This window comes from Oncorhynchus tshawytscha, linkage group LG03 (genome assembly GCF_018296145.1).
Source record: "Oncorhynchus tshawytscha isolate Ot180627B linkage group LG03, Otsh_v2.0, whole genome shotgun sequence".
NCBI classification, from domain to species: Eukaryota; Metazoa; Chordata; class Actinopteri; order Salmoniformes; family Salmonidae; genus Oncorhynchus; species Oncorhynchus tshawytscha.
The window spans coordinates 50,296,954-50,433,665 of NC_056431.1; the positions used below are offsets into that span (position 1 = coordinate 50,296,954).

Genomic DNA, 136,712 nt, shown 5'->3' on the forward strand with positions numbered 1-136,712 from the left:
TAGGCTTGAACAAACAAGACGAACTAGCAACAGACAGACAGAGAACACAGGTATAAATACACAGGGGATAATGGGGAAGATGGGCGACACCTGGAGGGGGTGGAGACAAGCACAAAGACAGGTGAAACAGATCAGGGTGTGACACATAACTACCTCATCTATCACTGATATTGTTTTTAATATTATTCTTGTACATACTGTATATTATTTTATTTATATTGACACTATCTATTTCTGATATTGCTACTATGCAAGTAACCATTTTGGCCATTTTGCTACTATCCAAGTAACCGTTTACACCTTCTGTAGAGACAATATGTGGCTGGGGGTTATAACATTTCTTTCACATGACCCATCAATTTAGACAAGTGTGTCTGGATAAGCGTCATTTAATATTTATAAAATATTTTTATCTGGACACTTTCTGTTTACCTGGAAATGTTCCTTTTTGTAGGCTACTACTTTGACCACTTTTAGTCTTAATCTTTACTACACTATTCCCTGTTTAGCACATGACCTCACATGTGAATCCTTAAAGAGATGGGTGGGGCTGGCTTAAGAGGATGTGAACAATGCTGAATGGGTGTAGATGAAGGAGAGCTCTCCAGTAGGTACCAAAATATTCAAAGGCCATTTTCTCAAAAGTGAGTTTACAAGTTTATCAACTTTCAAAGCAGAATTACTTTCCCATTGTTCCTCAAATGCAGTATATGATATACCATTTTGTAGCTCTGAAACTCTACATTTATCCAATGTAAAAAACACAATTGCTAATTTTGCTATATAAGACCGATTTGAGCCAGTCGGTCACATATATTAAAAACAGCTGTGCCGATCGTCGTTGGAATGAGGTGAGGACCAAAGCGCAGCGTGGTAAACTAAACAGTTCTGAAAGGTGACATACACATAACAGAAAATAATCACCCACAACTCAAAGGTGAAACCAGGTTACCTAAGTATGTTTCTCAATCAGGGACAACGATTGACAGTTGCCTCTGATTGAGAACCATACCAGGCCAAACACAGAAATCCATAAATCATAGAAAAAAGAACATAGACAACCCACCCAACTCACGCCCTGAGCATACTAAAACAAAGACATAACAAAAGAACTAAGGTCAGAACGTGACAACAGCTGAATCTGTGAAATTGTTTCCTCCCATATGTTGCTGTTGCATGAGGCTTGGTGCTCACGGAATCAGTAGGACATTAAACAAAAACTCAAACAGGCAACAGAAGCATTCGCTACATTGTTCTCAATCCCAATATGCTGGTTAATTTTGCTATTGTGCACATAGCAACATAGGGAAAGGTGCCAATTCTACGGCGCACTGAAGATTATGTTTCAGAACCGAGGACAGTGACCGTATCCAACATGGGAGAAAGCGCATTTGTTATAAAATAATATTAGATGTATTAGTGTTGCACCATTATTTGTACCAATATAATCATATAAATGACATTTTCTTAGAGTGATGGACTGTGCCATCCCCTTGGCCTTCGCAATGGATTAGTCCACTGAGACAGGTGGGATTCTGACAGGTGTGTCTTATGCACCATGAAAAAAACATAAATAAATTGCGATTGCTCGACTAAAAAAATCTAAAAATCGACCAACAGCCTATCGACCAAACAATCGACCAGTCGATTAAATAGGAGAGCAGGAGTAGTCTTTGTGTCTCGGAACATTTGGTTGTCAATTTACAGAAGGCCCGCATCCTGGAGTCGCCTCTTCACTGTTGACGTTGAGACTGGTGTTTTGAGGGTACTATTTAATGAAGCTGCCAGTTGAGTACTTGTGAGGCGTCTGTTTCTCAAACTAGACACTCTAATGTACTTGTCCTCTTGCTCAGTGGTGCACTGGGGCTCCCACTCCTCTTTCTATTCTGGTTAGAGCCCGTTTGTGCTGTTATTTTCTGGACTGATGAGTTTCAGAAGAAAGTTCTTTGTTTCTGGCAATTTTGAGCCTGTAATCGAACCCACAAATGCTGATGCTCCAGAAACTTAACGAGTCTAAAGGCCAGTTTTATTGCTTCTTTAACCAGGACAACAGTTTCCAGCTGTGCTAACATAATTGTAAAAGGCTTTTCTAATGACCAATTAGCCTTATAAACTTGGATTAGCTAACACAACGTGCCATTGGAACACAGGAGTGATGGTTGCTGATAATGGGCCTCTACGCCTACTTAGATATTCCATACAAATCTGCCATTTCCAGCTACAATAGTCATTTACAACATTAACCATGTCTACCCTGTATTTCTGATCAATTTCATGTTATTTTAATGGACAAAAAATGTGCTTTTCTTTCAAAAACAAGGACATTTTCTAAGTGACCCCAAACCTTTGAATGGTAGTGTAAATGTCTGGAACATTTCAATTTTGGAGAGTCTTATAAAATGGGTTAAAGTCATGTATAGTAACTCTAGGTGTAAAATAGTAAATAGTGGCTACTTCTCAGAAAGTTTTAAACTGTCAAGAGGAGTAAAACAAGTTTGTCCACTATCGACATATCAATTTATTATGGCCATCGAAATGTTAGCTATTAAAATCAGATGCAACAATTATATCATGGGGTTACAAATCCAGGACTTAAAAACAAAGGTGCATTGTCACTGACTTTTCATGTTTTCTTTTAAATTCACAGCCTCTAACCTCTCTGGATTACAACCAAATTACGATAAGTGTACTATATTAAGTATTGGATCACGAAAAATTATAACTTTTACATTACTGTGTAGTTTACCAATAAAATGGTCTGATGGTGATGTGGACATACTCAGTATACTGTACATATCTAGAAAAAAATTGAATGATCTCAAATCAATACATTTTAATAGAAAGTTAGCAGAAATAGATACGATCTTGCTACCATGGAAAGGAAAATACCTCTATTTGTGGAAAAATCACCCTGATTAACTCTGTAGTCATATCCCAGTTTACCTATTTACTTATGCTCTTGCCTACACCTAGCAACCTGTTTTTTAAATTATATGAGAAAAAAATATTCAATTTTATTTGGAACGGCAAGCCAGACAAAATGAAACGGGCCTATTTATATAATGAATATAAATTCGGAGGGCAGAAATTCTTAAAATTGAAGGCATTAGACATTTCACTAAAGGCTTCAGTCATATAAAAGTTATACTTAAATCCGAACTGGTTCTCTATCAAATTAGTAATAATGTCTCACCCAATGTTCAAGATAGCCCTTTTGCCCTTTATTCAGATTACAACCTCACACTTTCAGTTATTTGAAAAGGAAATCATCTCCCAAATATCGCTATTTTTAAACAAGCCATAGAAAGTTGGTTGCAATTTCAATTTAATCCACCAGAAAAAAAACTGAACAAATAATAGAGCAAATATTTTGGTTAAACTCAAAAATACTAATAGATAAAAACAAACTTTTGATACTTTTTGAAAAAAAAAGGTAGAATCTTTCTAAATTATATCATAAATATGACTGGTGGAGTTACAGTATGTCACACATGCAGCTAACAAAAACATATGGAAATGTCTGTTCTACCCAAAATTACAACCAACTAATTGCAGCATTACCGCAAAAATGGAAGAGGAAAGTGGAATCAGGAAAGAGTAAACTGCATTAACAACCATAATTGGATAAAGAAAATTGTGATGAATAAAAAAGTATACCAGTTTCATTTAAGGACCAAAAAATGTACAGCTGTGCCATATAGATTTCAAAATAGTTGGGATTTTCAACCTACCGATTCCATGGAACGTGGTTTATGAACTGATACGCATAATGACACCTGATTCAAAACGTAACATTTTTCAATTTAAATTATATTACAAAATTCTTGCACCCAATAGAATGTTATATATGTGGGAGATACAACCTTCCCAGCTCTCCAGATTTTCTACATTGTGGAATAATAGTGAAGACATCAAAACTATGAAATAACACATATTGAATCATGTAGTAACAAAAAAAGTGTTAAACAAATCAAAATATACTTCATATTTGAGATTCTTCAAAGTAACCACCCTTTGCCTTGATGACAGCTTTGCAGATACTTGGTATTATCTCAACCAGCTTCATGAGGTCGTCACCTGGAATGCATTTCAAATAACAGGTGTGCCTTGTTAAAAGTTTATTACTTCATCATTACTTTAAGACATGAAGGTCAGTCAATCCGGTAAAACTTCAAGCACTTCAAGCGCTTGAAGCGCTATGATGAAACTGTCTCTCATGAGGACCGCCACAGGACAGGATGATGCAGGGTTACCTGCAGAGGATCAGTTCGTTACAGTTAACTGCACCTCAGATTGCATCCCAAATAAATACTTCAGAGTTCAAATAACAGACACATCTCAATATCAACTGTTCAGAGGAGACTTCTTGAATCAGGCCTTCGTGATTGAATTGCTGCAAAGAGACCACTACTAAAGGACACCAATAATAATAAGAGACTTGCTTGGTCCAAGAAACACGAGCAATGGACATTAAACCAGTGGAACTCTATCCTTTAGTCTGATGAGTCCAAACTTGAGATTTTTGGTTCCAACCGCCATGTCTTTGTGAGACGCAGAGTAGGTGAATGGATGATCTCTGCATGTGTGGTTCCCACCGTGAAGCATGGAGGAGGTGTGATGGTGTGATGGTGCTTTGCTGGTGACACTGTCTGTGGTTTATTTAGAATTCAAGGCACACTTAACCAGCATGGCTACCACAGCATTCTGCAGCGATACACCATCCCATTTGGTTTGCGCTTAGTGGGACTCTCATTTGTTTTTCAACAAGACATTGACCCAACACACCTCCAGGCTGTGTAAGGGCTATTTGACCAAGAAGGTGAGAGATGGAGTGCTGCATCAGATGACCTGGCCTCCACAATCACCCGACCTCAAACCAATTGAGATGGTTTGGGATGAGTTGGACAGCAGAGTGAAGGAAAAGCAGCCAACAAGTGCTCAGTATATGTGGGAACTCCTTCAAGACTGTTAGAAAAGCATTCCAGGGGAAGCTGGTTGAGAGAATGCCAAGAGTGTGCAAAGCAGTCATCAATGCAAAGGGTGGTTACTTTGAAGAATCTCAAATTTAACATGTATTTTGATTTGTTTAACACTTTTTTGGTTACTACATGATCCTATATGTTTTATTTCACAGTTTTGATGTCTTGACTATTATTCTACAATGTAGAAAAGAGTCAAAAAAAAACTTGAATGAGTAGGTGTGTCCAAACTTTTGACTGGTACAATATGTATATATATATATATATATATATTTTAAAAGAAATACATTTCACCTCTATTTATCCATTTAGGCCAGTTGAGAACAAATTCTCATTTACAACTGCGACCTGGCCAAGATAAAGCAAAACAGTGCGACACAAACAACAACAAACGTACAGTCAATAACACACTAGAAAAAGTCTATATACAGTGTGTGCAAATGGTGTGAGGAGGTAAGGCAATAAATAGGCCGTAGTAGCCAAATAATTACAATTTAGCTAATTAACACTGGAGTGATAGATGTGCAGATGATGATGATGTTCAAGTAGATATACTGGTGTGCAAAAGAGAAAAAAAGTCAATTAAAACAATATGGAGATGAGGTAAGTAGATTTGATGGGCTATTCACAGATGGGCTGTGTACAGCTGCAGCGATCTGTAAGCTGCTCAGATAGCTGATGTTTAAAGTTAGTGAGGGAGATATAAGTCTCCAACTTCAGCAATTTGTGCAATTCGTTCCAGTCATTTTAAAACAATGTGTGTTAGTTTAAAAGCTCACATTCTTTATTGAAGGTGTTTGCAACAACCCTGCACTCGAGGAGCAGTGCGCCAGGTGAGATATGGCACGTAGGTGCACTATGAAACGGAAATAGGCCGTGCGGGTAATTAGGGTGCAAGTCCTACAGTACCCCTCACAGCTTGCTAATGATATCCACGTCTCATAGACGGACTGTTACCGTCACAAAAATGATGTGTACGTTTCACTGAGGCAGAAGTCTGTGTGTTGTTGTGATTCTGGATGGTCAAATTGCTAGCAGCAATGACAAGAAGTGTTACGCCCTGACCTTAGAGAGCCTTTTTTATTCTCTATTTGGTTAGGTCAGGGTGTGACTTGGATTGGCAAATCTATGTGTTCTATTTCTTTGTTGGCTGGGTATGGTTCCCTATCAGAAGCAGCTGTCTATCTGATTGGGGATCATACTTAGGCAGCCCTTTTTCCTACCTTCAATTGTGGGATCTTGCTTTTGTACTTGCTTTTTTTTCTTGCTTTTACTGTGTGGCCTGCAGAACGTTATGTTAGTTTATCTTTTGTTGTTTTTTGGTGTTCATCTAAATAAAGAAAGATGTATGCTTACCACGCTGCACATTGGTCTCATTCTAACGACGGACGTAACAGAAGATCCCACCACAAACGGACCAAGCAGCGTGGTCAGGAGGAGAGGACACAATGGAATCCCAAGAGGCAGCCCAAAAAAAAAGAATTGGGGGGGAGCAGGTGACGTGGGCGTCGGTGCTGAGGGGTGAGTCCGAGACCGAGGAGGAATTCTTGGACCGTTTGAGCGAGGAGTGGACGAAAGAGTTTGGAGGGGTTGGAGTCTGGGGCAAGACAGTCGCTTTGAGGAGCGTGTCACCCTTCAGGCACCATGCTTTGCGTTTACACGTACTGTGTCTCCGGTACACATCCACAGCCCGGTGGGCTCTGTGCCAGCTCCCCACATTTGCCGTGCAAGAGTGGGAATTCAGCCAGGACTGTGCCGGCTCAGCGCTCCTGGTCTCCGGTGCGTCTCTTCGGTCCCGGATATCCTGCGCCAGCTCTGCGCGCTGTCTCCAGTGCACCTTCACAGCCCAGTACGTCCTTTGCCAGCGCCACAAAGTTGCCGGGCTAGGGTGAGTATCCAGCCAGGACGGGTTGTGCCAGCTCTGCGCTCCAGACCTCCGGGGCGTCTCCAACGCCCCAGTAAATCCTGTGCCAGCTCTACGCACCAGGCCTCCAGTGCGTCTCTCCAGCCCTGTGCATCCTGTGCCAGCTCTACGTACCCGACCTCCTGTGATGATCCATGGCACGAAGCCTCCAGTGATGATCCATGGCCCGAAGCCTCCAGTGATGATCCATGGCCCGGAGCCTGCAGTGATGATCCATGGCACGGAGCCTGCAGTGATGATCCATGGGACGGAGCCTGCAGTGATGATCCATGGCACAAAGCCTGCAGCGATGATCCATGGCACAAAGCCTGTCTGCGTCCGGAGTCTCCATCGACGGTCTGCGGTCCGGAGTCTCCAGTGACGGGCTGCGGTCCGGAGTCTCCATCGACGGTCTGCGGTCCGGAGTCTCCATCGACGGTCTGCGGTCCGGAGTCTCCATCGACGGTCTGCGGTCCGGAGTCTCCAGCGACGGTCTGCGGTCCGGAGTCTCCATCGACGGTCTGCGGTCCGGAGTCTCCAGCGACGGTCTGCGGTCCGGAGTCTCCAGCGACGGTCTGCGGTCCGGAGTCTCCATCGACGGTCTGCGGTCCGGAGTCTCCAGCGACGGTCCGCGGTCCGGAGCCTGCAGCGACAGTCCCCAGTCCGGAGCCTGCAGCGACGGTCCCCAGTCTGGAGTCCCCAGTCTGGAGCCTCTAAATAAAGAAAGATGTACGCTTACCACCCTGCACCTTGGTCTCATTCTAATGACGGACGTAACAAGAAGCTGGCATGTGGGGAATCGTAGGTGGCTTGTTTCAGATAGTTTTATCATGTTCTTGATACCATGTCTTGTTTTAGCTATGCTAATATGGTGCTTATATGTATTTATCAACATGTATTTATGTTTTCAATAAATATTGGAGAAAAAATATAGTTTTCATGTTGTCAACAATCTAAGCCAACCTGTCTGTTTTACATCATAGCTGGGCATGTGTTGGTTTTGTTGGTAAACAACCGACCCATCTATAAACACGACAGGTGAACGAGATCATTCTTGGAAATAGACGTTCTTGTAATTTATTTGGTTTTGGATTCGAGTCCATCCATACATTGGAGGAAAAGGAAGTTCCAGTTTCCATAGATTTAATCATCTCTCTTTGCAGATCAAACGAATATAGGCCTAAAAAGGTATTGCACATAAAAATCACTTAAACTAATGTATATTCCTATATAATATGTTATCTTGATCCAGTTTGTTTTACACTGTCTAGAATAACAGATATTACAGGTCCAAAAGGCACCAATGACACCATGAAGGTAGAGAGAGAGATTTAGTTGCTTTAGAGGACACCAAGAGAGAAGGCCTAGACATGGTGAAACTGGTGCCTTCATGTTATGTGGGGGTGCATTCTGTGCTCAGTGCTCTCTCTCTCTTTCTCTGTGTGTGTGTGTGTTTGTTTGTTTGTGTACCAGAAGTCCTCACAAGATTAGTAAACCAACTAAAATTCAGGGAAGTGAGGACAATTTGCCGGTTCTCATTTGTAAAAAGGCTATTTTAGGCTCATGGGTTATGAGTTAGGGGTTTAGGTAAAGGTTAGTTTAAGCGTTAGGGTTAGGGTTAGGGAAAATAGGATTTTGAATGGGAATCAATTGTTGGTCCCCAAAAAGTCCTCACAAGTATAGTAAGACATAGTTGTGTGTGTGTGTGTCACATGCATGTGTTTATGTGCACAGATTGGGCCTATGAATTGGTCTACTGACTCTCTCCTTGAAAAATAGTTGTTTGTGCACTTGCAAACACACACACACACACTAATATAGACACTGATCCTCTCACTTAAACAGAGACATGCAAATTCTACTACAGAGGCATAAACATATGTAGTTCACTACTTTTGACCAGGGCCCAGTTCTAATCAGATCATTCTGCTTTAGCCACATTTTAGGAGGATTAATTTCACATTGTCTTGTTTGCCATCAGTCGTTTTGCAGGACTGAGAAAGTTCAACTTAGAGTTTTGGTAAAGATAACCAACAAAAATCCTCCCTTCTGGGTGGCCAGTCCTGGTGTTTTCCATCACTATCACTGCTCTGACACATTCCTGAGTTCAATATCCATGTGCCAATTCTAATGGCCTTGTACAAACATGTTAAACAAACAAATATTATAGTACAGTATATTTATAAACGTTGAACAAGACGTAAACACCATTTTTGAGATTGAGGATGCTTTTTTTGGCCATTTTTAGTATTACAACGCAAAGCCATAAGGTATAGTAACCACATGAAAGGAAAACAAATATTATTGTAGTTTGAGTATCTTTGATAGCTCCTCAGTGACGCTTTGACAATGTGAGTAATCTGAGCTCGTGGTCTCACAATGACTCCCTGCTGAAATAAATGTTCAATTAAAAAAATACATAATTCAAATGAAATTATGGATTGAAGACTGAGATGCCAAACCTATTGATAGATGGAGCCTACAGTTCAGATTATCCAGGTTATTAATCACAAAGTCTCTATTTAGAATCCAAAAGAGCCGATGCTTGTTCAAAATGGGATACATCTTTCAATGTCCGGAGGACAGTGCACTCTTAGAAAAAAGGGTTTGAAAATGGTTCTTCCACTGTCCCCATAGGAGAACCCTTTTTGGTTCCTCTGTGGAAAGGGTTCTACACGGAACCAAAAGGGGTTCTTCAAAAGGTTCTTAAATGGGGATAGCTGAAGAACCCTTTTAGGTTCTAGATAGCACTTTTCTTCTAAGAGTGTATTCTGTAAAAACAATTATTTTCACTGCTCTAAAAATGGACCTCTCCTTCTCCTCTACTGCATTCCTGTGTTATGTGTGTGTGTGTGCGCATGCTCGTATGTGCTCATGTACATCTGTGTGTGTGTGTGTGTGTGTGTGTGTGTGTGTGTGTGTGTGTGTGTGTGTGTGTGTGCGCATGACAGGTGCGTGCGTGTGTTTGAGGGACTATGTATATCTGTGTGTCTGGCTGTAGTGCAGGATCTTGGGGTGTTAGTTGTGTTCAGGCTTTACAGCAACACAGTACAGCAGGTGTTGAGATGTTTAAGGTCATTGGGTCTTCCTCCTACTCTGTTACTGTAATAGGCAGTAGAGGAAAGCAGCAGATGTGATCTCTCTCTCTCTCTATTGGGGGATGACGACAACACGACCCTAGTAAACTCACAGCTGCTCTCCAAACCACTCACTATATTCTAATGTAGTCTGCACTGAGCACAGGTTTTCCATTCATTCTTAATACCAGATATACATTATTTCTTCCTTCTTATGTAACGGTAGCATTTGAAGCCCTAAAACTTAGACCTAATGTGGTCTGTATTCTGAAAGGTTAATCTTTTGTTCCAAAAGCTCTGCCATTTTTATTGATAGAACCACATGGAAGTTGAATTTGGAACATGGACATGTGATCGACTGCCTCTTCTGTTGAGTCCATTGCATTCAAACAGGGAATAATACAATTTTAGACACTAGGTGGCAACATTACCCAACTAATCAAACACCATGATCTCTCTCTGACACACTTGCTTGTCCATCTGTCCCTCTTGGATAAAGCTTCTCTGACTCCATGCGGTAGTAATTCAGTATTTATTATGACCAGGTCAACTGAACCACGCAGATGCAGACACAGATATAACCACTCAATGGGTCTGGACCCCTGGGCGTAACCAGCCAAACACCAGATGTCAATCAAACACCATATCAACACACAGACACAGCTTTACATACGGTACGGTTAGGGCCCACAGTTGTCCCTGGCCACAAAACCAACGTAGCCTATAACTATGGCCAACAGATCTCCTGATTAGATCATGTGTTCATGAAACATTCCTGGCCCTAACCAAAATATGATGTTAAGAAAGAGAACACGAATTTGGTGCAGAGGAGGTTCTTGTCACTCAACATAAACGCACAAAGATTTTACTGAATTACAGTTCATATAAGGAAATCAGTCGAATTAAATAAATGTATTAGGCCCTAATCTATAGATTTCACATGACTAGGAATACAGATGGTATCTGTTGGTCACAAATACCTTAAAAAAAGGAGGGGTGTGGATCAGAAAAGCAGTCAGTATCTGGTGTGACCACCATTTGCCTCATGCAGCGCGACACATCTCCTTCACATAGAGTTGATCAGGCTGTTGATTGTGGCCTGTGGAATGTTGTCCCACTCTTCTTCACTGGCTGTGTGAAGTTGCTGGATATTGGAGGGAACTGAAACATGATGGATATTGGTGGGAACTGAAACATGCTGGATATTGGCGGGAACTGAAACATGATGGATATTGGTGGGAACTGAAACATGATGGATATTGGCGGGAACTGAAACATGATGGATATTGGTGGGAACTGAAACATGATGGATATTGGCGGGAACTGAAACATGATGGATATTGGTGGGAACTGAAACATGATGGATATTGGCGGGAACTGAAACATGATGGATATTGGCGGGAACTGAAACATGATGGATATTGGTGGGAACTGAAACATGATGGATATTGGTGGGAACTGAAACATGATGGATATTGGCGGGAACTGAAACATGATGGATATTGGTGGGAACTGAAACATGATGGATATTGGCGGGAACTGAAACATGATGGATATTAGCGGAACTGAAACATGATGGATATTGGCGGGAACTGAAACATGCTGGATATTGGTGGGAACTGAAACATGCTGGATATTGGTGGGAACTGAAACATGCTGGATATTGGTGGTAACTGAAACATGCTGGATATTGGTGGGAACTGAAACATGCTGGATATTGGTGGGAACTGAAACATGATGGATATTGGTGGGAACTGAAACATGATGGATATTGGCGTGAACTGAAACATGCTGGATATTGGCGGGAACTGAAACGCACATTTGGTGAGTATGCAGGCCATGGAAGAACTTGGACATTTTCAGCTTCCAGGAATTGTGTACAGATCCTTGCAACATGGGGCTGTGCATTATTATCATACTGAAACATGAAGTGATGGTGGCGAATGAATGGCATCACAATAGTCCTCAGGATCTCATCTCAGTATCTCTGTGCATTCAAATTGTCATCGATAAAATGCAATTGTGTTCGTTGTCCGTAGCTTATTCCTGCCCATCCCATAACCCCACAGCCAGCATAGGGCACTCTGTTCACGTCAGTAAACCGTTCGCCCACACGACGCCATAAATTATTTTGGCAAAAGAGAAATGCTCACTAACAGGGATGTAAAAAAAATTGTGCACAAAATTTGAGAGAAATAAGCTTTTTGTGCATATGGAACATTTCTGGGATCTTTTATTTCAGCTCATGAAACATGGGACCAACACTTTACATGTTGCATTTATATTTTTGTTCATTATACATGTGATGCATGCCAGTGACCAACCCTTCAGCTTGACAGAGACGTATGGTTTAGGTCATATAGTGTCCTTCCTTCCCAGTGTTTAAAGAAGGGTTTCCTTCCCACTGTCCTCTGCTCTGGACTGGGTGGGGCTCTAGAATGACAGTGGTTTCCTGTCTGAGAGTCCCAGTCTTCATCCCAAATGGCACCCTATTCCCTATGCAGTGCACTACTTTTGACCAGGGCCACAGGGCTCTGGTCAAAAGTAGGGCACTATACAGGGAATAGGGTGCTATTTTGGACACAGATCATTTTCAGTCTTTTTACACAGAGGTTATTTTTGAACATTCCTCCAGACCACAAACACATATAGCATGTGGTGTCGAAATAATTTGACTGAGACGTATTTGAACGACTACTGCCAGGGTGCTGGCTGGACTGTTTTAGCCCAAGTATTGATGCTGTCATCGGCTTATACAAAATCATACTGGCACCCTGGCTAGGGAATGGCTACTGTTTCCAGGACGAATAGCTAGCATTTCTATATAGTATTCTATATTATCCATGAGTCGTTTCATTCTTTGTGGCTGTGTATGGTGTGTAGACTATTATCTGTTCTTCTTCTCTGTGCTGGTCAGTCAAGCCCAGCAAGTGTTTGGTTGACAGAAGCATTCTTTCTATCTGGCTGTTACTACACAGAAATGAATAAATACACATCATCCACATTCTCTCATGTGTTCAGGGATTTTTGCAGTTTTTTCATAGCTTTCCTTCTCTTATTCTGTCCATTTGGCGACTTCCTTCCTTTCTTTCCTTCTTTTCTTTCCTCACTTCTGTTCATTGTGACAAAGTGACTGTACAAGGATAATAATCTTCAGCTGTGACATGCTTTCATGTTTTCAGTGTTGATAGTCAAGTCAAAGCAAAGTCTTACCAAGAGCTCCAAATATGCTACAAAACAATAACCATGTGCACCATCTTAATCAATGTTTCCCTTTTTCTAGCCTGTGACTGCAATGAAATCAGAAGACTTACAGAATCACCAGGTCAAGACATTACTGGATAAAAGTCATTATTTTCCTGGAGGCTCCTTCTAACGTGACAGATGCAGCAATCAGAAGTGTATAGATGTTGATCCAAGTATGATCAGTGTGAACCAGTCAACACCTGGTGTTGGTGGTTTACCCCATAAGGACCTACAGCTGTCATACTGGCTCGGCCTCAGCTGCTTCACTGATCCCAGTTAGCATTCCTCAATCAACACACACACACACACAGTGTCCACTCACGTGTGTGAGTGTGTGAGACATGGAGTCAACACGTGTCTGACTAATTCTTAGAATGTAGGGTAGGCTTAACTTCATCAGGGATGTACGATGTATTCTTATTTGTGTCTCTGTGGGAGTTTGTAGGAGTGGATGAGAATGAGTAAAATGTCAAATTTGAGAATGAGACAAACAGTATTTTATGTTCCTAATTTTCAGTGTCTGTGTGGGCGTGGAGGTGTGTGTCTATTTATCACCAATGAAAGGTTTAATGGTTAGTGTTTGAGAGGCGGCCTGCTCTCTGTGTCTGTGTTGGGTCTGTGTTTTTAATGGTCCACAGCGGAAACAGACTAGGAGGACAGGCAGGGGATATGGAGGTTGTTATGTTAGGCAGGGACATGGGGGGTGTTGGGATAGGCAGGGGACATGGGGGTGTTGAGGCAGGCAGGGGACATGGGGGATGTTGGGAGAGGCAGGGGACATGGGGGTGTTGGGATAGGCAGGGGACATGGGGGTGTTGAGGTAGGCAGGGGACATGGGGGTGTTGGGATAGGCAGGGAACATGGAGGGTGTTGAGGCAGGCAGGGGACATGGGCGGTGTTGAGGCAGGCAGGGGACATGGGGGTGTTGGGATAGGCAGGGGACATGGAGGGTGTTGAGGCAGGCAGGGGACATGGGGGTGTTGAGGCAGGCAGGGGACATGGGGGTGTTGAGGCAGGCAGGGGACATGGGGGTGTTGGGATAGGCAGGGGACATGGAGGGTGTTATGTTAGGCAGGGACATGGGGGGGACAGGCAGGGGACATGTTGGTGGAGGCAGGCAGGGGACATGGGGGTGTTGGGATAGGCAGGGGACATGGAGGGTGTTATGTTAGGCAGGGACATGGGGGTGTTGGGACAGGCAGGGGACATGGGGGTGTTGGGCAGGCAGGGGACATGGGTTGTGTTGAGGCAGGCAGGGGACATGGGTGGTGTTGAGGCAGGCAGGGGACATGGGGGGTGTTGGGATAGGCAGGGGATATGGGTGGTGTTGGGATAGGCAGAGGATATGGGGTGTGTTGGGAGAGGCAGAGGATATGGGGTGTGTTGGGAGAGGCAGAGGATATGGGGGGTGTAGGATAGGCAGTGGATATGGGTGGTGTTGTGTGACGACCCTCCCACTCTGTCTGCCGTATTCTCTCTTTGTTATTTCCTTATTAGGATGCCGGTGGGCGGAGTTGGGAGGGTCGTCAGCTACATGGGAAACACCTGGGCCCGGTGTCTCCTAGGATAAATACACCACTTCCCCATTCATGGAGGAGACTCTCTCCATGCAGACACTTTGATAGTTTTTGTTGTGTGTCTTGGTGGTTTTTGGTTGTTTGCCTTAGCACCTTTCAAAACCCTGCATTATCACATTCATGCATGCAAAACACTCACTTACACTACTGATTACAGATTACACACACCATTGTATATTTTCCTTAGTTGCTTTAGTTAATAAATATATATTTTGTTACTCCTTATCTCCACGTTGTCTCCCTTTTATTACGGGCTTTGAGCCGGTTCGTGACAGTTGGGATAGGCAGGGGATATGGGTGGTGTTGGGATAGGCAGGGGATATGGGTGGTGTTGGGATATGGGTGGTGTTGGGATAGGCAGGGGATATGGTTGGTGTTGGGATAGGCAGGGGATATGGTGGGTGTAGGATAGGCAGGGGATGTAGGTGGTGTTGGGATAGGCAGAGGATATGGGGGTGTTGGGATAGGCAGGGGATATGGGGGTGTGGGATAGGCAGGGGATATGGGTGGTTTTGGGATAGGCAGAGGATATGGGGGTGTTTTGATAGGCAGAGGATATGGGGGTGTTGGGATAGGCAGAGGATATGGGGGGTGTAGGATAGGCAGAGGATATGGGTGCTGTTGGAATAGGCAGAGTATATGGGTGCTGTTGGGATAGGCAGGCACTGAGTGACAGGGGTTAGAGGTACAGGACAGCAAGGGGCAAAGGGGGGCTGCTGAAGTCACCCCTTGGAGTTGCCATCCAAAGAGTGGACAAACACAGTCGAACGGGTCAGATGACACACACACACACCCACCCACACACACACCCTGGCGGCTCTCCACCACCTGGGTTCCATTAGCCCCCACTGGTAGCCTGTGACAGGGGGTGGGCCATTGGGCCGTGGTGACTAATGCCATCCTGGCCAATCCATAACCCCCCTCATGGACAACCTGTGGAGACACCGCGTTTTGGGTCTAATTCTGCTGGTGATCACATTAAAGTTGGAAGTTTGTTGATTGCAAAATGGGTTCTGTGGCGGTGTGTGCGTGCGTGCGTGTGTGTGTAAGAGAGAAAGAGAGGGGGGCGCTAGAGAGCGTGCTATGGAGTAGATGTGCTTTGCTAGAGCTCCGCTCCATTTTGAAACAAATTAGTATTTATCTTAACCTCTCACGACCTATAACTTCAAACAAATATGACAAAGGGAAAATGCACCAAAAAGGGGGCGCTAAACAAGATCATTTGAATGAGAGAGACAACAAACCAATTTCAACGTCGCCGACCCACGAGGAGTTAGCTGAAGAGGCTAGCTTCCAAGAGTTCCCCACAGAGCCTACTCAAAGTGACATACTGGCTGCCATAAACTCGCTAAGTAAGAAGGTGGACACAAGTTTGGCTGATATCTCAAAGAGTATTGGGACTTTGGCCGAAACTGTGAAGGCAACTCAGAGAAGGGTGTATGAGGTTGAGCAGACGACAGTCGATCACGAGGCCAGGCTACAGGACATAGAGAAACAGTGCGCAACGTTAAAAAATGACAACAAAACCCTGAAAGCCCGACTGGAAATGCTCAAGTCGCATTCAAGATGCCAGAACATCCGAATATGTGGCATCCAGGAGGACACTGAGAAAGGGAAACCCACTGAATTTGTCTCGGAGCTGATACCGGCCCTGCTGGGGAGTGAACACTTCAAAACGGCCATCCTGATCGACCGCGCACACAGATCTCAGGCAACGAAGCCGGCCAAGGGCGGGCCACCAAGGCCAGTCATTGTACGGCTGCACTATCCCCAGACCAGGGATCTCATCCTCAAGCTGGCAAGCTGAAGTTAAGTTCCCCCTTAACTTCAACGGAGCCAGGGTGTCTTTCTACCCAGATCTTACCTTGGAGGTGAGGAACCAACGGAAAGAGTATGATGAGGTACGCAACAAATGCAGGGCGGCCAACATCCGATATGGATTCCTCTTCCCAGCCCGGTTTAAGGTGACGGTCGAAGGATCAACACGTACGTTTGACAACCCAAAAGAGGCCGATCTGTTCTTGACAAGCAAGCTCCCTGGGTGAGGATACAGAACGGCTGTGTCAGCCGGCTAAATGACCAAATACAGGCCAGGAATGTGTTTGGATTTCCGGACTATGTATTTTCGATTAGAAGATCAGAATTTGGGACTTATGATTGGTGAGATGTTGTGGCTAATATAGCATTGTTTGGCACATCATGTTTTAGCGCCACTCACCCCCTAACGTGAGAGTTAAGTGTTAAGTGTTATTTAATATTAGCGTATATGCGGAGCATCTATAGACGACGAGTTAGTTCAAGCTGTATGTCTAGACACCCTAAGGTTTGTGTGTTAGCCAAGGAGTGCTTCGTTTGAGGAAGTCACTCAGTAAAGGGACGAGGATGGGGGATGCGTTTTATGTTCACGTTTATTATTAGTACAGGTGGCATGACAAGCTCCCGCACGGCGGGACATTTTTCTTCTGAGTTTTGTATGACAGCAACTATTTGCTCTAAAATAAGAAATGCCACATAGTGACAGAGCACAGAGTAGACCAGGTGGAATAAAGATAGTCAGCTGGAACTGTAGTGGCTTAGGGCATGTGGTGAAACGAGCTAAGGTTTTTTCTCATCTTAAATCACTGGGTGCTGACATAGTGTTTCTTCAAGAAACTCATATTAAACGCTCCGCTCAGGCCAAGCTACGAGTCGGCTGGATCGGTCAGATATACCAGTCTAACTTTGAGGGAAAAGCGAGAGGGGTAGCAATCCTGTTAAGGAAAAACATTCCTTTTGTTTACTCATCCTCAATTTCAGATCCTAATGGTCGGTATATTGTTGTGGCGGGTACACTGAATTCGAAACCAGTAACCTTGGTCAATTTATACTTCGATGATCCATTATTTTTTCAAAGGGTATTTAAGGACATACCAAATATCTCGGATACAAGTGTTATTGTTGGAGGGGACTTTAACTGTACGTTAGATCCTCTTTTAGATAAACAGCTATCAAGGTCACTTCAACAATCAAACGCCAGTGTTTATCTAAATACATTGATGACAAACCTTAACATTGTCGATATTTGGAGACTGACGCACCCAACAGACAGGGATTATTCTTTCTTTTCATCAGTTCATAAATCATATTCCAGAATTGACTATTTTTTGTTGGACTCCAAACTAATTTCAGCAGCTGAGTCGGTTACCTATCACCCTATTCTAATTACGGACCACTCTCCTGTGTCCATGGTGCTGAAACGCGACAATATTTCGACAGGTCGGCGACCGTGGCGCTTAGACGCATAACTGCTGAAAGATTGCCTTTTTCCTCAAAACTAACAACACGGGGGATGTTGACGACTCCACGCTTTGGGAATCTCTAAAGGCTGTGATTAGAGGTTACATTATTTCTTATACATCAGAGATGAAGAAACGTGCCAATACTAGGCTGAGAGAAATTGAAAGAGAGTTAGGGGAACAGGAGAACGTTTTTAGGATGAATTCCTCGTATACAGTCCTTGAGAAGATCACAAAGTTAAAATATGAATACAATACCATCCTTTCAAAATGGGTGGGCTCTTTACTTGCTAGAACACAACAAAGTTACTTTGAACTGGGTGACAAACCACATAAATTATTAGCAAGACAGCTAAGGCATGTACAGGCATCTAGAGCTATTCACAAAATAAAAGACAAGAAGGGTAAAATAGTAACAGATCCGCAGGATATTAATAAATGCTTTGTGCAGTTTTACTCAGAGCTATACCAATCAAAATGTGATGCTACTGATCCACAAACTATGGAACGCCTTCTCGCTGAATGTGAACTTCCTAAACTAGACAGGGGGGCAGCTTCTGCACTCGATGCAGGGATAACTTTAGAGGAAATTAACACAGCGATAGCACAATTTCCAAACAGCAAGGCCCCTGGGCCCGATGGATATGCAATAGAATTCTATAAGAAGTACTGCGCCAGTCTATCTCCACTTATGTTGCGAATGTTTAAACAATCCAAAGAAAATGCCAAACTCCCGCAAACAATGTATGAGGCTACAATAGCACTGATCTTGAAAAGAGATAGAGATTCCATGGAGATGTCGTCTTATCGCCCCGTGTCGTTACTCCCCATAGAAAACAAAGTGTTGACAAAGATATTGACAAACCGATTGAAAACATATATTTCCGACATCATACACCCTGACCAGACAGGTTTTTATCCCAGGCCGACATATATACTACAATTTGAGACGCCTTTTCAACGTAATGTATCACGATCATAAGGTTGAGGCAGTGGTAATAGCTCTTGATGCAGAGAAGGCGTTTGATCGGATTGAGTGGAAGTATATGATGTCGGTTCTGGAGCACTTCGGGTTCGGAAAGGAATTTATTAATTGGATAAGAATTATTTATGCACACCCAATGGTGTCCGTGTCATGTATTGTCATATTATGTCTTGTTCCTGTTCTTTCTCTTCACTCCGTTTCCCTCTGCTGGTCGTATTAGGTTACCTTCTCTTCCTCTCCTTCCCCCAGCTGTTCCTCATCTTCTCTAACTACCTCGTTCACCCTTTTCCCACCTGTTCCCTTTTTCCCTCTGATTAGGTCTCTATTTCTCTCTCTGTTCCTGCTTCTTTCTTTGTCAGATTCTCGTTTGAGTTTCTCATGCCAGAACCAAACTATCGTCTCGTTTGCTTCACCCTTGTCCCATCCTGTCGGAATCTGCCTGTTCTTCTGATGCTACGTGTGATCAGGTACCTCTGTCCGCTACGACCCGCGCCTACCCAGAGAGACCAGCAGTCTGTCGCCGCAACCCAGCTATTCTCCTCTGCTGCTAAGAAGGGGACTCTTTTGTAAATATCAGAAGGACTTTCTGTTTCATTTGTCGCCCTCTCTGAGGGTTGTCTATTTTGCCATTTTCTACATCTGAAGAGGATCTATGTCTTCCCTGTGTTTTTACATTAAAGGACTCTGTTTTTGTTAAACCGCTTTTGGGTCCTCACTCAAGTGCACAACAGAAGAATCTGACCAAGAATGGACCCAGCGATTTCGGATCTTTTCCACTCAGCCGTCGAGATCCAGGGAGCGATGCTAGGCAGACACGAGCAGGAATTGTCTGTGGCTCGACATGCCCTGACCGCCCAAGTCTCCGACCTCACAAGACAGGTTCACCATCTCCGCCTCGATCCACCGGCCACTTCCAGGGCTTCCGAATCTCCGGAGCCCAGAATCAATAACCCGCCGTGTTACTCTGGGGAGGCCACTGAATGCCGCTCGTTCCTCACCCAGTGTGATATTGTGTTTTCTCTCCAGCCCAACACTTACTCCAGGAGCACAGCTCGTATCGCCTACGTCATATCTCTCCTTACTAGACGGGCTCGTGAGTGGGGCACGGCTATCTGGGAGGCGAGGGCTGAGTGTACTAACCAGTATCAGGACTTTAAGGAGGAGATGATACGGGTTTTTGATCGTTCTGTTTTTAGGGAGGAAGCTTCCAGGGTCCTGTCTTCCCTATGTCAAGGTAATCGATCCATAACAGATTACTCTATTGAGTTTCGCACTCTTGCTGCCTCCAGTGACTGGAACGAGCCGGCTTTGCTCGCTCGTTTTCTGGAGGGTCTCCGCGCGGAGGTAAAGGATGAGATTCTCTCCCGGGAGGTTCCCTCCAGCGTGGATTCCTTGATTGAACTCGCTATTCGCATAGAGCGACGGGTTGATCTTCGTCACCGAGCTCGGGGAAAGGAGCTCGCGTTCTCCGTTGCCCCCCTCTCCGCATCACTACCATCTTCCTCCGCCGGCTCGGGTGCTGAGCCTATGCAGCTGGGGGGGTATCCGCATCTCGACTAAGGAGAGGGAACGGAGAATCACCAACCGCCTCTGTCTCTATTGCGGTTCCGCTGGTCATTTTGTCACTTCATGTCCAGTAAAAGCCAGAGCTCATCAGTAAGAGGAGGGCTACTGGTGAGCGCTACTACTCTGGTCTCTCCTTCAAGATCCTGCACTACCTTGTCGGCCCATCTACACTGGACCGGTTCGTCAGCTTCCTGCAGCGCCTTGATAGACTCTGGGGCGGAGGGCTGTTTTATGGACGAGACCTGGGCTCGGGAACATGACATTCCTCTCAGACAGTTAAAGGAGCCCACGGCCTTGTTCGCTCTGGATGGGAGTTCTCTCCCCAGGATTCAGCGTGAGACGCTACCTTTAACCCTCACTGTCTCTGGTAATCATAGCGAAACCATTTATTTTTTAATTTTTCGTTCACCTTTTACACCTGTTGTTTTGGGTCATCCCTGGCTAGTTTGTCATAATCCTTCTATTAATTGGTCTAGTAATTCTATCCTCTCCTGGAACGTCTCTTGTCATGTGAAATGTTTAATGTCTGCTATCCCTCCTGTTTCCTCTGTCTCTTCTTCACAGGAGGAGCCTGGTGATTTGACGAGGGTGCCGGAGGAATATCACGATCTGCGCACGGTGTTCAGTCGGTCCAGGGCCACCTCTCTTCCTCCGCACCGGTCGTATGATTGTAGTATTGATCTCCTTCCAGGAACCCCCCCCGGGGTAGACTATACTCTCTGTCGGCTCCCGAACGTAAGGCTCTCGAAGATTATTTGTCTGTAGCTCTCGACGCCGGTACCATAGTCCCCTCCTCCTCTCCCACCGGAGCGGGGTTTTTTTTTGTTAAGAAGAAGGACGGGTCCCTGCGCCCCTGCATAGATTATCGAGGGCTGAATGACATAACAGTTAAGAATCGTTATCCGCTTCCTCTTATGTCTTCAGCCTTCGAGATCCTGCAGGGAGCCAGGTTTTTCACTAAGTTGGACCTTCGTAACGCTTACCATCTCGTGCGCGTCAGGGAGGGGGACGAGTGGAAAACGGCGTTTAACACTCCGTTAGGGCACTTTGAATACCGGGTTCTTCCTTTCGGCCTCGCAAACGCTCCAGCTGTCTTTCAGGCATTAGTAAATGACGTCCTGAGAGACATGCTGAACATCTTTGTTTTCGTTTACCTTGACGATATCCTGATTTTTTCACCGTCACTCCAGATTCATGTTCAGCACGTTCGACGTGTCCTCCAGCGCCTTTTAGAGAATTGTCTTTATGTGAAGGCTGAGAAGTGCACTTTTCATGCCTCCTTCGTCACATTTCTCGGTTCTGTTATTTCCGCTGAAGGCATTAAGATGGATCCCGCTAAGGTCCAAGCTGTCATTGATTGGCCCGTTCCTAAGTCACGCGTCGAGCTGCAGCGCTTTCTCGGCTTCGCGAATTTCTATCGTCGTTTCATCCGTAATTTCGGTCAGGTGGCAGCTCCCCTCACAGCCCTTACTTCTGTCAAGACGTGCTTTAAGTGGTCCGATTCCGCCCAGGGAGCTTTTGATCTTCTCAAGAATCGTTTTACATCCGCACCTATCCTTGTTACACCTGACGTCTCTAGACAGTTCGTTGTCGAGGTTGACGTGTCAGAGGTGGGCGTGGGAGCCATTCTTTCTCAGCGCTCCCTCTCTGACGACAAGGTCCACCCTTGCGCGTATTTTTCTCATCGCCTGTCGCCGTCGGAACGTAACTATGATGTGGGAAACCGCGAACTGCTCGCCATCCGCTTAGCCCTAGGCGAATGGCGACAGTGGTTGGGGGGCGACCGTTCCTTTTGTCGTTTGGACTGACCATAGGAACCTTGAGTACATCCGTTCTGCCAAACGACTTAATGCGCGTCAGGCTCGTTGGGCGCTGTTTTTTGCTCGTTTCGAGTTCGTAATTTCTTATCGTCCGGGCTCTAAGAACACCAAGCCTGATGCTTTATCTGGTCTCTTCAGTTCTTCAGTAGTCTCCACCGACCCCGAGGGGATTCTCCCTGAGGGGCGTGTTGTCGGGTTGACTGTCTGGGGAATTGAGAGGCAGGTAAAGCAAGCACTCACTCACACTCCGTCACCGCGCGCTTGTCCTAGGAACCTTCTTTTCGTTCCCGTTCCTACTCGTCTGGCCGTTCTTCAGTGGGCTCACTCTGCCAAGTTAGCCGGCCACCCCGGCATTCGGGGTACGCTTGCTTCCATTCGCCAGCGTTTTTGGTGGCCCACTCGGGAGCTTGACACGCGTCGTTTCGTGGCTGCTTGTTCGGTCTGCGCGCAGACTAAGTCCGGTAACTCCCCTCCTGCCGGCCGTCTCAGACCGCTTCCCATTCCCTCTCGACCGTGGTCTCACATCGCCTTAGATTTTATCACCGGACTGCCTTCGTCAGCGGGGAAGACTGTTATTCTTACGGTTGTCGATAGGTTCTCTAAGGCGGCTCATTTTATTCCCCTCGCTAAGCTCCCTTCTGCTAAAGAAACGGCACAAATCATCATCGAGAATGTTTTCAGAATTCATGGCCTTCCGTCAGACGTCGTTTCGGACAGGGGTCCGCAATTCACGTCTCAATTTTGGAGGGAGTTTTGCCGTTTGATTGGAGCTTCAGTCAGTCTCTCTTCCGGCTTTCACCCTCAGTCTAACGGTCAAGCAGAACGGGCCAATCAGACTATTGGTCGCATCTTACGCAGTCTTTCTTTTCGTAACCCTGCGTCTTGGTCAGAACAGCTCCCCTGGGCAGAATACGCCCACAACTCGCTTCCTTCGTCTGCGACCGGTCTATCTCCTTTTCAGAGTAGCCTCGGGTACCAGCCTCCGCTGTTCTCGTCTCAGCTCGCCGAGTCCTGCGTCCCCTCCGCTCAGGCTTTTGTCCAACGTTGTGAGCGCACCTGGAAGAGGGTCAGGTCTGCACTTTGCCGTTATAGGGCGCAGACTGTGAGAGCCGCTAATAAGCGTAGAACTAAGAGTCCTAGATATTGTCGCGGTCAGAGAGTATGGCTCTCCACTCAAAACCTTCCCCTTAAGACAGCTTCTCGCAAGTTGACCCCGCGGTTCATTGGTCCGTTCCGTATTTCTCAGATCATTAATCCTGTCGCAGTGCGACTTCTTCTCCCGCGATATCTTCGTCGCGTCCACCCGGTCTTCCATGTCTCCTGTGTTAAGCCCGTTCTTTGCGCCCCCGCTCGTCTTCCCCCCCATCCTTGTCGAGGGCGCACCTATCTACAGGGTCCGTAAGATTTTGGACATGCGTCCTCGGGGCCGTGGTCATCAGTACCTAGTAGATTGGGAGGGGTACGGTCCTGAGGAAAGGAGTTGGGTTCCCTCTCGGGACGTGCTGGACCGTTCGCTGATCGATGATTTCCTCCGTTGCCGCCAGGTTTCCTCCTCGAGTGCGCCAGGAGGCGCTCGGTGAGTGGGGGGGTACTGTCATGTATTGTCATATTATGTCTTGTTCCTGTTCTTTCTCTTCACTCCGTTTCCCTCTGCTGGTCGTATTAGGTTACCTTCTCTTCCTCTCCTTCCCCCAGCTGTTCCTCATCTTCTCTAACTACCTCGTTCACCCTTTTCCCACCTGTTCCCTTTTTCCCTCTGATTAGGTCTCTATTTCTCTCTCTGTTCCTGCTTCTTTCTTTGTCAGATTCTCGTTTGAGTTTCTCATGCCAGAACCAAACTATCGTCTCGTTTGCTTCACCCTTGTCCCATCCTGTCGGAATCTGCCTGTTCTTCTGATGCTACGTGTGATCAGGTACCTCTGTCCGCTACGACCCGCGCCTACCCAGAGAGACCAGCAGTCTGTCGCCGCAACCCAGCTATTCTCCTCTGCTGCTAAGAAGGGGACTCTTTTGTAAATATCAGAAGGACTTTCTGTTTCATTTGTCGCCCTCTCTGAGGGTTGTCTATTTTGCCATTTTCTACATCTGAAGAGGATCTATGTCTTCCCTGTGTTTTTACATTAAAGGACTGTTTTTGTTAAACCGCTTTTGGGTCCTCACTCAAGTGCACAACAGTCCGTGGTAACCAATCAAGAAATGTCGCAGTCATTCCGCTTGTTCAAGGCGTGCCGACAGGGGTGCCCTATTTCGCCTGCTCTCTTCGCTATAGCCATGGAACCCCTTGCTACTCGCATTCGGGCATGTGCCGATATAGCTTCTGTTAAAATAAAGGACACACAGCACAACATTTCCCTATATGCAGACGATGTTCTTTTGTTTTTGTCCAAGCCTAAAACTTCTATTCCACCCTTACTTAACTTGATAAACACATTTGGCTCCTTCTCTGGCTACAAGATAAACTGGCAAAAAGTGAGTTGATGCCAATATCACGGCCTGTGGATATGCAATTTCTGCAATCTACCCCATTTAGAACAGTGATGGACAAGTTCACAAGCCTTGGCATTGTAGTGACAAGAGACCTTGATCAGCTATTGAAAGCAAATTGCGACATGAAAATATATCAGCTTAAACAAAATATAGATTTTTGGAAAACTCTGCCTATCTCCTTGGTTGGTCGTATAAAAGCTATTAAAATGGTTGTCCTACCCAGGTTTCTTTACCTCTTCCAATGTCTACCCAATTTCATACCACAAAGCTATTTTAAGAAACTGGATTCAATAGTAACTCCATTTTTATGGGATAACAAGGCAGCCAGAATTTCAAAGAAGCATTTATGCAAGTACAAGATAGAGGGGGGCTTTGGCCTTCCTCACTTTAAACTGTATTATTGGGCTGCTAATCTGAATATAGTGTCTTTCTGGAGGGAAAATTCACCTGCGATGAGACAGAAGGATATGCCTGCATGGCTTTTGATTGAGCAGGCCTCCTGTCAACGTTCCTCACTCCCTGCAATTGTTAATAGCCCATCATATGTGAAAAAATCCACTTATGACTCTAACCCAGTCATTTGTCATACGCTTAGGATCTGGAAACAGATTAGGTATTTTCTTAACATACCCACTGTATACATTGACTGCCCGATTTGCCTGAATCATGCTTTCCACCCCGCATTGGATGATGTGGTGTTTTCACAGTGGAGAGAGAAGGGGCTCACAACAATTGGTAATCTATACATAGATGGTCAGTTAGCTTCATTTCAACAATTACAGGGAAAGTTCAACATGCCAACAACACATTTTTTCAGATACCTCCAAATCAGGAATGTTGTAAGGACACATATCCCACAGTGTGGCATGAAGCCAAATAGTCCTACATTAGACAGCTTGATCCTTGTCAAACCCCATTCAAAAGGGTCGGTCTCTAGACTGTATGATGTGCTACAGGCCCACATAGAGGTATCCACAGACACCATTAAAAGGGCTTGGGAACAAGAACTTGGGTCAGAAATCTCAGATGAGGACTGGGTAGAAGCTCTCAGGAATATAAACCACAGTTCAGTGAATGCCAAACACAACCTTGTACAGTTTAAGGTGATACACAGGTTACATTACTCAAAAGTGAAACTGCAGAAAATATTCCCGGACACCTCACCACTGTGTGAGAGGTGCAAGCAGGATGAGGGGACGTTGACCCACTTATTCTGGACATGTCCTAAGTTACATGTTTACTGGGCTCTCATTTTTTATTACTTATCTAGAGCCTTTGATAGAGTTCTAGCCCCAGACCCATTGACCGCTCTGTTTGGTACAGTTGATGGGAATAACCAGGAAGGGAAAGCTGTCTCTCTTTGTACTCTATTAGCCAAAAGGCTCATATTGCAATTTTGGAAACTGGAGACTGTACCTACCTTTGAAATGTGGTTGCGGGATTTAGGGAATGTAATACATATGGAAAAGATTCAATACAATACATCCAATAGAAGTCCAATGTTTTACAAAATATGGCAGCCGATACTGGATAAATGGTCTAGTCCCGCTTCATAACTGGGTTGACGATCTGCTGCTACTCTGTGCTGTACTCCACTCAATATTTATTTTTGGCTTAACTACACTGCTTGTAGTGACTATATGCTGTCTTCTTATACATGTACCACCTAATAGGATTTAGTTTTATTTTGTGTATGTGTGAGTTAAGTTTTGTTTTGTCCTCTAAATTGGCCATCCCATTCAACAGTACAATGAATGTCATTGTTAGTATTGCTGTCTTTTTTTATTAGATTTTTTATTGTAAAATAATAAACATATTATAAAAAGAGAGAAAGAGAGAGTGATAACACACACAGACACACACAACAGACTTCATTTCAGTTCATTTGGTTCAAATACACTGCTCAAAAAAATAAAGGGAACACTTAAACAACACAATGTAACTCCAAGTCAATCACACTTCTGTGAAATCAAACTGTCCACTTAGGAAGCAACACTGATTGACAATACATTTCACATGCTGTTGTGCAATTGGAATAGACAACAGGTGGAAATTATAGGCAATTAGCAAGACACCCCCAATAAAGGAGTGGTTCTGCAGGTGATAACCACAGACCACTTCTCAGTTCCTATGCTTCCTGGCTGATGTTTTGGTCACTTTTGAATGCTGGCGGTGCTTTCACTCTAGTGGTAGCATGAGACGGAGTCTACAACCCACACAAGTGGCTCAGGTAGTACAGCTCATCCAGGATGGCACATCAATGCGAACTGTGGCAAGAAGGTTTGCTGTGTCTGTCAGCGTAGTGTCCAGAGCATGGAGGCGCTACCAGGAGACAGGCCAGTACATCAGGAGATGTGGAGGAGGCCATAGGAGGGCAACAACCCAGCAGCAGGACCGCTACCTCCGCCTTTGTGCAAGGAGGAGCAGGAGGAGCACTGCCAGAGCCCTGCAAAATTACCTCCAGCAGGCCACAAATGTGCATGTGTCTGCTCAAACGGTCAGAAACAGACTCCATGAGGGTGGTATGAGGGCCCGACGTCCACAGGTGGGGGTTGTGCTTATAGCCCAACACCGTGCAGGACGTTTTTAATTTGCCCGAGAACACCAAGATTGGCAAATTCGCCACTGGCGCCCTGTGCTCTTCACAGATGAAAGCAGGTTCACACTGAGCACATGTGACAGACGTGACAGTCTGGAGACGCCGCGGAGAACGTTCTGCTGCCTGCAACATCCTCCAGCATGACCGGTTTGGCGGTGGGTCACTCATGGTGTGGGGTGGCATTTCTTTGGGGGGCCGCACAGCCATCCATGTGCTTGCCAGATGTAGTCTGACTGCCATTAGGTACCGAGATGAGATCCTCAGACCCCTTGTGAGACCATATGCTGGTGCGGTTGGCACTGGGTTCCTCCTAATGCAAGACAATGCTAGACCTCATGTGGCCGGAGTGTGTCAGCAGTTCCTGCAAGAGGAAGGCATTGATGCTATGGACTGGCCCGCCCGTTACCCAGACCTGAATCCAATTGAGCACATCTGGGACATCATGTCTTGCTCCATCCACCAACGCCGCATTAGGAGGAACCCAGGGCCAACCGCACCAGCATATGGTCTCACAAGGGGTCTGAGGATCTCATCTCGGTACCTGGCGTTGCACCACAGACTGTCGAGGAGTTGGCGGATGCTTTAGTCCAGGTCTGGGAGGAGATCCCTCAGGAGACCAACCGCCACCTCATCAGGAGCATGCCCAGGCATAGTAGGGAGGTCATACAGGCACGTGGAGGCCACACACACTACTGAGCCTCATTTTGACTTGTTTTAAGGACATTACATCAAAGTTGGATCAGCCTGTAGTGTGGTTTTCCACTTAAATTTTGAGTGTGACTCCAAATCCAGACCTCCATGGGTTGATAAATTTGATTTCCATTGATCATTTTTGTGTGATTTTGTTGTCAGCACATTCAACTATGTAAAGAAAAAAAGTATTTCATTAGAATATTTAATTCATTCAGATCTAGGATGTGTTATTTTAGTGTTCCCTTTATTTTTTGAGCAGTGTATATTGCTAATTGTCACCAGTTCCCTTGTCTGGGGATAGTCAAATTTAACAATCAAATAGAAATCTGTATCTATTGGCAAAACAGCTTCAATTCAGATGGACAATGGACAACATGCCCACCACTCTGAATAACCTCTCTCTCATAGAACATTTCAATTACGTCATAATGGACCTCCAGTAGTGAAAAGATGGGGTCGATAGATTGACTGTGCACATGTCAACATGCCTGTGTCTTAGATAATTAGGCAGATATGAGTGTTGGGCCATAACTATGGAGATGGACCTTGGACTTCAGTCACTGACTTAGAGAAAGTGTTGGTAATGGAAATGACAGGTGAATGAAACTATCTGCTCCATAAACCTTTGAACAGGTGGAGTGGTACACACCTTGGTCACACATCCTGTCATTCACTTTGTAACTCCAATTACTTACAGTAACTATTTGAACTTTACCAAGAATATAGTGGCTCCGGTGGCTTTGAATTATACCAATGCCCTCAATATGATCTAACGTTACTGGGGTTGTAAATTCATAAAAAAGTATGGTCTAATTATATAAGGAACTCCATATAACCTGAAAAGGTTACACTGCCCTGCAGTAGTAGGGTAACAGTGTATTTTCTTTGCACTAAACAGCACAAACCTAAACTATAGAGGTTGAACAATGTTATATTATCTATGACCTAAACTACATGAAGTGTGACAGAATATCATAAAAATAGAGCTAGGCTACAACTTCCTCAGTTAGACATCAGTGGATGTTGTTGCTACCCAAATCACCTCCTCTCCTTCGGTCCTCCCATTTTTTCTGTCTCCTGCAAGCTGCTTTGGCTTTTCTAAATCACACAGACGTATTATTCGGCTTTACTGAAACCACTCTCGTTTAGACGATTCGGTGCTGATGATAAGCTACACGTGATATCGTTTTATCGGTGAAAATAAAACCAAAAGTGGATTTGTTGACAATTCATCGACGTTTGCAACAAAGTAGCCGCTCGCGCAGAGGAGTTGTCAAATGTAACTTTTTTCCGTGAGTTTTTTTCAAGAGGGAACGAGAGCTGCACGCTCCAGACGCACGTTTCGTTTCAAAATAAGTTTTTACAGAAAAATAATATTCTCACTGTACAATTGCCCTCAAACATAAAAAATAACATTGATTATCCGGTGGCACTCAAACGGATTAATAGCGTCTCCGGGGATGGAGTAATCCCGTTAACTTCATAGCAAGAACAAAACTGTTTGTATAGCGGAGCGGGCTCTTCCCGTCACCGTGCACGGGCAGTTTGAGCTGGATATCCCACCACAGCACTATGGGCTGCGGATTGAGGAAACTGGAAGACCCGGAGGACAGCAGCCCCGGGAAGATCTACTCCACTCTGAAGAGACCACAAGTAGAGATCAAAACCGACACCGTTTACGAGTATGTGCTACTGGATTTCAGTTTGGAAGGTATGCATTTGGGTCTCACCTTGATACATTAAGCATAATACTTAAGATATATTATAAACAATGTTTCTTTAGACATTGATGAGGCTATGAACGAAAGAAAAACATGAATTACTATTTTCCTCTGAAATAACCTGGGTTAGGTGCTTTTCAAGCTTGTCACTATTTTGACTATGTATGGATTTTGGTTTTTGAACAGTGGTTTACAAACGGCAGGTTTGTTTTTCAAATAGGCTGCAATGGTCTTTCATGTGGCTGATCTTAATTGGAACACTACACGTGTGTATCCTATGCAGTGGCTCAGGTCCTCTCTCCTAGCAACAGTGCTGTCAGTTTCTCGTCCAGAGAAATAGGTCGAAGTTTTCTCTTTACCCCTCTCTTCCAGTGTGTGTGTGCGTTCGCGCATCTATGTGAAAGGAAAAATACCTTCCCTTCTGTCCTAATCTCACAGACACCTGCCCGCCACATTATTATATGATTTCTGATCATCTGAAAGTGCAACAGCATCCTTTGTCAGAATGCAGTGTTTTTAGTGTAATCTCTACAACATGAGGGAGCTTGGGACTGGTTGATGTACCAATGACCTATTTGGAAGGGAAATAATGCTAACATTTGTTTAGCTAGAAGCCAGCCATGTAAACAGTGGTGTATTCCACTTTAGATGGAGTGTTGTTAGTTTAGTATCTGGTAGAACCCAAATAAGGGCGTTGAACCCATATAACCGTGTTCAACCCCCTTCCCTAATAAATACTTGTAATGTATTTCACTCTGTAGACTGAGGCTCTCTAGTGTGAGTCGCCACTATCTCTCTCACTGTGCAGCCTCTGTCCTTATGGTTAGGCCTATGAGCTGTAGATATGAGGATGTGGTTATGTCTACATGGGTTATTGGGTTTGGGCTTGCAGAATAATGGACACAGTAGAAAGTGGCTGGGCTCCCAGTTCAGGGGTTTGGAGTAAAGCCCACTAGTTGATACAGTTGATACAGTCACTCTTATTCTACAGCACAACCCAGCCCTTATCTGGACAAAGCCTAAATACATTTACGTATATATTCTCAATAAGTGTGTACGTGAGTACGTAAACTGCCTCACCTGCCTCAACAGTTTAGTGACCTTAGTTTCTTTTGGAGGTAAGCAGAAAGTCCTGGGTTTCCTCCACACCAGCCAAATCCTGTTCACCTGGATGTAGGAGTCCCTGTCTGTGTAGGCTGGTAGTTGTGACTTCCACACCAGCCAAATCCTGTTCACCTGGATGTAGGAGTCCCTGTCTGTGTAGGCTGGTAGTTGTGACTTCCACACCAGCCAAATCCTGTTCACCTGGATGTAGGAGTCCCTGTCTGTGTAGGCTGGTAGTTGTGACTTCCACACCAGCCAAATCCTGTTCACCTGGATTTAGGAGTCCCTGTCTGTGTAGGCTGGTAGTTGTGACTTCCACACCAACAGAAATCCTTGTCAAGAAAAAAAACAGCCTCATAGACATTATTGAAATATTGAAGTACTGCTTAATGTAAATATCAAATGATGTGTACTACTGTGTACATATTAGGACTGTGGTTCATGTTATCAAGTTCAACTCTAAATACTGTATATACTGTAGATGTATAGACAGCCTGAGGGTCTGTTTTGGAGCATACATACTCCTAAACGGGACAGCTCCATTCCTTAGTGAGGAGCGCCTGGCCTGCAGATGCCTTGAGGCAAAGCAAACAACACATCTCCACATGTCCATCAGCTGATGTCACAAAGTGCTGTACAGAAACCCAGCCTAAAACCTCCAACGGCAAGCAATGCAGGTGTAGAATCACGGTGGCTAGGAAAAACCCCCTAGAAAGGCCAGAACCTAGGAAGAAAAGTAGAGAGGAACCAGGCTATGAGGCGTGGCCAGTCCTCTTCTGGCTGTCCCGGGTGGAGATTATAACAGAACATGGCCAAGATGTTAAAATGTGCATAGATGACCAGCAGGGTCAAATAAAAATAATAGAATACCTCTGACTGCACTGTAAGCTGCTTTTATAGGCGTGTATAGAGACCCGCACACTGACGGTTGAGTAGCAGGCGCACTCCAAGAGGCTGGAAATGAAAACAATATGATGCTTATAATTCGACATGACTCTCAAGGGTTTCAAGGTGTAGCCAGACAGTACCTACTCCTCTGAATGCCTCTAGGTACTGCTGTATTGTGTGCCTGTCTGTGCTACACATTATCAAAGCATTACTTGTCTTAGTTCTTTATGAGAAGAGCTTAGCCACATTTGATTGACATTTGATGCTTGCTATAGGTACTATACCTTCCCAAGTCAAGTGTGACTCCCATGACCTCCAGTACCCGGGTATTTCACTGGATAGGTGGCTAGGTTGACTGCTTACTACCATGTTCTCTCCTCCATAGCCTCTGAGCCAGATGTTTCAGTGTGAGGCAGAGCCAAACGGACAGATTAATAAAGATTAGAAATAGCGTCCTTAATCATCCATCTTGGATCAGTTTCATTGCTGTTCTCTGCTTTATGCCAAACTAGTGGGATTTAGCTTCAGTATTGGCATTAGTGTTAGCATCAACACTGGACCTGCCTGAAGATTGGGGACTAGTTAGAACCCACTACATGTTCCCTCTTCTCTCCCTCACTTCCCCTTGAAACATTTCTGTGACACACACACAACCTCTCTCCTAAGCCATTTGCTGGCTGCATCTTCCCTCACATGCACACACCCACCCCTCAGCCCAGTAGCAGCCCAGCCCAGTAGCTTGGCCTCCTTTTAAAGCACCATTACTCCTCCCTGTGGCGGAAGCAGAGGCCAGGGGCATCACATCAAAGTGGCTAATGTCTAATGGCTAAAGCCTCACATGCTGATTAGTTTAGCCCCGCAGTACAGTCAGTGTGGATCGAGGGAGGGAGGGAGGAAGGGAGGGCTGGAGAGCTCAGCTGGACCGAGGACAGAGGCTGGACGGCAGCCCGTGAAGGGGGGGGGGCAGAGTGGGCCTCACACTGTTGATCCACAGGGGCTCTACTGGGCTGAGTGGGGGATGGAGAGATGTAAAGGGGATGGCTGGATGGATGGCTAGATGGATAAATTAACTGGCAGAGGGGTGACAGGTCGAGAGATTGGATTTGTGGTTGGACAGAGGTGGCTAGAGAGATTAATAATTCAAGCTGGATGGGAGGATATTTGGGCTGTGACAATATTTTTTCCACGGCAAAAATGAAAACACGAAGCAGATCTAACTCTTTGGTCCTTTAAAAACCTGCTGTATGTAGCATATTGTGTGCTATAGCTTGGAAAATAAATACATGTGACTCTGGATGACAACATGATGTTCTCAACATTACTGGTGTTTTCCTAAAGAAGTTAAATCCGCTGTGTGTTTTGTTTTCTTGCCATGATACTAACGAGTATGGAGATACTGGTGTCGTCCCGGCCCTAGAGGATATTAGTTGGATAGGAGGATAGATTGAAACATTAAAGGATTTAGGGATGAGGGATAAGTGTATCCAACCACCCAGCTATCCTAAAATATTATGACTCTTCTCTTTCCAAGGTTGTTTACCTCGATTGACAGCTAGGCCTGGATTCTCATCAGCCTCCTGTTCTTAGTAGCCTGGACCCAGATCTATTTGTGCTGTCTTGCCAACTCATGTGGTCATTCTTACGCCAATGGCCGTAGGAGTTGGCAAGGCGGCAGAAACAGACCTGGAACCAGGCTAGATGTTGGTATTTGTCTGTATGTGGCAAATTAAATTCCGCCTCACCTGGACCATATGAGGATGTAATTCCAGAACAAATTCAATGCAACCTCAATCTACTATAATCTCTCTTCTTCTCTTTCTCTCTCTGTGTTAATCTGACTGGAATCAGACCCTAGAAAATGCTGGATTATCTCTGATTATAGAGTTTATATTACATTTGGAGGAGACTACAAGGGCAGTGGTACATTTCAAACCTGGCTGGTGTAGTGATATGGTTTAACACACTGTGAAGAATCAATTCTGCTCTGTTCGGCTAACTGGAGTTTCCAGTGAAGTCGCAGGGCCCTGATTGGCAGAACGGTATATTTATTTTATTTCACCTTTATTTAACCAGGTAGGCTAGTTGAGAACAAGTTCTCATTTGCAACTGCGACCTGGCCAAGATAAAGCATAGCAATTCGACACATACAACAACACAGAGTTACACTTAGAATAAACAAAACATACAGTCAATAATACAGTAGAAACAAAGAAAACAAAGTCTACATACAGTGAGTGCAAATGAGGTAAGATAAGGGAGTTAAGGCAATAAATAGGCCATGGTGGCGAAGTAATTACAATATAGCAATTAAACACTGGAATGGTAGATGTGCAGAAGATGAATGTGCAAGTAGAGATACTGGGGCGCAAAGGAGCAAGATAAATAAATACAGTATGGGGATGAGGTAGGTATATGGGCTGGTTACAGATGGTCTATGTACAGGTGCAGTGATCTGTGAGATGCTCTGACACCTGGTGCTTAAAGCTATTGAGGGAGGTAAGAGTCTCCAGCTTTTTGCAGTTCGTTCCAGTCATTGGCAGCAGAGAACTGGAAGGAAAGGCGACCAAAGTAGGAATTGGCTTTGGGGGTGACCAGTGAGATATACCTGCTGGAGCGCGTGCTACGAGTGGGTGCTGCTGTGGTGACCAGTGAGCTGAGATAAGGCGGGGCTTTACCTAGCAGAGACTTGTAGATAACCTGTAGCCAGTGGGTTTGGTGAAGGGTATGAAGCGAGGGCCAACCAACGAGAGCGTACAGGTCGCAGTGGTGGGTAGTGTATGGGGCTTTGATGACAAAACTAATGGCACTATGATAGACTGCATCCAGTTTGTTAAGTAGAGTGTTGGAGGCTATTTTATAGATGATATTGCTGAAGTTGAGGATCGGTAGGATGGTCAGTTTTACGAGGGTATGTTTGGCAGCATGAGTGAAGGATGCTTTGTTGCGATATAGGAAGCCGATTCTAGATTTAAACTTGGATTGGAGATGCTTAATGTGAGTCTGGAAGGAGAGTTTACAGTCTAACCAGACACCTAGGTATTTGTAGTTGTCCACATATTCTGAGTCCGAGCTGTCCAGAGTAGTAAATGCTGGACGGGCGGGCAGGTGCGGGCAGTGATCGATTGAATAGCATGCATTTAGTTTTGCTTGCATTTAAGAGCAGTTGGAGGCCACAGAAGGAGCGTTGTATGGCATTGAAGCTTGTCTGGAGGTTAGTTAACACAGTGTCCAAAGAGGGGCCAGAAGTATACTTAGGAAGAATCACCAGCAGCAAGAGCGACATCATTGATGTATACAGAGAAGAGAGTCTGCCCGAGAATTGAACCCTGTGGCACCCCCATAGAGACTGCCAGAGGTCCGGACAACAGGCCCTCAGAGTTCAGTGTGTCAAATCGATCAGAGAGTAGTTGGTAAACCAGGCGAGGCAATCATTTGAGAAACCAAGGCTGTTGAGTCTGCCAATAAGATTGTGGTGATTGACAGGGTCGAAAGCCTTGGCCAGGTCGATGAATACGGCTACACAGTAATGTCTCATCGATGGCGGTTATGATGTTGTTTAGAACCTTGAGCGTGGCTGAGGTGCACCCACGACCAGCACTGAAACCAGGTTGCATAGCGGAGAAGGTACGGTGGGATTCGAAATGGTCGGTGATCTGTTTGTTCACTTGGCTTTCGAAGACCTTAGAAAGACAGGGTAGGATAGATATAGGTCTGTAGCAGTTTGGGCCTAGAGTGTCACCCCCTTTGAAGAGGGGGATGACCGCGGCAGCTTTCCAATCTTTGGGGATCTCAGACGATACGAAAGAGAGGTTGAACATGCTAGTAATAGGGGTTGCAACAATTTCGGCAGATGATTTTAGAAAGAGAGGGTCCAGATTGTCTAGCCCGGTATAGTATTTAGCTAATATAATGATTTGTTAACAGAGATGGTGCCTTGGTAATCCTATTAGGATAATCCTTTCCACTTTACATGAGATCTACACACTCTGTCCTCTCATGTTTATTCCTGTAATGTACGGGCAATTTCACCAGTGGTGGCTCCTCAGCAGAGGAAGGGGAGGATGAACATTAAAACCATTAAATATATTCACGTCGCCAAATAATTTATTAAAACACACTGTTTTGCAATGAAGTTCGACAGTAGCTTCAATAGCACTCTCTGGGGCAGCACCATGGTGTAGCTGGAGGACAGCTAGTTTCTGTCCTCCTCTGGGGTACATTGACTTCACTATAAAACCTAGGAGGCTCATGGTTCTCACCCCCTTCCATAGACTTACACAATAATTATTCCAACTTCCAGAGGATGTCCTCCAATCTATTGGAGCTCTTGCAGCATGAATGGTCATGTTGTACACCCAATCAAAGGATCAGAGAATGAATCTAGAACTGAAAGCATGAGCTACAGCTAGATAGCACGTCAGTGCATAAAATGTGGTGAGTAGCTAACTCAGAGGGAGAAAGACAATAGTTGAACAGTGTTTAACAAATTAGTTTCTTAAAAAATGAAGGAGAAGCGAGAGAGAGTTAGCTAAAAAAGAAAGAATATGTTTTAACTTACTTAGCTAACAAATGCAGCTAGCTGGTTTAGCCTACTCAAACACCAGCTCAAACAGAGAGGGATACGATGTTAGCTATGGCTATCCAACACTGCAAGTCAAGGTAAGCTTTTGGTTATAGTACTGTATTGTCAACTGGGCCTTGCTGGTTTAACTGCTAAACTGCAAGCTGTACACTACTGAATGATTGTAGCGGGTTTACTAACATGTTACTTTTAGTCGCTATGTTGACTATGACGTTAGCTAATGTGGTGACAACGATGTAGGCTGTGTGTAGCGGTTATGGTATGAAGGTTTGGCTTGGAAAGTTTTTTTTGCCTGGTCACAGTTGTGCACTGAAGTCCACAAGTGAAGGGAAAAGGTGAGAGATGTAGCACGTAGATTTGAGATTTGATTTGAGAAGGAATTATACAAGGAGCAAGGTGATCATGCTGTTTGTATGTGGCTGAACGTGAATTGTGTTTTTACATTTTTAAATTGTACCTTTTATTTAACTAGGCAAGTCAGTTAAGAACAAATTCTTATTTTCAATGACTGCCTAGGAACAGTGGGGTAACTGCCTGTTCAGGGGCAGAATGACAGATTTGTACCTTGTCAGCTCGGGGGTTTGAACTTGCAGCCTTCCGGTTACTAGTCCAACGCTCTAACCACTAGGCTACCCTGCCACCCCGCTTGCGGATGATCAAGGGTGTATTCATTCTGCTAATTGTGTTGACAAACGCTTCTTAAACAGAAGTAAACAGAACAAAATTGGGATAAACATACCCGAACGAGCAACCATTTGGACTAATGATTATACCCTAGATCAGCTAGATGCAGGCAAGAGTGTGTAAAGCGGTATTGAATGTGTCACTGTCTGTCACTTTGATTATTTAAAAAAATTATTTCGACCTGTGCACCTACATTGTAAACTTTAATTCGTAGGCTACGTTGTAGCAACCTCATGATGGGTGTAGGGAAAATGTAGTAGCCTAAATCTATCGACATTACATTGAGCTGGGTTAATGGAATATGAATAATTCATCCAATATGCTGTAATAGAAAGCCATAATCCTAAAAAATATATATATTGTCCTCCCTAATCTAAAATGGCACCAACCGCCACTGAATTCCACAGTAACAGGATTACGCTTTGAATAATTTTTTTGTTCACTTGATTTAAAACATTGATTTTAAAGTTGAAAAAACGATACAACTATACTGAACAAACATATAAATGCAACAATTTCAAAGATTTTACTGAGTTACAGTTCATATAAGGAAATCAGTCAATTGAAATGAATTCATTAGGCCCTAATCTATGGATTTCACATGACTGGGAATACAGATATTCATCTGTTGGTCACAGATACCTTAAAAAAAATGGGCTTCACAAAAGAAAAAAAAGAAAATAATTAAATATCCACTCCGACTTAAAATTCAAAGATGTCTGCAGAAAGACTGGGGTGTCAGCTATGACATGGCATCTTCACTTTGAAAAATCTCTTTTGGTTATTGAAGTGAAGTGGATTTACACCTGGTAACGGAATTACATCATGGGTCCCTGGTCTGTACTACACAGAAATTCATAATTATGAGGAGAAATGCATTCTCATGTATCACTCACTATTATAATGTACTCTACTGTGCTTTACTCACTATTATAATGTACTCTATGGTGCTCTAGTCACTGTACAGTACTGTGCTCTACTCACTATTATAATGTACTCTACGGTGCTCTAGTCACTACTGTACTGTGCTATCCAAACTTGTGAAACATGATATGACAGGTTCAGTCATGTCCATCTGTGGATGTTAACATCAAGGCCCTGGTGGACTGACCAAACTACTTTTTAATATCCACGGACATCCGGTGTTGGTCGGTGCTCAATGGGTGAGGATGCTGGTTCAAGTAAATGGACGGGGCTCACGGGTAGGTGTCAGTAGGAGCTGGGAGAGGTGACATTAACTGGAGATAGAGGCAGGTGACCCAACTGTGGTTTGTGAGCATTTTGATTTCCCATTGTAGCTAGGATTGCAATGGGATGGTATATTACTGGAACATTTTGAAGCTTACCAGTAAACTACCAGGATTTTGGCATCTTTCACAGATTTGATGTAATCTATCACAATACATCTAGTGGCCCTTTTGGGCTCATCAGATTATCACAGGTTTCTGTAACACTCTCTGGTCCTCTGTGTGGACTTATTACATGTAACATATGTGAAGTAATGAAATAAGATAGAAAAATATAGAATGACAAAGTTTAAAAACTTTTACCTAAATATAAACCATCAACTTAGTGAATTCCAATGGTGTTTAATATGAGGGTTTCAACATGAATTCCCCTTTTTCTACACCTATTTATTTTTACTAGGTCAATAAGGCACTGTACATTAGTGTCTACACCCACTTTTTGGGGGCATTTTGTTGCATTTTAAAGTGGAATGGAAATCTATTATATATTAGTTGTAAAAAAAAATACTCCATGGTGTCACAGTGAATATTGTTTAGATTCTTTTTTTAATATATTTTATTTTTTACAAATGTAATAAAAAAACAAAATGACTAAAATATAGTCGTTGCATAAGTATTCTCCCCGTTTGTTAAGGCAAGCCCAAATTAGTTCAGAAGTACAATTTGGTGTGACAAATCACATAAGATATGTGGACTCTATACATTAATAGGGGTTGACATGATTTTTGAATGACTACCCCCTTCCTCTGTCCCCCATAGATACTGTACATCTGTACGGTCCCTCAGTCAAGTATTGAATTTCAAGCACAGATTCAACTACAAAGACCAATGAGCTTCATAAAGCCTCATAAAGAAGAGCAATGATTGGTAGATGGGTAACAATAACAAATCAGACATTGAATATATCTTTAAAGTGGCAATCAGCAGTTGAAACAACAACAAAGTGTTAGGGATGAGGTTGGAAAAAAAACACTCTCAAATTCATAGCTGAAGTTTTAAAACAGCTACAGAGTTCAATGGCTGGGATGGGAGAAAACTGAGGATGGATCAACAACATTGTATTAACTCTACAATAATGACAGAGTGAAAAGAAGAATAAAAAATATACATAATAAAAATATTACAAAACATGCATATGTATGCAACACGACACTAAAATAATACTGCAAAAAACATGGCAAGACAACACAGTTTTTGGCCTAAATGCAAAGCCCTGCGTTTGGGGCAAATCCAACACAACACACCACTGAGTAACTGCCTCCTTATTTTCAAGCATGGTGGTGACTGCATGAAATCAAATGAAATGGTTATTTGTCACATGCGCCGAATACAACAGGTGTAGACCTTACCATGAAATGCTTACTTACCCTTAACCCATAATGCAGTTTTAAGAAAATAGAGTTTGGAAAAATATTTACTAAATAAACTAAAGTAAAAAATAATTTTAAAAAGTAACACAATAAAATAACAACAGTGAGGCTATATACAGGGGGTACCAGTACCGAGTCAATGTGAGGTACAGGTTAGTCGAGGTAATTTGTACATATACACTACCGTTCAAAAGCACTTTTTTTTGTCCATTTTAAAATAATATCAAATTGATCAGAAATACAGTGTAGACAATGTTAATGACTATTGTAGCTGGAAACGGCAGATTTTTTTTAAGGGAATATGTAGAGAGGCCCATTATCAGCTGCCATCACTCCTGTGTTCCAATGGCACGTTGTGTTAGCTAATCCAAGTTTATAATTTTAAAAGGCTAATTGGTCATTAGAAAACCCTTTTGCAATTATGTTAGCACAGCTGAAAACTGTTGTTCTGATTAAATAAGTAATAAAACTGATCTTCTTTAAACTAGTTCAGTATCTGGAGCATCAGCATTTGTGGTTTCAATTACAGGCTCAAAATGGCCAGAAACAAAGAACTTTCTTCTGAAACTCGTCAGTCTATTTTTTTTTCCTGAGAAAGGAAGGCTATTCCATGCAAGAAATTGCCAAGAAACGGAAGGTCTCGTACAATGCTGTGTACTACTTCCTTCACAGAACAGCGCAAACTAGCCCTAACCAGAATAGAAAGAGGAGTGGGAGGCCCCGATCCACAACTGAGCAAGAGGACAAGTACATTAGTGTCTAGTTTGAGAAACAGATGGCTCACAAGTCCTCAACTGGCAGCTTCATTAAATAGTACCCGCAAAACACCAGTCTCAACATCAACAGTGAAGATGCGACTCCGGGATGCTGGCCTTCTAGGTAGAGTTGCAAAGAAAAAGACATCTGAGACTGGCCACTAAAAATAAAATATTCAGACGGGGAACTCTGCCTAGAAGGCCAGCATCTCGGGGGAGCCTCTTCACTGTTGATGTTGAGACTGGTGTTTTGTGGGTACTATTTAATGAAGCTGCCAGTCGAGGACTTGTGAGGCGTCTTCACGGTGTGTTTGGACCATGATAGTTTGTTGATGTGGACACCAAGGAACTTGAAACTCTCGACCCGCTCCATTACAAACCCGTAAATATGAATGGGGGTGTGTTCGGCCCTCCTTTTCCTATAGTCCACGATCATCTCCTTTGTCTTGCTCACGTTGAGGGAGAGATTGTTGTCCTGGCACCACATTGCCAGGTCTCTGACCTCCTCCCTATAGGCTGTCTCATCTTTGCTGATCAGGCCTATCACCGTTGTTGTCAGCAAACTTTTTTTTTCATATTTTTTTTTTTTTCAATTACAGTAAACAATGCTTGAAATACAGTACATTGCACATGGGATTTTATATATTCGATATACCATGGGAACATGCTTTTTGAATGAGGTAGGAACGTATATGCCCATGCGAAAAAAATATTAAATACTTAAGTAATACTTTCATAACACAACTTACATTAGAAACAACAAAGTGCACTAAAAAAAACATGGCTAGTCTTCAAAATGAATATAAAATATATAATAAGACAGGCTAATGTTAAACACTCACAAAGGTAGATCAATTAAATACAAAGCTTAGGTAGGGAGTTTACTGTGGAGTAGAGGGAAATTTCACTGTCTCGAAATAGATAAAGAAAGGTTTCTACATTCGGTAGAATTTGTTGTCAGCGAACTTGATGATGGTGTTGGAGTCGTACTTCGCCATGCAGTCAACAGGGAGTACAGAAGGGGACTAAGCACGCACCCCTGAGAGGCCCCCACGTTGAGGATCAGCGTGGCAAATGTGTTGTTGCCTACCCTTACCACCTGGGGGAGGCCTGTCCGGAAGTCCAGGATCCAGTTGCAGAGGGAGGTATTTAGTCCCAGGGTCCTTAGCTTAGTGATGAGCATTGTAGGCACTATGGTGTTGAACGCAACACACGCTATGGTGTTGAACAGCATTCTCACATAGGTGGTCCTTTTTTCCAGATGGGAAAGGGCAGTGTGGAGTGAGATTTGAGATTGCGTCATCTGTGGATCTGTTGGGGCGGTATGTGAATTGGAGTGGGTCTAGGGTTTCCGGGATGATGGTTTTGATGTGAGCCATGACCAGCCTTTCAAAGCACTTCATGGCTACCGACGTGAGTTTTATGGGGCGGTAGTCATTTAGGCAGGTTGCATTCACTTTTTTGGGCACAGGGATTATGGTGGTCTGCTTGAAACATGTAGGTATTACAGACTCGGTCAGGGAGAGGTTGAAAATGTAGTTGAAGACACTTGCCAGTTGCTCCATGCATGCTCAGAGTACATGTCCTGGTAATCCATCCAGCCTTGTGAATATTGACCTGTTTAAAGGTTTTGCTCACATTGGATACGGAGACCATGATCACACTGTCATCCAAAACAGCTGGTGCTCTCCTGCATGCTTCAGTGTTGCTGGTCTCAAAGCGAGCATAAAAGGCATTTATCCCGTCTGGTTGGCTCCCATCACTGGGCAGCTCAAGGCTGGGTTTCCCTTTTGTAGTCCGTAATAGTCTGCAAACCCTGCCACATCCAACAAATGTCAGAGCTAGTGTAGTAGGATACAATCTTAGTCCTGTGTTTGATGGTTCATCTGAGGGCATAGTGGGATTTCTTATAAGCGTCCGGATTAGTGTCCCGCTCCTTGAAAGTGGCAGCTCTAGCCTTTAGCTTGGTGCAGATGTTGCTTGTAGTCCATGGCTTCTGGTTGGGATATGTAGGTACGGTCACTGTGGGGACGACGTCATCGATGCACTTATTGATAATCGGCAAAGACTGGGGAGTTTTTTTATGATGAAAAGAAACGTGATGGAGCTCAAGACAGGCAAAATACTTGAGAAAAACCTGCTTCAGTCTGCTTTAAGCCAGCCTTTCATCAGGACAATACCCTGCAACACAAAGCCAAATCTACACTGGAGTTGCTTACCATGAAGGCAGTGAATGTTACTGATTGGCCAAGTTACATTTTTGACTTGAATCTGCTTGAAAATCTATGGCAATACTAGAAAATTGCTGTCTTGCCATGATCCCCAACAACTTGACAGAGCTTGAAGAATTTAAAAAAGAATAATGGGCAAATAGTGTGCAAAGCTTTTATGAGCTTTACCCAGAAAGACTCACAGCTGTAATTGGTGCCAAAGGTGTTTCTAGCATGCATTGACTCGGGTATATTAGTATTTTTTGGTTGATTTATTAGTCCACTTTGACATTACAGATTATTTTGTGCAGATTGTTGACAAAAAATGACAATTAAATCCATTTTAATCCCACTTTGTAACACAATAAAATGTGAAGAAATTCTATAGGCATTGTATTTGTTGTCAATGTTTTAATGTCAAACTGGTGTCCGTTGTGAACACAGTTGGAAGGGTTAATAGAAAAGAATGCCATCGTTGATTAGATGCTGTTGAGTAGGCTATTTTCTCTTGAACCATATGGTCTATCTATTAGAAACTCATGTATGGACACAGGTATAATACATTAATACAATATATATGAATACAGTTTTTTTCTGTTATTTAAGTATAAATGACCTAAATTCCATTTGATTTTCTGTTCATTACCAACATTTCCTGAAGATTCAGGTAATTATAGCCAATTCAGTTGCAGACATTATGTTACTGATTTTTGTTGTGGGGGGTAATTCTAGTAGGGGTCCTTCACATCAACATTATTGTGTTTTGATGTATTTCTGATACCTTTTTAAGACTTTTTCTGGTAGATTTTTTTTGTCTTCATCTATTTATCCAGAAATCAATTAACTTATGGCACATTTTGGAAAATTGGTGAAAAACAATTGTATGCCTTAAATTCCCCAAAATATGGACTCTTAGATTTCATTTGATACCCAATTTGATATGTTCCTATGAACTTCACATTGGTACTCATGGGTCTTTTTCAATGGAAATGCCTATATTTGGAATCCAGCATCCCTTTCTCTCTTTCCTCTCAATTTCCTTAAGTCTCCTTCTACCCTCATTCTTTCTCTTCTTTACTCACCTTTCTTCTTTTGCCAGCTTTCTTTCCCTCTTCCTCACTTTTATACAAACTTCCTTTTCACACACAAGCTTTCTGGCTCATAAAATCTTTCTTGTAAACCCCTTTTTTGCGCCACACTTGGTATCTCCTTCCTCCTCTAATTTCTCCCCATTTCCCTCATTCTTTCCACAGTCGGCCCCTCTCTCTTCCCCCTCCTGTGCTCCCCCTCTCCTCTCTTTTTCTCACACACAGTAGAGAACAGAGGGCTCAGTGTGTGGGTTGACAAGGGTGGGCCGTGGTGATGGGAGGGGGTGTGAGGTGGCTGAAAGAAGGGAGATGGAGAGGGACAAAAGAGCCCAGGCGAGAGAGACGTGTCTGTGTGTGTGTGTGAGAGAGGGAGAGACTGGATTAATAGCCTGGCGTTGAGCTCCTCTAGGGAGCTTTTGGTGAAAATGTCATTTTCGTTGCTCAGGTGGGACCCAACAGACACACACACTCAGACACAAATGCTGAGATGACAGAGACACCACCAGTTCAAGAGCTTCTCGTCCACTGCTTCCCTGGCCACCCACCCGTCTAGAGATTTCACTATGACCTGGACTTGCCAGGATGTTTTAAACCATAGCCAAATTCAGCCAGGCCCTGCCAAATTCACATGGCAGAAATTCCAGTAACAAGCTGTTATTATCTCCATCCCAGAGGTGTTTATGTGGGAGAGAGTTTGTGTGGGAGAGAGTGTGTGTATGAGATTTGAGTGGGAGTGTGTTTTGTGTGTGAATGTGTGTAAATATATGATGAGCTTGTTCCGTCAGTTGAAATGTGTGGAGCTTGTTTTTATGTCTAAAAATGGGATTTGGTGTTTGTTTTTGTGTGCTTACATGCATGCTTGACTGTGATTGTGTTTACTTTCGGGTGTGAGTGTATGTCTCCGGCACCGAGCCAGCCCTGTGAACAGACCCTCTTTGTGAACACAGGATGTATGGTGATGCTATAGGTCTCCAGACAGAGTCGTGAGAAAACTATAGAAAACAACTCCACCAGACAGACTAGTCACATGTTATCAACAAACATTAACACAATGCCCCCTCAACACAGACAACTATCCAGCAGCACCAACCTGTTTTATTGTCACATACACCGGATAGCTGCAGTGAAATGTTGTTTTACAGGGTCAGCTATAGTTAATTAGGGTTGCTCAATGGCACATTGACAGATTTTTCACCTTGTCGGCGTGGATATTCAAACCGGCAACCTTTCGGTTACAGGCCCAACGCTCTAACCCGCTAGGCTACCTGCCGCGCTGCAACAACACTGCAAACCAACTGAAACCAAAAAAAGAACCCCGGCAACACATGACTTCAGTCCTAACTTAATGCAACACCCCTAGAATACCAATGTAAGCGAGGCACTACCACATTAACACCATCACAGCTAGAGAGGTAGCTGGTAAGCTACAGTGTGTAAATATAGCAGAGTATGTGGTGGTGGGGGTTCTATGGTTGTGTCCTCTCATCAGGGCCTGCCCTGGGTTAGGGTTGTCAGGGTTACTGGTGGTTCTTTGGTGGTGTCCTCTCATCAGGGCCTGCCCTGGGTTAGGGTTGTCAGTGTTACTGGTGGTTCTATGGTGGTGTCCTCTCATCAGGGCCTGCCCTGGGTTAGGGTTGTCAGGTTTACTGGTGGTGAAAGATAAACCACTGGATGAACAGACATCTGTCTGATCAGCATAGCAAGAGGAGATGTCTTATTTTGGAACTGTTAGCTGTACACCATGAGAAGAGTTTGAAGTGATGTGCTGCTAGTGTGAGACTGGCAGCATTATTTAATGATTAAGTCACTCTGCATAAGAGTGTCTGTCTGCTACAGTAAACTGTCTGCTTATGGGACAGTCCAGAGTCTCCAGACTGGCCTTCTACTCTCCACTTTCTCTCTGTGTGAATACCTCAGCATTTCCCCTCTTATCTCCTCTGGGTATGACTAGGGAATAGCAAGGGCCTGCTAAAGAGATTATATGACACACAGACAGACAGACAGACAAGGAGATCTGATTGATGTTCAGGACAGACTTAACCTCTGGGGTTAGACTACAGACAGAGGAAGACAGATGTCATGCTGCTAGCCTCAACTCCTCCTTCCTCTTTTCTTTATGCAGGAGTTTCTAGTGATTTTATTGACTCACTGTGTTCCTCTTTCTCCTTCTCTCTTATCTTCCTTATTTACTCCTCTCCTTGCCCCTTTTCCCCCTCTGTTCTTCTCCTCATCCTCCCCATGTCTCATCTCCCCTCTCCACTTCCTTTGTTTTTTCTTTCTCCTCTCCTCCCCTCCCCCTTCAGGTAGTCGCCCCACGGTGCAGTATGTGTCCTCTCTGTGCGAGCTGTCCCAGGCCCTGCAGCCCTACTACACCCAGGGCTATGTCCTCACCACTCTGCATCCCATCATTCTCTCTGTTGGACGCACGCGTTCCCTGCCCTTCAGCCTGCTCTACCGAGCCATCCTGGCCCGCCCACGACCCAGGTACCAGCCACCCAAGCATGCATGCCTGGAGGCACGTACACACACAGACAGCCGCTCCAGGTAGAATTGCCCCGTTCTAGAATCAGTTTGAACCATTTGGGAGGTAAAACACAAAACTTACCTTAGATCTGTGCCTAGGCCAGGGGCCGCCACAACCCATAACCCTCCCACCCATCCCTTAATCTGAGCTCAGCAATTGGAACAAGCTACCCAGCCTTAACCCATCCAACCTGGTAAATACTGTAGATGAATGATAGATGATGTGGCTGCATATTTAATGCAACTTCAGTGGGAGGTCAGACTGCTGTTTAAGGGGGAGGGGTTAGGGGGAGACTCCTGGAGAGTATGTTTTGTGGGGCTCTGAGCTACAGGGGTTGCCATTGGGTAGAAATGTACCCTGACAACAACAGCTCTCTCAAGGCCAATAGGGCCTCAGAATCTCACACATGGTACCTTCTGTGTTATTATCAAACCTGTAATATTACATATTATTAAAATGTGTATTTTATTTGAATATACATATACTACAATGTGTATGTGTGTGTGTGTGTATGTGTATATATATATATATATATATATACTACATATTTAGTATGGTTGTTTATGCTTTATGTTTAGAAAGTAGTAGCCATCTCATGCATGGCCAATTAATAAATTATGAATTCTGTCTGCAAACACTGTGACAAAAACAAATCAAGTATGAACTCTCCAGCTGGACAGGGTTCTGTAGCAAGAGACTATTTACCAAGCTAATGCATACAGATTAGACATGGCTTTACAGTCTCAGAGTAGCTAACAGTCAAAACACATGAATGATGAATGAATGCCCTGTATGCAGCTTGTGATTACCAGTTTGAACCTGCAGTACAATGACTGAACGTCTGTGTCTCTGTTCTGTTCTCCTTTCTTCTGTTCTCTCCTCCCTCTGTCTCTTAGTAAGCAGGTGGTGTCCATGTGTCACAGTGTTCCTGTGCTGAGGGTGGAGGAGTGGCCTATCCCAGGGGAGTCCCTGACAGACGACACTGTTAGAGCACTGATCGACAGGGTGAACAGTAGTGCCCGGGGCGGAGTGAGGTTTGTGGGCTCAGTGCTCCAGCAGGCTGGAGGAGGGGGCAGTAACGGCAGGGTGCCTAGCCCCAGGAGAGGCTATCGATCCCCCCCACACACTCCTCCATGTACCCCTCCTGGAGAAGGAGAACTGGAGGATCACAGCCCTACCTACAGCCCTGGTGAGATACTAGTTCTCTCTTCTCTTTTATTCCCGTGTCTCGTCTTCTGTTCAGCTCCCAGGCTTCCACTTTCTCACGACTTGGAAGGATGGCAACGCGAGACTACTTCTCTTCTCTCCTCATCTGTCCCCTGACCTTAACAATGTTGACATGTGGGCTATATCTGCTATCTCCTCTTAGCGTCACACAACCTCAAAATGCTGAACACATCACAGCCACACTGTGGAGTCCTAGATTTGTTTCTCCCTTCAACACTACTCATCCCCCTCTCCCCTGGTCTGTCAGTGATGTCAGTTGAACTCTGTGTTGAAGACACTGACTGATGGCCCTGGGGTAGGAGAGGCCTCTGAATGTCAGTCAGCTAACCCTCACCCACCAAGCTGGGCACAACTCCTCACCACAGAGACAACCATACAAACTGAGACGTCCTCGTCCTAAGTAGGGCGAGATGAGTTCACGTTAGAGTTCACATAGACCGCCAATGTCTGTTTTCTCAGCCCCTTCTTGCTTGTTCTCTTGATCTGACCATCTACCTCTTACACCCCCCCCCCCAGACCTAAGGTTGCTGGTGTTCTTCCACTCATGGGCACCAGGTTGTGCTCCGCTGGAAGCTCTGGCTTGTCAGTACCACCAGGGGGCACTGTCCATGCGTGTGTCCAGGAAGGGTCAGGTGGTCAGCGCGCTGGAGGCCGATTGGCTGGAGCTGACCGCAGCCTACTACCGCAAAGGCTGGTCATTGGTGGACTCGTTTGTGTACTGGGACACACCCAAAGGTACTGTCAAATGCTGAGATATAGAGACTCTTAAGGTGGATGTAAGACTCATACTGTGTAACAGCCACACCAAGCTTAAAAAGCAATAACAACATACATGCTGTGACATCTTGCTTTGGAGTTGTAAGATCTCCAGCAAAGAGCATTAGCGTAATGATAGGTCAATATCTTGTGACACTTTACTTCTCTGGAAGAGAGGATGGGATTTAATAATAATAATAATAATAATAATATATTAATATATGCCATTTAGCAGACGCTTTTATCCAAAGTGACTTAGTCATGCATGCATATGTTTTTAACATGTGGGTGGTCCAGGGAATCAAACCAACTATCCTGGCAAAGCAAGCGCCATGCTCTACCAACTGAGCTCCAGAGGACCAGAGTATAGAGAGCTTAAGAACACTTTGTCCTCATCCACCTCTCTCATTCTGCTACTTTATCTATTTTTGCATCTTCTCAAAAATGAGTTCCTTTTATTTTTTGTCTCCCCTCCCCCTATGTCCCCCAGACGAGTCACTTCCTGTCTCTTAGTCCCTCCTCTTCTCTCCCCCTCCTCCTCCTTTCTACCCCTCTCTGCCTCCTCCCTTATCTCTCCCACTGTGGCTATATTTGGAGCTCTATTCCCAACCTCCCGACCTGGCTTCCTGTTACGCCATAGACTGGCAGCAGCCGCAAAAATCCACATCATTTGTAGACATCTGGGGCCTGGGAATATAGCACACGGGAGTCTCTCTCTGTCGCTCTCTCACACACACAGGCAAATTCTTGTGTGTGCGCATGTGCACATAGCCTACATCTCCATGTCTGTAACTAGTTCATTGTCATTCTAATGAGAAGTTTTACAACACCTACCCATTCAAGGGTTTTTCTTTATGATTACTATTTTCTACATAGACATCACAACTATGAAATAACATGGTAACCAATAATCATGTAGTAACCAAAAAAGTGTTAAACAAATCAAAATATATTTGAGATTCTTCAAAGTAGCCACCCTTTGCCTTGATGACAGCTTTGCACACTCTTGGCATTCTCTCAACCAGCTTCACCTGAAATGCTTTTCCAACAGTCTTGAAGGAGTTCCCACATATGCTGAGCACTTGTTGGCTGCTTTTCCTTCACTCTGCGGTCCAACTCATCCCAAACCATCTCAATTTGGTTGAGGTCGGGTGATTGTTGAGGCCAGGTCATCTGATGCAGCACTCCATCACTCTCCTTCTTGGTAAAATAGCACTTACACAGCCTGGAGGTGTGTTGGATCATTGTCCTATTGAAAAACAAATTATATTCCCACTAAGCCCAAACCAGATGGGATGGCATACCACTGCAGAATGCTGTGGTAGCCATGCTGGTTAAGTGTGCCTTGAATTCTAAATAATTCAGACAGTGTCACCAGCAAAGCACCATCACACCTCCTCCTCCATGCTTCACGGTGGGAACCACACATGCGGAGATCATCCATTCACCTACTCTGCGTCTCACAAAGACACAGCGGTTGGAACCACAAATCTCAATTTTGGACACATCAGACTAAAGGACAGATTTCCACTGGTCTAATGTCCATTGCTTATGTTACTTGGCCCAAGAAAGTCTCTTCTTATTATTGGTGTTCTTTAATAGTGGTTTCTTTGCAGCAATTCGACCATGAAGGCCTGATTCACACAGTCTCCTCTGAACAGTTTATTTATTTTTTATTTCACCTTTATTTATCCAGTTAGGCCAGTTGAGAACAAGTTCTCATTTACAACTGCGACCTGGCCAAGATAAAGCAAAGCAGTGCGACAAACACCACAGAGTTACACATGGGATAAACAAACATACAGTCAATAACACAATAGAAACATCTATATACAGTGTGTGCAAATATAGTAAGATTAGGGAGGTAAGGCAATAAATAGGCCATAGTGGCGAAATAATTACAATTTAGCAATTAAACACTGGAGTGATAGATGTGCAGATGACAATGTGCAAGTAGAGATACTGGGGTGCATCGGAGCAAAAGAATATGTGGATAAGGTAGTTGGGTGGGCTATTAACAGAGGCTGTGTACAGGTGCAATGATTGGTAAGCTGTTCTGACAGCTGTTGCTTATATTACAGTGAGGGGAGATATAAGACTCCAGTTTCAGGTATATTTCACTGGTCATCCCCAAAGCCAACTCCTCGTTTGGCCACCTTTCCTTCCAGTTCTCTGCTGCCAATGACTGGAACGAATTGCAAAATCACTGAAACTGGTCAGGATGATATATAATGAGGGTGCCCATATTTACAGATTTAGGGTTGTACCTGGAAGGTTCCTTGATCATTTGTGTGAGATTGAGGGCATCTAGCTTAGATTGTTGGACGGCCGGGGTGTTAAGCATATCCCAGTTTAGGTCACCTAACAGTACAAATTCTGAAGATAAATGGGGGGCAATTAATTCACATATGGTGTCCAGGGCACAGCTGGTGGCTGAGGGGGCCTGTAACAAGCGGCAACAGTGAGAGACTTATTTCTGGAAAGGTGGATTTTTAAAAGTAGAAGCTCGATCTGTTTGTGCACAGACCTGGATAACATGACAGAACTCTGCAGGCTATATCTTTAGTAGATTGCAACTCCAACCCCTTTGGCTGTTCTATCTTGGCAGAAAATGTTGTAGTTGGGGATGGAAATTTCAGAATTTTGGGTGGCCTTCCTAAGCCAGGATTCAGGCACAGCTAGGACATCAGGATTGGCAGAGTATGGTAAAGCAGTGAATAAAACAAACTTAGGGAGGGGGATTCTGATGTTAACATGCATGAAACCAAGGCTTTTACGGTTACAGAAGTCAACAAATGAGAGCACCCTGGGAATAGGAGTGGTGCTGGGGGCAACAGGGCCTGGGTTAACCGCTACATCACCAGAGGAGGAGTAGGATAAGAATACGGCTAAAGGCTATAAGAACTGGTCGTCTAGTGCGTTGGGGACAAAGAATAAAAGGAGCAGATTTCTTGGCGTGGTAGAATAGATTCAAGGCATAATGTTCATACAAGGGTATGGTAGGATGTGAGTACAGTGGAGGTAAACCTAGACATTGAGTGACGATGAGAGAGGTTTCGTCTCTGGAGGCACCAGTTAAACCCTCTGCATGTGTGTGGTGTTGGACAAAAGAGTTATCTAAGGCATTTTGAGCGGGACTGGTGGCTCTACAGTGAAATAAAACAATAAGAACTAGCCAAGACAGCAGTAGACAAGGCATATTGACATTAGAGAGAGGCATAACGCAATTACAGGTGTTGATCAGGAGAGCTAAGACAACGGGTAAATGGCGATGAATGGGCAGAGCAGGTCAGTTAGGTACGTACAGGATCGGAGTTTGAGGCTGGGGCTGACAGGTAAACAAAATTAGGTACCGTGTTATTGAAATAGTCTGGGGAGGGGGGGGCATCGGCTGTGTAGCCAAGTGATCATAAGGTCATGTTACGTAAGCCTCTAGGAAGAGGGAACGCAACACCCTGCTACAACTCAACTCCCCGTTGAGTGAAAGATGAATGGGACTGTAGGTGTGGGTAAGGATGACAAAGGCAGAACATGTACTGTTTACTGGGAATTTATTTATTCCTTCACATGGTAATTTGGGGAAAAGGGTCTGGACGGAACCAAAGAAAGTAAAAGTTAAAGAGCCCCCTCTCCTACCTTACCTGCCTACCCACTACTTACCTAATCTTTTAGCATCACCTGGTGCGCTAACCAAAATACAGGGGGTGGTCCGCTCAGGTCTTACCTAGTGTGTGTATAGACAATAAATACTAGGGGTTATATACAGTGGGGCAAAAAAGTATTTAGTCAGCCACCAATTGTGCAAGTTCTCCCACTTAAAAAGATGAGGCCTGTAATTTTCATCATAGGTACACTTCAACTATGACAGAAAAAATGAGGAAAAAAATCCAGAAAATCACATTGTAGGATTTTTAATGAATTTATTTGCAAATTATGGTGGAAAATAAGTATTTGTTATGTTATGACATGATTCCATAGTTTGTCTCCACTATTATTCTACATTGTAGAAAATAGTAAAAATAAAGAAAAACCCTTGAATGAGTAGGTGTTCTAAAACGTTTGACCGGTAGTGTCCTTTCTGTACTATCTGGAATTCACTGCCACATGTAGAGCATTGTTCACAATGCACTTCAGCCGCTACAGTAAAGGTATCTGCTGATGAACATCTGTCTACTGATTTGCATTTGTGTAACTCATAGTGTTTGAGTGTGTGTTTTCTGGTAGATATGCATTGTATGTTGATTGATTATCTGTGTGTGTTGTCTCAGGTGAGCCCGTGCCCAGGTCTCTAGAGGGGTTGTTTGTCTATGAGGAGAGAAGCACTGCCCCTCCTGCCAACGACACCATCGTAGTGGAGCAGTGGACCGTCATCGAGGTCAGAGAGCCGTGTGTGTTACGTATTACCTGTGTGTGTGTGTGGTTCAGCCAGTGAGGACAGGTGAATGTGTTGCAGTAGGTAGATATTCTCTGGGGAAGATCCTGTTGGGGGAGAGATTAGCATTACAGTTACGTCTCTGTGTGTGTCCAAGTAAACACAGCTCAAACAACTAGTTGTGGTGAATGACATTCACTTGCGAGCAACATAATGTGTCTCAGGAGTGTGTTTGTGTGCCAACAACCCTAATCGTAATACTACAAGATGGATAAACAAAGTGTAGAAAACATGCAACAATTGTCTGTGTCCAGTGTGTGACATCATTGCTGTGTTGTACAGGGTTCTGATGTGAAGACAGATTACGGGCCACTCCTTCACACACTGGCTGAGTTTGGCTGGCTGCTCACCTGTGTCCTGCCCACACCTATCATCCGCCATGACAGGTAACACACATCATTGATGTTTTGCTGGAACAAATTGGTCCATTTTGTAGACCGGGTCATCAGGCCTTGTATGAGGATTTTCCTTTCTAATATATAGATTGTGTGTCTCCAGTGATGGTAATCTGGCCACCAAGCAGGTGGTTTTCCTACAGAGACCAGTCAAGACGTCTTCAGTACCACAGAGGAACCAGGTGAGGGCTTGGCTTCAGTTAGCACAAAATACTACACCAGGAAAGTTGCTATTTTTGGGACAATACTGCCCCTTGTGGGTTTTTGTTATAAGATAAAGATGAAATCAGAGTGAGATTTTGGCATTATCATACTAATCAATGAATTGTATTACGTTAGCACTAGCAATGACACACATCGGTGCTGCATTCGATATGATGTTAGTTGTTTTAATTGGATATTCAGGCAGGATTTTGATGACATCCCTGACTATCTGCAAAACATTTGGTATTATTGCATAGAACATTTGAAATCATCACAGGTACATGGTAGCAGTGTACATTTTCATCAACAATAAAACAAAAATTTAAAATCCTATTTTTCCTGACTACAAATGGGACTCTCAATCATGGCCGGTTGTGATACCGCCTGGAATTGAACTAGGGTCTGTAGTGACGCCTCTAGCACTGGGGTGCAGTGCCTTAGACCGCTGTGCCACTTGGGAGCCCAATGGACATTTAATTTGACATTAAACTCCTTTTCATCTGTTTTGTAAGAGCCCATTTCCGACACTCAAAAATGTTGATACTATCTCAGTTTCGAGATACTAACTCCAAGTTTTGAGGTAATAGAACATACATATAGGATATGTTTCCTCATTTGTTTCCTCATTCGTTTCGTCAAATGTGATCAAATTTGGTTTATATTCAAACTTCGGGTGGCTAGGCTACCTAGACCTTATCATTCCAGAATTGACTGGAATTTATCAATCGACACAATAGTGATGACATACTGTGTGAGTAACCTTTTAATTACAGATGCAAAGGCCTACACAATGCAACACTGCATAAAGCAAACTCAGCCCTGTTAGTTCTATTGTCCAATCGCAGTTGTCTATTTATTTATTTTTAACCACATGACCTGATTTATAAAATATCTGGTTCCATCATATAAACATGTTTTCTAGTTGATTTATTGCTATGTCATACCCTCCAACTAGGGTCTGAAATTTTACCTGATTAGGTTAGTCCAGTGGTCCTCAAACCTCCCCTCGGGGATCCCCAGATGTTTCACAATTTTGTTTTATTCCAGAACGAGTTCACCTGATTCACCGACTCAAGGGCTTGATGATTAGTTGACAAGTTGAATCAGGTGTGCTGGTTCTGGGAAAGATCAAATGCATGAACCGGACATGGGGTCCACGAGGACAGGTTTGAGAACCACTGGGTTAGTCAACCAGATTTGGAAAAACTCTGGGCCCCAAGATATTTTGAGATAGCATTGGCCTATTTATTTACTCTTAATTATCGGTGGGAATGGGCTTCCATAGTTTTGTCCAATCCTAAACATGCATGCATGAAGAATATTTCATGCAATCCTCTCATTGGCAGAATTAACATCTTTCAGTTGCACGGTCTGATTGAGCTGATCTGCCTGGCTCTCCCACAAAGCTCCCAGGCGGTCACACTCATCAATCTTTTGAACTTGCGAAGCCAGGACACTTGGCTTGTAACTGATATCAACTAGAAACAATCATGTTTACTCTCTTTCATGTAGGCTTTTTGTGGTTGTTGCTTTGATCACATCAGAAGCTCTATATTTTCTCATGTGCACTGTTATTTATTTATCTGTGTTGCCGATCTCACGCCGTGGTCTACAAATGCTAGTTGTGGTCGTTTTTTTTCCAATGGGGAAAAACAAATTGTATTTGTTGAATATTAGGTGTACAGTAATATTTCCGCCATTTTTGGAAAGCTACAATTTATTTACCCCCCCTTGACTGTTATGATGTGGAGAAAATCAGAGCTGTAAATAATCAGAGCTGTAAATGGTCTAACCTGTAGCCAAGTCTTTATAGCCTATAAGGTTAATTATGGCTGTCATTGGTTACAATCTGCCACAATATCAATGAAGCCAGCTAAGGTATATGAGGGGATAGTAGTAGTTGGATATGGCTGTCTGAATGTGCACATGATGGAAGTTAGCGGTAACCTAAATATTCATTATTTAATAGAAAAAGATGCACTGACTACTATGTGACAACATTGTCCAGTCATTTGATAATAACTAAAGCTAACAAATGATAAAATGACAAAAATGTGACTAAGACTAAAAAATATTTTAAGACTAAAACTAAATCTAAAATAGCTGCCAAAGTCAACACTGCATGCTAGACTCTTCCTCACCTCTTTGTCCTCTCCCAGGCGGGGTCCATGCAGAGGGACGTGGCCACTCATTCTGTGAGTCGTGGTGTGGGCAGCCCCCGAACACACCCCACTGAGGAGCTGTCCCCCACCGCGGGGGGTATCGGGGGGTTCCCCGTCTTCGGAGGGGGGTACCCCAGCGCCCTGTCCCACCTGGAGGAGGGAGGCTTCGAGCAGGACGACGGGGCGGCAGAGGTCACATGCATGTGAACCCTGAGATTAACACACAGATAATATCTATCCCTCTAATCTCTTCCCTAACCAAGAAGATCATAGATTAGAAAGCAAAACGTGGCACTTTTTAATGTATTTTATTATGAAGCCATACGCACCATTTTGAGGTGGTGTTATTTCCTTTTTTAAAAATTTTGTTGGGAAATCTAAGCAGTCTGTGTTCACTGACATTGAGAAACATTTACTCATACCCACATTCTTCCACACATACACTTATTAGTCATGATTCAAAAAGATCACATTGTTCACGCTGCACCTTTTCATGTGATGAGAACACAGACACACACATTCACACAACTGTCACCAGCACAAAGCAGGAAGCACAGGACACACCAGGAAGAACCTCTCTGTGCACAGGCAGACCTCTGGACTAATCTCCCTGTGACCCACAACACACCTGTTGGACAGATGTGTCCCAATGTTTTTGTTCTTCAGTCACTGCTCACGTTTCAGACATTGTTCCTGTTTTGGAAAACCTCCTCACCCGCTCATCCACCCTCCCCTTTAGAACTGCCAACACCTCTATTCAATCCAATTCAATACAACTCTCCTCGTTCTGACGTGACATCACGTCTGCTCAGGCTCAAGGTGACACGGTTCAGAGACACAGCATATCTACATCCTGCCACCAGCTCCTCTCCCTCCTCTCCTTTCCCATAAACACACCCAGCAGGATGTAAACATTTATCAGGTGGACAAATAGACACGTTCGCTGTGTTGGCGGTACTGACAATATCCAGGTCAGACTTGTCTATGAGCCTGGCGGTGAGTACAGCCATATTACAAACAGCCCTCTCTCTTTCTGTGATGGTTGTGTTTAACTCTGGGTGTTTGAGTTCAGGCCTGGGGAAGCTTGTTTGTACATTCATTTCTTGGGTGAGTTCAGATGTGTTTTTATATATATATATATATATATATATACACACACACACACACACACACACACACACACAGAGAGAGATAGAGGACTGCCAAGCCACAGGGGTGCCTGGGTAAGTAGGAACGATTGAACAATATTTCAAACCTTTTTTGAGATGTACACATACAGTACATTAGAGCCATTGTATTCAGACAGTCTGATTGGTGCTAAACATCTATTGTTCACTAATCTGTTCATGATGTCATCATTAGTGTATATTTCTTAAGTATTTTATAACAATTTTACCAGTTGGCATCGGATCAGTAGATATTCTGTTCCTGCACCTATTCTGTCATTGGAAATGGCTGGTAGTTGTTTCATCATAGCCACATGGCACTGGTTCAGGCCTCAATTGTTTCATTCTGCTCAGTGATGATGTAGATTCCTCTCCTCAAATCTTGAGACAAAAGCCCTAGTTTCTTCAGGAGATAGTGACAGTTGACTCTTTTGAAATGTTTGATCATGTGAAGGGAAACAAGCAAGGGCTTGTTGTATAAGAAAACATCATGCTGCTGTACATATCGTAATGTTAACAGGAAGTATTACTAGAGATGCACAGACTACAAGTTTTTGAATTAGCTCCCTTTTTTGGGGATGGCGAAACAAATCAGTATTATCTACCTGTTGCAGTGTTTTCATTTTGGAGAAATTGTAATTTGTTGTCATTGGTGTTTTATCTAATTAAAAAGTGAATTTCCCTTTCTTGTTCCTCTGCGTGCAGTTGTATTCTCTGCTTAAGAAATACTGACCGATTTACTTTTAAAGCGCTTGGCCCCACATTCACATCTGCCACCTTAACCTTCATCAAGGTGTTGAGGCGTACACCTTAGAAATGAAGTGGCAAATGACAGATGGGGCCAATTTATACAAAGGGACATTTCAAAAAGTCAACAAGCACATTGGGTAACAGTCTTTTTTTATTAACAGACATCATGAAAATGTAACAAAATTCAGTTCATTAAAAAAGGAAAATTAAAAAGTGGGGCAGATAGACAAGACTCCTCACAAAATAACTTAATGTCGAGGGGGAGGGTAAATGGTGACGGAGGTATGTACTCAGAGCAACAAAAGCAGAGATTCTGAACCACAAATGGATCCATAGCCTCTAAACCCTACACACACCTGTACATTTGAGCAGATTGGATACAGAAGCATTATAGTCATAGCTTCATCTTGCCTTCCAATGGGCTGCATGGAAATGTCTGCATTTACCCACCAATCCTCTCAGATCTACAGGAGTGGCAAGGGGTCCATTTACAATTCAGCGAGAGAGAACAAAGGCAACAGAGAGAATGTAAAGCACCAGGAAAACAAGATGGAGGGGGACATGGGAGAGCAGAGGTTATATACAGGGAGCCCATGAGTGTGCCTTTTCATGAACACATAATGGTTTTATGTAGGTTGAGCAAATCCAGGTGCTTAAAATGTTAAAGCAAGTAGTGAGAGCCTGTCTGTAGTGTGTAGCTGTTTCAGACCTGGGTTCAAATCAATGATGTATATAAACTCTGGATTGCTGATGCTATGCATTGGCTAATGAGAGGCTTTGGAGCCACCGGTCGGCCATATTGGCAGTCCATAGGAATTCCACTTGAATGTTTCAAGGACAAAATTACATATATTTAAGTATTGTCGTTGTAGCGGGGCCAGTAACATTAGTACTTTTAAGGATGTTTAAAATTACATTTTTTTTACTTTTAGCTCACACAATTACGAATTATGCATGTAGCTGTCTGTAATAGAGTAAATGTGTCAAAAACAATTGTAGACATTTGTTTTACAATGGTGCCAAGTTGGGAGGCGCGGTGGCTTCAAAACAGCGCCCCCTGTCAGTCTAGTGTATATAAAAATCATTGGTTCAAATACTATCTGAAATCTTTCAAATACTTTGAGCATTTGCTTTAGAGTGCCAGATGGGTGGGGTTTGCACATGTGGGACTTCTCTTGGTTCCATTGTAACAGGCAAGCTCAATCAAGCAGTATTTGAATACACGTCTGGTCTCCTGTGTGCAGCTCTCCTCTCAGGCCTCGCTCTCCCCGGCTGAAGCGTTCTGGACCTCCTCCTCCAGGATAGGAACGATGAGGTTGTCCTTGGACATCAGGTTGTACTTCATCACGAAGCGTGTGAACCGATGGCACAGGAACGTCTCATTCTGCAGGGAGGGACATAGAAGGGAAACAAACAAGAGAATTAGGCTGAGTTAGGCTCTGTCCAGAAACAACCCATAGCACGTACCCTCTAGACATAGAGGTGACTCAAGAAAAGCAGTGTCTGATTCACTAGTTTATAGACTGTAGTGCCATTATAGCTTTGGTCTGCATGGGGTCATTACATTGACTACTGAGCCGGGATCAGTGGACCATGAAGTGAAGCTAATCATCTGCCCAGTTCTGGTAATAACCACATATCAGTACTTCCCTACAGACCTTGGCATGGTTTCCCAAAGCATTTTAAGACTAATTCTAACAAACGTAGCCTTAAGATGCTTTTGGGAAACCTGGTCTGAAGCGCCACCTGTTGACTGAATTTGATACAACCACAAAATGGAACATAACTCATCTGGCAGAAAAAAAGCACAATAACTGACCTGATTCTTCTCAATTTCCTCTTCAACCTAATATACACTTGTGGATATGAGCTTTACATTTTCTAATTTAAACAAGCAGAAGAAAGCAGTTTGTGTCCCTGTGACACTATTCTATCAGTTTCAATAAGAACGAGGAGCCAAAATCCAGGTCTATTTGGGAAGTGGGAACTTCCAACTACCACTTACCTCATACTTGTCGAATATCTGGCGATGGTGGAAATAGGCATGAGAGAATATCCTATAGATACGGCGACACACAGAGCCCAGCTTGGCTACAGAGGACTCCTTGATGCTCACACTGGGGAGAGAAGATTGAAAGTGTATGAGTAGGAAACCAAAGTATTGCTTTACATAGTGTGTGTGTGTGTGTGCGCTCACCGGCTGGGGAAATACTTGTTGCTGTTGAGAAGGCAGGCAGCTCCGTCCAGCGTGTGCCTGGTGTAGTCAATGGCAGGACACTGGACACAAACACACAGGCAATTGCATCCTGTGCCATGGCAGGCTAAATTGAAAAATAAAACCCTGAGTGAATTAAATTCTGATTTTAGTAACACTCACCTCTTTGGGGGTTTTGTGTGCAGCACATAGGAAGATCCACTGCTCTGTGGCAGTCATCTGCGTGCAGGTGTCTGGGTGGCACTCACTCTGCAGTTTCACAGCTAGTCCATTCAGCTCCAGACAGAATTGCCTATAACAGAGAGAAAGAAGGGGTGGGTGGGGGAATGGGGATAAGGAAAAAGATGAGTGAGACAAGACCAAAATCATTTACTCTAATTGATTTGGTAGACACACTCAGTGTAGAGAGTCTAATCAGTCAAGTGTGTAGTTGGTATAGGGTCAAAGTAATACGTCTGGTAAGTCAAGTGAAGGAACACAGTGTACCTGAGGTGCTCGTACTTCCACACTCCCTCGTCCTGTCCCTCTGGAGGCTCCAGGATCTTATCGATGTTAGAGCAGTCTGACCGGATGTTCTGCTGAATGTACTGAACATGGACCGGGTACCACTGAGGTTAGTCAAACATCCGGATTCTGCTAGCATCCTTGTTAACAGACTAAGGTTCTGACATGGATGACAATGATCACACTAGATAAGATGCTTTGTAGGTTTATAGGGCAGCAGCCATGTTAAAATAAGGCACAGCTCGTCAATGTCAGGCTTGACAGCTACAAACAGCATTCTGCAATCATGACACTTGAAGCTAATTTGAAGCTCAAAATGGACTCCTCAGTCATTCCCCACTGACTAACTCAACCAAACCTGTTGTACAGCCAGAGTGCTGTCCATCTCCTCAAAGGATTCATCCGGCCAATTGTAGAAATCCTGCAGTGAGAGAGGGACAAAGGGATAACGTTAATCATATTCACTGTATGTGCTCAATGGACAAACATGTCACCTCTCAGCCTTCACACCATCTAGCCATAGACAGCATTGTTTACATTAGCTAGCAAACACTGTATTGGTTGACATGCTAGCTAACATTAGCTAACTGGTAACTGTCAGCTATTTTGACATAGCTTGCTAGCTAGTTAACTGTTGATGAACTGTAGACTTCAGCGCTGTAATTAACTAGCAAAAATATTTAGCATCAGCTAACTATCAAAAAGTCATTACTTGTGTTGACCTTATACTTGTAAAGTGCCCCAAATTACTTAGCTATACTGAACAAAACTATACAACAATTTCAAAGATTTTACTGAGTTACTGTTCATATAAGGAAATCAGTCCCTAAGCCCTAATCTATGGACTTCACATGACCGGGCAGGAGTGCAGCCATGGGTAGGCCTGGGACGGCATGGGCCCACCCACTGGGGAGCCAGGCCCAGCCAATCAGAATTATTTTTCCCCACAAAAGGGTTTTATTACATACAGAAATACTCCTCCTCCACCCCCCCCCCCTCCCTCCCTCCCTCCCTCAGATGATCCCACAGGTGAAGAAGCGAGATATGGAGGTCCTGTGGTTGTGAGACCAGTTGGACCCTGCCAAATTCTCTAAAATGACGTTTATGGTAGAGAAACGAACATTACAGCTCTGGTAGACATTCCTGCAGGTGCATGCCAATTGCATGCTCCCTCAAAACTTGAGACATCTGTGGCATTGTGTTGTGTGACAACACTGCATATTTTAAGTGACCTTTTATTTTCCCCAGCACAAGGGGGGGCTTGTGTAATTATCATGCTGTTTAATCAGCTTCTTGATATGCCACACCTGTCAGGAGGGTGGATTATCTTGGCAAAAGAGAATGCTTACTAACGGGTATGTAAACACATATGTAAATAACATTTTTGAGAAATAAGCTTTTTGTGGGTATGGAACATTTCTGGGATTTTATATTTCAGCTCATGAAACACTTTACTTGTTTCTTTTATATTTTTGTTCCGTGTAGATGAACGTTATCAATACCAAATGTAAACTAGGTTGGCTACTAAATTAAGCTTGCCAAAAGATAACGACCCTGCCGCTACGCTTGTTTACATTGAGCTGCACTGGGATTGGAACTCAATCATTGTTACATTAAGACACCATGGAGCTGGCGCGAGATATGGGTCGGAAAATGTACCTCAATGCTGGAATGGGATGTGCCGCTGTACTCCAAATTGTACATGTATCCACCCTGCTCCATCAAGAAGATTGAAATTCTACCACTTTTTATCATTGATGCATACGCCATCTAATAGGACGCTGAAACTGAATTCCACATTCCTCTCAATAGCATAATTCCCTGTAAAAGTCTTAAGGCCTGTATGTATTGCATTAAAAACAATGGCATAGTCCTTCACCATCACTGGAATTACATATCTATTAAAAAACTCTACATAACTATACATTTGTCCATTTCAATAAATAATTGTGTCAGTAACAAAATACCGTTCTCAAACCATCTATAGAAAAATTATGTATTATTATATTTTATGTCTTTGTTATTCCAAATCAAACATCTATTAGGGGAAAAGTTACGTTTATATACAATTAACCAGAATAGTAACACCTGCTTATGGAAATTGGATAATTTAAGGGGAATTTCAATAAGCTCAGTTACATTTTTGGAAAAATTCAATGCCACCAACCTTTTCAAAAACAAGATTTGGAATAATATTCCAAATCCTATCTGCAAATTGGATGTAATTCTTGATCCACCTAGTCTTAAAGATAATATCTGATGTACCAAAATCAAGCACATTTAAACCACCCAGATCTAGAGTATTACACAATACACTCTTTTTTAAATAATGTGGTTTATTCCTCCAAACAAAATGTAAAAGTTTCAAGTCTACTTCTTTACTTGTTGCGTGGGGAACATCCAATGCCATTGCAGCCATTGCAGTCTCGATATTTCTTCAGTTTTTGACAGCAATATGTGACCATTTAACAACCAAGCATCAAACCTCAACATTCTCAGTGATGGGAGTAAAACTTTAATTAGCCCTTTGTTTGGTTTTTACATATCTTGATGCCCAGGTATGTAGTAACATTTTATGGGAATACAGGCAATATCAGCCAAATCATTAGATTGATACTTTAATGCAAAATGTTCTATTTTATTTAAAAGTCAAACAAGATAGAAGAAAATACATTCAAACACAGCTTTTTATAGATTCTGTTCTATCCCGTTCCATCCCCCCCCCCCCATTAGGTCATTTAATTGAGCTATTGCATCCATGTCTGAATGACTTGTTTAAAGTAATTGCCAAATCTAAAGAAATCCAGTGTTTCAAACATAAAACTATACTCTGCTGTATCGAATGCTTTACAAAAAAAATAGAAATATATTTTTGGGGGATTGACAAATAAAACGGTCGTAATTTGAAAGGTTACTTTAATCTATCAAATCTAAAACCAAAGAATATTATTACGAATGTGCCTCCCTCTCATAAATCCAGATTGACAATCATCAGTAATTGTTTCAAGACATCTTTAATCTTTCTGCAAAGATAACAGTTAACAATTTGACATATTTATTTAAAGTTATAGGCCTCCAGTGTTCTAATATTAAAGCATCTTTATTAGGCTTTGGTAAAGAGATTAAACCTTGAGACATCAAAGAAAGTAACTTCCCCATTTCAATAGCTTCTATGAATACAAATTTTAAAAATCACAAATGTCATCTTGAAATACTTTATAAAAAATTCACTGGTTTGACCTTAATTACCAGATGATGTCTTTCTTAATCTCTTCCAAAGATATATTTTGGTCACACATTATTTTGAACTCCACATCAATACACAAAGCATTCTCTTTTATGGAGGACAGAAAAGAGGTTATATCGCCAACATTATCCCTTTTAGTATATAATTTACCATAGAACTATGTAACAAAGCAAGCCATTTCCTTTGGATTTCTGATGTATGTCCATTAATGTTCAGTTTAACCAAGGAGAGTTCAGCATTTATTTTTTCCAAGTAAAAAATATATTTAGTGTTTTTCTCACCTTCTTCCATCCACTTTGTTCTTGATCTCAAATCAAATTGTATTTGTCACATGCGCTGAATACAACAGGTGTAGTAGACCTTACCGTGAAATTCTTACTTACACGCCATTAACCAAAAACGCAGTTCAAGAAATAGAGTTAATAAAATATTTACTAAATCAACAAAAGTTTTTAAAATCGAATAATTCAAAGTTAACAAGAAATGTACATAACAATGAGGATATATACCGTGGGTACCGGTAGAGTCAATGAGCAACGGTACAGGTTAATCGAGGTCATTTGTAAAGTGACGATGCATAAATAATAAACAGCGAGTAGCAGCAGTGTAAAAACAATGTAAATAGTCCGGGTGGCCATTTGATTAGTTTAGTTGTTCAGCAGTCTTATGGCTTGGAGGTAGAAGCTGTTAAGGAACCTTTTGGTCCTAGACTTGGCGCTCCAGTACCGCTTGCCGTGCATTAGCAGGGAACAGTCTATGACTTGGACCTTCCTCTGACACCACCGCCTACCCTCTGTAGCGCCTTACGGTCAGATGCCGAGCAGATGTCATACCAGGCAGTAATGCAAACGGTCCGGATGCTCTCGATGGTGCAGCTGTAGAACTTTTTGAGGATCTGGGGACCCATGACAAATCTTTTCAGTCTCCTGAGGGGGAAAAGGAGTTGTCGTGCCCTCTTCACAACTGTCTTGGTTTGTTTGGACCATGATAGTTTGTTGGTGATGTGGACACCAAGGAACTTGAAACTCTCGACCCGATCCACTTCAGTCCCGTCGATGTTAATGGGGGCCTGTTCGACCCTCCTTTTCCTGTAGTCCACGATCAGCTCCTTTGTCTTGCTCACATTGAGAGAGTTTGTTGTCCTGGCATCACACTGCCAGGTCTCTGATCTCCTCCCTATAGGCTGTCTCATGGTTGTCAGTTATCATGCCTACCACTGTTTTGTCGTCAGTCAGCAAACTTAAGGACGGTGTTGGAGTCGTGCTTGACCACTCAGTCATGGGTGAACAGGGAGTATAGAAGGGGACTAAGTACGCACCCCTGAGGGGCCCCAGGGTTGAGGATCAGCGTGCCAGATGTGTTGTTGCCTACCCTTTACCACCTGGAGGCATCCCGTCAGGAAGTCCAGAATCCGTAAGCTTTGTCCTCATATATTATGTTTTAATAATGTGCTCATCTTGATGACTCAAGTCCTCTTGTCCATAGATGGTAACAATATCTTTGATTATAGACTTTTGGTCTTAGCAACCACCTTTCCTCTTTGAATGGTCAACCTTCTGGTTTCCCAGTATGCACCATATAACTTCAAAATGGTTGCCTTATTCTAGCATTCAGTTCTAATAGATTTAGCTGCAGTCTTTAACTGTTCATCAGCCGGAAGTGTTTTGTTAAATTTCTGGTAATTGTTATTTTTCTGTCCATCTGTAGATGCTGCGAGGTTGATTGAATGAAAAATGGCTTTATGGTCCATGAGAAGAGGTTTCAATAGAGACATCTACTCTGGATATTAAACAAAAATCGATTCTTGATTGCTTGGACATATCTTTGCAACACAATGTATATTGTTTTATATATATATAGATCTCAAAACCATCAAATCCCAAACATAAATTCAATTTGGAGGGATTATTCATTCTTGTAGCTCAGGAGGTAAGCAATCCCATTGAGGATCCCCAATAGAATTCCAATCCCCTCCAAAATTCAGTCTGGCATCCACAAATATATCTAAAAGTAGATGGATTTCCTGCTAAAAATCTTGAAATAGGTTTTTGAACTGTTATTTGTAGCATAAATGATTTTTGTAGCTTCCCAAAATAAAAAGACCATTCACATCTATAACTAAAATTAACCATCTTCCAGAATGATGAGCCTTACTATTGATTACTTTACCTTTAAACTTCCCTTTCAAAACTGCCAAGCCAGCAGAATGGTTACTTCCATAACAGCACTTTGTGTTGAACAATGGAGATTGTCTGGCACTGAAATTCCAAAATGTCTGCAGTGGTTACTGCTAGCTAGCATGAGAACAAAAAGGGCAGTTTTCCATTAAAACTAGCAGTATTCTTCTCGATGTATCAGTGTGGATACGTGTACAATTGAGTACAGTGGGATATCCCTATCCCATCCCTGCATTGAGGTACGTTTCCTCACCCATATCTTGCACCAGTTCCATGGTGTGGTTAGAGGTTAATATACCCATGATTGCGTTCCTACCCCAGTGCAGCTCAGTCGTAAACAAGTGTAACAGTAGGGTCCGCATCTTCTAGCAACTACGTTAGCTAGCATCAATTAATTAGTTACTTGCTAGCTATCAAAAGTGGTTCTCTGATAGTATTCATATTGGGATTTTAATCTAGTTTGCCAACTATCTAGCTAGACAAGTGTCGAAATGTCTGCTGTGCAACATTTTTAGCAAGCCAAGTTAGCAAGCTACTACCGTTACTGGCTTGCAGCCCCGACCCTTCCTGTGTTTTTCAGAAGCCATCACCGAAATTAAATTCACGGTTGAGGTAAGGCCACTATGATCACCGATGGCCTCTTCACCAAATGCAATCGTATTCAGATTTCTAGAAACATACCTTCGCCTTGGTTCCAGGCCTATTCCTCCTCAGAACTGCAGTACCCTCCGCCATGACCATCTCGACAGAATGCCCGGATGCAAATGATGCACAAGCTTGTGTGACGGATAACAAGAACTGGGAGTAGTGAGCTACCAAATGGTTGTCATTCCTCCAGAGATATCACTGACACTGCACATTTGCGTACGTATGTGTGAATCATAGTATTTGAAGAATACGAGTGTATGCAGGGGTGGAAGGACCTTTTACCAAAACGTTATGCAGATCTGATTCTGTATATGTATATTCAACTTGTCTTATTCAGAGTGTTGCAGGTGGGGGCCTGTGAAACGCACTCCTCAGCCTGAACAGTCCCCACTTGCACATAAAATACATCTCAAATCCTCTTTTCATACATCTGCTCAGGAGATACACATCCAGATTCAATAGTCCACTTTATTATTGTAACAAAACATGATCAGAATTATTTACAATTGAATAACATATTTTTTAAAAACTAAGACATGAACAAGGCAACAATCTTCTCTAATAGGATGGATGGGGGTTACAGGGATGTTTTACAGTGAAACAGATTTTACTCTACATATTTGCCAAGGATGTCAGCATCACGGAACAGGAAGTATTCCTGAAAGACAAATGGAGATAAATTAAAATAGACAATCAATACACAAACTAATGAATACAGTAGTAGGACATCATTTCAAATGATCACTTATCATACATCTAATAACAATAAAGTCAAACAGTTCTAGACATGCCTTGTCTTCCAGGTCTACTTTAGTTCCTCCATACTCTGGCAGAAGGACCGTCTCTCCAACTTTGACACTCATGGGTGTCAGCTTCCCTTTCTGAATGAGATCAGTAGAAAAAAAAAAGGATTGCTATATTGGATCTGGGAATTGTGAAATCTGATAAGCCAGTTAGACAACTCAGACAGACTGTAAGCCACAATTGTAGACAGACTCCAGTTAGTTACACAAATCATACACAAGCTACTGTTTAGCCAGAGAGTAAGATCGAAGTAAATTACCTGGTTTGTGGAGCCTGGTCCCACTGCCACCACTGTGGCCTGCAGAACCTTGCCTTGGGCCTTCTCTGGCAACATGATGCCCCCCTTTGACATAGTCTCCGCAGCCAGACGCTCCACCAGCACCCGGTCAAACATGGGAAGGAATTTCCTGAAAGCCTAAAAGATGTATGAGAACGGTTTTATGACGGAGACAACGTACAACAAAACATTGAAACGGATTTAATCTACATAGCTCATCTGAGGTTGAGAAGTGTTGGACTCTTCTTCAGTGAGTGCTTGACATTCCAATTGTTATACCCTCAAATTGCCACCAGCTAGAGTTTGATCCATTGTGTGAACTGAAAAAGGCTTAAGTAATACAAATGCACGAGGGGCCCCTTCAATAGCCAAAAGGAGATGTGTTTTAACCACCTGCCATCATCTGCTGAAAATAAGGACAATTTTGTGGGGGACTGTTTATTTAACTAGGCAAGTCAGTTAAGAATTTGCTCTTATTGACAATGACGGCCTACTCTGGCCAACGCTGGGCCAATTGTAAGCTGCCCTATGGGACTCCCAAACATGGTCAGATGTGAGAGAGCCTGGATTCGAACCAGGTACTATAGTGACACCTCTTGCACTGAGATGCAGTGCCTTAAACTGCTGTGCCACTCTAGCGCCCCAGTGTACACCATTCAAAACCTTAAGGTGGATTCCAAGAGTTCCTGGCTTGGTAATTGTAGTTGCTCTTATTGAAAGGCTATTTTTTGTGAACGTCCGAAATGAATCACATCTGTGAAAGAGACTTTCATTTAAGGTTAGGCCTACTACCATTTAAGCGCTACTAAAAAAAAGGGCACTTTGGGATCTAAATTAACATATCTTTTAGCTGAATGTATCCAAATGAGCTTGCACACGGAACACAAGAGTCACTAAAGGTATACATAAACCTACTACAGGTTAGTGGTACTCTATGCAAAATAGTTGGAGTGAGTGAAGTTGACAATATGGTGGATGCCCGACAGGCTGTGGAGATTCTGTGTCGTTCAACAGTTTTAGGGAAACTGATATGCTGATCGTGAAGGTGGATTTTATTGTATATGTGATTAATTGTCCTGCCCAAATGAACTGGCCATAATTGTATTTGCAGCTGAAAGGTTATTGGGTCTCCAGGACTTCACGGCCGAAACATTGCAAGGAATACTGTGCAAAGATGCTCTTCCTTCTCAAGCCCCAGAGTCTGAAGGGATCAGAGTTGACGTTTGAATGACTAAAGGAGTACATTGATTTGTTTCTTTGGCTTTTATTTGGGAACAATACGAGTATACTAACCCGTACAGTGGGTGGCGACATACACCTCACATTTTTGCCATAGAAAAATAATTAGTGGAACCTTCCTCACAAATTATTTCCTGTACAGTTACAAGTAGAGGGTTTGTCACTGCCCTTGACTACTAGCAGTGTCCAGGCAATTTGCAAGTAGAGCCTGCCAAAGGCAACAAAGACACCGTTAGTATTCACTATTGAAAAGATGTAAAGCAGCATTTCCCAAAGGGGCGCACATCTGGGGTTTTACCCTAACACTACACAGCTAATTAAAATGATCAAAGCTAGATGATTATTTGAATCAGCTGTGTAGTGCTAGGGCAAAAACCAAAACGTACACCCTTTGGGGTTCCGAGGACCGAGTTTGGGAAACCCTGGCTTAAAGCAAGCAATTGTTAGATATTTGATGTACCACAATCTTTAAGCTAAAACTACAAAAAAATAAAAAGGGTATGGATTCTCTCTGTGGCCTGCATAATGCAAGGAGTTTAGGAGTCAACATTTTGAAGATTTGCAACACCAGCTGCCTGTCTGGTAACAGATGCATCTTTGACCTTGAATGAAGGTTGTCGGTGAGACAGAGGAGGGTTTGTGGTTCTAGGCTGTTGACTCCTGGGCAGGGCTCTCCAACCCTGACCCACAGATAAACTTCTATACTAATCATGGCTTTGATGTTAGACTAAATTCCAGAACAGGTCAGGGAGTGTGCGCACACACCCCCACTTGGGCCCAAAAATCTATCAAACTTTATTTGTGTCACATTCTTCCTAAACAGGTGTAGACAAACAGTGAAACCTGGGCAAGGCTTTGTGGGGTTTAGTAGGCTCAAGGACCCAGACGTCAAGAGATAACATTGAACAAAAACAAATAATTTGAGGTCTGTTCTTCAGTGACCGGGGTTTCAGATCCCATTCTAACATCTTTAGAATACTGTGCAATATTCCCAAACAGAATTGTGCAATCTAGTGCGGCAAAATGTATGGACAAATAAAATGCTGTGACGCTGTTGAACATGGGGTCAGGGCTTCTGCGTTACCCGGAACTGGTTGATAGCCGGTAATTCCCTTTTTCGTTGTGCAAGGGCAGACAGTGAAATAAACTAGAACATACAATAGGTCAAATAAAATACCACACTTGTGCACATATCAATTTAGATTGCAACAGCAAATGCTTCTACTCATCACTTTATTCGTTCTTCATAGTTCACTAGTACCCATCAACTACAGTGCCAATTGTGAAACTCGTGCTGGCAAGTGTATATATATATATATATATATATATATATATATATATATATATATATATATATATATATAGAGAGAGAGATAATTGCCAGCACGAGTTTTTGAGATTGATGGCGCAAAATAGCAAGTAATCTCGAGCTCGCTAATTTAGCTATCGTACAATCAGAAGTGTGGGACAATGCATTGCAGATCGCATAGGTCACTATATGACACGCCTTTACACAGTAACCGTAGCTAGCTAATATGATAAAGTCCTCCTGTATTCTTGGTCATGCCTGACCTTGCCTGCGAGAAATCAAAGCATAGGTTAGCTAATGCAATAGGAAACTCGGAATGCTAACTCTGCTAGTGACAAACTTGGCATCCTAAATTATATTCTAGCTATGTGTTTTTGATAAAGAATGTCTTACCATTTATGTGAGAGACCTTGTAATGTTGAGCACCGACTTCTTTGAGCGTGGATTTGACACACTGAACGAGTCCCCACGTGAGGAAATATCAAGAAATGGTTCACGCATGCGTGTCTTCAAACGTCCTTACTTTACAGTTCCTGGAGAGTTTCAGTTCCAAAATATTCCGTTACCCCCACAGAATACAAAAGGCAGGTGTACATATAGAAGGAACTCGCCAGGACAGTTGTGAAGAAATTATAATTTATGTTTCATGTGTTCTCATGTGATTGCAGTTTGCAGCAATGTTGCACAAGGTGTCAACTTTGAACCCCCCCTTTCTCTCCAATGGCGCATGAGAAAGTTCTGGAACATGGGGCCCTGGAATGAGCATATCAGTGAAACATGCAGTTTTATTGACAAGTTAAACACACAAAATAAATACTTTTCCTAAAACAAAGTGAATAAATGTCACAATCATTTGACATAATATGGTTTTGATGTAAAGGTTCCTTCAACTTCAGCAAATATTGATCTATTTAAAAAAAAAACGTTATGCATATTTAGGGGTGGACCGGTAAATTGCCCGGATGCAAAAGGCCATGTGCATTGTTGCCTGTCTCTGAAGCGCTGTTGCACAACCGCTGTACCATTCTTTTCCCCATTATACCATCCTGTCTCCTTCAGACGAGCAAATCGTGTCATCATTAAACAACAAGTAAGTACTATTATGTCTTCGTAACATTTTATAGAGCTTGATGCGCATCAATCTAAACAACATATTGTCTGAAACTTCATGCTTTTGCTAGTATCGTTAGCTGAACATATTTTCAAGCCTGTCATGCCTCCAACAACGACATTCAAATAAGTAGCTATCTGTGCTAACGTTAGCTAGTTAGCCTAAGTAGGATTAGGAATGTAACTTGCATCCACGTTGCCATAATTACAAGATACTGGTAATTATGGCTACTTAACTTTGCTGTCTCCAAATACTTTCCCAATAGTCTTGGTAGTTACGTTTTTAATTGATATTTCGAAGGTAATTAGTCGCGTAATTGTTTTCATGTTGATTGTCATGTCCTCTGATCTTGATTAAATAATGACAGAGCCCAATTGGTCACATTTACTCATGTCATGACATGCTGTACCTACAAGATATTTGATCGCCGTCACAATTTATCCCAAAAGATTGAGTGAAAAAAATCTAGTTAAATTTAACAATCTGCATTTCTCAGATATTGAATTCTGTAAAACCGAAGTTAGAGGCGTGAGCAATTACACCCAGTCCGGTGTTGTCCAAGCTCGAGCTGGGGTAGTGTCTACTCGGGCTGCTATAGGCTGCATATAAATCTTTGCATTTTCAGTTCACAAATAATGCTTTCCTTTGTCTTTGGCCATCTTTACAACATTTTCAATTCATTCAGTAGCTAGGTCATTAATTTGTGGAAGGCATTAAACATTACTGTGCAATTTGACCTTACGCAACATGACCTGAACACACGTGTGGAGAATCAGAAATGTCTCGAACCGCTCTTTTCCTGTCACAATTTAGCAAATCTCAACAAACTCCCCATCAGATACAACATTAATTTGTAATCAGAGATTAACAACCAAGTGCAATAGCCCTCATATGCCTTACATGGAATTAGGCTGCTACTTTATTATTATGCAGAATTGTAACGACATAGAGATCCTATGAAATTAGCCATAGAATTAGGAATTATAATTAATTTAGCTATCTTGTCCTCTGCCCTTGGTTTGGGTTCTGTGGAATAGGAAATTCTGCCAAATCATTCACATGTTAGCCTACTGTGACAGTTTATTAAGATTCCCTCCTTTTGAGACCATGGCCTGCTTAATACGTTTGGCATTTGTGTCTTGGTCTTTCTGCAAGACATCAAACACACATTTGCATGTGTTTGCTCTGTGTTATGGAAATGGATGTCCCTTTTGTCCTTGAGATTTTCGGGGTATTGCACCATCTGTATCACTTCATTCATTGATTCTTGTCTTACAACTCTTTCTGTACCAGGAGCGGTCACTAGGGTGCACTGTATAGCTTGCCATTGTCACCTCCAGACATTGTCCATATGTGACATCTGGACTGGGGGAGAAGATGTCTTGGGAATTATCTGGAAGGTTCATGTGTTACAGGCTAAACAAGTGGTTCGCTACTTTTAGCTATTACCAACACATTTAAGTGTATATTAAAATGAAGAAGGTCCTGATAGCCAACAGCTGTTGACACAACGCATGCTTTTTGAGTACACTATGACAGAGTAAATACAGTTCCCTTTCCCCCCTTCAGAGATGTTGCGTCTACCCACAGTGATGAGACAGATGAGGCCAGTCAGCAGGGCCCTGGCCCCCCACCTCACCCGGGCTTACGCCAAGGACGTCAAGTTTGGAGCCGATGCTCGGGCCATGATGCTGAAGGGAGTGGATCTGCTGGCTGATGCTGTCGCTGTCACCATGGGACCCAAGGTAGGAGAGGAGGGACTTGGTATGACCATGGGTTCCAGTATTGTGGTGCCAAATGAAATATAAAAATCTGTACGATTTTACATTTCGCTCAGATTTCGTGGAATGTACGAAACTGCTATGTAAAACCAATCCATTAGTGTTCCACTTTTCATTTGACTCATTTCCACCTGAAGAACGCTGTGCACCAGTGTTTTGTTCCAGGTGCCGTTTCTGGCAGGAACAACTGAACACAAGTGTTTTGAGCTATAACCTTTCCCCCTCCCTTCCTCCAGGGTCGCACAGTCATTATCGAGCAGAGCTGGGGCAGCCCCAAGGTGACCAAAGACGGCGTCACTGTAGCCAAGGCCATCGACCTGAAGTGCAAGTACCAGAACATTGGTGCCAAGCTGGTCCAGGACGTGGCCAACAACACAAACGAGGAAGCGGGAGATGGCACCACCACTGCCACCGTGCTGGCCAGAGCCATCGCCAAGGAGGGCTTTGACAGCATCAGTAAAGGAGCTAACCCTGTGGAGATCCGCCGTGGCGTCATGCTGGCTGTGGAGACCGTCATCAATGAGCTGAAGAGGATGTCCAAGCCAGTCACCACCCCTGAGGAGATTGCCCAGGTAACCAATTGTGTTAAGAATATTGATTACTCAAATAAGTCAATATTCTTATCATTTCATATCTATTCAATTGATGCAACTTATTGATTTGCGACAGATGCAATATCTATATTCTACTTTATATATTAAGATAACCTTTTGATGGTGACTAACGTCTTCAATGCTTTCTGTTCTGTCTGCTAGGTGGCCACCATCTCTGCTAATGGAGACGTAGAGATCGGCACCATCATCTCCAACGCCATGAAGAAAGTGGGCCGCAAGGGAGTCATCACTGTCAAGGATGGCAAAACCCTTTATGATGAGCTTGAGATCATTGAGGGGCTGAAGTTCGACCGCGGATACATCTCCCCTTACTTCATCAACACAGCCAAAGGTAAGGTCCCCTGTCTGCCATGACCCCACCACCAAGCCCATCTTCTGCTATTTTGGGGCTTTAAAATTAAGAGAAACTCCAGCACACTGGTGATCTTGATGCTCTACAGATTTAATGGATTCTTATGATCTTCATGCCCCACATTTGGCAATTTTTTTGTTGTTGAGCTTTTACATCAACCCTCATCTCTGCCCCTCAGGCCAGAAGTGTGAGTTCCAGGACGCCTATGTGTTGCTGAGTGAGAAGAAAATCTCTTCTGTCCAGAGCATCGTCCCTGCCCTGGAATTGGCCAATCAGCACCGCAAACCTCTGGTCATCGTGGCCGAGGATGTGGACGGAGAGGCCCTCAGCACCCTGGTCCTCAACAGGTCAGTTCCCTGTCCATTTAGCACCCTGTGTCTCAGAGAAGCAGTTCTGATCTGGGATCAGTTTTTGCTTTTAGATCATAATTATAATCACAGGGGACCTGATCCTAGGTAAAGAGTCCAAATGAGATGCTTTGTGAATACAGGCCCTTGTACTCAGTTGGTGTCCTTTATTTAACCAGTAAACACACTTAAGGACCTGTTTTTGCTTTCGCCTTCACATTAACACTGACTGACTGCTTGGGCCAAAGGGAAACAACCAGCTCACAGGCCTGCAACAATAATATAAAGGTCTTATATCTTCTGATCTTTTGCCACTAATTGTTTTATTGACCAATCAGCTCTTTGGCCAATAATTGGGAAAAATATCAGCGTTGGACTGTCTGTGTAGACTTAGATGCTGGAGGGTGTTGGGTGTGTTATCAGGGGTTCTCAAACTTTTTGGGGTCAGGGATCCTTTTTGTGATAGCATTCATTGCAGGTTAGTTTTTTGTAATTCATCTTGTTCTGGAGGGAGCTCTGCAGAGGTCACTAGCTGGCACACCCAGAGTCATAAAATATGATTTTAAACCTAACCTTATCCACACTGCTAACCCTAATGACTGACCTTAAATTTTGTTTTTATGATTTTTTTACAATATAGTCCATTTTCACTTTGCAGCTGGCTTAAGGGGAACTCGCTCAGTTCTGTCTCCAGGACAAAACGTCTTATTAATCCAAACACAATTTGAGTGAGATAACAATATGATACAAGGAGTTTTACTATGACTTCAGCAGTGCATGGCCAAACAAACCAAATCTCGGGCACTGGGAAGGAACATTTTTAAAGGCCCACCTCTTGGCATTGGATACATTTTTGCAGTTTAAAATAATTTTCTGCAATACTACAAATTTTGCCATGAGGCAGAGAACTTTGCAGTTTTAAAGTTTAAATTACAGTGCATTTATGTATATACATTTTGGGGGAATACAAGAAGTATTGAAAAATATATAATTGGTGGAGTATTCTGGATATCCAATATCCCTGTAAGCCTCCCAGTCCCATGTTGCACAGGGTTAAGAAATTGTATAGATTCACAATATTTTATTACACACTCCAAACGGATCCCACTTTGAGAGCCTGTATTCTATTAACCTCTACTCTTTCTTTAGGCTGAAGGTGGGACTGCAAGTGGTGGCAGTCAAGGCCCCAGGCTTTGGAGACAACAGGAAGGCCCAGCTGCATGACATGGCTGTTGCCACCGGGGGCACTGTAAGAATACTTTTACAATACAACCACCCCAGGGTCACATTGATCTATAATTACTGTAAGAACACTGACACCAACCACCCCATACTTGCATCAGTCCATTTTGATTTGAGAAATCAAATTGTAAAGCAAGATAAGTTACTGCGACTTGTGCTGTTCTGTCGTTCCACACAGAAACCTGTCTCCTACTATCCTTGTCTGACTACATCCCATGCCAGGCAGGGACACTTGGTCTGACGCTTCTGCGCTGGCATGATTTGCCAATCAATGAATAGTTTGCGTAGTCATGCTTATCCCATGGCTGAGGCTTTAACTTGGACCTGTTCTAATAATGGAAAGTGCACCCTCTATGCCTCTCTTGAAAGATGGGTGCCATTTTGAAATGTTCAATTAGGGCCAATGTATACCTGTTCAAATCCTGCCCTTTACTGACATCCATCCCTTTCCCTCTTCCTTCTCTTTAGGTGTTTGGTGATGAGGCGGTGGGCATTGCTCTGGAGGACATCCAGGCCCATGACTTTGGTAAGGTTGGCGAGGTGTCTGTCACCAAGGACGACACCATGCTGCTGAAGGGGAAGGGAGACACTGCGGCCATCGAGAAGCGCCAGGCAGAAATCGTTGAGCAGCTGGAGAACACCACTAGCGACTATGAGAAGGAGAAGCTCAACGAGAGGCTGGCCAAGCTGTCTGACGGAGTGGCTGTGCTCAAGGTCAGTCACAGGGCAGGGGTTAAGGGGGAGTGGGTCAGAGGGGAAGGGGTCAGCTAGGTTCCTGAATGGCGCAGTGGTCTAAGGCACTGCATCTCAGTGCTAGAGGCATCACTACAAACACCCTAGTTTGAATCCAGGCTGTATCACAACCAGCCATGTTTGGGAGTCCCATAGGATGGCACACAATTGGCCCAGCGCTGTCCGGGTTTGGCCGGTGTAGGCCATCATTGTAAATAAGAATGTGTTCTTAACTGACTTGCCTAGTTAAATAAAACTTGGAGGGGGACATACGATTGCAGAGTGAAAGTCTTAAGAGTGTAGAGAGATGGGTAGGATTTGATTACTTTTTGTCCTTTTAATGTCCCTGAATATTGTCATATTATTAGGTAGCATGTTAAAATTAGGAGATTCCTGCTCTGACACAAGATTTACATTTGTTAATAAGTCGCTTCTGTATCTGCCTGGCATGGCAGAGAAAGCAAAAGTGTCGCTGACTGTTCTGTTCCAGGTAGGAGGAACGAGTGATGTGGAGGTGAATGAGAAGAAGGACCGTGTGACTGATGCCCTGAATGCCACCAGGGCCGCTGTGGAGGAGGGCATTGTGCCCGGAGGTGGCTGTGCCCTGCTGCGCTCCATCCCTGCCCTGGATGCCCTCGTGCCCATTAACACTGACCAGAAGATTGGTAAGTAGAGTTCCTGCTCTGGATCTTAACCTAACATGCCAATAGGTTTTTAATTTTGGCTGTAAAGTTGGACACGTGGGGTATGTTATATTTTTCTTTCCAACTTCTGGACAGATAAGTATTGTAGCTTAACTTGGTGTATCACTTCCTGTCTCCATAGGAATTGACATCATCAGACGAGCCCTGCGTGTGCCAGCCATGACCATTGCGAAGAACGCTGGTGTGGAGGGCTCTCTAGTGGTGGAGAAGATCCTTCAGGCCGCGGGGGAGATAGGATACGATGCCATGGAGGGAGAGTACGTCAACATGGTAGAGAAGGGCATCATCGACCCCACCAAGGTATGGATGCTTCAGCTTGGCACTACACTGTCGTTCACCCAGCGTAAAAAAATATATAAAGACAGGGTCATTTTTGTAGTGATTGGAAATGTACAGCAATAATGTTTGCAAATGTTATTTTAATTCAAGTGCTCATTGTGCAAATGTATTTGTTTTGAATAAACAGTTGGAGACTAAATATATAGTTTACATGTTGTCAAATCTAAGCCAACCCTTTCTGTTTTGCCCCATGGTTGCTAAATAATAAAATGTATTTATAAAGCCCTTACATCAGCTGATATCTCAAAGTGCTGTATAGAAACCCAGCCTAAAACCCCAAACAGCAAGCAATGTAGGTGTAGACAACCCGTCTACTTAGTATTTTTTCTACTCCCGTTATGATGTAATCTTCGGTTAGACTGACAAAGCATAGACAGAAGTTGGCTGATGGTGGTATCACAGGTTGTCTGACGATTTTGCTCCCTTTGCCGGTGTCTCTGTATTACAGCAATGACTTGAGTGTCTCCCCCTACAGGTGGTAAGAACGGCACTGATGGACGCTGCAGGTGTGGCTTCTCTGCTCTCCACCGCCGAGTGTGTGGTCACAGAACTGCCCAAGGATGAAAAGGAGGCTGGCATGCCAGGGGGCATGGGTGGTATGGGAGGTATGGGGGGCATGGGAGGTGGCATGTTCTAAGGCTCACCTCAAAGTGCTGTTTACACTTAATGGCAGAATGAGGTTAGGGGGCAAATTATCCCTCCAACCCCAGACCTGCCCAAACAGACTGGCCATGAGTTTATTGGTGCTGCAAATGGATGAACCCTACTACTTCTGCTGATTGTCTCCCCTCCACCCTCCGGTAAGAACGGACCAGCCTCCCCAGCCTTACTCCGTCCCTCTACCCACACCTGACTGAGGCTCTGACCGACTCCAGTCTGCACCGATGATCCCCCCCCGCCCACACAGTTTACCTCATAAACATGGCAGTCTCATCATCCATCCTCAACATGCAGAATAGTCTTGAATATCGTGCAGAATATTCCCTGTCAATTATGAAAGATGCTCACCAGTGAGAATAATCCAATGCTGTTCTTGATAAATTGTCATTTGATATCAAATGGAAGTAATGAAGCCTGTTTGTGTGCACTACAGAAGTTCAAACGAGAAGGCTGACCTAAAATGGTCAAACACAGTATAGATGTAACTCAATATTGATTTACAGAGTTTTTTTTGTATTTTTTTGTAACTTTGTGGGTGAACCAGGAAAACTGAAATTAACAATGTTGGAAGGAACCATAACTGAAAAGGTTGTTAATTAAACAATTATTGCTGAGCATGAGTTTATTTTTATCTCTGACCTGATTTAATACTCAAATATTCTGTAACTTTAGAACTGAAAGAATAATTCGATAAATTTTACTAAGAAACATGACCTTATGATTGGGTAAGAGTGCCTCGTTTACTAGTAATTTAGCGGAGGGGAAGGCTAAATGTGCATTAAAATCAGCTAAATGCCTTTCTGGCAAAGGGAGGGCGCAGTTTGCAGAGGTTGATTGGGTAGGTAGGTGTAGCAGTTTGGGCCAGTGAAGGTCTAAGCCACAAGTTTTAATGTTAAACCCATTGGTGTCCTCGTGACCTGATTTGTACTCACTGCTCATGACAATTAGCCTACATTTTATTTGATGTGTGTTCAATAGGAGCCACAAACTACCATGCGCGCGTGTAAGCATGTGTTAAACTGCTACTCTACCATTTTCCCCCCCAGTACGTTATTTCTTTGCAAACAACTGATCATTCAACGTGTTTTGTACAATGTAGACATTTTGTGATTTTTGTTTTATGTATTTAATAAAATCAAATGTTCTGAAGGAACAAGTGTATTGTGCTTTAAAATATATATATATTTTATGACCAAACATACCACTTCAGAATATCTGCTGCTTTCAAAGTATGATACACTGAACTAGAATTCTAACAAAAAATACATTTGAGATTCATGAACTACAGTGTGCATTAAGTCTACCTTAAATTAAACCGCGTAGTGAGTACATTCCCGCAACCACTAAGAGCATTGAAGTCCAAGGCGCAACTTCTCCGCTGTTTTAGTATTGTGGCTACCACGCTGTAACCGCGTGAAGCGAACTCGTGCATATACTGTGACGGAGCGTAAGTCTTGCATCGCGGTCATCTCAATTTCTGCGTTGCTGCTCGTGGCAGTGTCATTTCGCTGAATCTACACTACATTGACAAAAGTATGTGGCACCCCTCCAAATTAGTGGATTCAGCTATTTCAGCCACACCTATTGCTGACAGGTGTATAAAATTGTGTACACAACCATGCAAACACCGGCAGTAGAATGGCCCATACTGAAGAGCTCAGTGACATGACACCATCATAGGATGCCACTCAGTTTGTCAAAGCCCTGCCTGCTATCGTGCCCTGGTCAACTGCAAGTGATATTGTAAAGTGGAAACGTCTAGGTCTAGGAGCATCAATGGCTGACGGAACCGCAGAGTGCTGCAGCACGTAGCAAGTAAAAATAGTCTATCCTCTGTTACAACAATCACTCAGGTCCAAGCTGCCTCTGGAAGCAACACCAGCACGCACAATAACTGTTCGGCTGGAGCTTCTTAATGAGTTTCCATGGCAGAACGCTACCTGCCCAAATGCATAATGCCAACAAGTTTGGTGGAGGAATAATTGTCATGGTTCGGGCTAGGCCCCTTCATTCCAGTGAAGGGAAATCTTAACACTACAGCATACAATGACATTCTAGATGATTCTGTGCTTCCAACTTTGAGGCAACAGTTTGGGGAAGCCCCTTTCCTGTTTCAGCGTGACAATCTCCCGTACAGAAATGGTTTGTTGAGATCAGTGTGGAAGAACTTGACTGGCCTGCACAGAGCCCTGACCTCAACATTATCTAACACTTTTGGGATGAATTGGAATGCCAACTACAAGCCAGGCCTAATCGCCCAACCTCACTAATGCTCGTGGCTGAATGGAAGCCCACACAGAAATTTTCTAACATCTAGTGGAAAGCCTTCCAGGAAGAGTGGAGGCTGTTATAGCCACAAAGGGGGGACCAACTCCATGTAGTGTATGTAGCAAAGATTTTTTAGAAGTAACCCAATGTATACCACAGCCTATTGTTTCCAATGGGAGCAAACGAATCCTAGTGGGCAGGACAAGAAAGGTAGGCAGAGCTAAGCATGAGCTAGCGATAAGCCTATTGGTGCGTTCAAGCATGTATTTGCATATTTCCGTTAGGGAACGCCTACTCTGAAGTGCACGTGTGCACTAACTCCAAACACATTTTTTTATTTATTTTTTTAAATAACATTGATAAATGGTAAAGTAGACAAAACACAGTCCACCCTGTTCGTAACAGATTGTAGTTTTGGAAAAAGAAAACTGTACCGAGATGTTTCATCCGTGAGAAAATTAGAATGTTATCCAAAATCTATACATCTGGTTAAATATCTGTCTCCTTGTTGGTATAATTAATTGTTCTGTGTATATACACTGCTCAAAAAAATAAAGGGAACACTAAAATAACACATCCTAGATCTGAATGAATGAAATATTCTTATTAAATACTTTTTTCTTTACATAGTTGAATGTGCTGACAACAAAATCACCCAAAAATGATCAATGGAAATCAAATTTATCAACCCATGGAGGTCTGGATTTGGAGTCACACTCAAAATTAAAGTGGAAAACCACACTACAGGCTGATCCAACGTTGATGTAATGTCCTTAAAACAAGTCAAAATGAGGCTCAGTAGTGTGTGTGGCCTCCACGTGCCTGTATGACCTCCCTACAACGCCTGGGCATGCTCCTGAGGAGGTGGCGGGTGGTCTCCTGAGGGATCTCCTCCCAGACCTGGACTAAAGCATCCGCCAACTCCTGGACAGTCTGTGGTGCAACGTGGCGTTGGTGGATGGAGCGAGACATCATGTCCCAGATGTGCTCAATTGGATTCAGGTCTGGGGCGGGCCAGTCCATAGCATCAATGCCTTCCTCTTGCAGGAACTGCTGACACACTCCAGCCACATGAGGTCTAGCATTGTCTTGCATTAGGAGGAACCCAGGGCCAACCGCACCAGCATATGGTCTCACAAGGGACCTGAGGATCTCATCTCGGTACCTAATGACTGTTAAACAGCCACCACTAACATTGAGTGGCTGCTGCCAACACACTGACACTGACACTGACTCAACTCCAGCCACTTAAATAATGGGAATTGATGGGAAATTATGTAAATATATCACTAGCCACTTTAAACAATGCTACCTTATATAATGTTACTTACCCTACATTATTCATCTCATATGCATACGTATATACTGTACTCTATATCATCGACTGCATCCTTATGTAATACATGTATCACTAGCCACTTTAACTATGCCACTTTGTTTACATACTCATCTCATATGTATATACTGTACTCGATACCATCTACTGTATCTTGCCTATGCTGCTCTGTACCATCACTCATTCATATATCCTTATGTACATATTCTTTATCCCCTTACACTGTGTATAAGACAGTAGTTTTGGAATTGTTAGTTAGAGTACTTGTTGGTTATTACTGCATTGTCGGAACTAGAAGCACAAGCATTTCGCTACACTCGCATTAACATCTGCTAACCATGTGTATGTGACAAATAAAATTTGATTTGGATTTGATTTAATGGCAGTCAGGCTACCTCTGGCGAGCACATGGAGGGCTGTGCGGCCCCCCAAAGAAACACCACCCCACACCATGACTGACCCACCGCCAAACCGGTCATGCTGGAGGATGTTGCAGGCAGCAGAACGTTCTCCACGGTGTCTCCAGACTGTCACGTCTGTCACGTGCTCAGTGTGAACCTGCTTTCATCTGTGAAGAGCACAGGGTGCCAGTGGCGAATTTGCCAATCTTGGTGTTCTCTGGCAAATGAAAAACGTCCTGCACGGTGTTGGGCTGTAAGCACAACCCCCACCTGTGGACGTCGGGCCCTCATACCGCCCTCATGGAGTCTGTTTCTGACCGTTTGATCAGACACATGCACATTTGTGGCCTGCTGGAGGTCATTTTGCAGGGCTCTGGCAGTGCTCCTCCTGCTCCTCCTTGCACAAAGGCAGAGGTCCTGCTGCTGGGTTGTTGCCCTCCTACGGCGTCTTCCACGTCTCCTGATGTACTGGCCTGTCTCCTGGTAGCGCCTCCATTCTCTGGACACTACGCTGACAGACACAGCAAACCTTCTTGCCACAGTTCGCATTGATGTGCCATCCTGGATGAGCTGCACTACCGGAGCCACTTGTGTGGGTTGTAGACTCCGTCTCATGCTACCACTAGAGTGAAAGCACCGCCAGCATTCAAAAGTGACCAAAACATCAGCCAGGAAGCATAGGAACTGAGAAGTGGTCTGTGGTTATCACCTGCAGAACCACTCCTTTATTGGGGGTGTCTTGCTAATTGCCTATAATTTCCACCTGTTGTCTATTCCATTTGCACAACAGCATGTGAAATGTATTGTCAATCAGTGTTGCTTCCTAAGTGGACAGTTTGATTTCACAGAAGTGTGATTGACTTGGAGTTACATTGTGTTGTTTAAGTGTTCCCTTCATTTTTTTGAGCAGTGTATTTTTTAAAGTCACAAGAGAGCATTTTTCTTAGAGGGTCAGCCCTCTGGCCCACTCTAGGGCAGACCGATTTAGTCACCTTATTTAGTCAGCTAGAACCGGCAACCTTTCGTTCACTGGCCCAATGTAACCGCAAGGCTAATTGACACATGTACTAGGATTGTAATAGTATCTTAGCTCAAGGCAAGGGCCATTTGGCTTTAGTCCAGTAACTCAAAATACACCTGTCTATAGTATTTTTGCCCTTGGCTTAGGGCAATTGGTTCATATTGTGTATTTGTCCAGCAGGAGTCATAACTCCCATAAAATGTCAATTCTATTGTTACCTCACAAAACCAACAAGATGTTGACTAAGAATGGGCTTGTTTGACATTGCAGGTGAATCAAGACTGACAACTACAAATCACCTTACATAATTAATAACTTCACAGTATTTGTAAATCAGCCGTCAATCACAATGGACCCACAATGCAGCCGATTTAATCCTGTGGACCGAGACAATGAACTCCAAAACACACACAAAAAACACCCAGACTTGGCTAGAGTATTTTTTTTATATAAAAATAGTTAATAAACCATGCAGTCGATACATCGTCACCCATTTGACACATTGAAACACCTCCATTTGCACAATAAAATCCAATCCCCAAAACAAATCAGTTCTGTTATGCCAGCAAGTTCAATGTGCACTCTACTCATCTGTGGTCTTAAAACAATATGTACATGTGTTCTCACATGAATCTTAATAAATATCTTTATACGAGTACAATGCATAATGATATACAATAAAAGATGCCAATAGGACCAGGTCAAAAGGACACTGGGTGAAAAAGTTCTAGGGTGTTAAGATGCCTCACTGTGATAGCATGCATCCAAAACTGCACCCTATTCCCCATTATATAGAGCACTATTTTTGACCAGGCCCCACAGGGTTCTGTTCAAAAGTAGTGCACAACGTAGGGAATAGGGTGCCAACTAGGACACAGGGGATGACCCCGTCCCCAGCCTAACCCATCTGGTCCCATTTTTAAATATTGCTGGCGAAAAATTTGCTGCATTTAAAATCAAATGCATTATGATATTGCAGACTCTAAAAACTAAACTCTGCTATAAAACATTGCTCCCATGGGGGTTAGAGAGCAAGGTGCATTATGGGGGGGGAGGCACAGAAATGCCCCCAGCGATATTATTGTAACACAGCACCTCTTGGAACAAATGTATGTAGGTAGGCACGGCAGTGTGTATACATCTGGGGTGTAATCATTAGCACAAACAGTTGCAAAAAAGAACAGTTTTGAAGCGGTTGAACAAATTCAGGTTGGTCCCTTCCAGTTTTGTTCAGTTCACAAAACATTTTGCAACAGAATCAGCATAATGAACACACCCCTGCTCTGCAGTGTTACATTCTTTTAGGAAACATCTTCAAGTGCTCACTGTCCCTACACTTCATTCACAAGGACAGTGACAAACCAGCTTTTCCATTTTCAAATTCTAAACGTACACCCTGATCCTTTGATACACCATCTTATCCACATGACGACCTGGCATTAGGTTACTGTATATTGTGTTATATGTTATTGTAACAAACCTAATCCAGATAGCTTGGATGGGCCTTCACAACCTCTTGGACTGATCAGGACATGAGAACCCCCACACCCTTTCCCATGAGCTCCCTACCATAGTAAAAGGCTGCGTGTAAGGTACTATCAACTGATTTTTATTTGAGCCTTAGCAGAAGTGTTATCGTAAGAGGGGCATTATGAGCCCTGTCCTGACCTAGGCCCACCCCATGGGGACAGCACAAAGCTCTGGGGTGTGCCTACTCTTGGCCAGAGGTGCTGATGGTTTCTTTGGGGAGAAGGGGCACCAGGAGGGGACAATGGTGGCATAGGAGGAGGAGGAGTGATGTATGTTTGAGAGGGGGGTAGGGGACAGAGGGGGATTATTTGGGGTAGGGAGAGGATAATGTTCAAGACAAAATCCAGCTGCAGGGCGTTGGGAATAAAATCATTGGTTATGTTATGATAAGGCACTGCAGTGTTCAGGCACATAACTTCTCTCCCTCTTCATGCCATGGCTGTGCGCGTGTGTATGTGTGTAAAGAGAAGCCCCATCTGGGCGCGCTACGTGTGGTGGACCTCGTGAAACATGAGCTCTTGGGGGATCATGGTCTGCGCTCCGTACAGTTTCCCGGCCCGCCTCTCAAACGCAGACACGTTCTGCTTCACCACCTCGTCAAAGAACACCGTGGCCAGCTGGGAGTGCAGAAGAGAGCGGAACTCAAAGGAGATCTGGAGAGAGAGAGTTCAGGTGAAAAAGTGATGAGATAATACTGAAAATGTGCCAGAGATACTGTTTAAAGTTATTCATGTCACGTGCACAAGTACAGTGAAATGCCTTTCTTGCATAGGTAGCTCATCACAGACAAACTGGCACATTTTCTGTCTGTCTTAGAGAGATACATGGCAAGCTAGCTACCTTGTTCGCAGACAGACGCATACACGGACACACTGATAGTGTGTTGCTGTACTTACAGAGAAGTCAACGGTGCAGGTGCGAGGATAGCCAGGGAGGCCAGGGCTGAAGCGCCACACAGTCTCCAGGTGGTTGAAGAGCTTACCGTCTGAACAGGCAGCCTGGGGGTCAAAACAGCCAGTCAGACTGACGCTGATGATATAACCACAGTGGCTGAGTTCCAGGTTGTCTTTATTACAGGCATACCAAGAATCTCATGGGACTGCTACATAATATTTATGTGGTTCCGGAGATGTTGAAACACTTCATACACAACCACAACTAAGACAAGCTGCAGCACACCCAGTGTCCATCTATATCACAGCTGCTCATCTTATATTAGCCGGCTACCTTCACTGCAGATACAGTAGTGGTGGGAGATAGCAGCGACTGCTACAGTGCCTTACCTTGACCAGGTGGGGACGCACTGTGGTGACCAGCGAGGTGTAGTTCTCCACTACGGGGGGGAAGCCAACTGTCAGTTTGGCCTTGCAGAACCCTGAGCGCCGGAACACCACGTCAGACTTCTTACACCAGGGAACGAAGTGAAGGTAGTTCTCCACCCCAGCTACCACTTCATACATCTCCAACATAGAGTACCTGAGAGAGAGGCGGCACGGGTCAACATCTCATTTCATGGGTGAATCTTAGAAGTATATCCTCCGTATCTCCTTCGAGGCACAGAGAAGAGCGGAGGTTCCTCCTCAAGAACGTTTGAGATTCACCTCTGATTAAAACAGGAATTTGAATACCCGTCTCAGTAAGTGACTGGAAATACTTAACACACAAGTTACCTGCTGATTATTCCTCAAGCTGTGACCAGTCAACAGACCGATTGTCAAGGAGAAGGCGAGGTTGAAAGAGTCCCATATAACCTAATAGTCTCTGTGCCCATTTCTTAACTGGCCCGGTGACTAACTCAGCGAGTTAGACCATTGCAACCACTGCTGTCCCTGCATTTACATAACAGCCTGGCAACAAGTCCAGGACACAGTGTCGCTATTAATAAGTTACAATTTCCTAGTGATTATGACCGTCACTAGATACACAACAGCGTCATTGGCAGGAGCAGGTCAGACGTACCTAGAGAAACCAGAGTATTTATACATTTCTAGGAGGATTCAAATACCATTTGAAATCATTTAAAATACTTTGTGCTTCATTAAAAACTTGCCTGTTGCAATGGAACAAATAGAAAAGTGCAAACCATGAGCACCTGGCACTCCAGTCAGGCTAGAGCAGATGCTCAAATGATTTGAAAGACATCAAAATAGTATTTGAACCCAGGCCGGTCGGATTTCAAATGAGGCACCGTGACTGACCCCATGATGCGTCTCTCAGAGTACTCCTTCCTCTTGTTGAAGGCGTCAGCCAGGTTGAAGAAGGAGCGGCTGGGGGCCACGATGACTCTGGGCCTGGTCCCCAGAAGGGGAGGCATCCTCGTCATTAGGATCCTACATGAGGAGAGATATCTGTTCCAAAACAAGGAGCGAGAAGTGTGAGTCAGAGCAAAACACAAGGGCCTATTATTTGCCACACACACAAATCGTCACATCCATTTGTACATTGAAATTTTCCAGTTAGAGTGGCCAAATTCTCTGGACGCCCTTCCCGATAGCTGAAGGACCGAACCTTCTGCGCATGTACAGGATTCCCTACTTTACGCTGCGCTGCTCCCTTTACTGCTGCTGGGTGTCGGAGCCTGCAGGGTGCTCTTTCAAAAGTTAGATCAAAGCTGAATCAATGTACGACGCAAGTGGTCAATAATGTAAGTGGCCAATGGTTCATTAGAACCTCAAAAGGTCTCCAAGCTCATGTTGACACTGCTGACGTATACACCAAACAGTAAATATCAGAGTGAGCTCTATGCTTCTCCAAAAACAAACTACCTTCCAGGGTTTCAGATCAACCGACATGGAACGGTAATCTTATATATATATATTGAGTACACACTAATGCAAAGTCAACCACTACATTGCGTGGCAATGCATGAGGAATTCTGCACTGTTAAACTAGAACACAATCTTCTGGCCTGGGAAGCTGTATCCTACACATGCAGTTCCAACAACTGGCATTCCAATGGGGTAGCTATGACAAGTGAAATTGGCAGCATGTCTTGCGCTTCATCACATTGTTTAATTAGAAAACTCTGTTCATGACAACATCAAGTCCCTATCCTTTGCCCTTGGACTTTTCCAATACAACATTGCTGACATTAGAAAGCATGCTGTGTGACTAGCCTAATGAAAGGGGCTTGAAACAAAGACAGACCGGGTACTCCAGATCTGTCACATTCTCAGTTCTGGGTCAGTGAGTGAGAATAACGAATTATGGTTGGTGAGCACACCTGCAACTGCCCCAATGACACACATAGCCTGCTTGCTCACTCCATACTAATGTGGTTGAAAAATCTTTGACCGAGGGAATCTCTGTCAGAGCTGGTGTGCAACAGGGAACCTATCAACGCACAATTAGGACTATTCAAACAGTGGTTTAATTCCAGAGACACCAATACACATGGATCTTTCTATAAACTAGGGTACCAGTGAGCATTTTCTGTTTGGAGCTGTTACAAAGTCAATCATAATTTGCCTTTTTTTTCTCCACATGATACATTAAGACATAACTGGGGAACATTGATACATTCAATATAACTCACAAGTTGAATCAAAACCTAATGTTGTTTAAACCCTTTCTCATGCTTGAAGTCTTTATAGATTTGGCAAAAAGGCAAAAATCATGTGACAGGCCTCCAGAGTGGCACAGCGGTCTAAGGCACTGCTAGAGATGTCACTACATACCCGTGTTTGATCCCAGGCTGTGTCACAGCCGGGAGACCCATGAGCCAGTGCACAATTGGCCCAGCGTCGTCTGGGACGTCCTTCTCCCATCGCGCTCTAGCAACTCCTTGTGGCGGTCCGGGCGCATGCACGCTGACTTTGGTTGCCAGTTGTACGGTGTTTCCTCCGACACATTGGTGCGGCTGGCTTCCGGGTTAAGCGAGTAGTGTGTCAAAAAGCAGTGCAGCTTGGCTGGGTTGTTTCGGAGGATGCATGGCTCTCGACCTTCGCCTCTCCCGAGCCCGTACGGGAGTTGCAGCAATGGGAAAAGACTAACTACCAATTGGATATCACGAAATTGGGGAGAAAAAGGGGTATTAAAGTAGAAAAAAATGTAATTGTGACAAAACTACATTTCTGACACTGCTGTTTCACATTATATAACATACTAAGAAAATGAAATATACTGCTCAAAAAAATAAAAGGGAACACTTAAACACATTGTAACTCCAAGTCAATCACACTTCTGTGAAATCAAACTGTCCACTTAGGAAGCAACACTAATTGACAATAAATTTCACATGGAATCGACAACAAGTGGAAATTATAGGTAATTAGCAAGACACCCCCAATAAAGGAGTGGTTCTGCAGGTGGTGACCACAGACCACTTCTCAGTTCCTATGCTTCCTGGCTGATGTTTTGGTCACTTTTGAATGCTGGAGGTGTTTTCACTCTAGTGGTAGCATGAGACGGAGTCTACAACCCACGCAAGTGGCTCAGGTAGTGCAGCTCATTCAGGATGGCACATCAATGGGGCAGCAGGGTAGCCTAGTGGTTAGAGCGTTGGAGTAGTAACCGGAAGGTTGCAAGTTCAAACCCCCGAGCTGACAAGATACAAATCTGTCGTTCTGTCCCTGAACAGGCAGTTAACCCACTGTTCCTAGGCCGTCATTGAAAATAAGAATTTGTTCTTAACTGACTTGCCTGGTTAAATACATTTTTTTTAAACTAAAAATGTAATTTAAAAAAATGCAAGCTGTGGCAAGAAGGTTTGCTGTGTCTGTCAGCGTAGTGTCCAGAGCATAGAGGCGCTACCAGGAGACAGGCCAGTAAATCAGGAGACGTGGAGGAGGCGATAGGAGGGCAGCAGGACCGCTACCCAGCAGCAGGACCGCTACCTCCGCTTTTGTGCAAGGAGGAGCACTCCACGTCTCCCTGCAAAATTACCTCCAGCAGGCCACAAATGTGCATGTGTCTGCTCAAACGGTCAGAAACAGACCCCATGAGGGTGGTATGAGGGCCCGACGTCCACAGGTGGGGGTTGTGCTTACAGACCAACACCGTGCAGGACGTTTGGCATTTGCCAGAGAACACCAAGATTGGCAAATTCGCCACTGGCGCCCTGTGCTCTTCACAGATGAAAGCAGGTTCACACTGAGCACGTGACAGACGTGACAGTCTGGAGACGCCGTGGAGAACGTTCTGCTGCCTGCAACATCCTCCAGCATGACCGGTTTGGCGGTGGGTCAGTCATTGTGTGGGGTGGCATTTCTTTGGGGGGGCCGCACAGCCCTCCATGTGCTCGCCAGATGTAGCCTGACTGCCATTAGGTACCGGGATGAGATCCTCAGACCCCTTGTGAGACCATATGCTGGTGCGGTTGGCCCTGGGTTCCTCCTAATGCAAGACAATGCTAGACCTCATGTGGCTGGAGTGTGTCAGCTGTTCCTGCAAGAGGAAGGCATTGATGCTATGGACTGGCCCGCCCGTTCCCCAGACCTGAATCCAATTGAGCACATCTGGGACATCATGTCTCGCTCCATCCACCAACGCCAGGTTGCACCACAGACTGTCCAGGAGTTGGCGGATGCTTTAGTCCATGTCTGGGAGGAGATCCCTCAGGAGACCATCCGCCACTTCATCAGGAGCATGCCCAGCTGTTGTAGGGAGGCCACACACACTACTCAGCCTCATTTTGACTTGTTTTAAGGACATTACATCAAAGTTGGATCAGCCTGTAGTGTGGTTTTCCACTTAAATTTTGAGTGTGACTCCAAATCCAGACCTCCATGGGTTGATAAATTTGTGTGTGATTGTTGTCAGCACATTCAACTATGTAAAGAAAAAAGTATTTAATAAGAATTTCATTCATTCAGATCTAGGATGTGTTATTTTAGTGTTCCCTTTATTTTTTTGAGCAGTGCACATATTGAACTTGATCCTGTAACATGCCTGGATATTGGACACTTTGTATGGAGAGCTCGGAATATCTCATGTTGCGGTGTGAAAATAATTTATGGGCACATGCATCCAAAGTAATGCATGGATTGCTAATTCGAATGCTTCTAACAGTAACCTTATCAAGAGGATTCAACCCCCTACCCCCACAAAAAAAAAAAGATAGAAGAACCCTGGTAATGACAGTATCAATAATTATGCATAATAATTGATGCGCATTTGGTGTTTAGCTGATTGGTTATGTTGGAAAATTATCATGCAACAGCTAATTCAGGAAAGGATTTTTTGGGGTGGCAGGGTAGCCTAGTGGTTAGTGTTGGACTAGTAACCGAAAGGTTGCAATTTCGAATCCCCGAGCTGACACGGTACAAATCTGTCATTCTGCCCCTGAACAGGCAGTTAACCCACTGTTCCTAGGCCGTCACTGAAAATAAGAATTTGTTCTTAAACTGACTTGTTAAAGGTTCCATTTTTTTTTTTTTTTTTTTTTTGTTTAAAAAAAAAAAAGACAGTCAAGTGATAAAGAGCTGGTGTGATACTGCACACCAGGAATTAATGTTGATCTGGAGAATTGACAGAACGTGTGTGTTCATGTCACAGCAGTCAAGATAATTAGCCTGTCACAGACAATATAATGTCAAGATTTGTGGTAAGATTTCAGTCTCTGTACGTTTTGATCGTTTGTTTTCCCGAGTTAAAATGGAGCTATCGGGAACATGAAAACGGCATGTTTATTCGTTTGTGAATCCATTTGTGTTGTTGAAAAAAATAACATGTATCATTTTTGGATATACATTTTCACATGTGGGTGGGATTAAATGTAGAATTCCCATCATAGGTTAAGTGCATAGCCAAGTAGGAGTTTACCCTAACTCGATTATTTGAACCTATTAAAAACGAAAACTGTTTAAGTGAGATTAAGCATTTGTCTGAAGCCAAAAAATGATGGAAATTCATGAGCACCACAATGCCTATTCCACCATGCTCTACCAAGGTTTTCCAAAACACAGCTATGACCTACTACAGTAGCTATGTTTGGTATTGTACTTCAAACTATGTGTAGGCAGGTTGTTTAGGATTCAAACCTTAACAAAACCACCAAATTCATATACTTAGAGGTGCTTCCAAATTCCACTATTGTGGCTAGCTGGTGTGCACAGCAGAGTAGAAAAATATCCAACATATGGCAGAGTTGTTAGTTGGCACTATTGGTCAGCACAAGTGGATTAAAAAGCCAAGAAGGAGAAGGGGAGTACGGTATCCACAGATTGATTTATAATTGAAAATGTTGGTCGGAACTTGTACCAGAACCGCGCAGGTCCACCAAACAGGGGACTTTACGTCAAATAGGTAAAACAGCAATATTCTGATCCACAGGCGGGAACTCTAACCATTACACTACGAATCCTATTCTTAAAAAGATTGACTATTTAAAATGTCTTGCTTACTGTAAATAAGTCTAAAACAGCTGAAAAACAGACCCATTTAAATCAAGTAGTTAACCAGCATTTCCTTTTTTGACTGCACGCTGCTTGCTCGGGGCCTGCAACCTGATCATTGCATTTCGTATTATTCTATGGTATGCATTACATTTGTGGATGTCCATAATACATTTTGCAATTCATAAGATACATTGCAAATCATAGCCATAAGTTACACATTTCCAATATGTATGATATGTTAGGAATTCTATTTTGTTGTTGTTGCTAAAGTTAACTAGGCTAGGGTTTACAGTTAAGGTTAGTGTTAATTAAGAGTTATGCTAAAGGGTAGAGGTTAGGGTTCAGGTTAGCTAACATGCTAAGTGTTGCAAAGTAGCACATAGTTGCAAAGTTGGTAATTCGCTAAACATGTTAAAGTAGTCCATGATGAGATTAGAACACTCAACCTTCAGATTGCTAGACATGTGTTATACACCCATCCTTCCACCCCAACCAACCACCCTCTTTTTTGCCTTAAGTAACCGTCGGTTTTATGTAATCATACCAAACACGTTTTAATATCACAGATTTAAATTGACTATGTTAGACTAGACCTATGAGACCAGACTGCAATACAGCATGTTGCGCATGCAGTGATTGATGTTTCACCCTCGTGCAGCCCGACTACATTTTACTTGTGCATAGCGATTTAAGATTTTCCGTGAAGACTTGACACAGTTAAATCAGTCAGCACAAATTTGGTTAAGAATGACAAGACAGCTTATGGCGGAGCTGAAATTCATTCTACACGTTTGAAACAGCAATGCTGTCAGTCGAGTCTGGTAAATTGATGCTCGCCAGCATGCACAACTGAGGTTCTGTATACATGTGCATTTGCAGGTCAACCATTTCCTGTGTGGTTCATAACTAGCTTACTCTTCTTAACAAAAACATGTTTTCCCCCCTCAGCTATGGTTTGTGTGGTCTTGGTTGTTCTTTGAGGAAAAGTAGCGTAACTAAGTGCAGTTTCGTCCTGTCTCAAATCTGGCTCCCTAATTTTACTGTAGCTTGGTCTGTGCAATGCAAATTAATGTGAGTAGCGTGGCAGTTAAAGCTTATAACCATCAAACTTTGGGAAAGAAAGCTATTGTGGTGAATGAACTGGCAATACACGTTAGCCAACATAAGACTAATGTTAGCTAAGATTACTTAGCTAATTAACTTTTAGCTAGCTGTCATAGCAGCCAAGGACGTTCACTAGTTTATTTGTAAATATTTGTTTGTGCTCAGATTACACGCAAGTATCTAGATCAGCAGTTTACACGACTTCAGCCTTGTGAAAAACCTTACTTGGAAAAATATAGCTAGCTAACTTTCCTTGCTTGTTGGTTTGCTATCTAACCAACGTTAGCTCTCATATAACTGGTATAACATTTTGTTATCTAGCAAGCTACCTCGCTAATCAAAACAACCACATTTTCTGGCCAAGCTTCCTTGGTCTGTTTGTTAGCTAGCTAGGCTTTCAGCAGACTGGTGTTAACTAGCTACAGAGACTAGCTGCCGGACTTGTACAAGCAAGCTAACAGTACCTACATAATGTTGGCTAGTTAGCTACCTAGCTAAATATCTGTTTGCGTTTATTGACAAACCTCGGATTGAATACTACCATATAGTTAAGCTACAGCGCATTCGGAAAGTATTCAGACCCCTTCACTTCTTCCAAATTGTTACATTACAGCCTTATTCTAAAAGTGGTGCAATTCAAATGTTTCCTCAATCTACACACAATATCCCATGACAAAGCAAAAACAGATTTAGACATTTTTGCAAATGTATTATGTATTTTTTTAAAGAAATACCTTATTTACATATGTATTCAGACCCTTTGCTATGAGACTCGAAATTGAGCTCAGGTGTATCCTGTTTCCATTGATCATCCTTGACATGTTTCTACAACTTGAATGGAGTCCACCTGTGGTAAATTCAATTGATTGGATATGATTTGGAATGGGACCCACCTGTCTACATAAATGTCCCACAGTTGACAGTGCATGTCAGAGCAAAAGCCAAGTCATGAGGTCGAAGGAATTGTCCGTAGAGCTACGAGACAGGATTGTGTCGAGGCACAGATCTGGGGAAGGGTACAAAAAGTCTGCAGAATTGTAGGTCCCCAAAAATAGTGGCCTACATCATTCTTAAATGGAAGAAGTTTGGAACCACCAAGACACTTCCTAGAGCTGACCGCCCAGCCAAATGGAGCAAATCGGGGGAGAAGGGCCTTGGTCAAAGAAGTGACCAAGAACCTGATGGTCACCGACAGCACTCCAGAGCTCCTCTGTGGAGATGGGAGAACCTTCCAGAAGGACTACCATCTTTGCAGCACTCCACCAATCAGGCCTTTATGGTAGAGTGGCCAGATGGAAGCACCTCAGTAAAAAGGACATGACAGCCCGCTTGGAGTTTCCCTAAAGGCACCTAAAGGACTCTAACCATGAGAAACAAGATTCTCTGGTCTGATGAAACCAAGATTGAACTATTTGGCCTGAATGCCATGTGTCACATCTGGAGGAAACCTGGCGCCATCCCTACGGTGAAGCATGGTGGTGGCAGCATCATGCGGTGGGGGATGTTTTTCCAGCGGCAAGGACCGCTAGACTAGTCAGGATCGGGGGAAAGATGAATGGTGCTTCAACAAAGTACTAAGTAAAGGTTTTGAATACTTACGTAAATGTGATCGTTTTAGTTAAATTTATAAAAACCTTATTTTTGCTCTTAACTTATATAACCAGGTAAGCTAGTTGAGAACAAGTTCTCATTTACAACTGCGACCTGGCCAAGATAAAGCAAAGCAGTTCGACACATACAACAGAGTTACACATGGAATAAACAAACATACAATCAATAATACAGTAGAAAAATTTATATACAGCATGTGCAAATGAGGTAGGATAAGTGGATTGGCTTTGTCATTATGGGGTAGTGTGCGTAGATTGAGTAAACTTTTTTAAAACATTTTAGAATAAAGCTGTAAATGTGGGAAAAGTCAAGGGGTCTGAATACTTTCCGAATGCACCGTGATAGAGATCTATAGGCCTAAGGCCAAGACAATTTACTTATTTTACCACACTTTTTTTTTCATTAAAAAAAGAGCAACATCGGTCCAGTGATGTAACAAACAGTCACATGATCTACAGCATTGTCAAGCAAGGTAATATTTCCGACATTTCGGACTACTAAACTATTGATTTAGAACCAGAGTTACCGCAAGTAGCAAAGAAAACAGGAGCTGCCTCCTATTACAGCACCATTTCAACATCTAAATCACCTATGCTTAGTCTAATAGTGACAACTAAAAGATAGCATAAACGATTTAGTCCAATCAATGCAAGCCAAAAATTATGTTCCTGTCCATGGTAGTGATTGTGTGCACGCGAATGTAGAATAAACACATTGACCCACCCTACTTGTAGAGAAATGCTGATGCCATCCTCTTTCATGTTGCCTAAACAGTTGGACGTTCACACAGAAAACGCTTTTAGTTTGTTGTTCTTGGCTACCTGGCTAAAATGCTTGCTTGCTAGCCTAACTTCCTTTCATGGGCAACATGCGCCAATCCAGCTAGTTAACATTAGCATACTACATCTAGATACATGTTGAACTTCCATCCTCTCAGGCCAGGTGCACAATGTATGAATTTATGGCTGGAGTAGCCAATATGTAAAGCTTAAAGAACAGTGATACTAGCAAGAGCAGTGTGCAGATTTCTCTTTCATGTTTATTAAGGGAGGCCAAATGCTCGCTGGCTTCCTTGGCATTCAATGCTATGGGCATCAACAATGTCACTCTTTTTGGCCAGACAGCATCAGATAGATACCCTACACATACAGAGAGAGGGGCGCTGTTTCATTTGTGCAAACGCTTTCTCAAGTGAGATACATTTCCCGCAAGTGGCTGAACATATGAAACAGACAAAAAAAATATACATATAGCATTTTTTCCTTGGCAAATTTCTCAGCATCCATGAAAACACACCACTGACTTTCACCCTTGGTCATCATGCGCCAATCGAATGAATTTCTAAAAGTTTTCCCACAAAAAATCTTCCCAATTAAAGCTTGACTGCAAAGTAGGCATACCTGGCAGAATGATATCATGATGATTTGTATCAATCACGGGGCATGTTTTACAAACTCTGCTATTACATGCAGCCTACACTGTATACTGTAGCCTGCCCTATGGTACAATAACAGTGCAAGCCAAACAAGCATCTTGCTAGGCGCCCAATTGAATTATAGAGTAACTACACTCAGAACATTGGGGAGGGGGGCTATTTGATATACATTTTTTTAAATGGTTTGTTTAAATACAGTTTTCCGCAAACTACAGAGGACAAACATAGGTACGATAAGTTTAATAACATTCAAGTATTGACCTTGGACGAATCAATGTAGTTGGAGCTGAATTCCACAACGCCTGGTCTCTGCTCAACTCAGTTGGAGTTCATTAGAAACTTCCTTCACCCCAGATCTGAGTTTAGTCAGCCAACGTTAGTGAGAGCCAAGCAAGCAAAGACACCCTGTGACCCTTTAAGACCCAGACAAATGTGCAAAGACTGATTGCGTAACATAGGTAGTTGGAGACATGGAAAAAGTTGTCCAGACTTCTCTAATAACTTCAGTCACTTAGTTACAGTTTGCTAACTGGATGAATGTCTTGACAGATGTCTTTGGCATGTTAACTATTTCAGCCAGACAGCCATTGACTGATACAACTGAGGTAGTAACACACTACAGTAGCCATCTACCCTTTCAAAAGCCATCATTCCATAACAGTCATAACAACTTGTACAAACTGTAGTAAACCTCCACTGCCTTCAAGAACTAACACCTGTCGGTCACATTCAGGTGGGGAAAAGACTTGATTGAGTCATTACCATTTTAGTTAGCTAGCTGTAGTTAGCTTGTTAAGCAATCCAACAGGCCTACCTAGCTGACAAAACAGTTAGCCAACTAAACATGTACTTTTAGCGACAGTCTAATAACTTAGGTAGTTAACAGCTAACTTCAGCAGACTGCTAACCTAACTAGACAGGAAAAGGTTTTACCGGCAGATTGACCGGATTGACAAAGCAACTGAGAAAAATCAAACAAGTTATAGTAGTTAGAACGCATCGAGAAAAACTACTAGCTAAGTGTAGCAATGCTAATGCAAGCTTAAACGTTCATGTTTTACAATTGTACATTAAACTTGAACACCAGTTACCTCAATCCATTCCTTGTAGGTGTTTCTCGGCTGGCTGTAACCGGCAATTGTTTTATACATTCTACCGCTTTCCTCAGTCCCCGGCTCCCTCTCGCCATAATCACTGCGATGATCTCTTCTCTGCTTCTCAGCTGCAAGGCATGAAAGCTACGTCACCAGAATTGCCAGCCTCTCTCGGGGACGCGCCTTCTGTAAACGGGCACTATGATTGGACAATAGTTAACTCTTACTAATTTTCATTGGTCAAATGAGATATCCGTCACACACTAAAACTGTTGACGTATGTGTTTGCGTAATGATGGGGGTGCGTGCGCAGAAATGTCACGAGATGTGGGATTGAGTTGCATATACTTGGTCGACCTACAGTGCATCCTTGGATCTGAAAGGTTATGAGCTAAATTTGTTTAAAGGACACAATGTAAGCAGGGCTCTTGTCAGTAGTCCGAGTTTGTGTGAGTGTCAAACCTGTCAATATACTGTATATGCCTGATATATTATCAACCCAGCTGCCATTTCTTTCCCATGGTTCTTACAATTCTATACCATGACTGAGTAGTGATATGCAGACACAGGCTATGGCAGATGATTACTTTACAACTGAATGGGACACAGCAACTTTAGCTACCCAAAGTATGCCAGGGTAGTTGGCATCAATATCTCAGGTGCCACCTACTAATGTGCCCTTCACCCTGTGCTACTCCCAGCCTGGCATGTGTTTAGTTATTAGTGCTGAGTGATTAGTGTTTTTGAGGTCAGTTCGGTTATTTAAGTGATCAATCAAATGTATTTATAAAGCCCTTCTTACATCAGCCGATGTCACAAAGTTCTGTACAGAAACCCAGCCTAAAACCCCAAACAGCAAGCAATGCAGGTGTAGAAGCACGGTGGATAGGAAGAACTCCCTAGAAAAAAACAGAACCTAGGAAGAAACCTAGAGAGGAACCAGGCTATGAGGGGTGGCCAGTCCTCTTCTGGCTGTGCCGGAAGAGACCAAGATGTTCAAATGTTCAAAGATGACCAGCAGGGTCAGATAATAATAATCACAGTGGTTGTAGAGGGCGCAACAGGTCAGCACCTTCAGGAGTAAATGTCTGTTGGCTTTTCACAGCTGATCATTCAGAGTATTTCTACTGCACCTGCTGTCTCTAGAGAGTTGAAAACAGCAGGTCTGGGACAAGGTAGCATGTCCGGTGAACAGGTCAGGGTTCTATAGCCGCAGACAGAACAGATTAAACTGGAGCAGCAGCACGACCAGGTGGACTGGGGACAGCAAGGAGTCATCAGGCCAGGTAGTCCTGAGGCATGGTCCTTCGGCTCAGGACCCCTGAGAGAAAGAGAGAGAGAGAATTAGAGAGAGCATACACAGGACACTAGATAAGACAGGAGAAATACGGGAGGAGTGATCCTGTGGTACATGTGATCTGAAGTCATCTGCATCCACAGTCATCTGCACCCAATACAGCTAGCTTTCAACGTATTCTTATAGCCTACATATTCTTACCTCTTTGTTGATTGATATCCATTAAATTGTGTCCATTTTCTGTTTTATACATATTTTCACAAATATGAAAAGATAGATGGTATCATCGCAAAACAATATAAATTTAGATCATACAAGGGACAAACCTTACCTTAAATTGAGGAGATCTTACCATTTTTCAGTTAAGTGCCTGCATCTGCTATCCTTTCAAATTCAAATCCAAATGTTTCAGTTGAGCAGTTAGGTTTCTGCGACAACCCACACCATTCCTTGATGAACCCCACCTCCTGAGTGGATCTTGAAAGGGCCATTTTCAGTGCCAATAACCCTAAGGTTCTTTGAAGAACTTTGAGGATCTTAGATGAACCCTTGTTGAACCCCTAATTTTTTTAGAGTGTACTCAGGTATGCACAACATGGAAAAGAGAAGGAACTTAGGCTGCCACATGCCATCACAGACACTGAACACGTGGGGAGACTCTCATTACGGCAAAAGTCCCCTATCTTCTGTGACCCAGAAACTGATAAATGTTGGAGGAGAGCGTCAGGAGTATGGTTACATGCACACAATGCAAATATTGTGGGTAGTCAAATGTATATAATATTTCGATTAAAACATTTACATGTTTTGCAAGATTATCCTGTTTACATGGACACATCTGAAATCAGGCTACCTAGTTTTACAAGAATTTTGTTCTCAATGTTCTTAAATTGAACTTCAATTAAACTACTCAGTCTGCTACCCAGAGTTTGTAAGATTCTGGTTGAATGAAACAGACACGAGTCCCAGCTTACAATATTCAGAATGTTTATTCACAAGAGCACTCTAAAATCATAAATGCAAACCCAGTCTTTATAACACACACAAACAAGTTCAAATCTTAAGCTACGTCTTGCTCAGACAGTCTGTGTTTTTCCACTACACAGATACATTGTTTCTTTAATCTGCAACATATTTCATAATCTTCTGCAAGCCTAACAGGTTCTCCACTCCACGGGTGGAGACAGAATGTCCTTTAAGGAACACAGTAGTACAACTTGTCTGTCGATAGCTCCTCTTATCATTTGTTTCACACTTGCACCCTGCTTACATACTAAAAAGGAACAAAAGGTCCTTGTTCTAATTCTGACTAAAACTACACACATCATCAGATTATAGTTTTATAATTCTAATACATTTCATACAATTATATGGTTTCAGGGTGGAATACTTTAATCATTACCATTAAGCATATAATTCCCTTATCACCTAATGGCACTCAGATAAAATCAGAAAATCGCCAATCAAAATAAATGTTCTCCCACTGCATGTTATTTTGAGGGAGCATTTTTGATTCAGAGTTTGGACAAACATTTTGTAGGCTATGTGAAAACTACTTATAAGGAAGCTTTCACAATAAAATGGTTTGGTGCGATTTTTCCAAACTGGTGCTTTTACCCCCTTAGTTTTGGACTAATGTGAACATTCTATCCGCACTCAGGAGCTCACTAAACGCACAGCGGTTTGCTCAAAAAGGGTGGTCTCGGTCAGATTCAAATTTGTAGTGGTGTGTTTGCTGCTGGTAAGAACACAGTCCAGACCAAACTCAGGAAAATAACCAGAGTCGCGCATTATTATTGTTTTGACTGCGAGTACTTGATGAAATGCAAGCACCATCATAACTTGATATCTCTGAAATATTGTGAGTTGCAGCACATTTATGAGTGCATCCAATGCAGGCCTTGTATGGTCAAGCCGACTACTCCATTGGCCATGCAGCATTTACGGTGATATGGCCTCTGCAGAAGTCAGGGCATTCATACTTCTTGCTCTTCGTGGAGCTGTTGTGAAGAAAGTGAGTTTGCATTTATACAGGACTTCCACCCTCACCTATCGTCAACCAATCATGTCAATGCAGAGTTATACAGAGCCCTCCACATTGTTAAACAATTGGAGAGGTGCACAGGAATGCGTTATGGAGCTCAATTTGGCTTCTGCATGCCTCCAGAGGCACCGCAATTGTGCCACACCATCCATTAGGCACCCTAGACCACATTTTGGGTCAAACATATGTTGTCTTTTAGGGAGCCGGGCTATTGTACGCTATTTCCTCCCGGCTCCCGCATGTTGTTGGAAGTCCAAAGCCAAAGTAATATGAAGATTGATGATTCATGATAATAATAAATTGATTTAAAGTGAGCATTTTGTCCAATAAACAAATGCAGTGTTGATTTTAGCATGTAAATCTTGGAGGGACAAACTAAAAAAAAAATGTTTTAGTTGCATATCAGCAAAGTCACTCGCACTATGGAGTGAATCCTTACTTTCTGCTACATCTGGCTATCAGCAGAGCCTTGTCTGGCAGCGAAACAGTTAATTCAGCCTCATTTCCTGCCTCATTTACATGCTTTAAAAAACTAAGCTGATATGGCTGACTTGCTTAAACCTCTTTGGGCTGAGATCCCGCTAACGGGATCGATATGACAACAGCCAGTGAAAGTGCAGGGCGCCAAATTCAAACAATCAGAAATCTCATAATTAAAATTCCTCAAACATACAAGTATTTCACACCATTTTAAAAATACCCTTCTTGTTAATCCCACCACAGTGTCCGATTTCAAATAGGCTTTACGGCGAAAGCACCACAAATGATTGTTAGGTCAGAGCCAAGTCACAGAAAAACACAGCTATTTTTCCAGCCAAAGAGAGGAGTCACAAAAATCAGAAATAGAGATAGAATTAATCACTAACCTTTGATGATCTTCATCAGATGACACTCATAGGACTTCATGTTACACAATACATGTATGTTTTGTTCGATAAAGTTCATATTTATATAAATAAATCTCAGTATACATTGGCGCGTTATGTTCAGTAGTTCCAAAAACATCCGGTGATTTTGCAGAGAGCCACATCAATTTACAGAAATACTCATCATAAATGTTGATAAAAATACAAGTCTTTTACATGGAACTTTAGATACACTTCTCCTTAATGCAACCGCTGTGTCAGATTTTTAAAAAACTTTACGGAAAAAGCACACCATGCAATAATCTGAGTGTGGTGCTCAGAGACCAAAACAACCCAAACAGGTATCCGCCATGTTGTGTAGTCAACAGAAGTCAGAAATAGCATTATAAATACTCACTTATCTTTGATTATCTTCATCAGAATGCACTCCCAGGAATCCCAGTTCCACAATAAATGTTTGATTTGTTCGATAAAGTTCATCTTTATGTCCAAATACCTCCTTGTTGAGTTTATTGAGTTTATTTTATTTTTACAGGGACAGTGCACATTTAATGAACATTTCAGAAAAAAGTGCCGGTTTTAGCCAGCCGGCTAATTTTCAACCGCAGTCCCTGGGCAGGTTATTAAAAACAATTACAATATAGACAATCATTGAGCAGTGAGCACACGCAGAGCAACATAGGACAAGCAAGACGTAGCATACAGACAGAGCAACATAGAACAAAAAACAGAAAGACAACATTCATAAAAGCAACAAAGTGTTTCCACACCTCACAAGCTACAGAAAACAAACAAGGAAAGCGGTAATACACAGCTAGGGATTATGATCACAAATCTGATTGACCTTTAGCCATGTATTCATAAATTTTGCGAAAGTGTGATAGGTGGTGCAGTTATGTGTCTCTGGTGGTAGTGTATTCCAGACATGGGAAGCTCTCACAGAGAAAGCGGATTTACTAAAGGTGCTTTTCCTATACAGTCACCTCTCATGGCAGACCTTGTGGATCTGCTGCCATATGTTTGGGTTTTCTGTTTAACAAAAATACTGAGTGGAGGGGGAGCCAGGCCATTTAAGATCTTGAATACAAGACATGCATCGGTGTATTGCACAAGATTTTCCCAACTCAGGAGCTCATGCTTTCTAAGGATGTAACAGTGATGATGGCTATTGGGCTTCCTATCAAGCACTTTGAGAGCCTGTTTGTAGACAGACTGAATAGGTTTAAATGTTGTACAGCAAGCTTGGGCCCAACTAGTCAAGCAGTATGTTAAGTGGGGGAGTATCATAGATTTGAAGTACAGTTTTGCTACCTCTGTTGTCAAACAATTTCGCATAAATTGGAAATTAGCTAGGTTGAATTTGGTTATCTGAATGACCTTTTTCACATGCTTTTTAAAAGAGAGGTTGGAATCAAGTATGATGTCAAGGTACTTCAAATCAGATACCACCTGGAGCTTCTCCCCTGACACATAGACATCTGGTTCAGTAGCATCTGTTGCCCTCTTTGTGAAGAACATGCAAACAGTTTTTTTCACATTGAGATGCAAACACGAGTCACTGAGCCACTTTGTAACCTGGACCATTACAGTAGTGAGGTATTGTGCAGCTTGTTGTTTGCTCTATGCATGCACATATATCACTGTATCATCTGCATACATTTGAATTTCAGACCCAGTACAGACAGAAGGCATATCATTAATGTACAGGCTGAACAGGAGGGGCCCCAGTATTGATCCTTGGGGCACGCCCACATCATAGCTAAGAGTGGGCGACAGCTCATTGCTCACTCTGACACACTGAGTTCTGCCTTCAAGGTATGATTTCAGTTGAACTTGAACAATTTTGTGATGAGAATCTCATGGAATCTCATCTCTGTTGTTAGCGCGTTCAGCCCAGTAATCCAAATTCATGACGCACGAGCAGACGAAAAGTCAAAAAGTTCCTTTACAGTCCGTAGAAACATGTCAAACGAAGTATAGAATCAATCTTTAGGATGTTTTTAACATTAATCTTCAATAATGTTCCAACCGGAGAATTCCTTTGTCTGTAGAAATGCAATGGAACAGAGCTCGCTCTCACATGAACGAGCGTCACAAGCTCATGGCACTCTGCCAGACCACTGACTCAAACAGCCCTTATGAGCCCCCACTTCACAGTAGAAACATCAAACAAGGTTCTAAAGACTGTTGACATCTAGTGGAAGCCTTGGCAAGTGCAACATGACCAATATCCCACTGTATCTTCAATAGGGAATGAGTTGAAAAATGACAAACCTCAGATTTCCCACTTCCTGACTGGATATTTCTCTCAGGTTTTTGCATGCCATATTTGTTCTCACAGACGTCATTCAAACAGTTTTAGAAACTTCAGAGTGTTTTCTATCCAAATCTACTAATAATATGCATATATTATCAACTGGTACTGAGTAGCAGGCAGTTCACTCTGGGCACCTCTGGGCACCTTATTCATCCAAGCTTCTCAATACTGCCCCCAGCCATAAGAAGTTTTAAACAAATGTGGTTTCTACTTACAATTGAGATGTACAAACTATGGCATAAGGTGATGATGAGGGCAATCCGTCATTTTGTTGAAGATGTTAATGAGCGAGCTAGAACAATCAGGACTATAACTATTTGTTCAGCACTTCGCGACAGTTTCCAGAACATGGGCCGATCTTACAGTATTATCCCTGTACACCAAGTCAGTACCGTAGGATAAATAAAGGGGGCATATAAGTAGAAAATGAAAGCACTTACAATATTCAATGATAACATTTCTCTAAAACAGGCTATAGGCTACATGTGCACCACCAACAGCTAACCGCTTACTGCTCAACATACACTTAGTATTACTTTCTTAACTGCACTATACATATCTCCCTGGCATATTACATAATTTATGCAGCAGCCTACAAGACATTTTTGGACTCACCTTGTTGTGCTGTGCTCACTTGAAATGGAAGGTGGTCTTGAATTCAATGAAGTCTGAGATTTCCCAGTTCCGAGTTTCCAGTTGTTTTGAACGCGGCAGAAGTCATGCTGGACAGCATGGCCAATGTTGAATGTTTATCCTTTTAAGCTTGGAAAAGAGACCCTTAAACCCAGATTTGGACCATACAATGACTCCATTGAATAGCAGGCTAGTGGTTGCTTTGCAAACCATTCACTGCTGTGAATTTGCAATTTAAAACTTGTTGTGTAATGTTTATGTCCAATGGCCGATGAGCACCGATATGATTTATCTATAATTTCTCTTCATAATTTCTCTTCATATGACAAGGATTGAAAAGGATTTGCCAGTAGATTGTTGATTTGATTCATGATGATGACTGCTTGCTACAGTGGATATATCTGTGACCAATGACCTTGAGCCTTCTTGAATGGGCACTTCTAATGTAAATCTATGGCAGCACCCAAGGGGCTTGAATTTTTAATCTCTCCCCGTAGATTTTGCGGCAACATAGTGTCCCCATGAGTGACAAAACACTGAGCCAATCACTGTGCAATTAGAGAACATTACCAACCCCTGCGTTCCTTATTTTCCGCTGTCTGCCCCACCACCACAGAAAGCACTGAGCTAGGCTGAAATACCTGCATTTTGGAACTCCCTTACTCAAGAAAGCAAAAAAAGAGACCATGTTTGTATGTGGCTTTATTAACTCAATAATTTTTGAAACATTGTTTGCAAACTGATATGTGACATGTATTAATGCCAAAATAACAGGCAAAACAGGCAAAAAATAATTTTAAAAAAGCAACTAGGGACTGTAATGTTTACATGTGTGCATTTATTTATTTTTCTTCTTCTGTGCATTTTCTATGGGAGTTAGCAACCAACGTTAAGGTGCATTACCGACACCAAATGGACTGGAGTGTAGATCAGAGACAAGGAAGGTTTAAATCCTACCCCCCAAAAAAAGACCTGTCTGCTACCTTTGGGCGGGGTATGGTAGAGGTGCCAGGTGCACCAGTTTGTGTCAAGAACTGCAACGCTGCTGGGTTTTCCACAGTCAACATTTTCCTGTGTGTATCAAGAATGGTCCACCACCCAAAGGACATCTAGCCAACTTGACACAACTGTGGGAAGCATTGGAGTCAACATGGGCCAGCATCCCTGTGGAATGCTTTCAACACCTAGAGTCTATGCCCCAATAAATTGAGGCTGTGTTGAGGGCAAAAGGGGGGTGTAACTCAATATTAGGAAGGTGTTCTTAATGTTTTGTACACTCAGTGTATACTGTATATATTATGTATGTAGTGTATATTTTGTATTTTTTACAGCAACCACCAACCACAGGAGGACTTAGGAGCCCACTCTCAATGAGTGTCGTAGGTAGTCAGCCTGCCACTCTGCTAAACATCCGCTCTGCTCTCAATGTTCAAAATACACCGGAGATCATAATTTAGCCACAGAAGATCAAATAGTTTATAAAAAATTATATGAGTGGACCTAAACGATGGGGTGACCATGGATGTTCTCTTGAAAAGTGAGTGAATTTGACCATTTTCCTGTTCTACTAAGCATAAAAAGTAATTTTGGGTGTCAGGGAAAACATATGGAGTAAAAAGTACAATATTTTCTTTAGGAATATAGGGAAGTAAAATATGTCAATAATATAATGAGTAAAGTGCAGATAACCCCCCCAAAACGACTTAAGTAGTACTTTAAAATATGTTTACTTTACACACCACTGTTGAACTCGAGATCAGAGTAATATTCAGAGCATATTCATTTCCAGTTTATTACTGGGTCAATCCTGGTTTCCTGACCGTTATTAAGCACTCAAGACCTTTCTCGTCCAGGACCACTGAGCTAAAGATTTTTACAACTCTCATTGTTCTATCTGTGACTAAACTGTCCAGGATTTATCTATTTTTTTGCTGAACGGATATGAATTAGTTTGGACTTCCGGTTTCAGTCTTACCGAACCACCAAAATGGCGAAAGTCGCCAAAACACACGAAGGTAAGACTATTTATTTAGAAAATGTTGTAAATTTGTATTATAATTTAACTTGACCTACGTCGGGTTCCTATTAAAAAGAGGATCAATATGCATCCATTGTTTAGAAGCTAGCTACATGTTTTAGTAATATTTTTATTCGTGACAACCTAACGTTAAACGCAACGAGGACAGATAGCTAATGCCCCCCCCAACTGCTAGGCTAGCTAAACAATACAACATTTCTACAACCATGATTTCCTTGATCAGTATGCTCTTCAATTATACTATTTGTGTAGGTGTTGCTATAAGAAACTTGCTATGGTATAGATATGGCTAGATTTATTTAACAGCGTCAGTGTTGTTGTAGAAACTAAAATGGCGTTGGAAGTATGGCATGATGTCGGACGGACACCGCACTGATCCTAGTATTATAACGTTTGACGTGTTCCAGATTACACGTATCATGAATACATTTAGTAGCTAAGTAACTATGATAGCCAACGTTATTTGGATAATCTAATCTTTGTCCAACCAGTACGGTCTGATTGCGCTCAAATTGAAACTAATTTACCAGGCCCTAGGTCAGCGTTTTCCAAACTCGGTCCTGGGGAAACCAAGGGTTGCAGTTTAAGGTTTTATCCCTAGCGCTACACATCTGATTCACAAAATCAAATAATCATCAAGATTTGATTATTTGAATCGGCTGTGTAGTCCTAGGGCAAAAACGTGCCCCCCTTGAGGTCCCCAGAACCGAATTTGGGAAATGCTGCATACTTTGTCAACACAGCGATCGATTTGAGCACAGATGAGAGAAAATGCGTGCTATACAAGCATACTAATTGATTACAATACAACAGTAGATTAAAAAAAAAAAATGAAATATGTAGCTTATCACTACTGCTGATGCTGTTTGAGTTTTTGTTAAAGTATATTTCCAAATGAGAATTATCTTAGGTGATGCGTTTGTACATATTTTTCAACACCCTGAAAGTCAATGGCTGTTATTCTTCCCCCCTGTCCCCAGACATTGAGGCCCAGATCCTGGAGATCCAGGGTATGAAGGCTGCCCTGGTGGAGGAGGGAGCAGATCAGGGTGTGGGCCTGGACTCAACTGGATATTACGACCAGGAGATCTATGGTGGCAGTGACAGCCGCTTCGCTGGATATGTCACCTCCATTGCTGCCAATGAACAGGAGGATGTAAGTGTTGCATGTCAAATCCCGTGTTTTGATGTATGTATTCTTGTTTGTTTTCTTTTTTACTTTGAAAATGGTCAAATAAAAGTGTTTTATGTTGTCTGCAACACTGACATCCTCCTTCTCTTCCTAGGGGTGAGGCGTCATATTTTTAATGGTGTTGACTACTCCATTATGTCTTGTTTGCGAGCTGGGAGAGTCTGCCTTAAGTGGCTAGGCTTGACCAGACTCTTCTCTCTCTTATTTTCAGGATGACGAGGAGGACTCTTCAACAAGTCTACTTGGACAGAAGAAACCGGGGTATCATGCTCCGGTGGCTATACTCAATGCGATACCACAGTCAGATGAACAGGTTAGCCCCAGTAACACCATCTCCCTCTCCAGCTTTTGCAATAAGTGTAGAATTCTACTTTTGAGTTCAAACCTGACAGAGAACCTATTACCGAACCTTATTGCAAAAGTTTTGGATTTGCTTAATTTTCCTGCTACTATCTTGTCATAGACATTTTATTATGGCTAGTTCTCACATTAAATGTATGTTTACCATGATGACATGTATAGTAAAATGCTGTGTTCTCTCCTCTCAGTACGACCCGTTCGCCGAGCACAGGCCCGCCAAGATTGCAGAGCGTGAGGACGAGTACAAGGCCAGACGACGACAGATGATCATCTCTCCGGAGCGACTCGACCCCTTTGCAGACGGTAAATTTCACCCCTCCATGGTGTCCTCCCCTGTTCATGTTATACCCTCTCTCCCTTATCCCATGGCTGCCTTTCAAGAGTTTCAACCCACCTCTTGTTGCTTAGCCCTTCGAGCACTGTGCAACAGCTTGCTCCCCAGACTAAGGCCTTCCCGTGGTAATCTTTCCTGGCCCGAGGGCGGTTGGTTCTCTTGTCACTGCGCCTTTTATCACTCATCATTTTCTCTCAATAAAATCTCTTTGCTTTGAGGCAAACGGTCTGCGATGCAGATACAAGGTTTTTTTTCTTCTTGGAAAATGACAATAATTGTAAACAGGATTTATGTAGTACAAAATAAATGTCTGCCAGTGAGGGGTTCCATTTTGTTTTAGGGAGAGGTGGTTTGCCGTTGTCTTGGTTAGACTTTCGTACCTAACACTACATGGGTGGCAGGTAGCTTGTGTGTGTCTCGAAGGGTTAACATACCCATGTGGCTATCTCATGTACTGATGGTGGAAAGAACTGTCTTACTCTTAAGAAAGGTATTAAGTAATGTGAGTAGCAAAGAAAACAAACTTCTATATGGGGTTGATGGTCAACTTTGGGGTAATTCACCTGCTCGTGCAATATGCCGCACCCTACTGTGCCCAGTAGGCGGGAACACAATGACCCCACACACACACCACCCCAGAAATGTGCTGGCTGTATGAAGCTTGGCTCCAAGTCACTGAAAGCCCCTAGATGGCAGACCACCTGGGTACAGATCTGAAGTATTTCTGTGTAGAACAAGAACACATAAAATGAGCAATGCAATCAGACCACCCCTTTTCTTCCAAGTGGCCCTTCCTTCACTCCACTACAGTATCATTGTGCAGGCTTATGGTCAGTTACCACCACTGTTGGCTTGTCAGACTTCTAGGGGTTGGGGAACTTCCATTAGAAAAGGGCAGGACGTCACAAATTATGTGTGTCATCAACATTACTGAGTTATGGTCTCAGATTTCAACACACATTTAATTGGCTTTTGGTCCAAGTCGGTGCAGGCGTCGTAACTTGGACTCCAAGTGTGTGATTTAATAGAGTGAATTATAATTGCGGTTTAATCTTTGGCAATGGGCTTGTCTTGCCCCTTACCCCTCACAGGGGCAAGGAGCCGTCAACTAGCTATATTCACATTCCTCAAAGCCTAAATGAACTGAATAGTCCATCAGTTAACAAGGAGGGCCTGTCTCTCAAAATACGGCTTGACTAGCCATTGAGCATTTGATTAACTAAGCACACACCTTCTAGAATAGGATTACGGTATTTATCTACACAATGCAACAATTTGTTTGTAGCGACTGAAGCACCCATGTCTCTTTTCTGAGATGAAGTGGCCTCAGTGCCTCTATGTAGTCTGGGTAGGCCTGTATCAAGCCTGCATGTAGACAGCTCTGTCATATACAAAGATGTTGTGTAAATATATTTCTATTTTACATCTTTGTAAAATAGAAACATATCAAGAAATCTGTGTGCCGCAATTCCACAGGCCCATACTAACTGTCCTTAATTTCTCTCCTACAGCAGTACTGCTTTGCCAGTCCTGTACTGCACTCTCTTAAGGGTGCAGCAACTCATCCTGTGTAGGTTATGGTGAACAGACAGAAGCGTGCGCTTGTCAGTTTTGTCAGGGTCCGCTGGTTGTCTGTCTGGGTGGGGGGCAGCTCTTACTCAATAAACCTCTTCCATAAGAACCTTTTTAATTTTGTCTTCTACCCTAGACTTTATATCATTACATTTAAACCATAGCAATTTCATGGTAGTCTTTTGCTTTAGATTGATTTTGTAATTCGTAATGAATTTAAAGAATATATATTTTTCTAAAAAGGAAGCCAAGATCTACGTTTACGAAGTTGAAATAGCAATCGACTGATGTCAAACTACCAGCTGCTTAGTAGCAGGCAGCCTGTCCCCCCCCCCTGGAACTAATCGTAGCCTTCACGGCCCCTGATGTAAACGTGTAACTACATATAGATGCTCTCCCTACCCTGGGTTACATAAAGTAGCTACACATTTATCTCACAAGAAGATTCCTAGATTTGGGAACAATTTAGATTTTAATTTTATTAATCAATACTTCACAATCTAGAGGGTATTTTACATATTTTCATTTATTTAAGGTTTGAGCCCCAGGAGGAATTTTCTTTTGAGTGACGTAAAAAGAAATCACAGGTGGTATGCTTATGTGTGTGAGTTCCAACCCTTTTCCAAAGTGTTACTAATGGTAAAGAGACATTTTCTAGGCTTCTTTTCTGCCGGTTGAAGTCTGACTGCAGAAGGACCCTTGGCACTGAAAGTGTACGTATTCTGGAGAGCACAGCCCAGGACCCCTGCATCAGTGATGGCTTTATCCTCGCCTGTTATCTCCTTAAAAGAAAGAAAAAAACCACCTCAGCTCTTTCTCAATGTATCTGCCTGTTGTTTTTTATTCAGCTATGTTTGTATGTAACGCAAGCAAGAGAGGACTGTCTGTATGTTGTGTATCTAGGGTTGTCTTGTTGTGATTCAGCTTAAGGAACTAATACAGTAAAAGTTTCTAAAGAAGTGAGGGCCTAGCTGAGCTGGCTGTGTTTTACTTGCTGTGTTTTATGAATCCGGGTCCTGGGGCGTGTTCTAATCGGCTGCCCTGTGTCTTGTTGGTGCTCTCTCGCGCAGGGGGCAAAACGCCGGACCCAAAGCTGCAGTCCAGGTCGTACATGGATGTCATGAAGGAGCAGCACCTGACCAAAGAGGAGGTAAGACAGACCAGATATACCTCCTTTGTGGTTTAGCTCAAGGGCATAACTTTGTCTTCAGGTAATGTGTCTATTAGTGGTGTATCCATAGAGGGTTATAATTTATGAGAATATTTCATTATGTGGGTCTGTTCAGTGTGGGGTTTTGTTGCCTTCAATAGACTTCTGTCCTACAAACCTCACGGGAAACTTTTCCCTGTTGTGGTTAGTCTCTGGTTCGTGTTCTCACTCTCTCTTCTCCCTTTATGCAGAAAGAGATCCGTCAGCAGATGGCAGAAAAGGCCAAGACGGGAGACCTGAAGGCTGTCAACGGCTCTGCTGCCTCCCAGGCTGCCGCTGCCGCCGCCAAGCGCAAACGCCGCTGGGACCAGACGGCCGAGAAACAGGACCAATCAGGAACCCCCAGCAACACCGGCACACCCAAGAAGATGTCTAGCTGGGACCAGGCTGACCAGGCTGCTGAGGTAAAGCATGTTATCTTAGCTGATCAGATCAATCAAGTTTGTATCCTTACTGTGACTTGGTGTGAGCTAGTGTTTGATCAGCAAATTATATAGGACCTAGTGTTGGTTTTTGGGGCAGTTTATTTCTGTCTTGCCTTTACTTGAATATAATTTTTTATGCTTCTAGTGGAACTAAGGACATCAACCTGGCTTCATTTCTGGTGTGTAAGAATTCGTTGAATCCTTTATCCCCTGACTCTTTCTCTCTCGCGCTCTCCACAGCAGACCCCAGGACACACCCCTGGCCACACCCCCTCCAACAGCCGCTGGGACGAGACCCCTGGCAGGAATAAGGGCAGCGAGACCCCAGGGGCCACTCCCAGCTCCCGGATGTGGGACCCAACCCCCAGCCACACCCCGGCCGGAGCAGCCACCCCAGGCAGGGGGGACACACCGGGACACACCACCCCCGGACATGGGGGAGCCACAGGCAGCGTGCGCAAAAACCGTTGGGATGAGACCCCCAAGACTGAGAGGGAGACCCCTGGTCATGGTAGTGGTTGGGCCGAGACTCCCCGTACAGACAGAGGAGACGAGTCTGTGGGAGAGACCCCCACCCCCGGGGCCAGTAAGAGGAAGTCCCGTTGGGATGAGACCCCTGCCAGCCAGATGGGCTCTTCCACTCCACTGATGACCCCTGGGAAGACCCCCATTGGAACCCCTGCCATGAATATGGCCACTCCCTCTCCAGGTACTGTCAATCACCTAACCTGCATTTCAACCCATTTTCAATTTAGAGGTAGAATATCATTTAAAACTGATAACCGTTGGCAAATCATGTTTGCTATTAGGTACTTGTTGTTCATTTACTAGTAATTTATATTACTAATAAATGAACAGTAATAGAAGTAGTAGAATGTCCCACTAAGACGTGATACTAGGTTGAGGCGTGTTTTACATTGTGTTTCCTATCCTGTCAGGTCACCTGATGAGCATGACCCCAGAGCAGCTGCAGGCGTGGCGTTGGGAGAGGGAGATCGATGAGAGAAACCGACCTCTCACAGACGATGAGCTGGACGCCATGTTCCCAGAGGGATACAAGGTAGAGTAGACTCTCGCACTCACCAGCACAATGGAGAAATCACATCATATCTATCTATATTAAATGCGTGAATAGTCTTCAGTGATGATATGATAATGAGTTGGAACAGGACAGTTTGTCTCTGGTCAGTGTCACGTTCTGTCTCTCTGGGTTCAGTTCCCCACAACGGCGCGTCTCTTACTGAAGACATCAAGGCGTTTGTCTGAGAAGACCTCAATCCTGTACACACAAAAAGAGTAAACCGTACTGTAAAATAAGTTAACTGTATAGTAAGTGAACAGTACTGATGTTTCATCTTCCACCTCCCTCCACAGGTCCTTCCCCCACCAGCAGGCTATGTGCCCATCCGTACCCCGGCCCGGAAGCTGTCTGCCACACCCACCCCCATGGGGGGCATGACGGGCTTCCACATGCAGCAGGAGGACCGCTCCATGAAGCAGATCAACGACCAGCCCAGTGGGAACCTGCCCTTCCTCAAACCAGACGACATCCAGTACTTTGATAAACTGCTGGTTGAGGTAGATGAGTCCACTCTGAGCCCAGAGGAACAGAAGGAGCGTAAGATCATGAAACTGCTGCTGAAGATCAAGAACGGAACACCTCCCATGAGAAAGGTGAGACCAGCCGCCAACTGTCCTCATAGTTGACCACAGAATAAAAAAATGGAACTTTCCCTGACCAAGATGGCTGCCATTATCCGCACATTCTACGAGCTATGAAGGTTTATGACATAGGCTACTCTAGTGTCATATTGTATCTCTATGGTCTTTCCTCCATCTTCCTTTTGGTGTGTAACTCTCACCGCTGAAAAGCGAACTGTCCAGTCTAACCCCATTGCGTCTCTCCTCAGGCTGCCCTGCGTCAGATCACAGACAAGGCGAGGGAGTTTGGAGCAGGGCCCCTATTCAACCAGATCCTGCCCCTGCTCATGTCTCCTACTCTGGAGGACCAGGAGCGCCACCTACTGGTCAAGGTCATCGACCGCATCCTCTACAAGCTGGACGATCTCGTCCGCCCATACGTACACAAGGTGGGTCAGTGTGTGTGTGAGAGTGGCAGTACTCTGACTCTGTTACACTATGTCTCCTGTGCTGAGATTGGCACTGTGTGTGGTTCACTAATTGACTCTCTGTTCCCCAGATCCTGGTGGTGATTGAGCCCCTGCTGATTGATGAAGATTACTACGCCAGAGTGGAGGGCAGAGAGATCATCTCTAACTTGGCCAAGGTGAGCCCCACTCCCAGACCTATAATGTACTCCCACACCCACCACAGTTAGGTAATATGCCTGTTGGACCTGTCCGTGGTCAGATCAGGGCTAGTACTTCGCTAGCTGAAAAACCAGCACGAGAACTAGTCGATTTGACATCCATTTCTGTTCTCACCCTGCACCCGTTGGTTACATTCCTACAGCGAGTAGAGAATATTTTTTTCTCTCCTGAAATCACGTTAGAAAAAGACACTTATGCTGTCTATGCAAGCAGTTTCATGAACACCAATTAATCTGTTGATCTCTTTCCATGTCTCTCTCCTTCCCTCCCTTTCTAGGCTGCCGGCCTGGCCACTATGATCTCCACCATGAGGCCTGATATTGACAACATGGATGAGTATGTCAGAAATACAACAGCCAGAGCTTTCGCTGTCGTAGCGTCCGCTCTGGGTATCCCATCCCTGCTGCCCTTCCTCAAGGCTGTGTGTAAGAGCAAGAAGTCATGGCAGGCCCGCCACACGGGCATCAAGATTGTCCAGCAGATCGCCATCCTCATGGGTTGTGCCATCCTGCCCCATCTGAGGAGTTTGGTGGAGATCATCGAGCATGGTGAGCTGAGGGAGCGACACAGATAGTATGTGACTTGAAGGGGTAGTTTAGTTCTACTATCTAGTAATAGTCATTTTGTTATTTTGGGGCGTTACTGTCTAGTAAATGTGATTCGTAGTTTAGCTTTTTTATTTCAAAACAATGTGTGCTTTTTCAAGCTCATTTGCTTTTTAAGTGCATTTCACACATGGTCACGAAACACACTACCAGGAAGGATAAAATATGATCTCTTACTGACCTTTACTGTCTGCGCCCCCCTCAGGTCTGGTGGATGAGCAGCAGAAGGTGCGGACCATCAGTGCCCTGGCCATTGCTGCCCTGGCGGAGGCTGCCACTCCCTACGGTATCGAGTCCTTTGACTCCGTACTCAAACCCCTGTGGAAAGGTATCAGACAGCACAGAGGAAAGGTGAGGACAAAACACTAGAGGACCAAACTGTTGAGGACTCATTGCCTTCGGTTACATGTCTGCGAATCATTCTCGCCTGTTGGACCTATCAGTGGTCAGATCAGGGCTAGTACTTCGCTAGATGGACACCAACATGAGAACTGGCAGATGTGACATAATTTCACTTCTGTTCTCACCCTGCACTTGTTGGTTACATTCTTAAAACAAGTAGTTAATACAAGTTAACCTGAAATCACATTCAACTTTATCAGAGTATCTTGGCTGTGTCGACCTGGTAACTGAGTTAAACCTCTGGGTTCCAGGGTCTGGCTGCGTTCCTGAAGGCCATTGGCTACCTGATCCCTCTAATGGATGCTGAGTATGCTAACTACTACACCAGAGAGGTCATGCTGATCCTCATCAGAGAGTTCCAGTCCCCTGACGAGGAGATGAAGAAGATCGTGCTCAAGGTGAGGGAGCCTAACTTTGTATGTGTTTGTGCGCGAATCATTCTCGCCTGTTCGACCTATCAGTGGTCAGATCAGGGCTAGTACTTCGCTAGATGGACACCAACATGAGATCTGGCAGATGTGACATCATTTCACTTCTGTTCTCACCCTGCACCCGTTGGTTACATTTCCAAAATGGAAAGAAGTTGCTAGCTAGTACACTTCAAACAGAATTGGTGTATGTGTGGCCTGTTTCTAATCCCCATTGTTCTCACTCTCTTCCAGGTGGTGAAACAGTGCTGTGGTACTGACGGTGTGGAGGCCAACTACATCAAGACAGAGATCCTGCCCCCCTTCTTCAAGCACTTCTGGCAGCACAGGATGGCCCTGGACAGACGCAACTACAGACAGGTAGGTACGCACAACTCACACACACATGACTCCATACACTAACGACATGTTGAATTTGTTTGGTCAAGTAGGCAGTTGTGTATCAAGTATGAATAGAAAAGCAGAAATGAAGGTCTGTGCCAAGGCTTGTAGCAGAAGATGACTGGTGATTTAAGAGTTAGATTTACTAAGTAAAGTTCGACATTATCGTTGCTTGGTATAGTTCAACTTAAGCAGAAGATTTTATGGCTGGATTTCGATGTTTAGTTCAACGTTAATTAATCACTGCCGTGTTTCCCTCGAGGCATGAACTGACCCAATTCCCCCCTCCCCCCCATCTCTCTCCAGCTGGTGGACACCACAGTAGAGCTGGCCAACAAGGTGGGAGCAGCCGAGATCATCTCTCGTATAGTAGATGACCTGAAGGACGAGGCAGAGCAGTACAGGAAGATGGTGATGGAGACCATAGAGAAGATCATGGGGAACCTGGGAGCTGCTGACATCGACCACAAGCTGGAGGAGCAGCTGATCGACGGCATCCTGTACGCCTTCCAGGAACAGACCACTGAGGTGAGACCTGGGGCACGTTCAGCGAGGAACAGTGTTGTGGAGCGTTCAGATAGAAATGGTTTATGTAGAACAAATATGCCTTTATGACCTGTAGAATAAGGAATCGTGTCAGCTCTATTCATCACATTTCTATCTGCAAGGTTCCAGAATGTTTGCCGACAACCTGGCTCAGGGTATAACTTTAGGGACATAACGTTGGGGAATGTTCAGATAGACATTTTGTAAAGCCTGTGATGAAACAAGTTATCCCTGTCTGAACAGCAGTGTGGACTTCTGGTAGTCTGAGGTTTGATGGGAGATTCATATTGATTGGAATGGGCAAACATCTGTGTCTGAAATGGCATACTATTCCATTTAAACCAGAGCCCTATGGGTTTTGGTCAAATGTAGTGCAGTAAATAGGGAATAGGATGCCATTTTGAAAGCAGACACTGTCAATTAGCCTACCTGTGTAGACTGTAGACTATGACTAACTCTAGTTGACCTCTGACCCTGTGTAGGACTCTGTAATGCTGAACGGGTTTGGTACGGTGGTGAATGCCCTGGGGAAGAGGGTGAAGCCCTACCTGCCTCAGATCTGTGGTACGGTACTGTGGCGTCTCAACAACAAGTCTGCCAAGGTCCGCCAGCAGGCTGCTGACCTCATCTCTCGTACCGCCGTGGTCATGAAGACCTGCCAGGAGGTTAGACTGACTCAAACACACACACTCGTACTCTCTCACTCATAAACGTTGATACGAACGTCACTAAAGATGTGCAGGGTTTCTCTTCCTTTCTAAACCTCTCTTTCTCCCCTCAACAGGAGAAGCTGATGGGTCACCTGGGAGTGGTGTTATATGAGTACCTAGGAGAGGAGTATCCTGAAGTACTGGGAAGCATCCTCGGTGCTCTCAAGGCCATCGTCAACGTCATCGGTACGTAAACATCACCCTCTCACTACGCCCCCCCGCTTCTCTCTGCGAATCATTCTCGCCTGTTCGACCTATCCGTGGTCAGATCAGGGCTAGTACTTCGCTAGATTGACACCAACACGAGAACTGGCAGATGTGACATCATTTCACTTCTGTTCTCACCCTGCACCCGTTGGTTACAAATGAAAAGTCAATTGGCATATAGTGTCTTCCAAAACACAATTTATTCTCCTTGTTATATAGCTTAGGACACCATTCCTCTCGCTTCCTGAAACATACGCTGCAATTATTTATGAGAAAGCACTCAAGTTGGAAGAGAAATGCCTGTATGAATTGGGTTAGTTCAGTGAAGAACATGGATTGGTCTGTACAGAGGGTTCAACACCATTAACATTAGAAGAGTGGTTATGGTAGTAGTGGTGGTAATAGTAAGACTGGTTGATATGCATCAGACATCTGATTGGTTGTCTGTCCTGTCATTCATAGGCATGCATAAGATGACTCCACCAATCAAAGACCTGCTGCCGCGCCTGACGCCAATCTTGAAGAACAGACATGAGAAGGTGCAGGAGAACTGTATTGACCTGGTGGGCAGGATTGCTGACAGGTATGTGTGTGGTGATGGCCTTATATATTTCAATCTTTGACTCTCAATTCGACTTTCCTCGACATCCTGTCTCTTCCTTCTTAACCGTATTGGAGAAGGTCCAGTTCCCTCTGGGAGAGGAGGAAAGATGAATTGAGAGAGCCTCTGACGCCTACTCATATGTGCAGAAATTGATACACTAGTAGATGTTTCATCAACCATGTTATAACTCCTACCCTGCTCTGTCTGTGTAGGGGTGCTGAGTACGTGTCGGCCAGGGAATGGATGCGGATCTGTTTTGAGCTGCTGGAGCTCCTGAAGGCCCACAAGAAGGCCATCCGCAGAGCCACTGTCAACACCTTTGGATACATCGCCAAGGCTATCGGGTGACTGCTCCAGTCTCTGGCTAATTCATGACCATACCATCCTCACAGTTTGTCATCTATTAGGGATTCGGTTTGGAAATTAAATGTCTGCTCAAGGACGTTGTGTTCAATTGAATGTTTTCCCCTCCCAAATGTGAGCATTTTCAATTGTGCTTGGTCATATTCCTTTTGCTGTTGTGGTTTTTAATGTGCACTGATTTAGCATGTGGGTGACCTCCTGACCCCTCTCTCCCCCTCCAGACCCCATGACGTGCTGGCCACACTACTAAACAACCTGAAGGTTCAGGAGCGTCAGAACAGAGTGTGTACTACCGTAGCCATCGCCATCGTGGCTGAGACCTGTTCTCCCTTCACCGTGCTCCCCGCGCTCATGAATGAGTACCGCGTGCCAGAGCTCAACGTGCAGAATGGCGTGCTCAAGTCCCTCTCCTTCCTGTTTGAGTACATTGGGGAGATGGGCAAGGACTACATTTACGCTGTCACGCCCCTGCTGGAGGATGCACTGATGGACAGGTGAAAGGATTGCAGCATTGTGATGTTTTGGCTTCAGTTCTAGTAACTCAATGAACTCCTTCACTACCCAGATAAACATAACATTTCCCTCCTAATAAGTATTCATTATATCTACAAGCAGTACATTTAATAACTAGCCGTGGTGAGCTTCAGCCCTGTATGTCAACCGTGTTGGCAGGCAGTTGACTTGGTGGTATTATGCCTGCGAATCATTCTCGCCTGTTCGACCTATCAGTGGTCAGATCAGGGCTAGTACTTCGCTAGATGGACACCAACATGAGAACTGGCAGATGTGACATCATTTCACTTCTGTTCTCACCCTGCACCCGTTGGTTACAAAGTAATGTGTAATTCCTTGTCAATGAGGATTTCACCCTCAGCCTTAGAATATGCAGTGCATTTGGAAAGTATTCAGACCCCTTGACTTTCCACATGTTGTTATGTTACAGCCTTATTCCAAAATGTATTAAATCGTCCCCCCCCCTCAATCTACACACACTACCTCATTATGACAAAGCAAAAACAAGTTTAGACATTTTTGCTAACTAATAAAAAAAACGGAAATATCACATTTACATAAGTATTCAGACCCTTTACTCAGTACTTTGTTGAAGCACCTTTGGCAGTGATTACACAGCCTCTAGTCTTCTTGGGTATGACGCTACAAGCTTGGCACACCTGTATTTGGTGAGTTTCTCCCATTCCTCTCTGCAGATCCTCTCAAGCTCTGTCAGGTTGGATGGGGAGCGTTGCTGCACAGCTATTTTCAGGTCTCTCCAGAGATGTTCGATCAGGTTCAAGTCTGGGTTCTGGCTGGGCCACTCGAGGACAATTAGAGACTTGTCCTGAAGTCACTCCTGCATTGTCTTGGCTGTGTGCTCAGGGTCGTTGTCCTGTTGGAAGGTGAACCTTTGCCCCCAGTCTGTGCTCTGGAGCAGGTTTTCATCAAGGATCTCTGTACTTTGCTCTATTCATCTTTCCCTCGATCCTGACTAGTCTCCCAGTCCCAGCTGCTGAAAAACATGTCCACAGATGATGCTGCCACCACCATGCTTCATCGAAGGGATGGTGCCAGGTTTTTCCAGACGTGCCGCTTTGCAGTCAGGCCAAAGAGTTCAAACTTGGTTTCATCGGGCCAGAGAATCTTGTTTCTCATCTTTAGGTGCCTTTTGGTGAACTCCAAGCAGGTTGTCATGTGCCTTTTACTGAGGAGTGGCTTCTGTCTGGACAGTCTACCGTAAAGGCCTGATTAGTGGGAGTGCACCAGAGATGGTTGTCCTTCTGGAAGGTTCTCCCATCTCCACAAGGGAACTCTAGAGCTCTGTCTGAGTGACCATTGGGTTCTTGGTCACCTCTCTGACTAAGGCCCTTCTCCCCCATTTGCTCAGTTTGGCCGTGCGGCCAGCTCTAGGAAGAGTCTTGGTGGTTCCAAACTTTTCCATTTAAGAATGATGGAGGCCACTGTGTTCTTGGACCTTCAATGCTGCAGAATTTTTTTGGTACCTGTGCCTCGACAAAATCCTGTCTCGGAGTTCTACGGACAATTCCTTCGACCGCATGGCTTGGTTTTTACTCTGACATGCACTGTCAACTGTGGGACCTTATATAGACAGGTGTGTGCCTTTCCATATCATGTCCAATCAATTGAATTTACCAAAGGATGACTCCAAGTTTTAGAAACCTCTCAAGGATGATCAATGGAAACCGGGTGCACCTGAGCTCAATTTAGAGTTTCATAGCAAAGGGCCTGAATACTTATCTAAAGGTATTTGTTTTTTATTTTTAATACATTTGCAAAAATTTCTAAAACCATTTTTCGCTTCGTCATTATGGGGTAGTGTGTAGAGATTGCTGACAAAACATTTATTTAATCCAATTTATAATAAGGCTGTAATGTAACATTTTGAAAAGGTGAAGTGGTCTGAATACTTTCCAAAGGCCCTTTCTACCTTTTGATTGGACCCATGTTAACCCTGTTTCCCCACTTTCTCTCCTCCTTACAGAGACTTGGTCCACAGACAGACAGCCAGTGCCGTGGTGCAGCACATGTCCCTGGGCGTCTACGGCTTCGGCTGTGAAGACTCTCTCAACCACCTGCTCAACTATGTGTGGCCCAACGTGTTTGAGACGTCGCCCCACGTCATCCAGGCTGTGATGGGGGCCTTGGAAGGCCTCAGGGTGGCCATCGGCCCCTGCCGCATGCTGCAGTATTGCCTACAGGTAACTATTATCACTACTGCCTACATCAAGGTTGCGCGAACTATGACCCGTGAGCCACGTCCGCCACCCAGATTTAAATGGCCGGTCCCTAAAAAAATCTGTGGACCTCTGACTTTCGAAATCCAGATGTGGCCTGTAAGTCACAAGGTTTTCCCACCCCTGACCTACATCACTGTTCTCATTGCTTTGGTACAGGTAGCAGACTACTAAATATGTATGTCTAAGCTAGTTCCAGAATAGCCCAGTGTTGAATCAATATCAAATGTCCAGAAAGGGATGTAAATGTGAACTTATATTTCTATCAACCGAAACCTACCCTTTATGACGTCCATGAAAGAACTGATGTGGATATTTAGCCAAAATAACAAACGTAATGAAAATATAGTAGCACTGAGTACAGCCATTGAGTGTGATGCTTTCTAACACAGTCTCCTCTCCCCAGGGTCTGTTCCACCCAGCCAGGAAGGTGCGAGACGTCTACTGGAAGATCTACAACTCTATCTACATCGGCTCCCAGGATGCTCTCATTGCTCATTACCCACACGTCTACAACGATGAGAAGAACCCTTACCTCCGCTATGAGCTGGAGTACTTCTTGTGATTCTGCTCTTCTCACTGACAATTTCTCTCCCTCTTCTCTTGGTCCTATCTCTCTTTGTGTATAGGACTTGGTCCATTTTTTTATATTATTTATCTCCTCTGTCTTTGTAGTGGTTGTATCCAACACAGCCACAGTGGCTGTGGCCTGAGATTCATTTTTAATACAATAAAAACTGTGTATGATAGGGAAATGGAACAACTTCTTAGAGCTTGTATGTATTGTTTTGTTTTATTTCTCCTTTTATAATCATTTCCATAAGGAATGACAGACAGTACAGTGAAGTGCAGGCTCTAAGTTAGCCTTGTTATGGAATGGAAAAGCAACTCAGTGAAACTCTTTAAAATATTGTCATGGTTTCTTTTTACCGGCCTTGACCGTTCCTTCTCAATGCTTTGCTCGCTTATCAGTGATCACCCCCCTGTTCTTATCAGAATGTTGCTTTATTTGACTGAATAAACATTTGTGTAGAAAATAAAACTTCTGCTTTATTGAGTTGGTCAAAGTAAAGCATGAGACATGACTACTCATAGGAGTAATAATATGGAAAGCGGTCTATGAAAAGTACAATCTTCCTTTCCCTATGTCTGGTCATAACCTTGGAGGGGAAATAACTCCTTGGTGGAATATGTGAGAACATACCAGCATTCTCCAGATTCAAATTCCACACAGATCACCTTTGCCACCTTGTGTCATGTCACAACCTCATGTTCCACAGGCACTACTAGTCTTAGATGAATTATTTTTTTGTTGTTATGCAGTTAAATGTACACAAGCTGGCGTAGAACATCGACCATACCAAATTAGCTATATTTTACCAAGAAATGCCACAAGATTACATTACAAAGGCTACAGTTTGTTCAGAAATCAACCCTCTATAATGCCTTTTGTTCCCTTATCAGGCCCTGTCATCCTGCTGAGACATAACAGACCAAGGTGAAGGAGTGCTCCGGGTAGCTAGCCCTGTGGCTTTGACGTGGAAGCGAATGCTTGCGTGCCTCTAAGGCTATATGGGAATTCTGGGAAAGGACGTGTGTGTTTGGGCTACAGTCAGTGGGTGGGAGAGAATCAAGGGCAAGGCCCCAATTGGCCTATAGGTAAAGACTGCTGACACTATTTTTTGTACTAAAAGCATTTTAAATTGAGAATTTCTATTACCCATGCTTTTTAGTTCAGGACTGCTTAATCTGTCCAGGAAACGGGCCCTATACGTTTGTGGGACACCCTCAGGTTACGCCAGAAGCAACACTTACTCATGTATCTGTTAACAGAACCGCTCTAAAGGTCTGATGATGTCATGCAAGAAGGTGCAAAGGCACCATCGTTCATAATAGATCAGTGGTACATATGTTACTCATCGTGTGGGTTAAGGCCAGTGGAGCGAGGCAGTGGACCTAGTCCTGTCCCCATGCTGTAACATGGCTATAGTCAACCTATCACCAAGGAAGAGCTCCAAATCTTAATGGAGACCATTTCATAGTGTGGTCCTTGAACTGGGCAACCAGTGCACAGACAGGCACCCAGGCAGTCTCCCATTCAGCCCTGATAAGAGGAACTCAGAGTTCAGCTCTCTCAACACACACACTGTCCTCAAGAGACTCAAGACTATATCATAGAGCTGAGTGAGCAATGTGCTTGGTGGAGTCTGAGTCTGCCTGGAAACTGGGTCAAAGGCAGCGCATGCATGGGTCTCTATGCAGAGTAGTGAAAAGGGGGGGGGTACTGCTGAAGTGAAAAGATATAAGTGGTGGGGGAGGGTTTCCATTGTAGGGAGGTAGTAGGGGGGATGAGGGAGATGAGAAAGAGGCCCTGGAGTGAGTAGTAATAGTGTGTATCAGTAATGTGAATCGTGCTCGCTTTCGAGAATTCGACTTGATATGGCACCATAAATTAGGAAGATGTACGAAGGAAGAGTTTGATTCTCTCCCTCAAGGCAAAAGTCAGCCATTCTGGCGACCATGGCAGGGGGTGGGGACATTTAGTCACGACTTTGTACTAGTGGGGCCTTTGCCAGGTCAGATGTCCCCTGAAGGGTTTAGTGTAGTCGTTGGTTGGTGTGACTGGTGTGGTGTGGCTGGCTGGCTACTAGTTTAGGGGTGGAGGTGGGTTTTATGATTTTGTCAACAGGAAATAGATCAGAGATGCAGGAGAGAACAGTAACCCCAACAATAATTGACTGTAGTGGACAAGCTACATTTGTGCTCCATTGTTCTGTGCCAAATGTCCATTCTCGTGTAACTATATAAAGAGTTATTTGATTCTCTCTAACAATCCAGAACTAGGTATGGTAATGACTGAGACATTTCCTGTTAGGTCTCCAAAACACAATAGACTCAGGAATGCATCTTCCTGAACACATGTAGTATCCTACCTGCTGACTGCACAAAAGGTGGTGTGTGTTGAGAGAGAGATAGGCAACAGTAAACATCTCTGTTGATACTGTACACAGAGACTAAGGCATAAGGACAAGAGCATTTCAGATTGATGATGAGAAATAAACCTGTTTGTTAAAAAAAATCATATTAAATCAAATTGTATTTGTCACATGCTTTGTAGAAAACAGGTGTAGACTAACAGTGAAATGCTTACTTATGGATCCATTTTCAACAATGCAGATTTAAAGATAAAAAATATAAATATTGACATGAGGAATAAATATAGTGAACAACAAATAAAAATAACTAGTAAAAATAACATGGCTATATACAGGGAGTACCAGTACCGAGTCAATGTGCAGGTGTACAAGGTAATTGAGGTAACTATGTATTGTATACTGAACAAAAATATGAATGCAACATGCAACAATTACAAAGATTTTACTGAGTTACAGTTCATAAGGAAATTAGTGAATTGAAATAAATGCATTAGGCCCTAAATCTATGGATTTCAAAAGACTGGGAATACAGATATGCATCTGTTGGTCACAGATACCTTAAAAAAATGTAGGGCTCTAGATCAGAAAACCAACCAGTATCTGGTGTGACCACCATTTGCCTCATGCAGCGCGACACCTTTGCATAGAATTGATCAGGCTGTTGATTGTGGACTATGGAATGTTGTCCTCTTCAATGGCTGTGCAAGGTTTCTCGATATTGGCGGGACCTGGAACACGCTGTCATACACGTCGATCCAGAGCATCCCAAACATGCTCAATCGGTGACACGTCTGTGAGTATGCATGCCATGGAAGAACTGGGACATTTCCAGCTTCCAGGAATTGTGTACAGATCCATGTGACATGGGGCCATGCATTATCATGCTGAAACATGAGGTGATGGCGGCGGATGGCACGAATGGCACGACAATCTCATCACGGTTTCACGGGATCTCGTCACGGTTTCTCTGTGCATTCAAATTGCCATCGATAAAATGCAATTGTGTTCGTTGTCCATAGCTTATGACTGCCCATACCATAACCCCACTGCCAACATGGGGCACTCTGTTCACAATGTTGACATCAGCAAACCGCTCGCCCACACGACGCCATACACGCTGTCTGCGGTTGGATTTACTGCCAAATTCTCTAAAACGACGTTGGATGCGGCTTATGGCAGAGAAATTAATATTACATTTTTTGTCAACAGGCTTGGTGGACATTCCTGCAGTCGGCATGCCAATTGCACGCTACCTCAAAACATGAGACATCTGTGGCATTGTGTTGTATGATAAAACTGCACATTTTAGAGTGGCCTTTTATTGTCCCCAGCACAAGGTGCACCTGTGTAATGATCATGCTGTTTAATCAGCTTCTTGATATGCCACACCTGCAAGGTGGATAGATTATCTTGGCAAAGGATAAATGCTCACTAACAGGGATGTAGACAATAAGCCTTTTGTGCGTATGGATAATTTCTGGCCTCTTTTATTTCAGCTCGTTTATATTTTTGTTCAGTGTACATATAGGTTGAGATACAGTGACTAGACAACAGGATAGATAATAGACAGTAGCCAGTAGTATGTGGTAAGTGTGAAAGTGTGTGTGTACAGTGCCTTGCAAAAGATTTCATCCCCCTTGGTGTTTTTCCTATTTTGTTGCATTACAACCTGTAATTTAAATTGATTTGTATTTGTATTTCATGTAATGGGTATACACAAAATAGTCCAAATTGGTGAAGTGAAATGTATTCACCCCTTTGCTATGGAGCCCCTAAATAAGATCTGGTGCAATCAATTACCTTCAGAAGTCACATAATTAGCTAAATAAAGTCCACCTTTGTGCAATCTAAGTGTCATATGATCTGTCACATGATCTCAGTATATATACCTGTTCTGAAAGGCCGCAGAGTCTGCAGCCCCATTAAGCAAGAGGCACCACCAAGCAAGTGTCACGCCCTGACCATAGAGAGCCCTCGGGGTGAGAGCCCTATGGTGTAATAGGTCAGGGTGTGACTAGGGGGGTTTCTAGGTATTGTATTTCTATGTTGGTGTGTGTGTGTGTGTGTGTGTGTGTGTGTGTGTGTGTGTGTGTGTGTGTATGGTTCCCAATTGGACGCAGCTGATAATCGTTACCTCTAATTGGTGATCATACTTAGTGTGTCCTTTTTCCCCCCACCTGCGATGTGGGATAATGTGTTGTGTGTGAGTGCCTAATGTGCGCTACGTATTTCGCGATCGTTATATCGTTGTTGGATTACGATCATTAAAATGTGCATCTCTACTCACGCTGCGCCTTGGTCCAATTATTCATACGACGGTCGTGATAGCAAGCGACACCATGAAGACCAAGGAGCTCTCCAAACCGGTCAGGGACAAAGTTATGGAGAAGTACAGATCAGGGTTGGGTTATAAAAAAAAAAATCTAACTTTGAACATCCCACAGAGCACCATTAAATCCATTATTAAAAAATGGAAAGAATATGGCACCACAACAAACCTGCCAAGAGAGGGCTGCCCACCAAAACTCACAGACCAGGCAAGGAGGGCATTGATCAGAGAGGCAATAATGAAACCAAAGATAACCCTGAAGGAACTGCAAAGCTACACAGTGGAGATTGGAGTATCTGTCCATAGGACCGCTTTAAGCCATACAATCCACAGAGCTGGGCTTTAAGGAAGAGTGGCCTGAAAAAAGGTGTTTGCCAAAAGGCATGTGGGAGACTCTCCAAACATATGGAAGAAGGTACTCTGGTCAGATGAGACTAAAATTTTACTTTTTGGCCATCAAGGAAAACGCTATGTCTGGTGCAAATCCAACACCTCTCATCACCCCGAGAATATCATCCACACAGTGAAACGTGGTGGCAGCATCATGCTGTGGGGATGTTTTTCATCGGCAGGGACTGGGAAACTGGTCAGAATTGAAGGAATCCTGGATGGTGCTAAATACAGGGAAATTCTTGAGGGAAACCTGTTTCAGTCTTCAAGAGATTTGAGACTGGGACGGAGGTTCACCTTCCAGCAGGACAATGGCCCTAAGCAACACTCGAGTGGATTAAGGGGGAAACATTTACATGTCTTGGGAATGGCCTAGTCAAAGCCCAGACCTAAATCCAATTGAGAATCTGTGGTATGACTTAAAGATTGCAGTGCACCAGCGGAACCCATCCAACTTGAAGGAGCTGGAGAAGGTTTGCATTGATGAATGGGCAAACATTCCAGTGGATAAATGTGCCAAGCTTATAGAGACATACCCCAAGAGACTTGCAGCTGTAATTGCTACAAAAGGTGGCTCTACAAAGTATTGACTTTGGGGGTGTAGTTATGCACGCTCAATAGTTATGCACGCTCAAGTTTTCAGCTTTTTTGTCTTATTGTTTGTTTCACAATAAAACATATTTTGCATCTTCAAAGTGGTAGGCATGTTGTTAAATCAAATGATACAACCCCCCAAAAAAAAAAAACTATTTTAATTACAGGTTGTAAGACAGCAAAGTAGGAAAAATGCCAAGGGGGTGAATACTTTTGCAAGCGTGTGTGTGTGTATATATATATATATATATATATATATATATATATATGAGTCCAGTGAGTGTGCATAGGGTCAGTGCAGGTAGTCCGGGTAGCCATTTGATTACAGTATTTAGCAGTCTTGTTTAGAAGTCTTATGGCTTGGGGGTTGAAGCTTTTCAGGGTCCTGTTGGCTCCAGACTTGGTGCATTGGTACTGCTTGCCGTGCGGTAGCAAAGAGAACAGTCTGGCTTGGGTGACTGGAGTCTTTTTGAACATTTGTTGGCTCTTCCTCTGACTCCGCCTGGTATAGAGGTCTTACACTTTAAAAATAAAAGGTTCCTGGAGTATCCTTTAGGGGTTCTTCAAATTGAAATTGTGGGGGAACCCCTATAAGTTCTTAGAAGAACCCTTTTAAAGGGTTTTTCAAAGAACCCCTTTTTAATTTATTTTATTTTGTACATTTTACCTCCCTTTTTCTCCCCTATTTTGTGATTATGATCTTGTCTCATCGTTGCACCTCCCCAACGGGCTCCGGAGAGGCAAAGGTTGATTCATGCGTCCTCCGAAACATGACCCACCAAACCACGCTTCTTAACACCTGCTCGCTTCACCCGGAAACCAGCTGCACCAAAGTGTCGAAGGAAACACTGTTCAACTGAAGACCGAAGTCAGCCTGCAGGCACCCGGCCCGCCACAAGGAGTCGCTAAAGCGTGGTGATCCAAGTAACTCTTTCTTGGTAATTCACCTGTAGTGTAGCTAGCTGTAGGCCACTGAACATTACCAAAGCAATTTACAATTTTAGGCTCCCTAGTGGCGCAGCGGTTTAAGGCACTGCATCTATGCTAGAGGCATCACTACAGACCCTGGTTCGGTCGTGGGCTGAATCACAACCGGCCGTGATCGGGAGGTGCACAACTGGCACAGCGTTGTCCGGGTTTGGCCGGGGTAGGTTGTCATTGTAAAATAAGAATTTGTTCTTAACTGACTTGCCTAGTGAAATAAAGGTTCAATATAAAAAAATTATGAAAAAAAAACAATCTCTGCCATAACTCACAATCGTTGTTTTTCCTATTCTAGCCACTGGAGGGGAGCAGAGGGAGAGATCTACCGAGCGTTGCTGCTGACAATCCGCGATGACTCTCCTCAAATTCTGCATCTGAGTGGAGGAGAGAGCGAGAGGCTGGAACTTCCTGTGTGCAATCTCTGTTCACCCGTTTTACATACAGTACATAGGAATATTTCCGGAGCTGCAAAGTGAGAGAGAGGGAGTGTATGGCGATTTAGAGAGAAAGTCCCCAGTGCAGAAGCAGTAAATGCAGATTGTTTACATTAGTCGGATAAGCTTTTCCTTCTTCTGCTCACTGTGGCGCGGTTGCCTCGACTCACCTTCGCCGCAGATAGCGCCAGTGGAGCTGGCCATGGGGCCGTGATACAGCCCGGGCCCTGACCGAGGATCTGCGTTGCATGAGAAAACTAACATTATTTACTTCCCTGACTGCTGCATCAAACAAGAGCGATAAAGGAAAAAACGTTTTTTCCCGAACTGAAATATTGTTCCAAGACAATTGCATGATCTGATGTTTGAGGGAGTGTGTTGATGTGCGGACCAAGCTGACCGAGATTATTATGGCTGTTCTTAAACTCGTCGAGCAGGTAGCTATGCCAATTCGACTAATAATATATATTTCGTATTTCATAATGTTCTATAAGCATTACCATTGTGGTTACTCTCTAAATAAATGCCTAAGTAAGTCCTGGACAAGCAGAATGTTTTTGGGAACGTATTTGAGAAATTATTCTTAATGCATCGCATGCAAGCGAGAGGAAATGGATTTTCTGGTGCCTATAAGGAACAGATGTGGTCCGCTACGCGAGCGAGCGGTGTGTTATAGCATTTTATAGATGCATTTGTAGTATTTCTTTAGTTCTTTGTTCCGCTCACCTTTTTAAAATTAGGACAACGGATTCGGGGTGACTTCCTGCTTGCTCTTCTGCTTAAGAATATGTACCCTGGTTGTATCACCGCCATCGGAATTCAGCTGTGAATTCCTTAATCGTCTCTAATGACAATGTTGCTGTCTGCCCCTGTTTATGATATTTAAAGTTATCTCAAGTTGACTCTCTTTATGGGTACTTTTAACTCTCCATTCTTTTTCAAAAGACAGTATTCTGCATTTTGGGCTTGCCTAATCAAGTTCCCCATTTCTTTCTTCCTCCTAAATTATATTCAGCAAGAAGATTAGGATGTTGAGAAAAATTGCCTACTTCTGTCACTTCAAACTTCACCATGGGAGCATATACAATATTTTTTACAGCCATTGGCCACAATGCAATGTTTCTGGCACCACTGGCATATTTGATTGGTTGTTCACCATGTAAGGGTCTGTTTTGGTTCTAGAGGTGCTGAGTGACGGGGTCAAAGGGATAATAATGACAACATTTACAGAGGTCAAACAAAAAACACTGATTTCAAAGTTTAAAGGTCTAATGCAACTCTTTTTTAAATATTTAAAAAAAATCTAAAATCAAATAATTTTGGGGTAACAATGAAGTACCTTACTGTGATTGTTTTAAATTAAAATGGTTTAAAAAAAAAGCTTCTTAGCAAAGGGTAATTTCTCAAACAAGAATTTAGAATGTGGTCTGAGTGGGGAGGTTTGGAATCCTCTTTCTTATTGGTATTTTAACTAATTTACTGCATGGTGATGTCACCATGGAAGGCCATAACTCCATCCCACCAAAACTTTTCAACCAGCTCTTACACTAAAAGGGTGTTATAATAATTTTCACAGTATTATTCTAACCTCAGTGTGTATATACAGTGGGGCAAAAAAGTATTTAGTCAGCCACCAATTGTGCAAGATCTCCCACTTAAAAATATGAGAGAGGCCTGTAATTTTCATCATAGGTACACTTCAACTATGACAGACAAAATGAAATACTTATTTTCCACCATAATTTGCAAATAAATTAATTAAAAATCCTACAATGTGATTTTCTGGATTTTTTTCTTCTAATTTTGTATGTCATAGTTGAAGTGTACCTATGATGTAAATTACAGGCCTCACTCATCTTTTTAAGTGGGAGAACTTGGCTGACTAAATACTTTTTTGCCCCACTGTATACAACACAGGAAATCATGTGTTTGGCTGTACTGGGCCTTTAACAAACCATACAACTCTATGCTCAATGACCACTTTGAACAATTTACACAGTAAAACATGTTTTACTTAAACTGTGCAGATGCAAAGTTTGGTAACAGAATTACAGTAAAGGCTCCCTCAGTTGTAATCAAATCAAATCAAATTTATTTATATAGCCCTTCGTACATCAGCTGATATCTCAAAGTGCTGTACAGAAACCCAACCTAAAACCCCAAACAGCAAGCAATGCAGGTGTAGAAGCACGGTGGCTAGGAAAAACTCCCTAGAAAGGCCAAAACCTAGGAAGAAACCTAGAGAGGAACCAGGCTATGTGGGGTGGCCAGTCCTCTTCTGGCTGTGCCGGGTGGAGATTATAACAGAACATGGCCAAGATGTTCAAATGTTCATAAATGACCAGCATGGTCGAATAATAATAAGGCAGAACAGTTGAAACTGGAGCAGCAGCACGGCCAGGTGGACTGGGGACAGCAAGGAGTCATCATGTCAGGTAGTCCTGGGGCTCAGGTCCTCCAAGATAGAGAGAGAGAGAAAGAGAGAATTAGAGAACGCACACTTAGATTCACAGGACACCGAATAGGACAGGAGAGGTACTCCAGATATAACAAACTGACCCTAGCCCCCCGACACATTAACTACTGCAGCATAAATACTGGAGGCTGAGACAGGAGGGGTCAGGAGACACTGTGGCCCCATTCTGTTACCGAACTTTGTATCTGCGTAGTTCTTCCTATGAATGTGTTTGTGTAAAATTTTTGAAATTGTTAAAAGTAGTAATTTTGCATAGAGTTCTATGGTTTGTGAAACTTTGAAATCAATGGTTTTTGTTTGGTATACATTCTAAAGTGATAATGTGGACTCTCAGTGTAGTTCTGTTAACATGGAATTGCCCGTATGCATAATGAGTCAACTTTGAGCACTTCTATCTCCTGATTGTTCTAGTATTCAGGTCCAAAATATCACTTTCTGACCACTTCTATGATGGACAAACATGATGTAAGGTTTTGTTCAAAACAAAAGGGGGTGCAGTCCAAAAGTGGTTGAAATCATATGGAACCACCCAACGGATGTGTATGTTTGCAGAGAGACTATACAAGCATATGGCTCTGTCGGCTGTGTGTGTGTACTGTCCAGTGAGTGTTGTGTCCAGTGTAATCCCTCTTCTGTGTTAAAGGAAAGGGACAGGACGTTATTGGGTCTTATCATCCCCCTCCCCTTTTAATTTTTTTCTTCCTTGATCCCATGGGTTGTTCATCTGGGTATGTATGTACAGTGCCTTGCGAAAGTATTCGGCCCCCTTGAACTTTGCGACCTTTTGCCACATTTCAGGCTTCAAACATAAAGATATAAAACTATTTTTTTGTGAAGAATCAACAACAAGTGGGACACAATCATGAAGTGGAACGACATTTATTGGATATTTCAAACTTTTTTAACAAATCAAAAACTGAAAAATTGGGCGTGCAAAATTATTCAGCCCCCTTAAGTTAATACTTTGTAGCGCCACTTTTTGCTGCGATTACAGCTGTAAGTCGCTTGGGGTATGTCTCTATCAGTTTTGCACATCGAGAGACTGAAATTTTTTCCCATTCCTCCTTGCAAAACAGCTCGAGCTCAGTGAGGTTGGATGGAGAGCATTTGTGAACAGCAGTTTTCAGTTCTTTCCACAGATTCTCGATTGGATTCAGGTCTGGACTTTGACTTGGCCATTCTAACACCTGGATATGTTTATTTTTGAACCATTCCATTGTAGATTTTGCTTTATGTTTTGGATCATTGTCTTGTTGGAAGACAAATCTCCGTCCCAGTCTCAGGTCTTTTGCAGACTCCATCAGGTTTTCTTCCAGAATGGTCCTGTATTTGGCTCCATCCATCTTCCCATCAATTTTAACCGTCTTCCCTGTCCCTGCTGAAGAAAAGCAGGCCCAAACCATGATGCTGCCACCACCATGTTTGACAGTGGGGATGGTGTGTTCAGGGTGATGAGCTGTGTTGCTTTTACGCCAAACATAAGGTTTTGCATTGTTGCCAAAAAGTTCAATTTTGGTTTCATCTGACCAGAGCACCTTCTTCCACATGTTTGGTGTGTCTCCCAGGTGGCTTGTGGCAAACTTTAAACAACACTTTTTATGGATATCTTTAAGAAATGGCTTTCTTCTTGCCACTCTTCCATAAAGGCCAGATTTGTGCAATATACGACTGATTGTTGTCCTATGGACAGAGTCTCCCACCTCAGCTGTAGATCTCTGCAGTTCATCCAGAGTGATCATGGACCTCTTGGCTGCATCTCTGATCAGTCTTCTCCTTGTATGAGCTGAAAGTTTAGAGGGACGGCCAGGTCTTGCTAGATTTGCAGTGGTCTGATACTCCTTCCATTTCAATATTATCGCTTGCATGTTTAAAGCTTGGGAAATCTTTTTGTATCCAAATCCAGCTTTAAACTTCTTCACAACAGTATCTTGGACCTGCCTGGTGTGTTCCTTGTTCTTCATGATGCTCTCTGCGCTTTTAACGGACCTCTGAGACTATCACAGTGCAGGTGCATTTATATGGAGACTTGATTACACACAGGTGGATTGTATTTATCATCATTAGTCATTTAGGTCAACATTGGATCATTCAGAGATCCTCACTGAACTTCTGGAGAGAGTTTGCTGCACTGAAAGTAAAGGGGCTGAATAATTTTGCACGCCCAATTTTTCAGTTTTTGATTTGTTAAAAAAGTTTGAAATATCCAATAAATGTCGTTCCACTTCATGATTGTGTCCCACTTGTTGTTGATTCTTCACAAAAAAATACAGTTTTATATCTTTATGTTTGAAGCCTGAAATGTGGCAAAAGGTCGCAAAGTTCAAGGGGGCCGAATACTTTCGCAAGGCACATGTATGTATGTATGTATGTATGTATGTATGTATGTATGTATGTATGTATGTATGTATGTATGTATGTATGTATGTATGTATGTATGTATGTATGTATGTATGTATGTATGAATGAATGAATGAATGAATGAATGAATGAATGAATGAATGAATGAATGAATGAATGAATGAATGAATGAATGAATGAATGAATGAATGAATGAATGAATGAATGAATGACTGTAATCTGTGTGTGGGTGCTCATGAGATATTGTCTTGTTTTTTTCCCTCTTGTTTTGAATGCTGCTGGGCTTCCCGTGTTGAGATGGAAATATCTCCTTAACAGGAGAAACGCCTACACAACCCATATCTGTGTGTTTACTGTCATAGACAGATGCACGCACACACAGACTTATCTTTCCCCTCTCTTTCTGTGACGCTGCCAACAGTGAGGGAAAGAGAGGGAAACACTGTCGTGCGCAGCATGGTTTTAATTCTGCAATTCATTTTTAGTGGGACATCATCGGCATTAGCAGCTTTTCATTTTGGAGCTGTGCTGTGGGAGTGGAGATTCAGATCTGTTCTGTACCCTTGGGCACAAATTACAATGCGGCTCTGATTATTCACCATTCTTATGTTATGGAAGAACAATCGCAGAAAAGCCCAGAAAGTGCTTTGTGTGTGTCAGTGTGGTCATGCATGGACGAACCAGATTGCATGTGTGTTGTTTGCAGATTAAAGAATGAAAACAAAGTTTTTATCAGATGCAGGAAGTTTGTGTAGGATGAGGTCAACATAGAGAGAGAGAGATGGAGAGCGATTGAAGGGGAAACATCCATTTGTTTTGCCAAATGCCGGGGACCGCTCTTGATTCCATTGGGACTCTTTGAGACAGGACTAGTTGATTTAAGAGGCTGGATCTACGGCTGTTCTAAATGTAGACAAGGAAGATGCCACTCTCCTATTGGACAAAGGGGTAGTTTTGAGAACATTCGTTGGCCCTTGGAGTCAGGAGGAGGGAGGAGGATGAGGGTAGTGTGCTGTGCCGTGGCAACAATGGGCTCAGTGTTAGAGGCTTTTGGTTTGCCTGGAGGGGTGGTAGTTTGGGGAATGTCCTCATTCAGGACGGCTGCTTGCTTTCAGCCAGGACCTCCCCTCTCCCCAACGCTTGGTAGCACTGTCCCCCAAATCCCCAGTGCAATTACAAAAAGTGACAGACACCAGCTTTGTGACCAGTAGGTGATGCCAGCTGTTTGTGTGAGTGTGTGAGTACTTGAAAGAGACAGCAAAACATAAGGCAACATGCTGCCAAGTGCTCTCTCATCTCTGTTTTAAAGGCACAGCTCTTCTTTGCCTCAACTTCTTGTGTGATTGTGAACCATATCTAGCCTAACTATTCTCTTTAAGGACTTGTGTCGCCCACATGGCCACACAGATCCTGCTATTAGTTGCATTTCCTGTCTTAGTAGAGTGAAATGAATTATGGGTGTGGGGGTGTGAGAAAAGGCAGGAAAATGTTTCAAATCAATCCATAAGGAGGAGAGGCCCATTCCAATAAAACACTCCTGGCAGAGTGGCCCCTGTGGTTGTTTAGATCACCATGGGAAAGCTGGGATGTGGGGAGGCTGTAGAGTATTATGCTGTGGCCTGCCCGCCTCTGTCTCTTTACCTGCTGTTTCATATAGGCCTACACATTTTCTGTGCAGGTCCTTGTAGATTATAGGATCAGTAGGCTAGTGTGGGTGTGTGTGGTCTAGAAGCGGAACTGAAAATGCAGAGTTAGCTAGGCTTCCTCTCTGCGTGTCGATTCTGAGAAGGTGACAGAGTTTAACAGGAAGTCAGGCGGCGAGGTGGAGGAGGGACAGCAAGTCAAGATGCAGCAACATGGTCTGGTCTGACTGTAGTACATAGGGCTCAGTCAGTCAGGGCTCCAACTCAATCCTCTTCCTGTCTCTCTTCATGAACCTTTATGTTGTATGTAACTAACAAGCTGTGGAAACAATTTCCCGCTCAGTCATCATCACATGACGAGGGCCTGCTCTGCAGCACCCAGAAACAGCATCAATAGGGAACCAGTCTGTCTCGCCCTCTGAACCATGGCTCCCCTTGTCTGTCACAAAGACTTAGAGCTAGGAAGGTCATGTTGGGATACTTTAAAAACTGGGCGCCCTCCTTTCCTCCCTTCCTTGAGGGTAATCGCATATCTGTGTGTTCTTGGATAAAAGAAAGGCAGAGTTTATATTACTTTGCTTTCACCAATCAAACATGGTCAGATCAGTGACTATTGACTTTCAAAGGGGAGGGGTAGGTAGGGGTATCTCAACATTTTGGGGCCTTCCTTGAAGGAAGGATTTGTAAGGAATGAATCTATTCAACAGCCTATAAGTATTACAACATAGTCAGTCCCCATCATGCCGTGGCCAGTCCCCATCATGTCGTGGCCACATGCCGTGACCAGTCCCCATCATGCCTTGGCCAGTCAGTTAGCCCTTTCCACTGTGTTACTCAGAAAGCTGACTGAGCATGCTGATCTAAGGCCAAGTATTGATTGACACTGATAATTTGTGTCTGCATGCCGGCGATGTCTGGGACATTAATTTAGGTTGGGGAGAGAGAGGCAGGAGGCACTGTGACCTCATTCACTAGACTAAGATAATGGCCTCTACATGCTGCTGTACTGTTCTCTTGTTGAGTTTGAGGCCTTTTATATCCCTCTTTGTAAATAACTACATACAGTTGTCTTATAAAACCCACCACAGTCTTAACTACACCACTAGGCCTATACCAAATGTAGGCCTACAGTGAGTCTCAGTCAGTCACTCAATTCTCCAGCTTTTTAAAAACAGATTGAAGCGTCACACTGCTGCTCATTTACAAGCATTTCGCTACATCCGTAGTAACATCTGCTAAATAAACTTTGAGGTGGAGGCTCCGTCATGATCTGGGGCGGTGTGTCACAGCATCATCGGACTGAGCTTGTCATTGCAGGCAATCTGAACGCTGTGCGTTACAGGGAAGACATCCTCCTCCCTCATGTGGTACCCTTCCTGCAGGCTCATCCTGACATGACCCTTCAGCATAACAATGCCACCAGCCATACTGCTCGTTTTGTGCGTGATTTCTTGCAAGACAGGAATGTCCGTGTACTGCCATGGCCAGCGAAGAGCCCGGATCTCAATCCCATTGAGCACGTCTGGGACCTGTTGGATCGGAGGGTGAGGGCTAGGGCCATTCCCCCCAGAAATGTCCGGGAACTTGCAGGTGCCTTGGTGGAAGAGTGGGGTAACGTCTCACAGCAAGAATGGGCAAATCTGGTGCAGTCCATGAGGAGGAGATGCACTGCAGTACTTAATGCAGCTGGTGGCCACATCAGATACTGGCCATTACTTTTGATTTTGACCCCCCCCTTGTTCAGGGACACATTATTCAATTTCTGTTAGTGACATGCCTGTGGAACTTGTTTAGTTTATGTCTCAGTTGTTGAATCTTGTTATATTCCTACAAATATTTACACATGTTAAGTTTGCTGAAAATAAACACAGTTGACAGAGTTTATTTTTTTGCTGAGTTTATGTGTATGTGCCAATACAATTTGATTTGAGGTTGGCAGTGCTCTAATTCCATACCATGGGAAGGACCACTCCCCCTCTTCCCTTGTTTACACTCACAGCTGATAAATCTGATATCTTGAGATTTATTGTAGGGTCACTGTTT

At 43.4% G+C, this 136,712-nt stretch overlaps 6 protein-coding genes, 1 non-coding gene and 1 pseudogene across 15 annotated transcripts in view; 6 read left to right on the forward strand and 2 right to left on the reverse strand.

Moving 5' to 3' along the window:
* Positions 1-29,222: 29,222 nt before the first annotated feature.
* Positions 29,223-57,414, forward strand: LOC112238122 (raftlin-2). 2 transcript variants are annotated; one of them, XM_024406714.2, is made up of 8 exons: positions 29,223-29,918; positions 46,160-46,340; positions 47,277-47,569; positions 48,124-48,342; positions 52,632-52,738; positions 53,078-53,181; positions 53,279-53,372; positions 55,554-57,414. In XM_024406714.2, the coding sequence occupies exons 1-8, from the start codon at positions 29,780-29,782 to the stop codon at positions 55,761-55,763; spliced, it is 1,347 nt and encodes a 448-aa protein (XP_024262482.1). In that variant the 5' UTR covers positions 29,223-29,779; the 3' UTR covers positions 55,764-57,414. The 2 variants fall into 2 exon arrangements, with proteins under 2 accessions (XP_024262482.1, XP_024262489.1); XM_024406721.2 differs by having other exon boundaries at positions 29,226-29,918; positions 53,294-53,372.
* Positions 57,415-57,605: 191 nt separating this feature from the next.
* On the reverse strand, positions 57,606-70,609 carry LOC112238152 (MOB-like protein phocein). 3 transcript variants are annotated; one of them, XM_024406750.2, is made up of 8 exons: positions 70,286-70,609; positions 67,327-67,482; positions 60,550-60,612; positions 60,174-60,274; positions 59,850-59,979; positions 59,670-59,749; positions 59,478-59,589; positions 57,606-58,856 (listed from the first exon to the last, which is right to left on the reverse strand). In XM_024406750.2, the coding sequence occupies exons 1-8, from the start codon at positions 70,286-70,288 to the stop codon at positions 58,725-58,727; spliced, it is 777 nt and encodes a 258-aa protein (XP_024262518.1). In that variant the 5' UTR covers positions 70,289-70,609; the 3' UTR covers positions 57,606-58,724. The 3 variants fall into 3 exon arrangements, with proteins under 3 accessions (XP_024262518.1, XP_024262508.1, XP_024262513.1); XM_024406740.2 differs by lacking the exons at positions 67,327-67,482; positions 70,286-70,609 and adding an exon at positions 66,297-66,420; XM_024406745.2 differs by lacking the exons at positions 57,606-58,856; positions 59,478-59,589; positions 59,670-59,749; ... (1 more) ...; positions 60,174-60,274; positions 60,550-60,612 and adding exons at positions 66,714-66,921; positions 67,055-67,144 and having other exon boundaries at positions 70,286-70,577.
* Positions 70,610-70,838: 229 nt separating this feature from the next.
* On the forward strand, positions 70,839-78,927 carry LOC112238140 (60 kDa heat shock protein, mitochondrial). Its single transcript, XM_024406731.2, has 10 exons — positions 70,839-70,982; positions 72,573-72,748; positions 73,021-73,356; positions 73,540-73,729; positions 73,929-74,097; positions 75,247-75,346; positions 75,808-76,053; positions 76,562-76,736; positions 76,897-77,075; positions 77,590-78,927. The coding sequence occupies exons 2-10, from the start codon at positions 72,575-72,577 to the stop codon at positions 77,749-77,751; spliced, it is 1,731 nt and encodes a 576-aa protein (XP_024262499.1). The 5' UTR covers positions 70,839-70,982; positions 72,573-72,574; the 3' UTR covers positions 77,752-78,927.
* A 4,305-nt stretch (positions 78,928-83,232) lies between these two features.
* On the reverse strand, positions 83,233-97,058 carry LOC112238170 (coenzyme Q-binding protein COQ10 homolog B, mitochondrial). Its single transcript, XM_024406754.2, has 5 exons — positions 96,909-97,058; positions 86,529-86,678; positions 85,614-85,806; positions 85,227-85,328; positions 83,233-84,983 (listed from the first exon to the last, which is right to left on the reverse strand). Exons 1-5 carry the CDS (start codon positions 97,004-97,006, stop codon positions 84,816-84,818), a joined length of 711 nt encoding a protein of 236 aa, XP_024262522.1. The 5' UTR covers positions 97,007-97,058; the 3' UTR covers positions 83,233-84,815.
* Positions 97,059-105,978: 8,920 nt separating this feature from the next.
* LOC112238182 (splicing factor 3B subunit 1) lies at positions 105,979-121,567 on the forward strand. Of its 4 annotated transcripts, none has more exons than XM_024406760.2 (23): positions 105,980-106,083; positions 107,087-107,262; positions 107,510-107,611; positions 107,847-107,961; positions 110,635-110,714; positions 110,966-111,178; positions 111,440-111,908; positions 112,138-112,259; positions 112,574-112,873; positions 113,110-113,289; positions 113,400-113,486; positions 113,807-114,077; positions 114,340-114,485; positions 114,788-114,934; positions 115,199-115,324; positions 115,652-115,873; positions 116,374-116,556; positions 116,676-116,787; positions 117,271-117,391; positions 117,625-117,756; positions 117,997-118,269; positions 120,273-120,489; positions 120,932-121,567. In XM_024406760.2, the coding sequence occupies exons 1-23, from the start codon at positions 106,056-106,058 to the stop codon at positions 121,088-121,090; spliced, it is 3,981 nt and encodes a 1,326-aa protein (XP_024262528.1). In that variant the 5' UTR covers positions 105,980-106,055; the 3' UTR covers positions 121,091-121,567. The 4 variants fall into 4 exon arrangements, with proteins under 4 accessions (XP_042175022.1, XP_024262528.1, XP_024262534.1 ...); XM_024406766.2 differs by having other exon boundaries at positions 111,443-111,908; XM_024406770.2 differs by lacking the exons at positions 105,980-106,083; positions 107,087-107,262; positions 107,510-107,611; positions 107,847-107,961 and adding an exon at positions 108,233-110,277.
* Positions 112,336-112,470, forward strand: LOC112246304 (annotated as a pseudogene).
* On the forward strand, positions 116,096-116,165 carry LOC112246313. Its single transcript, XR_002952902.1, has one exon. It is a non-coding gene; the product is annotated as a small nucleolar RNA R38 (small nucleolar RNA).
* Positions 121,568-128,142: 6,575 nt separating the features above from the next.
* Positions 128,143-136,712, forward strand: part of LOC112238289 (serine/threonine-protein phosphatase 6 regulatory ankyrin repeat subunit B-like) — a 32,275-nt gene continuing 23,705 nt past the window's right edge. For 2 of the 3 annotated variants that reach the window (XM_042319176.1, XM_042319172.1), the window contains exon 1: positions 128,144-128,629. In XM_042319176.1, coding sequence (XP_042175110.1) covers positions 128,603-128,629 — 27 coding nt within the window. In that variant the 5' untranslated portion in view covers positions 128,144-128,602. Of the gene's footprint in view, positions 128,630-136,712 lie in introns of all 3 variants that reach the window. The other variant, XM_042319163.1, reaches the window with a different exon arrangement.

What these genes read in the sequence shown, in the direction of transcription:
- LOC112238122 (XM_024406714.2), top strand. Translation starts at nt 29,780, where the DNA reads ATGGGCTGCGGATTGAGGAAACTGGAAGACCCGGAGGACAGCAGCCCC. An exon ending in GTACTGGGACACACCCAAAG is followed by an intron (nt 48,343 to 52,631) that starts GTACTGTCAAAT and finishes GTGTTGTCTCAG; the next exon opens with GTGAGCCCGTGCCCAGGTCT. An exon ending in AGCAGTGGACCGTCATCGAG is followed by an intron (nt 52,739 to 53,077) that starts GTCAGAGAGCCG and finishes TGTGTTGTACAG; the next exon opens with GGTTCTGATGTGAAGACAGA.
- LOC112238152 (XM_024406750.2), bottom strand. An exon ending in GCACTCTGGCTGTACAACAG is followed by an intron (nt 60,275 to 60,549) that starts GTTTGGTTGAGT and finishes GTCCATGTTCAG; the next exon opens with TACATTCAGCAGAACATCCG. An exon ending in TGGAAGTACGAGCACCTCAG is followed by an intron (nt 59,980 to 60,173) that starts GTACACTGTGTT and finishes TCTCTGTTATAG; the next exon opens with GCAATTCTGTCTGGAGCTGA.
- LOC112238140 (XM_024406731.2), top strand. Translation starts at nt 72,575, where the DNA reads ATGTTGCGTCTACCCACAGTGATGAGACAGATGAGGCCAGTCAGCAGG. An exon ending in CTTCATCAACACAGCCAAAG is followed by an intron (nt 73,730 to 73,928) that starts GTAAGGTCCCCT and finishes TCTGCCCCTCAG; the next exon opens with GCCAGAAGTGTGAGTTCCAG. An exon ending in GCATCATCGACCCCACCAAG is followed by an intron (nt 77,076 to 77,589) that starts GTATGGATGCTT and finishes CTCCCCCTACAG; the next exon opens with GTGGTAAGAACGGCACTGAT.
- LOC112238170 (XM_024406754.2), bottom strand. Translation starts at nt 97,006, where the DNA reads ATGGCGAGAGGGAGCCGGGGACTGAGGAAAGCGGTAGAATGTATAAAA. An exon ending in CCTACAAGGAATGGATTGAG is followed by an intron (nt 86,679 to 96,908) that starts GTAACTGGTGTT and finishes GTTTTGGAACAG; the next exon opens with ATATCTCTCCTCATGTAGGA. An exon ending in CCTGCACCGTTGACTTCTCT is followed by an intron (nt 84,984 to 85,226) that starts GTAAGTACAGCA and finishes CTCTCTCTCCAG; the next exon opens with ATCTCCTTTGAGTTCCGCTC.
- LOC112238182 (XM_024406760.2), top strand. Translation starts at nt 106,056, where the DNA reads ATGGCGAAAGTCGCCAAAACACACGAAG. An exon ending in TACCACAGTCAGATGAACAG is followed by an intron (nt 107,612 to 107,846) that starts GTTAGCCCCAGT and finishes CTCTCCTCTCAG; the next exon opens with TACGACCCGTTCGCCGAGCA. An exon ending in TGAAGAAGATCGTGCTCAAG is followed by an intron (nt 114,935 to 115,198) that starts GTGAGGGAGCCT and finishes ACTCTCTTCCAG; the next exon opens with GTGGTGAAACAGTGCTGTGG.